This window comes from Coptis chinensis, chromosome 9 (assembly GCF_015680905.1).
Source record: "Coptis chinensis isolate HL-2020 chromosome 9, ASM1568090v1, whole genome shotgun sequence".
In the NCBI taxonomy this organism is placed as follows: domain Eukaryota; kingdom Viridiplantae; phylum Streptophyta; class Magnoliopsida; order Ranunculales; family Ranunculaceae; genus Coptis; species Coptis chinensis.
In genome coordinates, this window is record NC_141464.1 from 4399454 (window position 1) to 4543632 (window position 144179).

Below are 144179 nucleotides of genomic sequence, written 5' to 3' on the forward strand. Positions count from 1 at the left end.
TTGTTTTGGTATAGGAAGTGAAGCAATTTTTTCTATCTTAGCTTTGTCGACTTCGATTCGGTCTTTTGAAGCGATGTAACCTAAAACTATTCCTTTAGTAACCATGAAATGACATTTTTCCCAATTAAGAACAAGGTTTTCTCTTCACTGGCGTGTAAAGACCTTTTCAAGATTTGATAGAAGCTATCGAAAGAATCTCCATATATTGAGAAGTCGCCCATGAATACTTCCATAAACCGTTCAACCATATATCGAAAAAATATGAAACATGCGGCATTGGAAAGTACCGGGTGTATTGTAAAAGGCCAAATGGCATTCGTTTATATGCAAATGTACCAAATGGGACGGTGAGCGTTGTCTTTTCTTGATCGGCCGGGGGTCTATGACTATCTTAAAATAACTTGAATAACCATCAAGAAAACAGTAATAGGCATGACCGGCTAAACGTTCAAGCATCGATCGATGAATGGAAGTGGAAAGTAATCCTTATAAGTTCTGCATTAAGTTTCGCGATAGTCAATGCATATTTTCCATTTCATTGGGATCTGGCGGAAATGCATTCATCTTTATCATTTCGCACAACTGTAATGACATTTTTTATTGGAACCACGTGTCTTGGACTTACCCAAACAATATCGGAGATAGGGTAAACAATACCCGCATCTAGTAATTTTAACACTTTCTCTCGGACCACATCTTTCATGGTAGGGTTTAGATGACGACGCGGTTCCATAACGCGTCTTAGCATTTTCTTCTAGGTGTATGCGATGGGTGCACACATTAGGTTCAATGCCTTTAATGTCATCGAGGGACCATCCAATAACATAACGATGTTGTTGAATGACATTAATTAAACGAGCTTCCTGATCGTCAGTCAATTATTAAGAAATAATAACTGGGTGACGACCATCGGCATCAAGCTGTACGTATTTTAATTCCGAAGGAAGAGGTTTTAAATCGAGGGGTGGTGGGTATTAAAGATTCTTGAGGAAGGTCATCATCCATGTAGTAAACAGATTGATGATCATCCAAGTTACTTGACATCACTGTTGTAGGGTCAAATAATGGTACTGACTCAAATAACTCATTTACTTCTTGTGTATAATCATCGTCCTCAAACTCAGATTCGCTAAAGGAAAGAAATTGGTACACTTCATCTTCGGGAAAAGAGTTTGTGAAATACTCTTGCGGAATCTTTGTCAACCCCTGTTGACCTCACCATCAATGTCGCTCGGAAGTTGTTTCATCAACTTGAAACACATTCACCTCGACCGAAAGATTTTCGAAGGACATGGTCATGGAACCATCTCTATAGTTAATAAGAGCATTAGATTGGCGAGGAGCGGATGTCCTAAGATGATAGGAATGGAATCACATGCAACTTCTGTATCCAAAATAACAAAGTCTACAGGATAGAAGAAATCTTGGACTTTTACAAGGACGTTTTCCACAATTCCTTTTGGATACTTTATGGAACGATATGCTAATTGTAAAGTCATGGTGGTAGGTTTGAGCTCATGAAGACCTAGTTGTTTAAATAAATAATATGGAAATAGGTTCACACTAGCTCCTAGGTCTAGTAGTGCAGTAACCGTGTATTTGTCACCTAAGGTGCATGGAACCGTTGGTCTACCAGGGTCTTTGTATTTTACTATACCATTGTGTTGATGATGGAGGAAACCGTTCAAATGAGGAACACTTGTTGAGGAACATTAGTTTCTCTTTTTGTGGTGCACATATCTTTTGAAATTTTGCATGTTTTGGTAATAGTTTTAAGGCATCGAGAAAAGGTAAGTTAATTGTTAAATTTTGAAAAGTCTCTCGAATTTCAGCAAAATTCTCATCGGGTTTATTCTTTTTGCCGCGCGCAGAAAACGGTGCCTTAGGGCTGAATTTGGCAAAGGGACACTTGCTTGTTTCCCTACATTGAGGAGGTGTTGACTTTGTTGGATCCGGGGAATCTTAGTAGGTTCATTATTAGAAATAGATTCCTTGGAACCCTCTTTTTCCTTTGGGTGATCATCGGCATACGTGATCGATTGTCTGTTTTTCCAGATTGTAGAGTAGTGATTGCATGCACCTCACCTTGGTTGGGGGTGGTTGTACGAGGGGCATTGGTGAGTTCAAAAGGTGTGTTCTTTGGTTTAGGGTTTGGAAGCGCTTGTGCAGGAAACACGCCTTTCTCGACTCTTTTCTTGCACCAATTCTTTGAAGTGATTGTTGGATAGGCGTTAAAATTTGAGATTTGTTGGTTCATGTAAGCCAAGAAAGTCTCATTTGTCCTATCCGTAATGGTTGGCGAGTTGTTACAGGCGGTAGTAGTTCTTGATTATTGCTTAGAAGTTGGTGATTATAGGTTGGATCTGGATTAGCTGGAACAAGGCTGCGGTTGGTTTGATAATTCGCATTGGAATTATTTTGAAATTGACCTTGTTGGTACTGTTGATTATTTCCTTGGCGGTATGGAATAAAGGTGTTGTTTGGGCGAACAAGTGGATTAGCAAAACCTGGAGGGGCCTCCATCTGTTGGTTATTTTGGCGCCAAGCGAAATTTGGATGTTGTCTCCACGGTGCATTTGGAATGTTGAATGCACATGCCTCCTCCGTTTGTTGAGTAGGGGAAGCATATAACAAGGGACAATAGGCATCAGGATGGTCAGGACTGAGACAAAGGACACATGGGGATGTGTCCACGTTCATAACTGGTTTTGGTAGTTGATCATTTACTTGAACTGCAAGGGCATCTACTTTTTTAGTTAGGGATTCTATTAAATTTTTTAGTTCAGGATCGGGTTTAACCTCAAAAATAGATGTAGTTTTTGTAACAGTATCCTTTGATGATCTAAACGACTCAGTGTTACCCCAGTGTGTACCTTTTTTCGCTTGTTTTTCAAGAAAAGTATAAGCTTCAGTAGCTCCTTTGTCCATGAAGCAACCTCCGTTCATTATATCAAGAGTTTCTTTTGATGATCGTGAACCATTAAAGAATGAGCGAACAAGGACGGCTTTGTCTAGTTGGTGGTGAGGACATTCTAACGTGAAGATCGATAAAAGCGACTCCATGCTTCCGTAAAGGATTCATGAGGATTTTTGACGAAAGAACTGAATTTTTACGGAAGCATTTCAGGTTGTTTTCTTTCGAGTGTAAAATTGAGGCATGAAAGCTTGAACTAGTTTATTCCATGTGTCTATGGACTATGGTCGTTGTCCTGCTAGCCAAATTGACGCTTTTTCCGCTAAAGTGAATGGAAACGATCGAAGCAAGAGTTGTTCCTTAGAGGCTATTTGGATGGTGAAATGTTGTTGCCACTTGTTGAAACTTACGAAGATGATTGTAAGGTTTTTCGTGCTCCAAACCATGATATATAGGTAACAAACTGAAAACGTTTGGTGGGATACGAAAATCAGCGACAATGTCCTCAAGTTTGATCTGAGGAAGAAGGTCCTTCCCGTAATGTCAAAGATAGAAGTCCGAGAGGGGGCTTCTCTGGCAGTGGAGGATCATTGGCCATAATAATGAGAAGTTGATGGCGATGAAGGATCGTGATGAATGTAATTAGCAGAAGAAGAACAATTTTTAGGTGAGAACTTACGCAATTGCTTATCGTATTTTTTTCGGCGATAGGTATGTTCAATTTCTTTAGTGGAACCAGACCTTAATCTCATGCAAGCATAAAATTAGATCTAACTTACGAAGGAATTTAGTAGGACTCGAATTTTATTATTATCTTAAGCATTAGAGTTGAACAACATATGCCTAAGCTGCTGCTAACGTAGCAGTGAAGCTAGGAATACGTGTGCATAAAACCAATGCCAGTCCAGTCACAAAGAGATATGAGGGAGGATTTCGTGCAAGCACGGTTCTAATTAAGTAACCTCAATCTTTCAAGTTTCCTAGACACCATTGGAATATGATTAAGATTTATGGAATTAAAATTTATGCAAAGGCGGTATCAATTTTAATTTAATTTATTTATTTATTTTTATTTTTTAAAGATTTATGCAAGGGTTAAAATATAAACATGCAAATATGATCTACTCATACAATACTAGGTGCAGTAGCATGTGAAGATACTCTACTCATACGTATAGCTATACGAATAGGCAAGCTTATGTCATCGATAAATACTTCCATACGTACAGGCAAATATACATCAGTAATATGTATATGTACGCTAGTTTGTAAATCGATATTACGTAAACGTATATCAACATTAACAGGCAAATTTGAATCACTCATACGTATCTAAATACATTAGCATGCGGAGATAGTATACATACGCAGATAAATACGACAAAACTAAACATGCAAGGTATTATATATAAACTAACATACGACTCTTGTATTGCATAATAATTCGATTTCGACAATACTCATTGAGATTGAAATGTCATATGTCATAGAGAGCAGCTTTACCCCGTAGGGTTTAGAAACAACTTACCCAACTCAGATTTTAACCCTCGTTGGAATGTTCTCCTCTTTCTTGACAAAATCGACTTATTAGACAATACCATGTACGTATACGTAGAGAATACTAAACATGCAATAATAGACACTTATACATATAAATATAGATAACCATGCAAAACAGTACCATTGGTATGTACATATACATTAATATGCAATTCATACCCACTTAATCGCATATAAATATTTACTGGCGTATTAATATGATTCATGCATATTTCGAGCCTAAGACGTAAATAATAATCCATAAACTAATTTATAATAACTACGTACATGGCATTCATGCAGACAAAACGAAAAATAAAAATAACACTGAAAATTTGAAACATGTAGCTTCCCGCTAGTCCGCCTTTGAACTGAAACAGACATTTCAATCCGTCGACGCGATTAATCCCAAAGGATTATCGAATTTTCAGGTATAGGTCCAGAGAATTAGGCCTGGCTATGGATCAGGGTGGATCAGTGGATGGTGGCGGTTGAACAGGAGAGGCAAAGGAAGAAATTCACCCGCGGACCTTGGTCAAGATCACTGGCGGGCGACTCCACACGTGCACGCATGTCAAGTAATTCAGAATGAGTTCAAATTTTTCCAGAACTCTTATAATTTCCTGCAGTGTACTCTCCCAGTCCTAACTTTTAGTACCTGGAAGTGCAACGAAAAATTTGTGAGTGAACAAGTCTATTGCGAGGCAAAAATCTGAAAAAATAATAAAAACGTAATAACGAACGAGAAAGAAAGAAAAGAAGAGAATGGGGGTTCCCCCTTGATGCAACGTCCGATCTGTAGAACACGTTCTATGGCTTTTCCCCGGCAGCGGCGCCATTTTGATATTGCTCTTTTCTACGTCTTTAGAGTTTGAACTCTCTAAATTGATACAAAAGCAACTTAAAGTTCCTTACTCACGATTTTCGTTTTCGTAGAGCTAAAGTAAGGATTCGAACCAACCTAAAGTCTAGGACAACTACAAATTGTTTGTTACTCTTAGGGAACTAATGAGTAAGGTTATATTACTAATGCTAGGTTTCTTTCCTACACAACATTAAGAAAAACATTAAAGTTTGAAATCATGCACTTAATACAAAAGACAAATTACTAAAGAAAAAAATGGAGAGCTAATCCTCCTCATATGAAACTAACATTTAGTTGTTGATTTGAAAAGTTTATTGATTCTTCCTAGACTCATAGACAAGCCCCTAATGGAAGAAAACTTGATCCCTAGCATGTATGGCTCACTTAAGAGCTCATACATGCTAGCAAGTGGAACCAAGAAATGACTTATCTCTAAGCTCATTGCTTTGTTTCCTAACTAGACACTACACCAACTATCATTTTGGGATAGGATGTAGAGCTAGTTGTTCTTCCTAACAACCTACCAAACCAACAACAATTGTTTTTCCCTCACATGAGTTGGATTAACTTCCCAAAAGGGAAGTTAGCTCATGATCCTTGGGACAAGGAAATTACAACTAGAAAAACAAAAAAAAAAAGAGAAAGAGGAAGAAGATAAACAATCAAACTCACTTGCTTTTTATTTTCTAGAAGAAAACAAATGTTTCCTCCATTAAAACTATTACAAGCTTCTTACCAAAACTAAAAACTAAATAATCCCCATGACTAAGGAACTAAAATAATACCATGTAAGAAAAATAAGTCAAGGGAGTAAATGGAGTGTCCCCCCCTTGTCTATTTTCTTCTCCATTTGAGAGAAATCTCATTTCCTCCCGTGAAACATCAAACCACATTTACTTCATTTTTATCCACCACATTAAAACAAAGTGACACCTTCCTTTTTTTCACTATTAACACCTAATCTAATTTATTACATGCAAGGTGTCAACTTTGCACCAATAATTTATTATTTTTGTCTTGACATGCTCCATGATCGATGACTCATCCAATCTTGTGGCCCCGTGAGGTAGGTCTAATGCGATCGATGGCGGTCCCGGTATTTTGGGCATTTTACAACTTTCCCTATCGTAGAGTTCATCATACGATTATGCGGCGACTCTCTTGTCGATTCGAGTCCTGGTTCGAGAGGTAGGAGCTTTGGAAGTTTGATATTTAAATGCTTGGTTGGAAGAATTCATATATCTGCGTTCCTCGTGCTTTTTATCGCGAGGTTTAACCAATATTTCCATGTTTATCGCAAATACACGCAAAAGTATGAAAACATATTTATTTCATGATTATTAAACACATAATTAACCAAATTTATATATCTCAATGGGGTTTCATAATACACTTTTGGGTGCTTATCAGTATGCATGAGTCGTCTCCCCCTCACCTTTTTCTCTCCTAATCAATAAGATACTGATTTACCCAAAATAAAAAGACATACCAATGTGCATGTTTCGGTTCTACTTCCTATTAACAATTACAGTTTTTGTTTTAAATGCCGTGAACCATAATATACAAGTCGAATTAGTACAGGGCGCAAAAAATGGCAAACTTACAACGATTTCATGAGCTGATACATAGGAATATTCAGAAAAAAGAGGGAACATGAATCCACTTTCCTTGTTCTAATGTCAACAGATTAGCGCATGCAGCAAGAGCACTAACAAGGGTAAACTCATTTGGAGAAAATACAACATATATAAATAAATAATAATAATAATAATAATAATAAAACATTAGATCTTACCATAGACAGTGCTGATTGGGTTCATATCAACTTGAGAGAGAGAGAGAGAGAGAGAGAGAGAGAGAGAGAGAGAGAGTTCCAACCACGATCATGGAGAAAACACAGAGAAATCATAGTTTCTCTTTTTCGAGACGGGGGGAGAGAGATCCAAAGTGTGGATTTCTAATTTGAGCTAGGAAAAGGCGTTTTACCCCCACTTTGTTGTTTGAAATTTGGAGTGTTAGATCATCGATCTTGAGGCGAGATCGGACGGCTGAGGAGAAGTGTGAGATAAGAGTGGCAATATTAGAGTGGCACTCTAGACAAATATATATATATATATACTAAAGCAAAGACCTTTAAAAGATGATTTTCTCTCTCCTATATGGCACTCTAATATAAGAGTTAGTCTTTTCTCTATCCTATGTGGCACTCTAATATGAAAGATAGTATCTTCTAATAGCTTACAATCCCACGTACATAGAATCTCTTTGGAGAGTTTGAGTGTATTTACAATTCTTATATTTGGAGAGTTTGAGTGTATTTCTAATTCTTATATATTTGATCAAATAAAAAAAAATTGCTAAAAAATAAATAATTTGTAGAAAATAATTTCCTATTACGAATCAAACACTTTTAGTATTCCAATTCTTATATATTTGATCAAATAAAAAAAATTGCTAAAAAATAGGTGATTTGTAAAAACTAATTCCCTATTACAAATCATACAATTTTAGTGCATATGATAAAGCACTGACTTATTTCGAATATATCTTTAACATAGCCTCAAAACATAGTTAAAAACAATTATACATAAAATAACATCACAAAATATATAATAGAAAATGAAAAAAAAAATAATAATAACGGCAAAACAATCATAACAGATATTTTAAAATATGTATAATACTGAATAAAACTAACGTCAAAAAACAATTAATGGAGAACCGAAAACTGGATGCAAATATATCGAACTAACCTCAAATAATATTTAACGGAAAATCGAAAGCTGAATGCAAATGTAAGCATTAAACTAATCTTAAAAAGTAATTAATAGAAAATCAGAATATGGATACAACTACATTAAACTAACCTCAAAGAATAATTAACGGAAAATCAAAACTTTGATGCAAATACATCAAACTAACATCAAAAAATAATTGTCGGAAAATCGAAAACTGGATGCAAATGCATTGAGCTAACCCTCAAAGATTAAATTAACGAGAAATCGGAAACTAGATGCAACTGTATTAAACTAACCTCAAAGAAAAATTAATTATAAATTGGAAACATAATGCAAATGCGTGTAACTAATCTTAAAAAATAATCAACGGGAAATCAAAAATCGGATGCAACTGCACTGAACTAATATAAAAAAAATACACTAGATGCAAAACCTCAAGAAATAATTAACGGGAAATTGGAAACTGGTTGCAAATTCATTGAACTAACCTCAAACAATAATTAGCGGGAAATCGAAAACTATATGCAAATGCAACTTTATCAAATAATAAACGAAAAATTGAAAACTGGATGCAAATGTATTAAACTAATCTCACCAAATAATTATCAGGAAATCATAAACTGGATGCAAATGTATTGAACTTACCTCAAAGAACAATTAACAGAAAATTAGAAATTGGATGCAAATGTATTGAACTAACCGAAAAGAATAATTAACGAGAAATCACAAACTGGATGCAACTGCATTAAACTGATCTCAAAAAATAAATAACAGGAATTGAAAATTGGATACAACTGCATTGAACTAACCTCAAAATATAAATAACGGAAAATCAGAAACTGGATGCAAATGTATTGAACTAACCTCAAAACATAGTTGGGTTATATGTTGTGGGAATGTCTCGATAAGTATAGTTTTACATTTAAAATGGTGTTTATATTATGTCTTTCCGTATGATTGAGAACTCCTTGCTATTCGAGTAGCTTCAATATATATGAACTTCTCTTTATTAGGCAATCTCATAAAACTTCAATTAAACTTCTATTATTAAACAACAAAATGAAATTGAAGGGTTTTATTAAAGGCGAGTTATGTTTTTTTTAATGGAGAGTGAGGTTTTCACATTATAAGAAATTTGGTTGAGTGATTAATATAATATCAATATATAATAGTTTTGCATATTTGCAAATATTTTTTAGAATAATTAATATAACAACACCCGTTCGTAGATAATCTTTGAAGATTCCACATAATGAGTTATGCATAATTTAAAGAATAATTAACAGAAAATCGGGAACTGGATAATCTTCGATGATCCCACATAGTAAATTAAGCATAATTTAGTTTTTATATCATGTTTGCAAGGACACTACAGATGGATCAGTAGAAGTTGGTATTGCACACCACATTGGATAATTATAAGAAAATTGGAAACTGGATTCAAATACATAGCTGAGCTCAATGAGTAATTAACGGGAAATCAGAAACTTTATGCAAATTGCATTAAACTAATGATAGAGAATAACTAATGGGAAATTAAAAATTGGATGCAAATCTTTGAAAAATATTTAACGGAAAATCGGAAACGGTATGCAAATATATCAAACAAACCTCAAATAATAATTAATGGAAAACCAGAAACTGGATGCAAATGCATTGAACTTAACTCAAAAAATAATAAACAAAAAATAAAAACTGAATGCAACTGCAGTGAACTAACCTCATAGAATAATTAGTGGAAAATCGGAAACTAAATGCAAATGCATTGAAATAACGTCAAATAATAGTTAACGGAAAATCAGAAACTGGATATAATTGTATCGAACTAACCTCAAAGCATAAATAATTATAAACTAAATGCATATGTATTGGAATAACCTTAAAGAGTTATTAACAATAAATTAGAAACTGGATCCAAATGCAATGAACTAATTTCAAAGACTAATTAACGAAACATTGAAAAATGGTTGAAACTGCACTAAACTAACCTAAATGAATAATTAACAGGAAATTATAAATTTGATGTAACTGTATTGAACTAACCTCAAAAAATAATTAACGGGAAATCGGAAACTTGATACAATTGCATTGAACTAACCTCAAAGAACAATTAACATAAAATCGAAAATTGGATGCAACTGCATTGAACTAATCTCAAAGAATAATTAACGAAAAACCAAAAACTAGATGCAGCTGCATTAAACTAAAATAAGAAATTAACTAATGGGAAATCAGAAATTGGATGCAAATGCATTGAAATAATCTAAAAAAATAGTTAACTAAAAATCGGAAGTTGAATGTAACTGCATCGCACTGACCTCAAAGCATAAATGTCTACTTTTTTAGCTTTCTCACATTAGTAATTACGAGTAATTAGGAACCCAAAACGAAAGTGAGTTTATAAAACAGACTCTTACATGTATGCAAACAAATTGTAAACTATCAAACTAACCTAGAAAAGCAATTAACGGGAAATCAGAAACTGGATGCATATGTATTGAACTAACCTCAAAGAGTAATTAACGGGAGATTGGAACCTGGATGCAAATGCAATGACCTAATCTCAAAGATTAATTAACAAAACATCGAAAACTGGATGCAACTGTACTGAATTAACCTTAATGGATAACTAACGGGAAATCATAAATAAGTGGATGCAATTACACTGAACTAACCTCAAATAATAATTAACGGGAAATCGGAAACTTGATGCAACTGTATTGAACTAACCTCAAAGAAAAATTAATGAGAAATTGGAAACCGGATGCAACGTACTGCATTAAACTAACCTCAAAGAATAATTAATGAAAAATAAAAAAGTTGATGCAAATGCATTGAACTAATAACCCTAAAACATATTTGTATTATATGTAGGGGGAATAAATGTCTCGACAAATATAGTTTTGCATTTTAAATAGTGTTTATTATAATTCTTTTATTGTGATTGGGAATGTCTTACTATTCAAGTAGCTTCAATATTATCTTCGTCATATTGGACATTCTCACAAAACTTCAATCAAACTTATATTATTAAACCTAATAATAAAAAAAAAGCCGATGAGTTTTATCAAGGTTTGGTGCTTCATTTTTATAGAGAGTGGTCAAGAAATTTAAATGAGTAATTAATATAATGTTCATATCTCATAGCTATGCATAGTTGCTAATATTTTTTAGAATAATTTAATATAATGACACTCGTTGGTAGCACACATTCATGTGATAAATCTTTTCAAGTGGGAGTAGTGCATTCTTTGAGGATATGGAAACAATCAATCTGTTTTAGTGATTTGTACACATTACGTAAGCAGAATGGTGATGATTTACCGCTAAATTATCATAAATCTAATAAAACTATTATACAAGCTAGATCGAGTTTAAGATAATTTTATTTGAAAATTACGGATTAATATTCTAAACCACAATGTGAAGATGCTATCTCAATTTGATCCCTTAGTTTCTCTGTGTTTTCTCCATGATCGTGGTTGGAACTCTCTCTCTCTCTCCTGCTAAGAATCAAGTTGATATGAACCCAATCAGCATTGTCTATGGTAAGATCTAATGTTTTATTATTATTATTATTATTATTATTATTTATTTAGATCTGTTGTATTTTCTCCAAATGAGTTTACCCTTGTTAGTGCTCTTGCTGCATGCGCTAATCTGTTGACATTAGAACAAGGAAAGTGGATTCATGTTCCCTCTTTTTTCTGAATATTCTTATGTATCAGCTCATGAAATCGTTGTAAGTTTGCCATTTACCCTTGAAACAAATTCAAACACAAATCTTGTTCAGGAAAGACATACATAAGCCTCGACAGTGCTGATTGGGTTCATATCAACTTGATTCTTAGCAGGAGAGAGAGAGAGAGAGTTCCAACCACGATCATGGAGAAAACACAGAGAAATCATAGTTTCTCTTGCTGTCGAGATGGGGGAGAGAGAGATCCAAAGTGTGGATTTCTAATTTGAGCTAGGAAAAGACGTTTTTACCCCCACTTTGTTGTTTGAAATTTGAAGTGTTAGATCATCAGATCTTGAGGCGAGATCGGACGGCTGAGGAGAAGTGTGAGATAAGAGTGGCACTCTAGACAAACCGTATATATATATTCCTAAAGTACAAACTTCATAGAACGTATACAGAATTACAGTACCCATCCAATTAAAATGACTTAGGAATATATATGAAGATATACTTAGGCAGATACTTATATTCACTGCAAGGACAATTTCTTACATCCAACGAAAATCATCAACAGTAGAATTGAGAATTAAAATAAAACGTCAATCAAAACACTAATAGGATCCGTGGCGCAATGGTAGCGCGTCTGACTCCAGATCAGAAGGTTGCGTGTTCGATTCACGTCGGGTTCACAAATTTCATTTTTCCTCAAAAAACTTATCTGGAAAAATCTTCTTCTATTCATCTCTGAGTTTCCAACCTCATTTTTTACTTGAATTCTACATTCTCTACTTCAAATTCCATGACCCATTTCACCAATTTCAACACACCCAACAAAAAATGTTTCAACTCAACACTGTGACACCATTTTCTATCAACTTCAAACCAACTCAGTTCCATCTTCAAAACAGCCCCTTTACTAGAATCAGTTGCATTTCAACTAGGCCAAAGAGGAAAGCAGGTGTGAAAATCGACAAGTCAGAAACTGAAGAGTTGGTTAAGACTCTTTTAAGGAATTTTAATGATAAGAAACCTTTGGTTAATGTATTGGATAAGTATGTTAAGTTGATTAGAACCGAACATTGTTTTCATTTGTTTGAAGAACTTGGGAAGAGAGATAAGTGGCTTCAATGCCTCGAGGTTTGTTTTTCTTCTGTTTTTTTTTTTAACATTTTGATTGAACTTGTGTAAATACCATTTTGGGTCTAATCATCAAAATCATTAGTCAATGTTAGAAGTGTCATCATTAGTCAAAATCATTAGGCCAAATGTCCATCTATTTAATGCCATATGATACAACTCTAATGTCACATACAAAGGAAACTGATTTTGGTGAAGATGATCCCTAATTATTGCCCCTAAAAGCCACTCAGCACAGTTCATAGCAAAGACATTCATTTATAAATATAGGTGTTTCGAATGACAAAGGTGACCTAGATGATGCATATCATTATGATTCTTTCTATCAAAACATCTTTTTGAATGCATTGGTTGCTCTGATTCAAATGTTGAATCAGGTATTCAGGTGGATGCAGAAACAGCGCTGGTACGTTGCGGATAATGGTGTTTATTCTAAGTTGATATCGGTGATGGGAAAGAAAGGCCAAATACGGATGGCCATGTGGCTCTTCTCAGAGATGCGTAACAGTGGTTGCCGGCCGGATACATCTGTCTACAATTCACTCATTTCCGCTCATCTGCATTCCAGAGATAAATCCAAGGCTTTAGCAAAAGCCCTTGGATACTTTGAGAAGATGAAAGGCATAGAGCGGTGCAAACCGAGCATTGTCACGTACAATATTCTCTTGAGAGCTTTTGCGCAGGCACGCAAGGTGGATCAAGTCAATGCATTGTTCAAAGATCTTGAGGAGAGCATCGTTTCCCCTGATATCTATACTTATAATGGAGTGATGGATGCATATGGAAAAAATGGGATGATTAGAGAAATGGAATCTGTACTTTCGCAAATGAAGAGTAATCAAATCAAGCCAGATGCCATCACCTTCAACCTGCTGATTGATTCATATGGGAGGCGACAAGCTTTTGAGAAGATGGAACAAGTATACAAGAGTTTATTGCGCTCCAGGGAAAAGCCAACTTTGCCCACATTCAATTCCATGATCACAAATTATGGGAAGGCTAGACTTAAAGATAAGGCTGAGGCTGTTTTTAAAAAGATATACGAAATGGGTTACAAGCCAAGCTATGTTACTTATGAGAGTCTCATCACAACTTATGCTTTATGTGATTGTGTTTCAAAGGCCAGAGAAATATTTGATGAGATGATGGATTCAAAAAAAGAAATGCATGTTTCAACTCTAAATGCTATGCTTGATGCTTACTGTATGAATGGATTGCCCGCTGAAGCAGATCAGCTTTTTGAATATGCTCATAAGAATGGGTTGCTTCCAAATGCCTCAACTTATAAACTTCTGTACAAGGCCTATACTAAAGCTAATATGAAGGAGCTTGTACAGAAATTGCTAAAATACATGGACAACAGTGGTATAGTTCCAAACAAGAAGTTCTTCCTGGACGCTTTAGGAGCCTTTAGATCTTCACGGGCAGGATCAGAATCTAGTCGTGGTGCAACTGGTGCAACTGGTGCAACTACTCAACTAATCGATAAACAGAAGCACAGTGCAAAGGCAACCTGAATCATCTCTTGATTTGCATTTTCAATCTTATAGTCAAGTTGAAGGTTTACATACATCTAAACCTGTTTATGTTTTAGCGAAACCATTTTCTATGTTTTTAGTTTTCCGCGTGTTACCAAACACGTGACACATTTCAAATTCCTGGAAAATGTTTTATTTTCAACCATTTTCCGTGAACCAAACGTAGCCATTGTCTTTAGATGTTGAACTAGTGTATGTATTTTGTTGCTATATGATATCGATGCTTAAACTTTTTCTTCTATGTTCTTGCATTTACTGTCATTTTTCTTGTTGTTGTTCAGATAAAGCTTTGATTTTCTTGGTCTGTGTTACACTTTTTGAAAAATTTATTTTATAATGTGACATAAATATGAACTGTAATTTGCTGGTTGACATGATGCATGCACTTTTTTGAGAAAAATGAAACACCCCCCTTTCATTTTTTAACTCTTGCAATTGTCGAGACGGTTAAGTAGCTGGTTTTTCGAATTAGTATATCTTTTAGTAATTGGGTTTACGACTGAGGTTTAAGGTTTTATATTTGGCTTGGATGTATATTTATTGGATTTTCAGGTTATGACAGGATTGACAGGATGTGTGTATATGAAATATCGAAAATACAATACAAAGGAAACTCTGCCGAATGTTTTTTAGAATGTGATGTTTTATAGTTGGTTTTAGTAAATAGAATATAGTTGGTTGGTCCGTATCACGTCTCAAGTTTGTTTGAATTAGAACTTGGTATATGTATGAATGTATGTGGCTTTTGGATATTATAACTTGGTAATTTATCCGTTCTATTTAGTGAAGTTATTTAATAGAATGTTGTTATACATGTGTTTTTTTTAATGTTTAAATACAATTAGTATATGCTTCTGTGTGTGTGCAGTCTGTGTGAGTGGTCTGTGTGCGAGTGCATTGTGTGTGTGCAGGCTTGGGGTGTGTGTGTGTGTGTGTGGCTTGCAACATATTGAAGTCCAGTATAGCAAGTTCAATCAAAACTGGATTCATTTTCTCTTCTCTCTGATATGCATCAATGTAATATCTAGCTTCTAACCTAGGCATTCTCCAATGCAGGGGAAGCTCCAAGGCATGTGTCACTTCTTCAGCTAGGCTAGGGTGTATATTTTCATTCAGAAGCTTCAAATGTTTCAGAGTGAAGTCTTTGGCTTCATGTAAAGTATTTTCATCTTCGAAACAAAGGTGTGAAGCTTCGTATAAACTTAAACATTCCCTTCACATCCTGACACACGCTTTGTCTCAAACATAGTACTAATAACGCCTCCTTTTTCAACTCTCTCATTCATTTTACTCTCTCTCTCTCTATCTCTCTCGTCTCACACCACAGCATGTTAGTGAACTTTGTATCAATTTGAATATCCATCTCCATTAGTTAATTGTTTAGCTTTAATTGTGATTAAAAAAATATGATTTATTTAGATCTATGTAATGTTTTATTGTTATTGAAATTAATTGAAAGTTGTTAATTGACTATTATTAATTGGGCTAATTCTTATGTTACTGATGATGAAATAGAGTCAAGCAGGATTGGTGATGTTCATGGGGAGTCTGGAAATGGGATTATGGTTGGGGTTGTTGATGACGACGATAGAAATGAAATCCAGCTTGATGAGGAGTCACCGGATGGTGTGGTATGTAATTTGGAAGGAGAGGAGAATGAAGCTTCTGTTTTGATTGTTGATGGAGAAACATTTCCATTGGTTAGTGGCTAAATAGAGTCGAATGGGAGATGCGATGCTGTTGTTCATGAGAAGCTGATAATTTGAAAAAGTTGGAATTGGTAGAGAAAGTTGCTGTTATTGCTAAATCTTCTAATTTCAGCAAGACCCTTTCTGCTGAAGTTGCTTCTCCGGAAGAAGATGAATCTGGTGGACAGATCCTTTCTGAAGATGCCCTCAGTAGAAATGGTAGTTGTACTGCTGGTGTGCATGGAGAGACTGAAAATGGGGGTTCTAGGTTGGAATTAGAAGAGAAGCCAGCTATACTTGCGAATTCTTCAGATGCCGACAATGTTGGTTCTGATGAGATATTGTCTCTTCCGAAGGAATTGAGTCTATGGAGAAGATCTCGGAAAATGACCAGAGTTGTGAACTGAGACAGACTGCTGCTCATGTGGATACCTTTGTTAAGGAAGAGATTCAGACTCCAGAAACAGAAAATGTAACCAATGTTATCTCTTCTTATGCTAATTTCAGAAACAGAAAATGTAACCAACTGAGACAGACTGCTGCTCATGTGGATACCTTTATGTATTGAGGTTTTTTTTAGTGTTTTTTTGTAGTATAGTTTTACAATCTTGTGATGTATGTATTAAGTCATCTTGATCATGTGCATCGGGACTAATATAAACTTCTTGTTTGATGTCCCAACTCCCAACCAAGTGTCTTCCTTATATCCCTAGTTACCCAGGAATGTTTGTTTTGGTACAATCCTAGTAGATTCATGGATTTATGAGTTTGCGTTTTGTACTATTTGATGGTCTATCACTCTATTGTTCTTTTAAATATTTTGCCCCGTTTTAAAACCGAGGATTCACCACATACAATAGCTTCATACGAAGGAATTATTCAGTTGGTTCTGTATTCCATTCTGTATCTCTGTACTCGCTCTACTTTCTCTGTACTTTCTAACTACTTGGAAAGTTGGAATGCTTGGAGGCTTGGAGCACAGAAGTTGTATGTGGTGAAGAAGTCAAACCAAAGCATATGAGTGTTGACAATACTTGGAACATGGCGCCACATTGACAATAAAAATATCACAGTTAACATAAAAAAAAAATATCAGACCAAAGAAAAAGGAGGTCGAGATGATTCAGACAAATTCAGTATCTAGTTTTAGAAAGTTTTCAAAATAAATTCGGTATCTGGGGATCTTGAACTCTTCTGCAGTCTCCCTGAACTCATCTTTCTTTTTTCTACCTGCACACACCAGCAGCACACCGCAGCCAACAGTCACACACAAGCAGCCCAACCACCTACACACACCTGCATCACCACCTGCAACACACATCTGCACCACCAACAATACACACCACCACAAGGCACAAGCACACAATAATTTAATTTAAACATTCAAATCATTCCAAGCATATTAATTCAAATACCACAAAAAAATAATTTTAGTTAACACTTTTAATAATTTAAGTTGAACACATACTCGAAGTCCCAACCTCAACCATCTAGAAAAAAACTTAGGTCGAAAACGGTAAAAATCCTGATTTTCAGCAAACTAGATTTCTGAAGGCTATCTTCGGGATAGCACAATTCTTTCCACAGATATTCAAAAGCAACAAGGTTTTTTGCGTTGTAAAGACAACACACAGACCTTACTTCTTTATGTTTTACAAAAATTCTCAAACTCGTTCTAAATATGCTAAAACTAGGCTTGAACACAGTGCGCAGAAACTGATTTCTGACGCACTGTTTTCTGCCAACCAAACTTATAGAGACCGTGTCTATCTCCACAGGACTCTGAATGTGTCGAGGCCAAAAGGGTTGGAAAGCACACACATGGGTCTTGCTTTTTCATGTTTTAGTATGGATTATGAATCTTAGCCAAACTATGCGAAAACATGGCTCCAAAACTGACGCAGATCCTGATTTTCAGACGACAGATTTCTGACGGTGTATCTTATCGACTGCCTAACCTTTCACATACACCTTCACATAGCGTAGGACTTGCTGCATTGGACTGAAGTCTCATTGAACCTATCTATTTATGTTTAGACATAAGCCATATCAAACAGGAGGTAGTAGCTATCATACCTCTAAATGCCATATCATCAAACACTGTGAGTTGCAATAAAGGATTGGGGGAATTCAAACCCTACTCTGTCCTGCCTATGTAACTGTCTTATTTAGCTCAAAATTTTCCTAGACACATGTACTTAAGGAAAAATCAGAAATAGAGTAGCACATGCTAAATAAAAGAAATCAATAGTAGGGTTCAAATGTTCAATACATTCAAGTTATTGCTTACTAAAAAGCTATGTCAACCTGTACAATGAAGATAGATGCTCTACATAAAATTCGCCTCTAAACTGCACAACATTGAATCTTAGATATGATCCAAGTTATGTAACAATTAGCATGGATCAATCTAAATCTATGGAACAGAAGTCTAATTCACAAGATTGCAGAAACTACAAATCATCCCCAACCCATGAGACCAGATTATTCCATGAGAACCAAGTAGAAAAGGATTGCATATTCTAAATTAACCAGAAACCGTTTCGACAGGATCAACTTCAAACAAACAAACCCCACTAAAGATCAGATGCTGGAAAATCTACTATTATTCAACACATTTGGATCTCCTTGATTCAGATCGGCCACCAAAAAGCTACCCTTACTGATAAATACAATCATACAGTCACACATACAAATCCAAAAGGGTGTCTAAAACATCTGCATTGGTACAGATTGAGTCTAAATATGCACCTAAAAAACTACAAATGTTTTACATATAACCCCAATGGGCAGCCTAAAATTCTCTAAAAAACTAGTAATCTTATAAACATAATAAAACAAGGAGGGTATATATAGTTATATTACCAGCAACGTCGAGGCCATCATATATTCCTCTATGGACAGTACCAAAAGTGCCACGAGCAATAACAGTTTTTATAATAAGTTTACTTGGCTCAATTTCCCATTCTTGTCTACTCACTATCTTTTCTTTCATAAACATAATAAAAACAGGAGGGTATATATAGTTATATTACCAGCAACGTCAAGGCCATCATATATTCCTCTATGGACAGTACCAAAAGTGCCACGAGCAATAACAGTTTTATAATAAGTTTACTTGGCTCAATGTCCCATTCTTGTCTACTCACTACCTTTTCTTTCCCTCCTACACTTTGTCTCTTTTCTTCTCCATTGTCTATGCTCTATTCAAATGCCTCTCAAGTTGTTCATCTAAAGTTTTCAAATCTATTTGATCTGCTCTCACAAACCCATCATTGCCCAACCCTTCTTTCATCTTTTCTTCTTCTTTCTTCTGTCAACTCTTTCTCAAAGAAGAAGAAGAAGTAGTAGTGGGACAAAAGCAAGAAACCATTGGCTGTTAAAGAAGAAAATGAGTCAAGGGCAGTTTACTGTTACTTGTGCAGCTCAACTAGTCAACTTGTCAATAATATTGCATGTGGCCACATGGATTTTGCCTGAACACAACGTGAGTCACTGACCCAATTTGGTCTCCTACAGTTTTTTTTATTTTTGGGTAACTGGTCGACTATAAAGCCGTAGTCATACTCTTTTCTTAATCAGTTACTCACTTAAGAGAATTAAAAAATAATGGTTGCTAGAAGTCGATATAAGTATTTCTAGAACAGCTGCCCGATGCAAAACAGTTCATTGTATGCGCATACTTTTGTTCTCCACTTATTAGTTATTTAAAACTAGCACATATGATTAGAGGTGTTATAGATCATGAACTGGCCTTTTAAAGAACCCAGAAGATGATAACTACTTGCATCAAATGTATCCACTTACATTGAGCTTTGGGGCCTCTAGTTTTATCTTCAGCTCAACCAAGTCAGAAGCAAGGGGTGTCATTCCTGCAGTTGATAGACCCTCGACTCCATCCAATAAGCTGTGAGAGTAACACGTTCTATCCAATAAGCTTCACAATTTCAATTCTTGCAGAAAAAACCCATCGATTTATCACAAAGAAACACAGCAACCCCAATAACTTCCGAGAAAAACTGACATTAATTGTACAAATAGGAATATCCATAGTTAACATATCTGAAATAAAATTTACCTGTTAATTGGTTGATGGAGCTAGAGAGAGACAGATGAGAAGGAATCTCTAAAACAACTGGAATTGAAATCCACTAAAATTGGTAGCAAAAAATGTAAAAGAAATTGATATTAACAATTTCTATAAAAAGTATAATGATTTGAAGTGAGAGAAAGAGTACCTGGTCGAAGAATAGGTAATTAACATGCTATGGGCGTGTACCCACTTCCCGAAATTCAAGTAAAATTAAAAATAACAATACCAAAACTTAAGTTCATTAGCAACCTATGAATAAAAACATAGCATCCTTTTAGGGTTGAGGGAGAGAGTGAGAGAAGCGAATGATCAAAACTAGGGTTGAAATTGATCAAAAAATATGTTTGCCGAATTTGCCGATGGCAAAAATTGTGTTATCAAACACTGCAAACCTGCCAAATGACATTTTCCAAAAACTCTATTTTCCTGCTAGGTAGTTTGCCGGCAAATTTTTAAGTGAGAAATTCTTTTCCCTTTACATATTTGCCCAGGCAGCCGGGAATTTTATCAAGCAGGCCCTTAAATTACACTTGAATTACAGCAACTAGAAAATGGAAGGGTATGATCAGAAAATGGAAACACACGTGATAATGATACATTAAAGAGCAAGTTATTTTTATATCCAAAAAAAAAGTACATTAAAGAGCTAAGTGTTCCTGCCGGATCCTCCATCAATACCATCTCACTTTAAAGACCCAGCACTTGCTTTCATGGTCCCTCCACTCCCAACCTCGTCTGTTGCTTACTTGCCTTTCATCACCTTAGTCCACAAGTGATCCAATTCAAATGGATCAGGTTCTTTCTCAAACTCAATCGGTTTTTCTCTTGGACCTGCCGTCTCATTAGCACCAGCAAATCCCTTGTCAGGCTTAAACCTGTCTGTCTTAGGAACCATGTCCAGCTGCTCATCTTCACCTCCATACATATCAGTGTCAGTGTCTTTCTTTGGCTTGTAAATGCTATCGAAAGTAGATTTTGCAGTACATAGCTTTTTACCATAGACATTGTACTGATCATCAGCAGCAAATCCAGAGTCCATTCCTTTCTCTTGGTTAAATAGTCTCTGGTCATATATTACCTCTCCCCCATGCCCTGCTCCAGTGTTTAGCCATCCCTAGCACAACCTTCTCACTAATATCTCTATCCCTATCCCTTGTAATCTTGCTCTTCTTCCCCATTGCCACATCCTTGGCCTCCAACCTTCTCTCCCTTTTCCTCTCAGTTCGTCTCTCTCCACGAACCTTTTCACGCACTAAACGTTCTTCCCTTGTCTCGTTCTCCCTCTTACTTTCTATCATCGTTTGATCGTCTAGCTTCATCTCATCACCGTCCATCATGTTGCTCTCAGCTGTAATGATAAAAGAGGAAGGGGTGCACGTCCACTCCCTTCAGACCGAGCTTTCTGTGTCAGTGCTCGCAATTCCTGTTCCCTCCTATCCTTCTCCTTCATCAATATTTCTTTTTGAAGTTTTGACTTCATTGCAACAGCTTCTCTTGCCTTTCGTTCCGCAACATACAATGCTTCTTGCACCTTTGCAAAATTATCATTAATCTGAACTTCTTGCAAATCTGTAGACAGACTTGCCATAAAAACAGCAAGTCCGTCTACACTCTACACTGTATTCCACTATGTATGGATGACAAACGGTTGCTTGAAGCTTATAGAAGACCAGAGTGTCTTCAACTGCTGAACGTGCTCAGGTGGGAATAAAAAGAACATAAAGCCGATTGGCAGATTGGATGAACTAACTGTTTATTGTAGATCTAGATAAATGGAGGAGATCACAAGTGGAGCAACAAGCATAACGTGAGAATAAAAAACAATCCATCTTAAGAGAAAATTCATGTTTTCCATCAACACCTACTAATATATAGACATTACTGTAAGTAGTTTATGTTTTCCAAAACTCATGAATCATGATGAAATATGAGTATTTAACCTTCTGAAACATCTTACATGGAATAGAATGTGTAACATACTACTCCAAATTTATTTTTTTCTGACCAAACATATTGTAGAAGGTAATAACAGGATCCCAGTAGGGGAGGGAGAAAGAGGTCCCGCTATCTTTTAATTGCTGTTAATTACAGAAGAAATTTCTTACCCTGTGTCTTTCACGATCCAGGATAACTGTGAATGTACAAATTAATACTAAAATGCATCCAATATAAATACAGGAAAGAAAATAGGAAGCTTGCAAACCAGACCTCTTAAACCAGATGATGGATGAATCAACAGTATGATAAACAATAATACAATGGATGGATCTTGCAAACTTATGCAAATAGCTTAGGGAACCAGGATGACTGTGGATGTAGTTGTACAAGTTAATATTAAAACATACTGACAGTAAGAGATGATAAAGTACATCCAGGATTCCAAAAACTCGAAAAGATTTACCCAGGCTGGCAGCAACAAAGACACAGTTCTCGACATGGCTGGGCTAAATCATTGCACACTCTTCGATAGTAACAAGTAATGAAGCATCTTGATAATCCTAGAAAAGCAAAAAACAGTAGCGCTCCTGCAATTGTCAGCAAGTAGAAAAAGTGCATTAACATCACAGCACCCTCTCTTTCGTTGTTAGATTGTACAAATAATATCTATACTTTTGTGGATCAGGAAAAAATGATCACCCCACACCACAAATATGACATTGAGGATTATATTATTCATTAAGGATAGAATCCATATCCTAGTAAAAGGATAGAGCCACATTGTGTACTTACAACATGAATTAAGTACTGATATTTCACAGATAAGATATGGTCACCATGGAGATCATCCTCACAAAAAATTGTCTTATTTGTGTATGTCTATGGTTGCAAAAACTTGAGTTCAATTTTAAATTTTTATCTAACGGTCCACAATGTTTGATTTTGTAACACCTTTTATAAGGTTTGACTTCTTCAAAAGAGCTGATTCTTTGGTGAACATGTTCCCCGCGGCAGGGAAATTACATCCACAAAAAATTAGCCCTTAATTCAGTTATTCCTAAATGTGTATACAATGTGGGCATAAAAAAAGTGGCTCTATCCCTCCCCATTAATATGGACATAAAAAAAAACAAGTCAGTAAATTGGTGTATATAAGCCTAAGGAACATTACAAGACATTAATACTAAGAGGCATTTATCCAGTTGCACGAATGACCAAGAGTAAATGCTCTGTAATGATGCATGAATCTTTCCAGTTCTAATAAAAAGTTTAATCTTTGGTATGAATAAACTACAAACATCAGATACAAAATGTCTTCCAGACAAGTTGCAAAGCCAGCATTTCTATAAATGAAAACTATGTCACAAGAAACAAACAATAGTAGAAACGAAATCCTTGCCTACCGGCAGAGAAACAGATACCAGCCCCAATCACAGAGTGATGGTCTAGTACAATGTTTTCCAATACGTTTTCTTTCTTCGTTCCATTTTGTTTTTCTTCCTTCCTTTTTCCTTTTTGGTTATGAAATACGAGAAACAGGTAGATTGTATTAGTAGAGGCTTCGTTATATGGCTATGACCATTAATATAGTGACTGAGAAACGCCTGACATAGTTGAGAAATGAGGGACTGAGTTTTAGAACTCAGATTCTAGGGAACAACAATAACAAAGCACAGTTAAACCTTTAAAGCATACCACCCATCAGAGTGAGTTGTATGGTAGTAGACGGAAATGGGCTGGAAAGAGTAACAGTCTATCCACACACAGACATTCAAATAGATGATCTTATCCTGAGAGTTACCACAAATGTAGTAGAAACTAAGTCCACCAGTAAAACCCCAGGATGAATGAAGCCCGAATTGCTGATAACTATCAGTAAAGTACGCCAAATATGCCAATGACGCAATTACCTACAAAAACCCATAAATAAATCAGACCACACTCGCAACAGATAACGAAAATACCTCAACAGTGTATCATAAAAACAAGTAAAAGCTTACGACCACGCACGAGTTGAACAGCGGCGAAAGTAAATACGATATCTCTAGTAACAAAAAAGTGAAACTTCAAAGTTCGCCATTTCCTATCAGCAGCACCATACACTCTCAAATGATATGGAGCCTTACATGTAGTACAATGAGCAAATGCAAAACCCTCCTGCATATAAACATATTCACATTCAAAACAATGCCCACACGATACAATTAATTAACAAATTGTGTGACTTACCCGTATTGCCCTCCAATGATCTAAACATTCCCTGTGAACATATTTTCCTGTTCCTTTGCATTTACATGGCACAATAAAATCCCTCCCTAAATTTTCATTAAATCAGTAAAACCCTAAATAAATTGACTAGAATAAAAAGAGAGAATAAAAAAAAAGTGTTACCATCAGAGTTAAACAGATTCTGCATTGAATTTGTTCACCAGCGTGATAATGATCAGAAAATGGAAACATACGTGATAATGATACATTAAAGAGCAAGTTATTTTTATATCCAAAAAAAAAAGTACATTAAAGAGCTAAGTGTTCCTTCAAATATTAAATTGGGCTATTCAAGACCCTTTTCAAACCAATGGCGAGTCCTGCCGGATCCTCCATCAATACCATCTTGCTTTAAAGACCCAGCACTTGCTTTCATGGTCCCTCCACTCCCAACCTCGTCTGTTGCTTACTCGCCTTTAATCACCTTTGTCCAAAAGTGATCCAAATCAAATGGATCAGGTTCTTTCTCAAACTCAATCGGGTTTTCTCTTGGACCTGCCGTCTCATTAGCACCAGCAAATCCCTTGTCAGGCCTAAACCTGTCTGTCTTCAGAACCCTGTCCAGCTGCTCATCTTCACCTCCATACATATTAGTGTCAGTGTCTTTCTTTGGCTTGTAAATGCTATCGAAAGTAGATTTTGCAGTACATAGCTTTTTACCATAGACATTGTACTGATCATCAGCGGCAAATCCAGAGTCCATTCCTTTCTCTTGGTTAAATAGCCTCTGGTCGTACATTACCTCTCCCCCACACCCTGCTCCAGTATTAGCCATCCGTAGCGCAACCTTCTCACTGATATCTCTATCCCTATCCCTTGTAATCTTGCTCTTCTTCCCCATTGCCACATCCTTGGCCTCCAACCTTCTCTCCCTTTTCCTCTCAGTTCGTCTCTCTCCACGAACCTTTTCACGCACTAAACGTTCTTCCCTTGTCTCGTTCTCCCTCTTACTTTCTATCATCGTTTGATTGTCTAGCTTCATCTCATCACCGTCCATCGTGTTGCTCTCAGCTGTAATGATAAAAGAGGGAGGGGGTGCACGTCCACTACCTTCAGACCGAGCTTTCTGTGCCAGTGCTCGCAATTCCTGTTCCCTCCTATCCTTCTCCTTCATCAATATTTCTTTTTGAAGTTTTGACCTCATTGCAACAGCTTCTCTTGCCTTTCGTTCTGCTACATTCAATGCTTGCAAAATTATCATTAATCTGAACTTCTTGCAAACCCCCAGACGCTTCTCCAAAGGGATATTATAACCTTTAGGATTCTTCCAATTCGATATACAAGGTGGGACTTTCCAACCCTGCTGATCTTTCACCGCCACAGGACGAGAAGGAGAGTGCATGACCGGAACTTGGATCCACAGGCATCTCTGTCATCCTAATTATACGCAGAATTATGATGTGATGGAGTATATTTAATATACGAGGAATTAAATTCAGCCGACTAACAAGAATTTTCTGCTCGTCATAAAACCGGCATGTTGGAGATAAGGTAAAACTGTTTTAAACACAATTACAGAAGCAGAAGGATCATATTTAGATGCATCATTAGTGTGGTCATCATTATTAGGTATTTCTGTTGATTTATTAAAAGTTTGGAAAATAAAGTGGAAAAAACGAGGCTGTGAGGGTTTAGCGAGACTTAAGGGCTTCTATTTCGACTTAAATTGAGGATGGAAGTGTTTAGGTTTGTTACCGCAGATCCTATTAGCCACTCTCAACAACGTATGGATACAATTTTAGTGGGGTGGGTTGCAAATGTATGTTTGATAAGAGGTGTGGCAAATGCAAATTTTGTCACCATTTGTCACTATCAAATTTGCTATGTGACAATTGCAAATAACTTGTGGCAAATTTAATTTGTCACTATTTTGATGATATTGTGGTAAATATTATTTGCCCTGATTTGCAACCATTTGCTGCTGTTTGATTGTCCAAATTTGTTGTGGCAAATATTTCATTTTTTTCATTTTTTGTGCTTTTAAAATATTTAAGATTTAAAAAGTATAGCTACTCTTATTTGTAAATTTATTTTATTTATATATGGTTCTATTGAAAGACACGATGTTAATTTCTTAGCTACTACCGTCGTATGCAAGACACAAGTTTACTGTGTAGATGGATTTGATAAAACGTTTAAAGTCAAAGTCCCAGGTGAATCTCCTTTTGAAGCTTCCAAATCCAAAGTGATAGGTTCATGTAATGGGATAGTTTCAACACTTTAAATCAAAGGTATATACGCATACCACTGCTTGTCTCCAACATTACAAAATTAATCGTCCCTAATTTCTAGTATTTTTCTAAACCGTAATTGAAAAGTTTCCAACATTCATGTACTCAGTAGTGAAAGATCTAAAAATCGGCCTTTGCTCTCGAGTGTGCAGTTTGTTTAAATGAATTCGAAGATGATGAAACGCTTAGATTGTTACCGAAATGTGATCATGTCTTTCATCCAAAATGTATTGATGCTTGGTTAGGTTCACATACTACTTGTCCAGTTTGTCGTTACTGAATTTCAAACGCATTTCGGCAAGGTGGAATAGGTTTGATAAAAGTGAAATTCCCAGTTTCGATTTCACAGAGTGATCTCGATGAATAATATGTTATCAATATGCATCACAACAAATTATCAAACAGATGTTCAATATACAACTGAGAGAGTAGACAACAAACTTGTATTATTGTATTCACCGTGTACATTTCCAAAGAAGTTGATTAAAGAAAAGAGCTTACAGCTTTGCCATTGACACTATCCCCTGCAAAAAGCCACTGTAACCACCTAAAACTGGGAGCATGGCAAAGAGTACACCAACAGCACAGTCCTGAGACACCATAGAGGAATAAGAAATATAAACACGCATAGTATGTTCTGTTGGCTTTATCCCTCACATGAGGAGGAAATGAATTCACTCTGCGTTGAGATGTCAGAGCGCGACCCGCGCTCATATTGGCTTTGACCAAGGCGACCGTGCCCATGCCGTAGAAGACCTCAAGGCCTTTCAAAGACGACCAGCCGATTGGTCTTGACCTCGAAAGCGAATTTCGCGCTCCAAGTCTATTTTCGTGGGCTTTACTACAGTAACCGCGAAATTTGTTTTTTCCTATAAAAACAAAATCAAGGTTTTGAAAAACCAGGACTAATGCAAGCAAGCAACCAGAGAGAGAAAACCCAATCTTGAAAGCAATCAAGATTGAGAGATAACCTTTACAGAGAGATAACCATGTAAAGAGATAAGAGTGATCTAGTAAGGTGAGAGACTGAAAAGAGAGATTGTAATCTTCCTTCCCACTTTATAAAGAACTAGCTTTTGTGGAAGTAGGCACCATTGGCCGAACCACGGTATATCTTTGTGTTGTGGTATGAGTTTAATTCTGCTTTACATTATTATCTGTTGTTAATAGTTGTTTAGCGAGTTGGGCATGTTAGTATAAGTTGTAGTTGATATTTAGAATTTGTCTGGAATTGAATTGTGTTCATACAAGTTATCTATGTAGTGGGGGAATCGATTGGTATTGGTATAAACCCCAATAAGTGGTATCAGGGAATTGGTTAGATTAGCCTAGGGTGTTATCCAAATCTTGGTTGGAAGGTGTTTGATAAAACTCCTGAGAGAAGATTTGAGCTTAAATAACTTGTAGAGATGGACAAGTCCGTGAAAACTCGCATGACGAGTTTGAATAAGAAGAACTACACCATCTGGAAAGCCAAGATGGAAGACTTGCTATACTGCAAGGACTTGGCACTTCCCATTGAGAATAAGGGAATAAAACCAGAAAAGACTAATGAGGCTGAGTGGAAAAAGCTTGATAGAAAAGCGATTGGATACATTCAACAGTGGATTGACGACAGTGCCTTTCACCATATGTCCCAAGAGACTACAACCTTCAGCTTATGGAAGAAACTCGAAGACCTTTATGAGAGGAAGTCGGGCGGAAACAAAGTGTTGGTCGTTAAGAAGTTTGCCGACACGAAGTACCAAGAAGGTTCTTCAATGTCTAAGCATCTTAACGAATTACAGAATACCATCAATCAGATGCATTTGAAGAAGATCAATTTGGGAGACGAAGTTGAGGCTTTGTTTCTATTAGGCTCTCTACCCGAAAGTTGGGAGACATTAGCAGTCTCTCTACACGGAGCAGCCAAGGATGGAATTATTACCATAGAGATGGCTACCACGTCTTTCTTGAATGAGGAGACTAGAAGGAGTTCAAAAGGAAGCTCCTCACACTCAGAGATCCTTGTCACAGAGAAACGGGGGAGAGATAGATACAGAAAACCATCTCGTTCTAGAGGTGGTGACAGAACTAAATCTAGGGGTAAAGCTAGAACTCCTAAGGCAGAGAGGCAATGTTACTATTGTGCCACCAAGGGCCACTTCATATATGAGTGCAGAACACTGAAGAGGGATGATAAGAATAACTGTGTACATGAAGACATGGTGCAGAGGAACGGAAACACAGGCAGAGATACTACTGCACTAGTCGATGATCTAATGGGAATTGTATCGATTGTGGTGGTGTGTCTTTGTCTTAGTACCTCATGTCGATACGAGTGGGTGATAGATACAGGAGCATCCTATCACGTCACACCGCATAGGGGATTCTTCACTACCTACAACTGTGGTGAATATGGTGAAGTGAGGATGGGTAACAGTGGCGTCTCAAAGATTATAGGCATTGGAGATGTTCATGTAGAAACCAATGTAGGCTACACCTTGACACTCAAAGATGTAAGACATGTCCCTGACATACGATTAAGCCTAATTTCAGCTGGGAAATTAGATGACGATGGCTTTGTAAACTCGTTTGGTAACGGGGTATGAAAACTGAGCAGAGGTTCCATTATAGCAGCTAGAGGAAAGAAAACTTGCTCTCTTTACAAAACACAGGTTAGTTTGTGTAAAGCAGAAGTGAATGCAGCAGAAGAAGAAACTTCCTCTGAACTGTGGCACAAGAGACTGTGTCATATGGGCATAAAAGGGATGGAAGTTCTTGCTAAGCAAAAGGTCGTGCCAGATATTAAAGGTACACATTTAAATACATGTACTCACTGTTTGGTAGGAAAGCAACACAGGGTGTCTTTCCAAAGATTCCCATCTCACAGAAAGGACAATGTCTTTGAACTAGTGCACACTGATTTATGTGGTCCTATGAGAGTAAAGTCCCACCAGGGAGCTTTGTACTTCTTGACATTCATTGATGATACGTCAAGAAAGATATGGGCTTATAGTCTGAAGACCAAGGATGAAGTACTTGGCGTGTTTGAGAAATTCCACAGCATGGTGGAAAGAGAGACTGGGAAGTTGTTGAAGTGTATTCCCTTAGATAATAGGGGTGAGTACATTGGGCCATTTGAAGAGTATTGCCAGAGTCATGGGATTCGTCATGAGCAGACCGTTCCCAAGATACCGCAACAGAATGGAATAGTAGAGAGAATGAACCGTACCATTGTAGAGAGGATAAGATGCATGATGTCTCACTCTAAGCTACCTAGGACCTACTGGGTAGAAGCAATGCGTACATTCGTGCATGTGATCAACCTATCGCCATCAAAGCCTCTAAATAATGATTATCCAGAGAGAGTATGGTCAGGCAGAGATGTTGATTATAGATACTTGAGGGTATTTGGGTGCAGGGCATTTGTGCATATTCGAAGGATGAGAGATCCAAGTTTGATGACAAAGCCAAGCAGTGCATTTTTCTGGGTTATGGAGATGAAAAGTTTGGTTATAAACTCTATGATCCGATTAACAAGAAGGTAATCCGAAGTCGAGATGTTGTGTTCTTGGAAGACCAAACCATAGCAGACTTTGAGGAGGGTGAGAAGCTACAGGCTTTCACCAATGATCTTGTTGATTCAGAACCAGAAGTTCCTACTGTGGAAAGTACAGAAGGCATTGAGAATGCAGAGAACCATGAGTTTGAAGCTCATGATGAGAATCCTATTGCTCATGATGGGATAGAACCTATTGGTATAGAAGATGCAGATGAGATGCATGAACCACCACCAGAGCAAGCAAAAGTGCATCCTCCTAAGGCACCAACAGATGGGGCAAGGAGGTCAAACAGAGAGAGACTAGCTTCAACCAGGTATCCACCACATACGTACGTTTTACTATCGGATGGTGGAGAACCTATGTACTATCAAGAGGCACTTGAAGGTACAGACAAAGAAAAGTGGTTGAAGGCCATGAATGACAAGATAGATTCTTTGCATAAGAATCACACTTATGAGTTAGTTGAGAAACCACAAGGACGAAAAAATTTCAAGAATAAGTGGATATACAAAGTCAAGCATGAGGAGAACAATCCTCACCCAAGGCACAAAGCTCACCTTGTTGTGAAGGGATTTGGTAAAAGGAAAGGGATTGACTTTAATGAGATTTTCTCTCCTGTTGTGAAGATGACTTCTATCCGGGTGGTATTGGGTATGACCGTAAGTATGAACCTAGAGGTTGAGCAGCTAGATGTTAAGACAGTTTTTCTTCATGAAGACCTTGAAGAAGATATCTACATAGACCAGCTAGAGGGGTTTGAGGTCAAAGGCAAGGAGCACCTAGTATGCAAGCTGATAAAGAGCTTGTATGGGTTGAAGCAAGCACCGAGACAGTGGTACATAAAGTTTGATTCCTTTATAGCGAAGCATGGATACAAGAAGTCTGCTACTGATCATTGTGTGTTTGTTCAGAGATTTCTAGATGGGGATTTCATAGTGTTATTGCTGTATGTGGATGATATGTTGATAGTTGGCCCGAACATCAACAAGATATCCAAGCTGAAGAAAGACTTGAGTAAGTCCTTTGAGATGAAGGATTTGGGTCAAGCAAAGCAGATACTTGGGATGCGGATCACTTGTGACAGAAAGAGTGGGAAGTTGTGGCTTTCTCAAGAAAGCTACATTGAGAAGGTGTTGAAGAGATTCAGTTGTCCGCTTGGTGGCCAGTTTCGCATGACCAAAGAGATGTGTCCAAAGGGTGAGCATGAGCAGAGTTAGATGGAAAAGATTCCTTATGCATCCATAGTGGGCAGCTTGATGTACGCAATGGTGTGTACAAGACTGGATATTGCTTTTGCCATGGGCATTGTAAGCCGCTTTTTGTCAAATCCGGGGAAAGAGCATTGGGAAGGTGTTAAGTGGATATTCAGATATCTCAAGGGCACTTCTAAATCATGTTTGTGCTTTGGTGGAAGTAAGCCCTTACTTGAAGGCTACACTGATGCAAACATGGCAGGTAATGTTGACTCGATAAAGTCCACCTCCGGTTATCTGGTTACTTTTGCAGGGGGAGCAGTTTCTTGGCAATCAAAGTTGCAAAAGTGTGTTGCCCTCTCCACCTGCAGGTTTAGTATATTGCGCCCAGAATGTTGCAAAGAGTTGCTATGGATGAAGAGGTTCTTCGACGAACTAGGGATAAAGCAGAAACAGTTTGTAGTTCTATGTGACAGTCAGAGCGCCATCCATTTGAGCAAGAATCCGAGTTTCCATTCTAGATCCAAGCACATACACGTGTGTTATCATTGGATTAGAGAAGTACTCGAAGACAATCATTTGTGTATCGAGAAGATCCATACCGACAAGAACGGGTCGGATATGATGACCAAAGTCTTACCGAAAGGTAAGTTTGATATTTGTTGTGATATTGCCGGAATGGCAACACACTCCTCCTGTTGATTTGGAAATTGCATGGAGGTATCCCCCCCTCACTGTTCGGGAGGGGGAGATTGTTGGCTTTATCACTCACATGAAAAGGAAAGGAATTCACTCTGCGTTGAGATGTCAAAGCGTGACCCGCGCTCAGATTGGCTTTGACCAAGATGCGACCCGCGCCCATGCCGTAGAAGACCTCCAGGCCTTTCAGCACGACCTGCGCTCAGATTAATCTTGACCTGAGTGCGACCCGTGCCCAAGTCTATTTTCGTGGGCTTTTGCTACAGTAACCGCAAAATTTGTTTTTTCCTATAAAAACAAAACCAAGGTTTTGAAAAACCAGGACTAATGCAAACAAACAACCAGAAAGAGAAAACCCAATCTTGAAAGCAATCAAGATTGAGAGATAACATTTACAGAGAGACAACCCTGTAAAGAGATAAGAGTGATCTAGTAAGGTGAGAGACTGAAAAGGAGAGATTGTAATCTTCCTTCCCACTTTATGAAGAACTAGTTCTTGTGGAAGTAGGCACCATTGGCTGAACCACGGTATATCTTTGTGTTGTGGTATTCGTTTAATTCTGCTTTACATTATTATCTATTATTAATAGTTGTTTAGCGAGTTGGGCATGTTAGTATAGGTTGTAATTGATATTTAGAATTTGTCTGGAGTTGAATTGTGTTCATACAAATTATCTGTGTAGTGGGGGAATCGATTGGTATTGGTATAAACCCCAACATGTTCTGCTGATATCAACACGCATAGTATCCATGACGACATACTACTGAGCAACTAGTAAAATCAGTTTCTGAAACCAAAATGCAAATAATACCTAAAAGGAACGTCTTCATTAACCCTAAAAGTTCATACTAAAGAAATGATTCAAAGAGAGAGTTGACACTAGCAGGGCCACAAGTCTTAACTCAAAATGGTGATGGCGGCATGGTGGGTAATGTAGGTTTTTAGGGAGTTTATAAATGTCTATGTAGCAAGTTTTAACCGGATTTAAGGGACAAAAATAAAAAGGCGTAGTTCCCCTGCTGAGGAAGTCCTCGTCTCAAAGAAAAGTTTCAACACTCAGCACAACTTTGTTTAAAGCTCTCTCACAAGTCATTCTAACAAGAAGTGTTTGACATTGTTCTGGAATTGCATTAGAATCGCTTCACTCTACATATTCTACATTTCGAATAAATTTGATCATACAGTATTGGAGTAAGACCTACCTGAAAACCAAAAAATAAATAAAAAGAGAACCTGCTGTCCAATAGTTCTTTTGAAATTTCTCTGAACAAACAAACTCACTGAAATTTATCTGTAAGAAAATAATCAATGATGGCCTTGAAGTTGCTTCGTGAAAATACTTTTCACTGTAAGGATCATTTAATTCTAAGGTAATAGTCCACCAAGTAGTAGATACATATGTACTCATCTTCCACCAGACAACTCAATTGCATTTTGGTCATGAACAGAATCTTCTCCCCAGTCAAATCTCATCTGCAATCTCTTGTACTCCTGTCTCCGATTAATCTCAACCTGCTGCCACTCTTCCCACCTCTCCGCGAGTCCCTCTCCTTCCAGCATCTGTACCACATCCGACATTGTTGGACGGTCTTCAGGTGACGGTTGGGTGCAAAGTAGAACAACTTTGAATCATCATCTCCACCTCTTGGCTGTTGTAATTCCTAGTTAGGTTGCGGTCAACAATGGCCCCTAGTCTTTTCTCCCTTTCCAGCTTCTTTACCTGTAAGGACAAAAGAAAGCAAAAGGAGAAGAAATACACATTAACAAGTTGAAATAAGAGAACACCTACTTAAAAGACCAGTAATAGGAATTTCATGTACATCAATAAAGGAACTATACATCAACAGTGCATCCACAAAACTTGAATCAAATCCTAATCCCAAAGAAACAGGAGCTCTCCTGTGGTATACCTTCACATTTTAGACATTCTCTCTCTATTGGAATCCATTTACGTATTTTCTTTTACTATTTTCTAATTTTACCATCTTAGTGCATATATATTTGCAAGTAAAAAAAATAACTCATTGACACGAGAACCGTGTTGATACAATTCATGGTGGCATTTATATCCTATGGTTTAGAACAGTAACAATTTCCTTTTGAGTAATCTGCAAGATTATATTCAGTAACTCCAAGCTAACAACTATAAGTAAGGTACCAAGACCAAAAGGCGCAAATATCTGTGGCTCTGTATAAAAATTCTAGCCATTCATAGTATTTAACTTCAGGAATTTAAATGGTCTTACATGATCAAGCAATAACACATCATCTTCCTCCTCCAACCGAGAGAAGTCTATAGCACGTTGTCCGGTTACAATTTCCAAAAGCATTACACCATAACCAAAAACATCTGTCCTCTCGGATGACTTTCCAGTAGACAGATACTCAGGTGCGATATGGCCCATAGTTCCACGAACTTGAGTTGTCACATTAGTTCTTCTAACATCCACTAATTTTGCCAAGCCAAAGTCCCCAAGAACTGGTTCAAAATCTTCATCTAGCAGAACATTAGCAGCCTTAACATCACATTAGGACTTTCATAATCAGTCAATCGTTTTACAGCAATTTTTGTATTATCTGCAAGCACTCCTTTATATACCTCCCTGGCCAAGAACATTTTTGTCGCTGAAGCTATCAGTAGCCAGTTGTAATTCTCTCCATGCAAATCTTTTTAGTTGGCCAAATGCTATTCTTCGGTCGACTTCACCTGAGAAACCCATCGTAAATTAACTTTTGGGAAACTGCTGTCGCTATTAGTATGTTTTCGATCTTTTTAAGAACTTTACAGTACATGCAAGTAAAAAACTTCCTAGACAATCCAAGTCCATGAAAATGAAGTGTTACACATCAAATAATGAATACCTGTTACTGCTTGATCTCACAGTGGACTCCGAAAAAGGAATCCATATAACTTGCTTGAACTATCACATTTTCAAAAAAAGTCCTACTCCTTTATTAATGATCATTGCTATTCGTAATAACAATAATAACAGTGATTGTTATTATTACATAAGATTAATACTGTTACTGTTCTTATTATTATTATGCAATCCATAACAACACCAGTTGCCAAAATATCATAGCAAAATGCTTGAGAAGGCACATTATTATTGGAGTTATTTTTCCTCTTCATCCTAAGTAATTTGCAGGTGCACACATGCATAGACCATCCAGATGTGAATATGTGATGCAGATGAACCCTATGTAAGCGAGAACTCAAAAAAGTGTACAACTCCAAAAAACCAATTTTAGAGTCCATGCTCAAATGATAAACAAGTACAATGTGAACACTTGCACTATTATTATATAAGATACAAATTGGAATGCCCTCCGGGCCTCCACAGATCCACTCGATTTAAAAAAGAAAATTGTATACCTGCAACATCTACAAAAACTTCACGCTTATAGCCTTTACACCTGCCCTTACACAGAAGAAATAGTACACCTCCAAAAAGGACAAAACCAATCAACCCTCCAATTACTCCAATTATTATCCAAGCTTTGATTTGTTCGAACTACCAGTGATAATAAGGGTGTCAGGCATTACCGTCGTACGACAGAATAAATTAAAAACTATCAGCGCTATGAGGAGAAGGCAAAAGTAAAGAATATCAAAATAAGTGAATAAGGTACCTGTATTATTAGAACTAGAAGCACAGAGGAGCGAAAATTTTGTGCCACAATTCAAGTCATTTCCAGTAAAACTACAGATCTCCCACACGCTTGAAGAACCAAAGAAAGGCTGAAACTATCAACAACAATACCATCTCGAAGCCGCATTTGGAAGAAAAGTGACAAAGACTCTTTGGGGTTTGGGACATTTAAGTAAGCTCGAATCATAGTATTCCATATAAAAGTATCTGGAGACTGATTTTCATCAAAAATAGACCGTGCATATTGCAAGTTCTTAAGCGACGAACAAGAAAAGATTTGGCGCAATAGCTTAGCTAAAATGAAATTATTTTTGACGTAAGCATGGATTTGAATGAGATGATCAAATTTAGTTGATTCTTGGAGAATGGACATGATTTTCTGCTCTATAGTTTTGGCCTGGTGGTTAAAAAGTCGAGACACGAACCTCACGTAAATTTAGTCAAGTTAACGCGATGGGGAATAACAGACAGGTTCAAACCTGTAAATTCAACAAAGAAGAAATACTCATTCCACTGTTCCACTTATGGAATGACCCCATTCCTACATAAGTCCTTGGGTTCCCACTCCTACATAAGTCATTGGGTTTATTGCATGTAACACTCTCATTTTATTAAATGTCCAAAATAATAAAAATAATAGTAATATAATATTGACTAAGGGCCTGCTTGATAAGTTTTCCCGCATGCTGGGCAAATATGAAAGAGGGAAAACATTTTCCCATGATATAATTTGCCGGCAAATTACTAGCAGGAAAATAACTATTTGCCGCTGCTTGTTTCGTCGAGAGGCAAATGTTGGCAAATGTCATTTGCCAAGTTTGACGGTGCTTGATAACCCAAAAAAATTTGCCGGCAAATTCGGCAAATATTTTTAACCCTAGATCTATTAAAAAGGTGACTTCTCTCGCTCTCTCCTCTGTATTCTCTCTCTCTCGATTAACGAGCAGCCCTCTTCCTCTTTTAATTGAATCAAGGTTAGAAATTTACTCAAGTTTTGCCATTCTTACTTCTCTTTCTGTCTATTTATTTGTTTAATCAAGTAAAATACTTAATCAAATCTCATAATGCCAATATAACACGATACATTATCACACAAACTCAACAGCACCACTATCAACGAATTTACATTGTTTTACATTATCACACATTGTTTTGTTTACATTGTTTTACATCAGAGATGTAGTTGCATGGAGTTATGCATGTTAAGTTCTGTTTGTTGATGTCCATCTACGTTAACTAGATTCAAATAAAGAGAAGAAATAATTTGAACTTTTTTTTATAAGGAGCTCTCTTTTATTTCTTTTCTCGTTTGGAATACTACTTCTAACTCGAATCGTCACATACACAAAGTACGGTTAGCTTTCTCTGTCTTTGCTTTTTGTGAAAGATTTATTTATATATTTATATTGGGGTGTTTTAAGTGGATGGCAATATGGCATGGATACTTGTTTGTCATATTCTTGTTGGGAGATTCTATTTCAATGATTTGTGTTAGTTGGAGAATTCAGCTTGAATAGAATTAAAGTGAATGCATGTTAGTTTTTTCCCAAGGTACATGGACACGGATAGGTGTGCATGTCTCTAACACAGATACGACACGGCAAAATATCAAAAATCGAGGTATATTACATACAATTTGTGTGTGTGTGATGTGTGTCCGACACGGAGACGTAGATAGGTATCCGACACGGATTATTCTCAAAATATAGCGTGTCCATGTAATATTTGTTTTCCCCATAATGGATATGAGAAAATCAAGATAACATGAATTGTGTGTGTGTGTGTGTTTTTAAATAGTTTTGACATTTACTGTGCCCCACTTTTGTAGACATGATTTAATTTTAGAGAAAACCATCAGTAAATTCTAGTATATGTTGCCTGTTGGTAGTTTATAGACAATCGAAGGATCTATTTCTTTCGGTATTGGAAACGCCCTTAGTTCTTTGATCCATTCCATGGCTAGGAATCCGTCATTTTTTCAAGTCGAGGCAGGGATCTATTTCTTTCTTTTAAGAAATAAAGCCTTTTTTGGCTATTAAGATTCATTACTTCATTACTTTTTTTTTTCCTTTTGTATTTTTAAGAATCGTTTATCCCGCCCTAGGGGTTCTCGAGACACTCCTACCCAGTGTATCACCTTTTTTTTTCTTCGCCGGGATGCCCTGTTTTAGCAAATGTGAAGTGACCTTGCCTTGCTTGAAGGGTATCCGAAGTCTCCCTCGTCAGGATGCGGGCTGGGTAGAATTTGTTCGAGATAGACTCGCAACAAGTCCAACGGAGGAATTGAATGCTAGAATCCACTCATTTCTCAATATTGAATTATGTGGAAAAACTAAGGATAATATTTATGGAATCTTTCGTTCCATTTATTATACTCGTGGGGATCTCGCTACCGGTACCTCCAACCGCCATCGATTCCAAAGTAAAAGTATCTCTTATTGAAAAACATATGGAATTCGACCGCCCAACTCGGATAGCTTATTGGCTAGTCCGGGTCTATGGGCGTGAACTTTCGCCTATCTTTCAAGAGGTTGTAGAAGCAAACACAAGCTTTTACAACCACGCGGGCAAGATCAACCGAGGCAAGCTGCCCAAGCGAGCAAATGAACGCAGCCTATCTTGAATTTCTTAGGCTTGAAGATAGGCTTTGGCGTAAATGATAGAAAAAAATCATTTCGCAAAGCCGTAGGGTTTTGTGAAAGGGATGCTCTTATCATGTTATTGCTGAAAAGAGAACTGAATTCCTCTATTTGATGTCGATTCATCCACACTTCCATTCCTTGTAGAGGAAGGCTAACCGCTTGTCGGGGTGGGAGTCAGATGAGCGTAACGCCCACGCACGGCCCGCGAGAAGGGCGGTGGACGAAATGGCCTTGTTGTACCTCATCCCCGCCTTCAATGGGGTCCGCTCTTTCTTTTTGGGAGAGTATGCCAATATGATCTTAATGAGGTGCGGGGCTTTGCATCCGACATTCGTTGGGCTTCCCTCTTCAGAGCCTGCGTCCGGCGTTTTTGTGCAATAAACCCCTCCGGCCAAGACTCGGTAAGGGTCCGCTGGAGCTTGGAGAAAGGGTAGCTAGTGTGTAAGCACAAAGAATGAACCGCTTAATCCTCATACGACCTATCTAAGATTAGGGGAGATCCTCAAGAGTGGTGACCCTTTCACTCTTCCAAGGACTTATACATGTACCGAATGCTCATAACGGAAAGTTGAGTCGGGCCAGAGAAAAAAATTCTCAAGTAGCTAAACATTCTTCTACTCACGGGATAAGCCCTTCGATGGGTCACCGAGGGGGCCGTTAGGTCGAGATCCTTTAGAACTCAAGCAAGACTCCGGCTTGAAAGCGCCTTCTTTATAGGTGTAATCAGAGTCACCTGCGGAACTACATGAGACTAAAGTAGTTTGCTCTTGGCCTTGACGAACTATAAAGAATTCAACCTGATGCGCTTCGGCCCTAAGTATGTTTTTTCTCATTCCATGTAGTCAGCATCCATAGTTTGCATGTTGGCGCACTTGACGGAACTAACATCTAAGCACCTACTAAGCTGGGTTGTTTTGGCCCCCTATCTAGTGTATATATAAAATGGTTGTAAGAGTAATTATCATTATTTATACACAATGTTGTTTAGTGTATATATAAAATGGTTGTAAGTGTTAGTTTGATTACTTGTGAATACGTTGTTCAATTAGTTCACATTTAACTTTTTTTTCTCGTAGTTATGGCAAGTCGTCAGCATATCCGTTGGTCTCCCACGATGGATAAGATCCTAATTGAATTGTTGTTGGATCATACTGTAAATGGTACGGGCAGAACGTCAAATAATAGGTGGGAGAGTGAGACCTTGTCCATGATGGCTAGGGAGTTGAATCGTCAGTTGGGGATGAGACTGTACGTTCTAGGATAAAAACGTTGAAGAGAGATTACATAGCTGTCAAAGAACTTCTCGAGTAACCGAAGTTTGGTTTTTCATACAACCAACAAACCAAGTGTATTGACGTTGATCGTCAAGCATGGGATGCGTATTTCAGGGTAATTTACTTGACTATCTTGTAACAAATTATTACTATGTTTATAGCCATAACGTGCTTGTTAGAAATTGTTTATTGTTATAGGCGATCCCGCAAATGTAGACACCTAAAAGGGAGGATGTTTACCTATTTTGTGAAGCTTGTGTAATTTTTGGGAATGACTACTCACTTCATCCTCAATGTTTGTGAAAGCTTTGGGCCGCTTTGTTGGTGACACTCCACAAGCCGCGAGTGTACTTGGTGAAAGCTTTGGTGATACACAAGTTGAGAGTACGAAAACGCTTTGGACTTGGTGAACCTTCTAGTGTGGTTGATGATACTACCCCTCCCTCCCTTCTTGGAGTATTCATTCCCCGATGGAGTATTCATGGCAAAGTGGACTTCGTGATTTGTTGAAGTGTATGTTGTTGTGTGTGAAGTGTAGGCGAAAAGTGTGTGTGGTGTCGCTGTGTGTGAAGTGTGTGTTGCTGCTATGTGAAGTGTAGGCGAAAGTGTGTGAAGTGTCCTATTGGTGGCTGCTGCTGGCTGTGTGAAGTGTACTTGGATACCATTGGTGGCTGGCCGTGTGCTATTGGTGGTGGCTGCTTTGTGTGAAGTGTGCTATTGGTGGTTCTTCTTTCTTTGTGTGAAGTGTGCTTGGCGTGGCTGTGCCGCATCGCGGTGAAGTGTACTTGGCTACCATTGGTGGCTGCTGGCGTGTGAAGTGTGCTATTGGTGGCTGCTGCCGGCCCTGGCTGTGTGAAATGCTATTGGTGGATTTTTGGAATCGATGCCACATTACACTATTTACTTTCCATTAGCGTAGAATAGTTGGTTGGTTGCATTGTAGTTCCCACTAACATAATTGGCTAGAATAAGTTATTTTAGCAGCTTTTCCACATTAATAAACAGGGGATAAGTGTATGTTTCATGTGGTTCCAAGCAGATATCATTTTGAAATTGATTAGACTACATTTCTGTTTATATGTTAAGTCAGTTTGACAATATATTTTCAGATGGAGATGGCGTAATCACCGATTCAAACTTTTCTTATTAGTTGTTTTGACAAGGTCTTTGGCATCTCTCATTAATCGATCGAGAAGTCGGTTTCTGTTTTCACAATAAGTTTTCAAAGTGTCTATGAGTTTTCACTGAAAGTCATCTAGCCTTATTGCCCATAATCGCAAATCTTGGGTTGTTGTATGCTATATCTTGAGATCTTTAGCTGTACCAAAGAATAATCAAATGTGGTTCGTCTTTATGAGTTCTAGGATTTGGTTTTTATTTTCCAACGCTTAGCGAGCTTGAAAAAGCTTAAAAAATATACGCTTGCAATGGTTTCAACCGCTAATGGAGAAGGTGTGGAGGAAGTTAAGTGAAAATTCAATATCAAATTTGAGTACCACACTTAATGGTTGTAAAGTCAAGAGTCGAATTCCTCTTCACATTTCAAAGGGGACTATTAGGCCATGAAAATACTAAAAAGGTTTCATGGAGTCCGTTACAAGGATGGTCGGCAGGCCAGTGGGTTTCTTGAAACTTGATTCGCTCCGGCATAGTTTATCTTCACCATCCACTAAGTTCCGCAGTTTGTGGGGATGAGACAAGATTTCACGCGTTCAGTTCCTTCTTCTCCAAGCCACATATTTCGTAGAACGTTTCCATTTGCCCTTTGTTCGTAGAGAATTGATTGGGATGCACTATGGAAAATGAGCAAAGAATGGATCAAGAACCCTATGAACATGGCCCTTTTGTTTGGATCACTTGCGTTCTTCGTCTCGTTCATGGTCATGATAGGCATGTTAAAACCACGCAATACCAAAGAAATCCCACGAGGAATGCATGGTTTGAAGTCAATAATCAAATCCCGAATGCTTTGTTTACTCTTATGTGCACATCCTGTACCAACATCCTCGAAGGTTTTATCACCTTGTTCTTTTATGTAGATGGAAGACGGAGGACATTACTAAACTCAGAAAGATTTACACTAGCAAAGTGCACACCTGCAGACCAATTGAATAATGTTGTTCGCAGACTTTCGCCTACACAGAGCACTCACACGCAGCACTCACCTACGAGAGAGCACTCACCGCGGTCGCACTTACCGCAAAATTGATGCAAAACATTCAATACAACGCAGAGAACAAGACTTGGTTCAAATGTAGATTTAATTAATAAATTACAACGCATGAACAAAGACGAATACAAAGTAAAATATCCTTACATCAACAAAGATGAAAATATGTAAGTACAACCTTACACCTAACAAAGATAACTTAATACTTGGTTCAAAGTCTTTAAATTACAACGATTCGACTACAACACTAAAAGTAACTTAATCATAACAGCAATTAAAACAACTAAAAACACAACTATCAAATACCGGATGTACACCCAATCATCACGTTGGTCAACCACATTATGTCCCATCTTCTCTGTTGGTGCATTTGGAATGTCAGAAGGTTTCATAGCAATTTGGGGAGTTGCAATCATCGTCTGGGTCTCTTCGACGGGTCGAATGCACCTACTTAGAATAGATGTAGTAGACATTCTACGCCTAAGGTGAGCGGCCAACTTTTCTTGACTTCTTTTATGGACGGGCATCCATAGAACTCCGCAAGATTTTTATACTTGAGTTTTACAATCTTCCCAATCTTTGTAAACTCCACGAGTGAAGCCTTCGAGGACTACATAGCAAAAATGCCTCCCCATATCTGTATCACAAATCTACCAAGTTCTAGTATCCAAGAGCGGATAAAATACCAAGTTCTAGAACGGATAAAATACCAAGTTCTAGTATCCAAAAGCCACATACATTCATACATATACTAAGTTCTAATTCAAACACTCATACACTATACACTATATTCAAAACTTGAGACGTGATGGACCAACCAACTATATTCTATTTACTAAAACCAACTATAAAACAACAAATTATAGAAAAAATTCGGCAAAGTCTCCTTTCTATTTCTGACATTTCATATGCACACATCCTGTCTTAACCTGAAAATCCAATAAATATACATCCAAGGCTTATATAAAACCTCATACCTCAGTCGTAAACCCAAGAATTAAACCAACTTAAATCAAAACCCCAAGTCACATATACAAACAATTATTTCAAAAAGTTTACTATCATTGCTCCTAACTCAACTCACACGATTCCCAGTTCTTGTGCTAAAAGCTAATCACTTTCGATCCACGTGTCGGAAGAGTTTCCTAGTGAGCTGGTAGAAACCTATCCTCGTATCAAAAGAAAACTACATAAACTGTATTCTTAAACAACCAGACATCCAGCCTTATATAAAAGACATCACAATAACCAACATTAATCTATATAAAAGACATGCATTCATACATATAGTTAATTCTAATTCAAAATATCATACATATAGCGAATTTTAAATCAAAATATCATTCTAAAATATCCAAAAGACACAAGTTAACGGCCTACATTCTATTGCTTTCGATCTACTTCCCCTCGACCGCTCAAGCTTTCTCATAAGCCACTTAATACTTCAACCGAGGATTACGATCCCCAAAAGAACTTAAGCAAGGCCTCATTCTCTACCAACAAATCAAGGGCCCTCAACATGAGATCAGGTTCCATGTTAGGAAGTTCTTCTAAAGCAGCGATTAACAATGTGGAAGGGTCAACAGGAGTGAAGGCATTAGTTAGTTGACGCACTACCTCGGTCAACTCCTTGAAATTTGGGGGTGGAGGCATGGCCTCAAGACCAAGACGAGACCTCTTGCGCTTAACTAAAGGAGGGGTAGTAATGCGCCGACTACCAGCTTGTGTAGAATCACCAACTACAAAGCTTTCACCAGGTGAACTATCACCACTATTGGCATTAGGATGTGGACTTGGAGGCTGACTTGACTCGTCCTCTGTATTCTCTGCCCCTTCATCTCTAACTTCTTCATCTAGAATCACTACTTCCTCATCATCGTGTCCAGCATTGCCCCCTTCCCCAGTTGCCACATCACTCCCAAATACAATACAAGCTTCCTCAAAATGAGGAAACATCTTCTTTCGTAGAGACCTCGCTGTAGAATGGGCCTATAACAATAATCAATTGCTTAGAAGATATTGTAATAATAAGTAGTTACAAGTTAGTAAAATATATTACCTTGCAATACTCTTCCCATGCCACATGATCAGCATCAATACATTTGGTTTGTAGGTTGTACGAAAAACCAAAACCACTAGCCTCGACAGCCGCCTTGGCAGCAAGGTAATCTTTCTTCATTGTTTTCAGCCTAGAACGTACATTGTCATTCCCGATTGACATATTCAATCGTTGATTCACAGCCTCAGCAACCTCTTTTAAGGTCTCGGGCTTCCACCCATTGTCCGACTTCCTACCTAAACCATTTAAAGTCTTTTCTAACAAGACCTCGATTAAGATCTCATCCATTGAGGGGTACCAACGAATTTGCTTCTGCTTGGGAACAGGTGGTTTGGTCACCTCACCCTCACTAACCACACCCTTACCCTTGGATGAGTTGCCCGCCCGCCTAGACATGACTGTTAGAAGTATCATTAAAATGCAAACAAAGAAATAAAAAAACAATATCAAATTCATTAATAACTAACAACCTCTAATAAGTATTCATTAAACAAATTCATTGATAACAATATCCATTAAAAACCATAATTAATACAAGCACCAATTCACTAATAAAAATTCACATTAAAAAGACAACGTGATCCATTATAAAAGATAATTAAAACACCATCACATATTTAATGTGGTCCCATGGTATCTTGCCACATCATTAAAGCCAAAGCATCTCTCCAATTTGTCCAACCGTGGGCAGGTACCATATCAATTGGTACTTGTTGGTCTTCATTACCATTAGTGTCATCCTCATTAATGCCCGCATCCCCATTTTCCTCATCCGAGCTCGATTCTTCATCGGTTAACATACTGTCTGGGTTTTCCTCCCTCAAGAAATTATGGATAGCACAACATGCAAGGATTACTTTCGTATGTACACTCGTATCATAATGAGGAGCATGCCTAAGACATGCAAAACGTTTCTTCAACAACCCGATTGTTCTCTCAACAGCCTAAAATTATACAACTCTTTGTAATCTTGAGCATCCTCTGTGCCTATGTCACGGAGATGATATCGCGTGCCACGAAAGGGTGTGAGGAATCCCGGGACTAATGCGAAACCAGCATCCGCAAGATAGTACTTCGATCCTGGGACGGTGTCATGTTAAGTTTAGTATATGACATTTTTATGTGCTAAGATAGATTACAATTATAAACCTTGACATACCAGTGGGTAGAGTAAGTTTGTGCCTGTATAGATCGGCACTCCTCAAGACTCGACCATCATGGGCAGAACCCTCCCATCCAGCAAGTACATAAGTAAACTTCATGTCAAATGTACAGGCAACCAACACATTTTGGCTGACGACACCCTTTCTATTACGATATCTACCCTGGTCTTCCACATCTACTTTGGTAGCAATGTGAGTACCATCAATAGCACCCACAGCGTCCTAAAACCAAAAATGGTTGTTAACGGCAATTTTATAAGTCAAAAGTTTAATAGAATGGACATCAACATGCTTCTATATCTCTCTAACCTGAAAATACTGATGCCATTCTTTTTTGTTTTTAATCTTTGCTTAGGAGAGTTTGCAGTGGTAGCATTATTGACCACTTCTCTATATAACCTCAAAACCACTTGCAATACCACATGGAAATAACGATGAACTGTTTCACATGAGCGGAAGAATTGCAACTCAATATTTCGTTGTCGCATGTCATGCCCGATTGTGTACAAGAAATACGCGACTTGCTCCTCGACTGACAGATACCGACTGTCATTAAGACCAAGTCTGTTAATAAACGGAGGCAAAGTTTAATTAAACATTTCTCTATTCATCCTCAACATGTTATGACAATAGCGGTCACTGTCCATATAAAACCTCCTCAACACAAAATTCCGTTGCAGATCCATATTCCTACGCGGAGCCCTAGGTACGGGTGCCTGTATAGCTCTAACAACCCTACGCCTAGTCATATATATCCTATACCACCAATCGTAGTATGCCATTACATCTTGAGCAATAACAACAACCACCAAAGTCGCGACTGCCCTACGCTCACGTGTAGTTCTCCTCATTCTACACAAATTCATAAAGTGTAATAATAAGTAACAACTAAAATATCCACAAAGTCGAGATACAAATACATATATACGAAATGACTAGCAACAAGCCGCATGCATAGGTAGCTAGCAGGAGCACACACCACCTGACACACACACACACAAACTATCCTACAGGAGCATTCAAAGAGTCCCATTGTACACATGAAAAGCAAGACAATGCGTTCTAAGTGCAAGTGTTAGTAGTGGCCAATATCTGAAAAATAAGTTTTTCATGTAAATAGCTATGGTAAGGCCATGCTCCAAAATCAAAACCTATGGACATGGACCTATAGTAAGGCCAAGCTCCAAAATCAAATAGCTAACATCGGTTTGATCAACTGAACACAACACAATCTGAACAAGTATTTACACTAACTCGCGATTCCTATCCAACTGCACCCCACACTCTTCGCCAGACCCCATTCTTCCATCAATTTCCTCAACGTACTTTTGAATCTCATCCCAAAAAGGAATTCTTCCTAGAATTATTAATAATTGAAACATAAAAAAAACCAAAAATCAATTAAAGCGAAAACGTTTCGATGCAGATTAAATTTTATGTACATTTCATTATTTGAAACTCCTGTCATTAGCATTCCAATCACAATCATCAGGCACCACTACGTTTTCCTTCACCCATATAGGGCTGGTCATCGAGTCGAGCTGCTCGCGAGTAACTTGAGCTCAGCTAGACTCAAACTCGTCCGCGTAAAAGTATGAGTCAAGCTTAAGCTTAATTTAAAGCTCGTTCTAGATGGCGAGTAATTCGAGTTCGAGCTCGAGTAGTTCGCAAGCTACTCGAGTCGAGTTCGAGCTTGAGTAGCTCGTGAGCTACTCGTTTTATAAGCCCATACACAATCAAATCATTTATATATGCAAGTCCACACCCCATGAATCTATCCCATTGGCCCATACCCACTCGCCCAACGCCCTAACATACTTAAAGACATAACCCATTGACCCTAACTACTAAACTTGTGCACAATCAAAACCCTACACTCAATAGCCGCATCTCTTCTCTTCTAACATACTTATTCTCTTTCTTCAACTCAAAAACCATCAAAAGTTGTAAAAAGTGTTTTTGTTCGAATGGGTTTAGCTTGGTTATGGATCTATTTTTTATCTTTTGTTATTGTGTAATGTCGTTAACGAATTTAGTACTTGAGATTTTGGAGAGGATTATTGATTCGTTTAGATTGTATTCTCTTTTTATATACTTATGATGGATTCATTTAATGAAGCAGGATTTGTTTTGTTACTATATATGGCGGTTTGCTTTTTTCTTTTGTAGATTGTTGTTATTTTTAAAAAAATTGTGTGCAGGGAGATCATCAAAGGTTTTATATGTGGTGGTTTTATTATACTGTATAATCAAATTCATGCCAAATTGTGTTGTTTTCACAATTGCACCTCTTAGCTTCAAGGTAAACAGTGGGCGACTGCGATTGCTAGTTTTTTTTTTTGTTCAAACGAGTTCGAACTCAAGCTCGAACTCGAGCTCGTAGTGCAAAACGAGTCGAGCCGAGTCGAGCTTGAGTTATTTGTACAAGTGAGCGAGTTGAGCTTGAGCCCCATATTAAACTCGAAGTTAAGTTCGGGTCAAGCTCGAGCATGCTCGCTAAATGTGTGAGTCGAGCTTGAGCATGCCAATACTCGACTCGGGTAGCTCGATGACTAGCCCTACACCCATAGCCTATGGTAGTGAACATGAAGGAAGGAATCCTTGAAGTGCTTCTTGTTAGTGCAAAGGGAATTAAAAAGAAAAGCTATTTGGGTACTCTCTCTCCCTCCCTTCCTTTGTAATATCGACATATATTAACGTGTGCATAGAATCTATATCTCAACTCTTTTGTGACTTTCATCAGGTAGACCAAACTATTATGTGGTCATACAATGTGGAGACCAAGCATTTAAAAGCAAAACTACATCAGGTTTATAGTGTGCCTTACTTTATTATAATTTTCAGAACAATATAAGAAAGTAGTGAGAAACCTTTGACAGAGAGAAGCATCTAACGGAGCTGATCCGCGAGTTGACTATAATAATGAACGATGCTCACGTCGCAATGGGGGAAGAAGCAGATCCTGTTCCTCCTACAGTCAGAACTCTCGCATTGGCTACTATGGTCGGTGCCTTCATTATTGCTGTTTTATTGTGTGACACTGTACGATCGGATGGTAATTAGCTAATTCTCGGATCAAGCTCTAAAATATTCTATTGATGGACTAGTGGTGATAATGAGTGGAAGACGTATGTTATCGTTTCAATTGCTTTTCGACTATTACGAAATCGGGTGCTGTTATGTTGGTGTAGTTGAGGGCTTATAGATCATGGCCCTAGAATGAGGCCCCAGTTACCACTATGGTTATGGTACTGGGGGAGAGGAAAGTGGGTATGTGGGTTCCTCTCGCTATTTTCTAGTAAGGCCTTTCTCACAGAAGCTACCAAAGCATAGGATACTCGCTATTTGGTAGACATATTTCGGTTATTTCCGCGTTGCAAACTAATTGAAATCTTGTTTGATTAAAGCTAGTAGATTCTAGAATCTATGAGATTCAGTGAAAAGAAATGGTTACGCATGCTGACTTTAGAGATGAAGGAAGCAAGCTCCTTGAAAGCAACGTAGTACGAACAGTTCTACTTGATTCTTGAACAGAAAGATCCCTATCTATAGTACGATCAAGTGAGAAATCGGATCGAGAACGCCATCATTTCTCATTTCTTCTCAACTGAGATTTCGAGTCAAAGAAGAAAGCAGTTAAGATGGCAATACAATGGATTTTGCACTATAGCTGAAGTGAACCTTGGTTAACTAGCAGCATGCCGATTTGCGAATAGGATTTGTTCAATTCCGTGTTTCGGGAAGCCGCTTTTGAAGGTGAAGGGGACTACTGAAGTTAACATAGGACTTCGTTCGGGAAACCACAGAATAACCTCACAAACTGATAGAGTAAGGAGTACTTAGTCAGGGAGCTAAGCCTTTAAGCCCCCATCAATCAAGCTTCCCAAAAGAGTAAGTGCCCAAGAGATAACTAGAATGAATTTCTAAATACCTCCAACAGGGTCCCCAAACCACAGACTGCACGATAACAAACTCAAGCACGATAACAAACTCAAGCAGTTAAGCTTGCCAAAATTTCATAGACCCGTTATTAAACCTGAACGCATGCGTATGTATGACTATGAGAAAATTCATATATCGACTTATTCATGCGAGGGGGAAAAATAACAGAGAAAAAAAAACAAAACCAAACCAGAAAAACCCAGACAACCAATCACACATAAAGACAAATATACATCCAGTGAGTTGCCATTTTTGAAACATGTATAATTTTGACAATAAGTATATAGAATCCATGGCAACATTCTCCTTCAAAGTCGAAAGATATAGAATCCATGGCAACATCCATTTCAACTTTGATCAAGTAAAACTTGAAATCATTTGAGAAGCATAATGTTTTCAACTACTGAAAAGATCATGTACAAGAAAAATAGAGAAGAAAAAGAGAGAATATACAAACCTGATGAGCAGATTTCTCCTCCTCTTGTAGGAACTGTCGGCAGCTTGAGAGATCCTCCTCTTGTAGTAACTGTCGGCGGCTTGAGAGAGAGAGAGTGTGGTTGAGAGAATGCGATTTTGATTTGCCAAAATTAGGGTGAAGCGAGAAAATTTTGAGAGTTTTCCTCCGGCAAATTATATCCAGCTCCCACCTGGATAAATTTTTCCCGCATAAAGCGAGAAAATATGGTCACGTGCCTGATTTGCTGGCAAATGTTAGTTTTTTTTGCCGACCAGTATTTAGAAACAAGCAGCGGCAAATGGGCTTTTATCACGGGAAAATGTTGATTTGCCACGTTATCAAGCATGCCCTAAGTCTTAAGTTAAGTAGAGTGGATATGTATGTTTGACTTTGTAGAAAAAATAGGGAAAATAGTTTGTTTGGTTTGAAAATAATTTAATAGGAAAATTTTTAAGTTTTAAAATGATTTGTAGAGATTGTATCAATAGTGAAACAGGGAGAGAATAATTCCGAAATTATGGGAGAAAATATGGAAAGTTTCTTAAAGTAAAATATGGCAGAATTCTTTAGAATGAGATGGGTTTTTTTAAAAAATAGAGGTTTTTAAGAAAAACTAATTTTTCATTAGAACTAGACGAGTTAAAACAAAGAAGAACGGAGCACGGATCATGCGTATTCTAGCTGGCGCGGAATTGGTTTTCTTTCATATTCTAGATACGTTTTCACAATACAGGTGAGTAGTTATTTTGCTATTTTTCTTCGAACCTATAGTTTAGTTTTACGTGTATATAGACATATTTGTCTGTCCAATGTTTCCGTCCATTATTACTGCTCATTCTCTTGTTATTTTCGGTGTCGTGTCGTATTATTAAATTAAACTCTGTTGAATATCGGAAATTGAAATTGAACTTTCGAAGAAGCTTGATTGGGCCCGTTAAGGGTGGCGCAAGCCCAAGAGACAGAAATCGTCCCTCATAATTTTTACTTTTTTTTTTTGTTGTGGTTTTAAATTCCTATTGTTGTATTGATTGTGGATTGTTGGTTTGATGTTTGGGTGATGTCGGGGACCGCTGATTAGAGCTTGAAAGAATTAATGGCGCTTAGAGAAATCGCCAGTAAAATGAATGTGAACTGTTATTGTTGTTTTTGTGTTGATTGGAGATTGGGGGTAGAAAGGGGTTGAGGTTTGGTTATTGTTGTTTGAATGGGTGCTGGAAAGGGGCTGTCAAAGCTCAAAGAAACCGTTAATGGCGGTCGGATCCATAATTTGGGGAGTGATTTTGAAACTAGAAATTGGGAGTTTCTTTGTTAATTAATGTTTTGGGGTTTTCCACCCTAACAAATTTCTGTGGGTTTGTGTAGGGTGGTGTGTGGAGGTTTGTGGTGGCTGGGAAACTAGCTGCTGGCACTGGGAAGGAGATGACCGAGAGAGAGATCCAGTGCTCCCGGTCGGTGTTTAACAGTTTAAATCTGTTGCTGTGGTTGGACCTTGGGCCGAAACCAATTAGTGGGGCTTGGACCTTAGTTGGTTTTCTTTGGGCCCGATTTTATTTTGTTTTGGTTGGGCCGGTTTTAATTTAAGTTTTTGGACCGGTTTAGTTTAAGTTCTGTGGGCCGAACCAATTAAAGTTTGGGCCAGTTTAATTTCATTTCTATTTTTGGTTTGGGCCAGTTTCTATTTTTATTTTGGGCCGACCCATTTGACTTAAAATGGGTCAAGGTGAGTCTTTAAGTGTTTAGACTTTTGGGCTTTGGTTTTGGGCCTTGGTCTTGGGGCTTTGTCTTGTTTAATTGGATTAGGACAATAGGTTGAACTATTTTAAACATGGGTTATGGTTTTGAGCTTTGATTGTGGACTTTTGACTGTTTAATTGTGCTACGTTTTATGTTGTAAATTGTATGGATAAATCAAATGCTAAAAGGGTGCGGAAGCCTGCATAATTGGTTTGTCATTATCTAAGAAAGATTTGACGTTGATATTGTGTAATTTCTGACACGTGACAAGAGTGAAATTTTATGAGACATAATATTCCTAAAACGCTATGAAAATGTTATGTGGTATGTTTGGAACTATTGTGACGTTATGTGGTATGTTGACATTGTTGTTATGTTAAATGATATCATATGTTAGGATATCTATTAAATACAATATCTTTGAGAAATTGATATAAACACTCTATTATTATATATGTGAGATGCTACTATGAGGTAGTATAGTATTTGTGGATATTTTCCATGGGATTTTGGCTTCGTGCAATAATTTATTAGGCATGTGAAAGAATGAAAGTTGTTATGAGATATATTGAGATATTTCTAAATATTGTGGCTTAGTGCAATAATATATTGGCACGTGAAAGAATGAAAGTTGTTATGAGATATATTGAGATATTTCTAAATATTGTGGCTTAGTGCAATAATATATTGGCATGTGAAAAAATGAAAGTTGTTATGAGATGTATTGAGATATTTCTAAATATTGTGGCTTAGTGCAATAATGTATTTGACATGCACGTGATAAAGTGAAATGATTATGAGATATATATGTATGACACCTGAATAAATTACGTAACGAAAATCCTAGAACCTAGCTACCACAACTCATGTGATTTGGCCCTTGTGATGGGCGTATGTGATATGATTGGCCCTTCTGGCGTTTCAGTGAATCTGAATGGCCCTTTTGGCGTAAGTAATTTGATTGGCCTTTTTGGCATTTCAGTGTATCTGAATGGCCCTTCCGGGCGAGTGGAATAGTGGCTTGATTATTCCATTCGTAAAATTAGAACGAGACGCGCGATATTTTTATGCCGGGTAGTGGCAGTACTCACATAATGGCTTTCATGTGAGGGTTACCTGGTATGTGATATCCCGCTTAGGGTAGCTACGCACGGAGTGGTTCATTATATGAGGGGAGGCATGTGGATGTATATGTTCGGCGTTGATTGCGATTGTGGTAGCCGTGGAAACTAGGTAAGACATAGTTACGACGGGATTTTAGGGACACGCAAAGAAAGCCTTAAATAATATAATTATGGTAATATGTTGGTTAATGATATATTTTTAAATTTATGATTGTATATGGTGTTGCAGAAGGGTGGGCCAAACTAATTACTTGTGCAGAGATGACCCACTCTGTAATTGAGCAGGAAATACGGTAAGTATAGAATATGCTTCACTAGTTATTAGTTTAGTTAGAACCTAAGACACCTCGGTAGAGGAACTAAATGCCTTTTATTATGCGTATGGTTTGTTGTGTGGTTAGTGAGAAGTTAAGGCGCCTCAGTGGAGGAACTACCTGCCTTAATTATTGTACTTAAAAATGTTGTATTATTCGTTAGATGTTAAGGCGCCTCGGTGGAGGAACTAACTGCCTTATTTATTGTGTATATATATGTATTAGAATGATTTGTATTTGAGGGATACTCACACCAGCATTGTTTATAATGTTAACCCGATTTGCATGTTTGCTTATCAGGTGTGTTCATTAAATGAACATAGTTGATAAGTCATGGCAGGATTAATGTTCAAGAAGGTTGGTTGATGCTTGTGGTTTGCATTAGTGTCGCATTCAGGATATGTTTTGTTTTCCCTTAAGGTGTAATAGATTTTAGTCGAGACAAATGTTGTTTGTATTTTCAGTTGTAATTATAATTAAAGAGGGTGAAAGGAGATTTGTAATTTAATCTTATTTGGGAGTTTTTGGTTATGAAGAGGACTTTTGTTTATTTAAAATTTTTTATTTGTTTTGAATTATCCGCGTAATTAAATAGATGATGGGTTTTTGGAAGTGGAGAGTGCATCACACCTCGAAAATCGAAGAGTCGAGAATTAATATTGTTTTTTCAAATTCTGTCGAAATTCAGGGTGTGATATTGCAGGTGATAGGTCACACCCCAAGTCAAAGGAGATATATAAAATGTTGGCTGAGATGATTGATCGGTTGTATATCGTGGGATACAAACCATTGATATCTTCAGTACTGCAAGATATGAATGACAAAGCAAAAGAACATGCATTGGCTTATCACAGTGAGAAGCTGGCATTTGCTTTTGACTTTTGAGCATCGCTCCCCGGTCTCCAATACGGATTGTAAAGAATCTCCGAAGTCTGTGAAGATTGCCATTTGGCCTTCAAACTTTTATCCATCATCTATGAACGGGAGATAATTGTTAGGGATCGTGAACCGCTTTCATCATTTCGTTGGAGGGTCTTGCACTTGTAGGGACTTTTGGTAATACCCACTTGCATGTTAATTGCATTTGCATTCCCCCATAATTCTCTACATCTAGTTGCAGCCTATAATGTAGCTATTGGTGTGTGCTGGCCTGCTGGACCTACATCTAATGTCTAAGGTTAGCATGCTTTATACCATCAAGGATGGGGTGTGCAATATATTTCTTAACCTTTATAGGAAATGATAATATTTAAGCTCAATTTCCATTACTTAGCTTTGTTTACGGTAAAATAAACTCTAAAAGGCAATACTTAGGCACCAATTCATCATAACACATATATGTAGAAACTACATGTCCAATCACGCCCCAGTGCCTCACTTCACAGCAGTATACTAGTATATTTCGGAACAAATTTTGAAATTTATATATGTAGACACTTTTCATGAGATTTTGAAATATCTCATGAATATTTAAAGAGAGAAAAATTGGCAGTGACTCAAAAGTAGAAAAACAAGCATAAGGAGAAGTCTCAAAACATCTCCGAAACATCATAGAATTCTCTATTGACATACACGTGTTACGTTCAACAAACTGTAAGTAATATTTTTCATTCAAGTATTTTTTTTTCCTTCGTAATACTTGAATAGAATACATTGTGTTTTGTAGAGAAAAAGGGATTTTTTTTTTCTCTCTTTCATGTCTAGAGCGACTCGCTCGGATGGACCGCGACCTTGTGACCGTTTTTTTGAGCGCACTTCGCCTCCGCCCGATGGGCTGACCCTCCGGTGTTTTAAGACTCAAGGCTCCACCAATTTCAGCCCCAAATTCACTGTTTTTGAAGCTTTTTCTGAAATAGTATAAAATAGTTTTTTCCTCAGAGAAACCTAAATTTTCCAAAACCAAGAAAGATAGAGATTATAAAGAGAGCAATTCTTTGTGAGTCGAGTATGCATTCTTTGTGAGTGAATTGAGAGACTTGTAATCTGTTATCTCGACATCTAGTAAAGCTTGGAACTCGTGATTGTGGACGTAGGCAAATTGTCGAACCACGATATATATATCTCGGCCTTGTGGTTTGTTCTTCTTTTTACATTAATTGTTTTACTTTATATGTTTGTTATTTGATATGAGAAGTGTTGGGATATTGCTTGGAGGGTGTTGAAGTCTTGTCTATTGAGAAGGATCGATCCTTGTGTTGGATTGATCCTTTTGTTGTGGGTAACGTTGTTTCGCAGATCATTTATTCACATCAATTGGTATCGGGCGTAGGTATACGTAACCTAGGATTTTGAGTTTAGTGCTCGAAATTTGTGTAGACAAGGTGTTCGATTAAATTCCGAGGTGAAATTTTTTTTGGGTTATTGTGTGTAACTTGAAAGATGGCTCCCAAGATGTCAAACGCAAGGTTTGAAGTAGAGAAGTTTAATGGGAATAATAACTTTGGGATTTGGCAAATCCAAGTAAAGGACATCCTCATCCAACATTTTTTTTTTTGCTAGAAGGTAATTGTGTATATAGCAAAAAGAAAAAGATACAGTTATATCAGGTGAGAGACTCTTATAGCCCCTCCAACATTACAACGATTTAAGCAATAAATCTATAGTAGGTGAAGTGTTGGTTCTCCATACTATGTAGGAAATCTGGTCCGTGGAGGCCACCATCATTTCTTTGCCCATTCGCTAATGTTGCTCCTCTTTTGGCACATTTATCCGCTCAAATTCACTTCTCTCCATGTACTAGTGAGAATGATGTTTGCTTTGGTCTTGAGTCTATTCCATTCTGCTTTGCATCTCCAATGTACCTTGCTTTTTTCCGAAGGCTTGAATTGCAGCTTTCGAAGTCCGATTCTACCACAATTCGATCCCACCCCAACTCGATAGCCTTCTTAACACCTTCAACAATTGCAACTGTTTCAGCCACATAGTTGGTTGTAATCCCGAGACCTCCTATGAGTGTTCCTATCACTGGCCCGTGGTGAATTTCGAGAGTCACTCCCGGCCCAAAGATCCCCTCGGATTTCCCCTAGCACAACCATCCGTGGTTCACCTTTAGAAAACCTTGGCGGAGGAAGAGACCAATAACATTCCATAATCCTAGGTGCTCTTCCCGAAGTTTATTTTGTAGGCCCGTGAGTGTGCAAAGTGGCAAGTTCTTGAGATGTGTTGTCCATAGTTCCAAACCTGATTGCATGTAGGCTTCTAGAATTGCTTTTCGACTGCGGTTTCTTACATAGTCTGTCCTTGACCGCACTTCATCGTATAGTCTTTTGTTTCTTGATTTCCAAATGTGTACTAGGCACGTGATGGCTGCTGCAGACCATATATCTCTTGTTAGCGGGCTTCTTTTCTTGCAAGCATTGAGAACATCATTCCTTGAGTGAATAGTTCCCTGAACATCATTCCAACAAGGTTTGCACAAGGCTTTAAAGGGGATTAAATCTAAGGTGGCGAGTATGAGTAATGATGATTGGGAAGAGTTCGATCTTCAGGCTTGTTCATCAATCCGGTTATGTCTTGCTAATGAGGTCATGTATAGTGTGATGGGAGAAAATACCGATGCCGGTATTTGGCTCAAACTAGAGTCTATGTATATGACCAAGAGCATGACGAACAAGATGTACCTTAAGAAGCGTCTTTATCGGTACATGATGGTCGATGGTTTAACGATACAAGAGCACGTTAGTGAGTTCCATCGACGTCTAGTGGATTATTTGAATGTTGGTATGAAGATGGATGATGAGGATCAAGCGGCATGTTTAATATTCTCCTTGCCAGAAAGCTATGAGCATCTAATGACTACATTCATGAACAGAGAAGTCGTCGATCTTGACGAAGTTCAGAGTGCACTTCTTTCTTATGAGTTGATGAAGAAGACACGTGTAGAGAATAGCATTGATGTAGGTCAGGGGCTAGTGGCAAGAGGAAATTCGTATGAACAGAATTATTCAAGTAATGAGAATTCTAGGTCCAAGTCAAAGAAGCCTTTAAAACATGTACAAGGCTACAATTGCAAATGAAAGGGACATTACATGAAGTAATTGTCCTCACCCAAGAAAGAGAACAAGAGAGATGGTCGGAAGAAAGGTAAGGCAAAAATTGAGGCAAATTATGCTTCGTGCTCACGAAGAGGATGAGTTCACCGCGGTGTCCACACAAGACTATATGACCGAAAAGGTGGATTCTTGATTCCAGATGTTCCTATCATATGTGCCCGAATAGAAAGTGGTTTACTTCTTATGAGAGCATTGATGGTGGTTCCGTTTTAATGGGTAATGACGTTGCTTGTAAGACGGTAGGAATTGGAACTATACGGGTCAAGATGTATGATGGTGTAGTGAGGACTTTAACCGATGTGAGACATGTTCCTGAGCTAAAGAAAAGTCTTATTTCTCTTGGTACCTTGGACTCCAAAGGCCACAAGTTTGTAGGCAAAGGTGGAGTCCTAAATATTGTTAATGGCTCTTTAGTTGTTATGAAGGGTCAAAAATATGGAACCTTGTATACTCGATAGGTAGTAACGGTGATAAGCGATGTAGCAGTGGGTGCATGTAGTAATGATTCTGAGTGCACTAAGATATGGCATATGCGTTTAGGGCATATGAGTGAAAAGGGTTTGTCTGAGTTGTGCAAGTTAGGGTCTTGAAGAACTTGAAGAAGCCAAGTATGGGGTTCTGTGAGGATTGCGTCTATGGGAAGCAGTGCAGAGTCAAGTTCAAGTCAAGCAAGCACACGACAACAGACATCCTTGACTATGTGCTTACGGATGTTTGGGGACCCTCTAGGGTGGCTTCCAAGGGAGGTAACCACTATTATGTCTCATTCATTGATGATCATACTCGCTATGTGTGGGTGTATATGATGAAATCGAAAGATAAAGTGTTTGAGACATTTAAGAAGTGGAAGGCAAGGGGTTGAGAATCGCACGGATAGGAAGGTAAAGACATTACGGCCCGACAATGGTACCGAAAGTATACCTATGGACCTTTCCAAGAGTTCCGCGGTGCAACAGTGGAATTGCCGCACAATCGGATACCGAGGCACGCCACAGCAGAATGGAATGGCAGAGAGGATGAATAGAACTTTGCTTGAAAGAGCAAGATGTTTATTGTCTAATGCCAGTCTAGGCAAAGAGTATTGGGCAGATGTAGTGTCCATGGCGTGTTACCTGTATAATAGGTCACCAGTACCAGCTATAGATTGCAGGACACCTTATGAGGTGTGGTCGTAACCCAAACCTGATTATAGTATTTTATGAAGTATTTGGATCGATGACTTACTACCATGTGAGGGGAAGAAGCTAGATCCTAGAGCTAAGAAGGCCATATTCTTAGTCTTCGCAAATGGGGTAAAGGGATATAGATTGTGGTGTCTAGAAGACCACAAGTTCCTGGTCAGCAGAGATGTTACCTTTGATGAGACTTCCGTGTTATCTTTCAGTAAGCCGGAAGTAGCTGGGCAGAATGGTGAGTCTATAGAAGTTCAAGCTACCGAGCTTGAGTTGTCCGATCGATGAGATGATCGGTTAGATCATGATGAGGTACCAAATCATGGAACCCATAACGTTAATAATAGGAAGAAGAGCAAGAGCATCCGCGAACTTGTAGTGGCTGACCCTAGGCCACGAGAGACAAGTTAAAAAAGTGCACAATGGGCACGAAGCCGGGTGAAACACTATGGTCAGGTGGATTTAGTGGCATATGCACTGAATATCGAAGATGATGAGCCAGATAGCTTCAAGGAAGCTGTTAGAGATGCTCATTACAGAGATTGGTTGGTAGCTATGCAAGCAGAGATGGAATCTCTTGATAAAAATCACACATGGGACCTAGTTTTATTGCCAAAGGGCAAAAGGACTATCGGCAGTAAATGGGTGTTCAGAAAGAAAGAGGTACTTCCTGAGTCCGACAGTACTAGGTACAAGGCAAGAGTGGTAGCAAAGGGTTTTTCACAGAAGGAAGGAGTCGACTACAATGAGGTATTTTCCCCGGTGGTCAAACATACGTCCATTCGTGTGTTATTGAGTTTAGTTGCTCACTTCAACTTGGAGTTAGAGCAACTTGATGTGAAAACTGCTTTCTTGCATGGGGACTTGGAAGAAGAGATCTATATGAGACAACCTGAAGGGTTTGTCATTGCTAAGAAAGAAGATTATGTATGCAAATTGAATCGGTCACTGTACGGGTTAAAGCAATCACCCAGGCAATGGTACAAGCACTTTGACACATTCATGATGCAACATGAGTACACCCGAAGTAAGTATGACTGCTAATCTTATGCACTTTTCAGTGTTTTTAGAAGTTGACTTACTACGTGCTAAAACTCAATAATTCCTTACTCACTGTTTTTTTTTCTTTGAGAATGTCAATCTAGTTCGAGTAGGGATTTCGTTCCAACTTCTAAGACAAGAATTTAAATGATCACAACTGGAATCTACACTTTGGAGAACTAAGTGAGAAGGATTTTATAGATAGATTTTTTTTACACAAGTTATCTAAAATTTGTAAGTTTGTTTATAGTTAAATGGAAAGAGAGAGATAGATAGGGAAGGATTAATCCTACTCATGCAAGGCCTAGCTACAAGTCTTTTAGAAACAGGTCACTACCATCTCAAATCCCTAACATAATATACCTATCTCTAAACATATCATGCTAGCATGTAGAATTGAAATGATATTTCATCTCTGAAATATCATTCCAACTCCTAGTTCTACTTTTACAACAATTGACCGATAATTGTCAATCTCTGTCATTTTGGGACAGGATGAAAAATAGAACCTAAGTCTTTTAAGTAGTGATTTTGGAATCCTAAATTTGTAGCATGATCCTCACATGAGCATCATTAACCCCCCCTTGGGAGAGTTTTAGCTCATGATCCTAGGATTGAATTAAACTACAAGAAGATATGTGAAATGAAAAAGAAAGAGAATGAAACAAGAAAACTACCACCGCTTACCTAAATGAAGAAGAGTTTTTAAAAACTAGAGAGAGTTCCCCATTAACAAGTTACAAGCTTTTCTCTAAAACTAAGACTAAAAAACAAAATTAAAGACATGGATGTAAATGAAAAGTAAAAGTCAAGGAAGTAAAAGCTTCCAACTCCCAAAATCAGCCCCCTTTACATAAGAGAGCTTTTTTTCTCTTCTCCCACGTGAAACACTCTCCTCTCATTTATTTTTCACTTATCCACAACTAACCCCCATTTGACACCTTTCATTTTTTAGATAATCATCACCTAAATCCAACTAACTCATTAACTTCATGCAAGGTGTCAAATTTGCACCAATTATTTGCACCTTTGTCTTGACTTGCATGATGACTCATCAAATCTTATGGGCCCGCCTAGTGGGTCCACGCATGATGTCCGTTGGCAGTCCGGTCTTTTGGCATTTTTACAACTTCCCGCCCTATTTGTAGAGTTCATCACACCGATCGCTTCGAGCTTTCACTCGTCGCCGATTCGAGTCCCGGTTCAAGAGATATGAGCTTCGAAGTTTGATGTTGCAGGCACATAATCCCGTTTTCGACCGGATTATGTATTATTTGAGTCTTTGGGCTTTAGTCCGAATTTGTTGGGCTTCACATGGGCTTGATCGGAAGGCATGTGTATACTCCCTATTCCGCGGCTTAAATGCCGACTTTATCATCATTTTTACATTAGTTGCTCCAACCTGCAAAAAACACTAAGATGCGATTATTTCATGATTATTAAGCACAAAATTGACCGAAATGTTATGTCTCTACAGGTTTTTATAATACAGTTTTGGGTGCTTATCAACTGCTGTGTCTACTTTAGAAGGCTTCGTGGTAATGACTTCATCTATCTCCTGCTTTATGTGGATGACATGCTTATTGCTTCCAAAAGCATGGTAGAGATAGACAAGTTAAAATCTCAACTTAGCTCTGAGTTTGAGATGAAAGACTTAGGTGGAGCCAAGAAGATACTGGGCATGGAAATTGACAGAGATAGGAAGAAGCGACGGATAGTTGTATCTCAGAAGAAATACCTTCAGAAAGTAATTTCTCGATTTGGTATGGAGAATGCAAAGTCGGTTTCTACACCTTTAGCTGGGCATTTTAGGCTTTTAACTAAGTTCTCTCCTAGTTCGGTGGAGGAACAAAAGCATATGGCTAATGTTCCTTATGCAAGTGCCGTGGGCAGTTTGATGTATGCTATGGTGTGCACACGCCCAGATATTTCACAGGCAATTAGTGTTGTAAGCAGGTATATGGCAAATCCTGGGAAGCAGCATTGGGAGGCAGTGAAATGGGTACTAAGGTAATTTGAAGCGGTACCTTGGATGTGGGATTAGCTTATGGTGGAGGCACTTGTTATGTCACTGGGTTTGTGGATTTCGATTATGCATGGTGATCTAGATAGACAACGATCGACCATCTGGTTATGTGTTTATGATGCATGGTGCACCGGTTAGTTGGAGGTCTATGCTATTGTGCTACAGCTTGCTCTATCTACTACGAGGAGAAGTATATGGCAATGGCGAGGCAGGATTGAAAGAGGCACTATGGCTTCGAGGTCTTCTAGATGATATGAGTATTAAGCAGAACAGTGTTGCTTCGTATTGTGATAGTCAGAGTGCTATTCATTTGGCGAAGAACCAAGTTCATCATGCTCGGACCAAGCATATTGATGTCCGTTATCACTTTATATGGGATGTCGTTGAGGATGGTGATGTAGCACTTGAGAAAGTGGACACCCATGACAATCCTGCTGATATGCTGACGAAAGTTGTCACCGGAGTTAAGTTCCAACACTGTTTAAACTTGCTCCAAATCCTACATGTTTGAAAGAGCCCTTTGTGGGCATGGCCCTTCGGTGCAGTTGACTGCGAGTCTTCCTTGCTGGATGTGTTCCTACTGGATGTGTTATTGCTGGATGTGTTCGGCTTGGTTTTATGTGTTAAAACCTCACCGAGGTGGAGAATGTAGAGAAAAAAGGATTTTTTTTTTCTCTTTCATGTCTAGAGTGCACCGCGCCTCTCGATGGCGACATGGCTTGTGACCAGTGTTTTGCTTTAACTCAAGCCTCCGATGGGCGCGACCCTCCAGTGTTTTGGGCACACCTGCGCCTCCGATGGGCGCGACCTGCGCTCCACCAATTTCAGCCCGAAATTCACTGTTTCATAAGCTTTTCTGAAATAGTATAAAAATAGGTTTTTTCTGTAGAAACCTAACTTTTCCAAAACCAAGAAAGAGAGAGATTATAAGAGAGCAATTCTTTGTGAGTTGAGTATTCATTCTTTGTGAGTGAATTGAAAGACTTTGTAACTCGTTACTCCGGACATCTAGTAAAGCTTGGAACTCGCAGATGTGGGCGTAGGCAAATCGAACCCCGATATATCTCGTCTTGTGGTTTGTTCTTCTTTTACATTAATTGTTTTACTTTATATGCTTGTTATTTGATATTGAGAAGTGTTGGGATATTGCTTGGAGGGTGTTGAAGTCTTGTCTATTGAGAAGGATCGATCCTTGTGTTGGATTGATCCGTTTGTTGTGGGTAACGTTGTTTCACCAGTCATTTATTCACATCATGTTTTTTTTTTAGCTTGTATGTGTTTTTATAAGAAGTTGTTGTTTTAATGTATGAATGTGCTTGTAGAAATGCTTATAAGACATTTTTTTTTATAAGAAATGCATACACCCAATGACTTATGTAGGAATGGGGTCATTCCATAAGTGGAACAGTAGAATGAGTATTTCTTCTTTGTTGAATTACAGGTTTGAACCTGTCTGGTATTCCCCATCACGTTAACTTGACTAAATTTACATGAGGTTCGTGTCTCAACTTTTTAACCACCAGACCAAAACTATAGAGCAGAAAATCATGTGCCTTCTCCAAGAATCAACTAAATTTGATCATCTCATTCAAATCCATGCTTACGTCGTCAAAACTTCTCTTAGTGAAAATAATTTCATTTTAGCTAAGTTATTGCACCAAATCTTTTCTTGCCGCTTAAGAACTTGCAATATGCACGGTCTATTTTTGATGAAATTCAGTCTCCAGATACTTTTATATGGAATACTATGATTCGAGCTTACTTAAATGTCCCAAACCCCCCCCCCAAGAGTCTTTGTCACTTTTCTTCCAAATGCAACTTCGAGATGGTATTGTTGTTGATAGTTTCAGCCTTTCTTTGGTTCTTCAAGCATGTGGGAGATCTGTAGATTATACAAGTGGTAGAAGGGTACACACCCATGTTGTTAAACTTGGATTTGCTTCGATTTGTTTGTGCAAACGGCTCTTATTGAGATGTATGCTTGGATATATTGACGTTGCAAAAAATATTTTGGATGAAATGGATCAACCGGATATGGTTTCATATAATGTCTTGCTGGCTAAGTGTGTTTGAATTGGGAAATTTGATTTAGCTCGTCAGTTATTTGATAAGATGCCAGCTAAGGATTTGGTTTCTTGGAATACCATGATCCATGGATTTGCAACATGCGGTGATGTGGGTACTGCTAGGCAATTGTTCGATATGAGTTCTGAGAGAGACTTGGTTTCTTGGAGCTCGATGATTGCAGGCTATGCCAAAAGTAGGCAATCTAATGAAGCATTAATACTATTTCATGATATGCAATCAGCCAATGTGAGACCTGATAGAGTGACCATGGTTAGTGTGTTGTTTGCCTGTGGCGACTTGGGTGCATTAGGAATGGGAAAGATTGTCCATGAATACATAGATAGAAATAAAGTTGAGATTGCCGTGAAACTTGGGACTTCTCTTGTGGACATGTATGCAAAGTATGGGGATATAGAGAACTCACTCAAAGTCTTTAATGGTATGGGTGTGAAAGATGTCTTAACTTGGAGTGCTGTGATTATAGGACGTGCTAATCATGGATTTGGGGAGCATGCACTTGATTACCTCGCCAAGATGATTTCTGGAGGAATTAAAGCTAATGATATCACCTTTATTGGTGTGTTAAGCGCATGCAGCCATGTTGGTGTTGTTGATAGGGGTTGGACATACTTCACATCGATGAACGATAAATATGGTGTCACTCCTAAGATTGAGCACTATGGATGCATGGTTGATCTGTTGGTCGAATTTGGCGACACCTCGAGAGGCAAGAGAGCTTTATTAGAAATATGCCCTTTGCTCCCCGATGCCATTGTTTGGAGGACCTTCATTAGTGCATGTAAAATTCACAAGAACATGGAATTAGTAGAAGAAGCTACTGTTAATCTTCTTGAACTAGAACCTCATATGGATGGAAACTATGTGCTATTGTCAAATATGTATGCTCAAGGCAAGAAATGGGATGATGTTGTGAATGTTAGGAGGAGGATGAGAGATAAAACATTCATAAGATTCCGGGAGTAGTTCTATTGAAGTTGATAATGTGGTTTATGAGTTCATTGCAGGTTATAGGTCACACCCCAAGTCAAAGGAGATATATGAAATGTTGGTCGAGATGATTGATCGGTTGTATATCGTGGGATACAAACAATTGATATCTTGAGATCGCAAGATATGAATGACAAAGCAAAAGAACATGCATTGGCTTATCACAATGAGAACCGGCATTTGCTTTTGGACTTTTGAGCCCCGGGTCGCAATACTGATTGTAAAGATTCGAAGTCGTGAAGATTGCCATTTGGCCTTCAAACTTTTATCCATCATCTATGAACGGGAGATAATTGTTAGGGATCGTAACCGCTTTCATCATTTCGTTGGAGGGTCTTGCACTTGTAGGGACTTTTGGTAATACCCACTTGCATGTTAATTGCATTTGCATTCCCCCATAATTCTCTACATCTAGTTGCAGCCTAGAATGTAGCTATTAGTGTGTGCTGGCCTGCTGGACCTACATCCAATGTCTGAGTTGAGCATGCTTTATACCATCAAGGATGGGGTGTGCAATATGTTTCTTAACCTTTATAGGAAATGATAATATTTAAGCTCAACTTCCATTACTTAGCTTTGTTTACGGTAAAATAAACTTTGAAAGGCAATACTTAGGCACCAATTCATCATAACACATATATGTAGAAACTGCATGTCCAATCATGCCCCAGTGCCCCACTTCACAGCAGTATACTAGTATATTTCGGAACAAATTCTGAAATTTATATATGTAGACATTTTTCATGGGATTTTGAAATATCTCATGAATATATAAAGAGAGAAAAATTGGCAGCGACTCAAAAGTAGAAAAACAAGCAGAAAGAGAAGTCTCAAAACTTCTCCGAAACATCATAGAAGTTTATACAAGTGGAGGCATGGTTGATCTGTTGGGTCGAATGGCGCACCTCAGAGAGGCAAGAGAGCTTATTAGAAATATGCCCTTTGCTCCTGATGCCATTGTTTGGCAGACCTTCCTTAGTGCATGTAAAATTCACAAGAACATGGAATTAGTAGAAGAAGCTACTGTTAATCTTCTTAAATTAGAACCTCATATGGATGGAAATTATGTGCTATTGTCAAATATGTATGCTCAAGACAAGAAATGGGATGATGTTGTGAATGTTAGGAGGAGGATGAGAGATAAAAACATTCATAAGATTCCTGGGAGTAGTTCTATTTTATCAACTTCAATAGAACTACAATGTTCCTTGGGTATGAACATACAATGTTCATAGTCCATATTGGTGGGTATGAACACTCAATGTTCATATCTATTATTAGGTTATGAACATTTATTGGTTTAATGTTCTGGTTTATTGGTGTGTGAACTAATATGGCTTTCATCATGTGCATTGCAGTTTTGGTTTTGTGAGCACTCTGTAGTCATCAAGAAGGTAGAGAATCATGAAACCAAATTCCCGAGGTGTGCAAGGTGGAATTTGAAGACCTTACTTGATGCGTTCAGAAAGACACCAATAACAGAAATAGCTGCAAGTCAGATTGTTGTTGATGCTGAAGTAGCAACGGAGGATGAAAAGACTTTACTTCATGACATGTATAGTGATTTAGTCACAAACAATGAAGTACCAGTCCAGTCTACTGTAGAAAACATTGATGCATTGAAAATGGAGAACAAAGAACTGAAGGAGAGGGTCATCAAGCTTGAAAAGCAAATTATGTCTTCCAGAGATGAAATTGAAAAGTTAAAGGCAAAGTTAAAATAGCAGCAAGAGAGGGATATGTCTGATGAGGTAGAATTGCAACCTAATGAAGTAATGGTTGAAGTGCAGCAGGGGCATCCTAATGAAGTCACAAATGCAGTCCACCCGGCTGAAGTGCATCAGGGGCCTTCTGACGAAGTCACAACTGATGAAGTTCAGCAGAGTAAGTATGTCGGAGAACCATTTGATGGTCCATCATTTGATCTTCGAAAGTAACCTTGTCACCTCGGATAAAGATGAGGATAAGGATGTCGAGGGAGTTAAGAAACCTTGCTCACTAGTAAAAGCGAAGTCAAGGACAATAAAGAAAGGAGAAGTAAAGTGATTGGTGAGGATTTCACTGGTGATGGGTGGAAAAAAAAGAAGAAAAGTGACACTGGGAAGGAAACTCTTGTTGATGACAGTACCTGTAAAGTCCTGAATTAGTATTAAGGGTATTTTTGTAAATTTCATATCAAATCCAGGGTTGTTATGTAATTTGGTCGTCGGGTTTATATTTCAAAGGTACGTAACTTACCGAAACTTGACTCCGACTCATAAGTCACGTTAGGTAAGCGACCATAGGCGAAAATTTGACAAAATGCCGGTTAGCGGTTTGTCGCGTCTCGCGGGTGTCCGCACGAAGTTAACGACTTTACACTGAAAGTGGGTCATTGCTATAGCCTGCGGTGAGATAGAATATAGAAGACTAAATTTAGCGGGATGGGCCGAAAAATAATCAAGACGCTAAGTCGAATTAGTGGGGGTTAGGAGTTTAAGTAGGACGTTAAGGCTAATTAGGATATATTGGGCTTGGGCCCAAATATATCGGCCCAAATTGAAACCACGAAATCGCGAAACTGAAAAATCGAAAATCAGCCAAACCAAAAACCGCACGAAACCAACAGTAAAACCGAAATCGCGAAATCCAAATCGCACCCATCTTCCCCAATTCGCATCTCTCAAAACCTAGGAGAGAGAAATATCAAATCACCCAAATTCAACCGATTCCACCCAAAAACTTAAACACCCAATCACTAACAACCCTTAATCAAGCTTGGAGATTCAAAAATTATTGGATTTGCATCGTACCGCCGCTGCCGCCGCTGCCGGGTGAGTTTAATTTGCTTCAATCGATAGTTTAAACTCGTTTTAAGGGATTGGATGTGTTACTGAAGATATTGAATGGGGTGGGTGTATATTTCAAAGAAAGATAGGATTGAGTAGAAGTGAATTCGAAAGCATACCGGGTTTAAATCGAGATAAGAGGTGAGTTAGTTTCGCCTCAATCAAATAATTTGAACTCGATTTCGTTCTATTTGGTTGTATTGATGAAGGATGATTGAAATTGGGTGGTTGTTAGGTCGACAGTAGCTATTTGGAGAGGAATGGCTTGACGAAATCAGCCGAGAAGAAAGCGGAAGGAAGCATTCTTACTGATTTGGTAAGAGATTTTGATATTCTCTAGTTCTATACGCTGTTTGATGAAGTTATTATGGTTGGAGTGTTGGAATTAGGATGGGATTGTGATGTATTGGAAAAAAATGATAATAATAATTGGAATTGGTTGTTTAATGTGGGCAGTAGCTCGGTTTGGAGAAGGAGAGTTGCGATTTTGGTGCAGCAGCGAGCTAGGAGCGATTGTTGCTTGCTGACTCGGTAAGAATTGCTATATTCACTTTAATTTAAAGAAGTTATGTTAGTCTAAACTTGGTTAGGATTTGATTAAGTAAGGAACGATTGATAAGGAAGACAACAGTAAATATTGCGAGAAATTTAATGTGAATGGAATAGTGGAATTTGTTGTTGTTGTCGGAGTCGAGAAAAATCTTAATCGTTATTGGACGCGATAGGATTGGCGTAGATATGAGGGCCTGCCATGGCTGAAATAGCCGTAGAAATTTGTCGAAGTATGATGGTTTTAAAATGGCTGGTGAGCTCTGATTAACGGTAGTTAGATAAAAATTTACCCGAAACCAAATTCGTAGTGTCGAGATTCTTCTCGACTTACGTTATATAAGAATTCTCGTTCGTTCGATAACTTCTAATGGTCGACGTATATATATATGATGTGTAGGAGTAAATACGAGGGAATTTGATTAAGTACCGGATTTGGATTAGGTTAAAGTGGGCCGGAGGAGAACGGAGCTTGCTAAGGTAGGAACCTACATACCAATATATAGTCTGCTTATTTTCATGCATGATTTGAGTTGTTTAAAATGTTAAGAAATAGTTTGCGTATCAACCATGCATGTATATATGATATTCATGTTTTTGCATTGTAGTTTTCCTCGATATGAATTAAGTATATGGATAGCTTTCAGCGTGAAATAGTTTTCTGTAAAATCGGGGGTAGCGAGGGATTGTTTTCGGTTAAAAGTGAAAAACTGGTTTTGGGGAAAGGTTCGTCTCTTGTCTCGATAAGGAGAGAGAGATGGATTTTGTATCGCGGGTAAGGATTACCCGGTTGTTTGTAACTAGGTGCGAAGTTCGATTGGTCCCGGGATGGTGCGTGTTATTTACGATGATTCGCCGTTTGGGGAATCATCGGTTGTTATTTACTATGACCGCCCGTTTGGGAGTCATAGGTTGTTACGCTTTCGATTTGGAAATCCGGGAACTCACACCTATATAATCAACGCTTTTAAAAGAAAAACTAGATATGTAACTAGAGTATTTGAAAATAATCGGTTATCTGAGTATATATATATAGATATTACTATGTTTATCACGAGGAGATTTAGAAAAGGAACCGTGAATTCCTATAAAGAAGGAACCGTTGTCGCATTTTCGAGACGGCGGCTTCGCTTCTAGGATTCCAATCGGTGGTGTACACCTTCGAGGTGGTGGGCCACCTTTAAAGGGATGCATCACTTTGGATGTAGTCCGGGAATTCCTTTTCTACTTTTCTAGATAACCATGCTTATGCGTGTCATATTTGTATGGTGATTAGCTTGTGTGGGGTTACATGCTACCTCGATGAGGTTTAGACGCCGAGGAGTGAGAGTTTAGTCCACTCGGATGTGTCGGGGATCCTGAAAGCAGTCTGCGGTCGTCGAACGGTTGACCACCGTAAGTTAGGTGACAGCCGTATGGGGTCGGGGTCGGGTGAGGCCCCCCGAGCCCTAAAAGCTTTGGGGATTTTGTGTGTCTGAACGAACAACAACGGCATTTCAGCTCCACGGGTAAAATCAGGAAAACAACGGTGCATGGTTCACTAATTGGGAAATCTTGAACCGAGATTGCCCGGATTGAGTACCCGGTCATTACCCTACTCACCATTCTAATAGGATGCAGCGGCCACAATAGTTGTATGATGGTTGTGAAAGATATATTTGAATATTAAAGAAGCATGCCGATATGATTTATGCTAGCTAGTGATGTATGTATATAGTCACGATATTTTGATTCGTATTATAAAAACCTGCATGTTTCAAATGATTTCTATAAGTAGAATATGTATTGGTTATGTGCGTTTCTACTGGGCATAGTTGTTTGCTCATCCTACTTAACATTTCAGACGAGCCAGTTGCGGAGGAGGGTTTCCCTAACCCTAGTGATGACGGGTATGGTGATTTGGGAGGATTTCCCATGCTTGACGAGAGGCAGAGTCAAGTTTATATTTTTGATCATAGAGATGACCTAGGTTATTCTTTTGTTTGTATATAATGAGCCTAGCTCTTTTCTTTGGATGTATAGAGATAGTTCCTTCTTTTGTTGTATATATAGAGAGCTAGGTCATTTTGATGTAATAATCGTATTTGGCAACGGTTCTCCTTGTTTTGTAGTTATATCGTCATATCCCTGTAGTAGTTAGAGTTAAGTGTAGTATATATGGTTGTTGGATGTATGTATGGTTGTTGGAAGGGAATTATAAGATGTCCAGGGTTTATGACAGGTTATGACAGGTTTTTAGGGTTTACGAACGTCGATCAAACAAAGGAAGCTCTGCCGAAATTTCGGTAGAATCGGGATAGGTGTCTGCCTCGAGATTCATTCCACGTCCTCGGGATGTGTGTTGGGTCTCGGGGCGTGACAGAAAACGTGGTATCAGAGCGTCCACTATTAGATCCGTCTGGGAGCTATAGTGGGGGACTCGGTCGCGACGTGTTTCCAAAGTTTTAGTCGGAAACCGATAAAACTCTAAGTAGGGGTTACGTACGTTAAGCGTTAGTACTAGCTTAGCAATGTCGAGACGTCGCACGGGTAGTTGTCTGGTCACAGCAGAGAGCGCGGAGACGTGTCGAAAGTTTGGACGAATCGGACACTATAAGGGTCAGAGTGAATTTTCATTTCAAAGTGGAGGGCGACCGCCTCCTCTGTAAAGCCACTGCTTCATCTTGAAATTCTACTCGCGCTCATTCTATGCATAATTTTGAGAAATTCTCTCTAATGTATCATACACTGAGTTGGCTCTTTGTGTATGTGCAGAATAGTCACCATGGATCCGGAAAGTACTAGTGGTGATGATGCTACGGATCGTGGTCGGGAGGACCGAATGGATAGGCTCCCTCTATGATGAATCAAATGGCTCAAGCACAAAATGAGATGAAATGAGATCGAAAGTTTGAGGGCTAGTCGGAACGAGCCCCAACCTCTTCTGACCTCCACTGTTATTCCACCTGGTGTAACACCAGAGGTAGCATCCCCAACCACAGTGAGAGTTGAGGAGTTCAGACCACCAGTGCAAAGTCAATCGGGGTTTCTGCTTGCAAATTTCATGGGATTCACGTCCACCTGAATTTGTGGGGTCTTCGAGGTTAAAGTAGCCGAAGATTGGTTGCTAGACATGTCGAGTATGCTAGACTCTATGATGTGTCTTGATGTGGAGCGGGTCACTTTGGGCTGCCTTCATGCTTAGAGGTGAAGCCAAACACCGGTGGATCGGTGTTAAGGGCGCGGGAGACGTTTCCTATGAGTTGGGCTAAGTTTGAGGAACTCTTTCTTTTGAGGTATGTTCTGAGGCGTGCAGAGATAAGAAGCGAATGGAATTCCTCAAGTTAGAACAAGGAAACATGACGGTGGGGGCGATTATGAAGAGAAATTCCATCGTTTCTTTCCACGATCACGGGGAAGGAGATGATTTCCACGAAAAAGCTAAGGCTCGGAAATTCATTGACGGTTTGAAACCGTATATGCAGAGCAAGATGTCGGTCCTTGATCGATACTTATCTTTGCCGAGGCTGTGAGAAGAGCTCAAGGAATTGAAAGAGTTGATGATCGAGTTATTCTTCTGAGAGGCAAGAGGTTGGAAGGGTAAGACGGTAAATTGATTCGGGGGTAGGCGGGATACTGGAAAAAGACAGTCTACCAAAGGCGGTGGTTCAGTGGTCGCAATGGATGTATAGGCAGTCTTTCAGCCAGGCACCACGGTGGAGGGCACAGTACCGCATGGGGGTTTGAATGTGGTTAGGCCGCCACGAGTCTACCGATTCATGAGACCGACGAGTGGATCACGAAGGCCACCGAGGGTACCGCTCCTTCTCGCACTGAGCACGGTGCAGAATTTGAGGCCTCGTGGTCGAGAGCTAGATTGCAATCTGTAATACCCCGTGAGTACAGTCAGGGGAGAGAGTGGTTTGCTATGGTTGCGGTGAATTTGGGCATATCGGCGGTTTTGTCCCAAGTCGGTTCGGGGGTGGAGCGAGAGACCACGAGGGCAAAGTGTATTATCTAGTGCCAGAGGAAGAGGTTATGGATCCTGCTCCAGTCCAAGAGGAAGCCACGGTATATAATGCTATGGGGGCAGATATCAGCGCTACCGATCAAGTGGTTGAAGGTATGATATGTCTGTTTACACATAATGTGCATGTCCTGTTTGATACGGGTGCTACTCATTCTTTCATTGCTAAAAATATGGTGGAGATTCTTGGTTTGGATGTAGTTAATACCGGGAGGAAGCTTATTTTATCTACTCCTCTAGGAAAGAGAACTATGTTCTTTGAAGTTTGTCACCATTGTGTGATAAAGATAGGTGATAGGGAGATGATAGTCGATCTAACGGTGATGGACCTAAAAGATTTCGATATCATCGTAGGGATGGATTTGTTAGGGAAGTATCATGCCCATGTAGATTGTTTTGCCCAAGGCAATGACGCTTAGAGTGCCGGACGGGACTGAGGTTGTGTTTGAGGGGATTAGAAATACGGTCTCGAGTGGTGAAGACCAAGTCGACTTCAAGTATGATAGATAATGGATTGTTAGCTGGTCTTAGTCTCCAAGGGCGAAGTTGAATCTTCGAGCTTGTTCCTCAGAAGTTAGTGAGTTTTGCGTGTTGTTCCCAGATGCATTGCCGGGATTGCCTCCCTGGCGTGAGATAGATTTTGTAATAGATCTAATGCCGGGAACGTCGCCTATTTCGATGATTCCTTATCGAATGGCTCCTCTCGAAATGAGAGAACTCAAGTCCCAATTAGATGAATTGAAAAGATTGGGGTTTATAAGGGAAAGTCAGTCACCTTGGGGAGCACCGGTGTTATTTGTGAAGAAGAAGGATGGGTCATTTCGGCTATGTGTGGATTATCGGAAGCTGAATAATGTGACTATCAAGAACAAATATCCGTTGCCTAGGATCAATGACCTATTTGATCAGTTAAGGGGTGCTAAGTATTTCTCGAAGATAGATCTCAGAACAGGCTACCATCAGATGAGAATTCGGGAAGAAGATATAAGAGCGACTTTCCGCTACGGCTAGGGCATTTTGAGTTTTTGGTGTTACCATTTGGATTGACCAATGCTCCGGCTGCATTTATGGATCTCATGCACCGAGTGATGTGGAAATACCTAGATCAATTTGTTATCGTATTCATAGATGACATCTTGATTTATTCCAAGACTAGGGCGGAACACAAGGAACACTTGAGGATTGTCTTCCAAACATTAGTTGATCATCAGCTTTATGCCAAGTTCAGCAAGTGTGAGTTCTGGTTGAATGAAATGAGGTTCTTAGGGCATGTTGTATCGGAGAATGGAATCAAAGTTGATCGTTCAAAGATAGAGGCAGTGAATAATTGGCCGAGACCGACGTCAGCGACGGAAATCAGGAGTTTCTTGGGATTGGCAGGTTATTACCGTCGTTTTGTAGAAGGATTCTCTAGCATAGCGTCGTCCTTAACTAGATTGACACAGAAGGATGTGAAGTTTGAATGGACGGAGGCATGCGAGAAAGCTTTCCAAGAGCTAAAGACGCGATTGATAACAGCGCCAGTCTTGACTATTCCAGATCCGGAGAAGAGCTATGTGATTTATACTGATGCCTCTAACACCGGATTAGGATGTGTCTTAATGCAAGAAGGCCAAGTGATAGCGTATGCTTCTAGGCAATTGAATGCCCATGAGAAGAATTATCCTACTCATGACTTGGAGTTAGCGGCGATCATTCATGCTCTAAAGATATGGAGGCATTATGTGTATGGTGAGAAGTTTGAGATATTCTCGGATCACAAGAGTCTCAAGTACTTGTTCTCGCAGAAAGATTTGAATATGAGGCAGAGGAGATGGGTTGAGTACATGGAGGACTATACATTCACATTGCAATACCATCCGGGTAAAGCAAATGTAGTTGCCGATGCATTGAGTAGGAAGCGAGAACATGTCTGTGCTCAGATGATGATGAAGGAGTGGCAATTGCTGGAGTCTGCTGCTTCTTATGGTTTCGAGATCACGGGAAATGGAAGTGGAGATCCTCATAAGTGCTGTTATTTAGCACAGATGACAGTGACGGCAGAAAACACCTTGGTTCAGGAGATTGTAGATGCTCAGACTACATCGAGGGATGGACCTAGGTACCGAGGATATGTGGATAATGCTGAGGATGTTGATTGGGAAAAATCCGGAGATGGAAGCATCAGATTCAGAGGAAGAATTTGGGTACCTTTTGATCACTCTTTGCGGAATAATATCTTGAGTGAAGCCCATAGATCGAAGTATACCATTCATCCTGGTGGTACCAAAATGTACAGAGATCTGCGTCGCCGGGTTTTGGTGGCCGGAATGAAGCGGCACATTCGCGAATATGTGAAGAAGTGTGCCACATGCCAACAGTGAAAGTGAACACCATAGACCACGGTCTTCTTAAACCTCGGAGATTCTGGAATGGAAGTGGGAGAATATAACCATGGATTTTGTATCCGGGTTACCGAGGACCAGTGAGGGAATGGATTCTATATGGGTCATTGTTGATAGACTGACCAAGTCTGCTCATTTCATACCTGTTAAGACTACTTACTCTGCTGAAAAGCTAAGTAGAATCTACATGTCAGAGATACTGAGGTTGCATGGGGCACCATTATCTATAATTTCAGATAGAGGTACTCAATTTACCGGTTCATTTTGGAGAAGTCTTCAAAGGGAATTGGGGACCAAACTGAAATTCAAGATAAACATTTCATCCATGAACCGATGGGCAATCGGAAAGAGTCATCCAAATCATAGAGGATATGCTTGGGCTTGCGTGCTTGATTTTGGGGGTAGTTGGAAGACTCATTTGGCATTGGCTGAGTTTGCCTACAATAACAAGTTACCAATCTAGTATTGGTATGGCTCCGTTTGAAGCGTTGTATGGCAGACCTTAAGAACACCTCCTCTGGACTGAAAACAGGAGATAGTATTATGTTGGGGCAGAGATGGTTAGTGACACCACCGAAGATCGAGTGATAATGGAATCGGTTGCTCCACGCGAAGTCGTCGAGAAAAGCTATGCGGATAGCGTGAAGCGTCCCCTTGGAATTTTATGAAGGTGACAGGGTATTCTTGAAAGTATCTCCGAAGAAGGGCATTCAGAGGTTAGGGATGAAAGCGGAAACTTGCACCTAGATATGTGGGACCATTCCGATTATTGAAGATCTACGAGCTAGCTTATAAGCTCGAGCTACCAAGAAAGGCTATCACGTGTTCATAATGTGTTCCATATCACCGATGCTACTGCAAGTATGAGCGGATCCACTACATGTTGTCGATTTGGAATCATTGGAGTTGGAAGAAGACATCACCTATCCGGAAGGGCCAGTTCAGATTCTAGATGCGAGAGAAAAGAGATTGCGGTCAAAGGTCATTCCGTTGGTAAAGGTCTTGTGGAGAAATCACAATGTAGAGGAAGCAACCTGGGAGAAAGAAACCGATATGAGGCGACAATATCCAGAATTGTTCGAGCAATAAGGTATGATTTAATTTCGAGGACGAAATTTTCTTTTAAGGAGGGTAGGATGTAAAGTCCTGAATTAGTATTAAGGGTATTTTTGTAAATTTCATATCAAATCCAGGGTTGTTATGTAATTTGGTCGTCGGGTTTATATTTCAAAGGTACGTAACTTACCGAAACTTGACTCCGACTCATAAGTCCGTTAGGTAGCGACCATAAAAATTTGACAAAATGCCGGTTAGCGGTTTCTTTGCGTCTTGAAGCCGCACGAGTTAATTAACTTACACTGAAAGTGGGTCATTGCTATATAACTGCGGTGAGATAGAATATAGAAGACTAAATTTAGCGGGATGGGCCGAAAAATAATCAAGACGCTAAGTCGAATTAGTGGGGGTTAGGAGTTTAAGTAGGACGTTAAGGCTAATTAGGATATATTGGGCTTGGGCCCAAATATATCGGCCCAAATTGAAACCACGAAATCGCGAAACTGAAAAATCGAAAATCAGCCAAACCAAAAACCGCACGAAACCAACAGTAAAACCGAAATCGCGAAATCCAAATCGCACCCATCTTCCCCAATTCGCATCTCTCAAAACCTAGGAGAGAGAAATATCAAATCGCCCAAATTCAACCGATTCCACCCAAAAACTTAAACACCCAATCACTAACAACCCTTAATCAAGCTTGGAGATTCAAAAATTATTGGATTTGCATCGTACCGCCGCTGCCGGCTGCTGCGGGTGAGTTTAATTTGCTTCAATCGATAGTTTAAACTCGTTTTAAGGGATTGGATGTGTTACTGAAGATATTGAATGGGGTGGGTGTATATTTCAGCAGTAGCAGTTGGAGTAGAAGTGAATTCGAGCATACCGAAGCGAAATCGAGATAAGAGGTGAGTTAGTTTCGCCTCAATCAAATAATTTGAACTCGATTTCGTTCTATTTGGTTGTATTGATGAAGGATGATTGAAATTGGGTGGTTGTTAGGTCGTGATAGCTATTTGGAGAGGAATGGCTTGTGAAATCAGCCGAGAAGAAAGCGGAAGGAAGCATTCTTACTGATTTGGTAAGAGATTTTGATATTCTCTAGTTCTATACGCTGTTTGATGAAGTTATTATGGTTGGAGTGTTGGAATTAGGATGGGATTGTGATGTATTGGAAAAAAATGATAATAATAATTGGAATTGGTTGTTTAATGTGGGCAAGAGCTTCGGTTTGGAGAAGGAGAGTTGCGATTTTGGGTGGTTTGAGCTAGGAAGCGATTGTTGCTTGGTCGATTTCGGTAAGAATTGCTATATTCACTTTAATTTAAAGAAGTTATGTTAGTCTAAACTTGGTTAGGATTTGATTAAGTAAGGAACGATTGATAAGGAAGACAACAGTAAATATTGCGAGAAATTTAATGTGAATGGAATAGTGGAATTTGTTGTTGTTGTCGGAGTCGAGAAAAATCTTAATCGTTATTGGACGCGATAGGATTGGCGTAGATATGAGGGCCTGCCATGGCTGAAATAGCCGTAGAGACTGTCAGAGTAACAGTGCCAGAAATGGCCTGTAGCTCTGTTAACGGTAGTTAGATAAAAATTTACCCGAAACCAAATTCGTAGTGTCGAGATTCTTCTCGACTTACGTTATATAAGAATTCTCGTTCGTTCGATAACTTCTAATGGTCGACGTATATATATATGATGTGTAGGAGTAAATACGAGGGAATTTGATTAAGTGGGCTGGATTCGGTTAAGTGGGCTGGAGGAGAACGGAGCTTGCTAAGGTAGGAACCTACATACCAATATATAGTCTGCTTATTTTCATGCATGATTTGAGTTGTTTAAAATGTTAAGAAATAGTTTGCGTATCAACCATGCATGTATATATGATATTCATGTTTTGCATTGTAGTTTTCCTCGATATGAATTAAGTATATGGATAGCTTTCGCGTGAAATAGTTTTCTGTAAAATCGGGGTAGCGAGGGATTGTTTTACGGTTAAAAGTGAAAACTGGTTTTGGGGAAAGGTTCGTCTCTTGTCTCGATGGGAGACGAGAGAGATGGATTTTGTAATCGGGTAAGGATTACCCGGTTGTTTGTAACTAGGTGCGAAGTTCGATTGGTCGGGATGGTCGTGTTATTTACGATGATTAGCGTTTGGGAATCATCGGTTGTTATTTACTATGATCGCCCGTTTGGGAGTCATAGGTTGTTACCTTTCGATTTCGGGAAATCCAGGAACTCACACCTATATAATCAACAGTTTTAAAAGAAAAACTAGATATGTAACTAGAGTATTTGAAAATAATCGGTAATACGAGTATATATATATAGATATTACTATGTTTATCACGAGGAGATTTAGAAAAGGAACCGCTGAATTCTATAAAGAAGGAACTGTTGTCGCATTTCCGGAGACGGCAGTTCGCTCTAGGATTCCAACTGTGGTGTACACCTTTCGAGGTGGTGGGCCACCTTTAAAGGGATGCATCACTGGATGTAGTCCGGGAATTCCTTTTCTACTTTTCTAGATAACCATGCTTGCGTGTCAATTTGTATGGTGATTAGCTTGTGTGGGGTTACATGCTACCTCGATGAGGTTTAGACGCAGGAGTGAGAGTTTAGTCCACTCGGATGTGTGAGGATCCGAAAGCGATCTGGTAGTCGTCGAACGGTTGACCACCGTAAGTTAGGTGACGTTATATGGGGTCGTGGTCACAGGCCCACCCGAGCCCTAAAAGCTTTGGGGATTTTGTGTGTCTGAACACAACAACGGCATTTCAGCTCCTGCCCGGTAAAATCGGAAAACAACGGTGCATGGTTCTACTTTGGGAAGTCTTGAACCGAGATTGCCTCGCGGATCGGGGCCGAAAATTACCGCACCCTCACCATTCTAATAGGATGCAGCGGCCACAATAGTTGTATGATGGTTGTGAAAGATATATTTGAATATTAAAGAAGCATGCCGATATGATTTATGCTAGCTAGTGATGTATGTATATAGTCACGATATTTTGATTCGTATTATAAAAACCTGCATGTTTCAAATGATTTCTATAAGTAGAATATGTATTGGTTATGTGCGTTTCTACTGGGCATAGTTGTTTGCTCATCCTACTTAACATTTCAGACGAGCCAGTTGCGGAGGAGGGTTTCCCTAACCCTAGTGATGACGGGTATGGTGATTTGGGAGGATTTCCCCATGCTTGACGAGAGGCAGAGTCAAGTTTATATTTTGGACTGTATAGAGATGACCTAGGTTATTCTTTTGCTGTATATAATGAGCCTAGCTCTTTTCTTTGGATGTATAGAGATAGTTCCTTCTTTTGTTGTATATATAGAGAGCTAGGTCATTTTGATGTAATAATCGTATTTGGCAACGGTTCTCCTTGTTTTGTAGTTATATCGTCATATCCCTGTAGTAGTTAGAGTTAAGTGTAGTATATATGGTTGTTGGATGTATGTATGGTTGTTGGAAGGGAATTATAAGATGTCCAGGGTTTATGACAGGTTATGACAGGTTTTTAGGGTTTACGAACGTCGATCAAACAAAGGAAGCTCTGCCGAAATTTCGGTAGAATCGGGATAGGTGTCTGCCTCGAGATTCATTCCACGTCCTCGGGATGTGTGTTGGGTCTCGGGGCGTGACAGTACCGTTCATCCTATGCTTGACCTGAAGACATGTCGATACTATATGGGTTTGGAAGAAACCCATCGAGAAGTCATTGACACGTTCTTTAAAATTGCAGACAGTGGGTAAGTTTAAGATACCAAAAAATAACATTTTGAGTAAATATCTTGTTTGACTAATGGTTATTTCTTATGGTTTTTGAAGAGCTATTGCTTGGTCAAATGGAACATTACAAATTCAAGGTGTTCTAGTTGAAGATATTCTCTTTGATAGAGAAATTGATCACCAGGTATTTTTTTATTCATACCACAATTGGACTATGAACAATGATTGTTCATAGTCTTTCGCTATGAACACTCATTGTTCATACCCACAATTGGACTATGAACAATCATTGTTCATAGTCTTTAGCTATGAACACTCATTGTTCATACTCCATCAACTTGCCAAGAATCTTGTAGCTATGAAAATTCTTTGTTCATACCATAATTAGACTATAAACATTCTTTGATCATAGTCATAAGCTATTTATGTGATGCCAATTTAAAAATAAACTTATCTATTCAACAGGTCATCGACTGGTGGGTGATTGAACTTCAACAGAGGAAGACTTGAAAAACAGGGACTTGTCTAGTATCTGCAAACTCTAAGGTGAATTTTTTATTACAAAAAAATATTGTTTCATTTATTATTATTGTCACATTCTTATTATTTCACATAATTGTTGAAACAAAGATTGTTGGAAGAAGTAGGATTGGAAACCATATTGAAGAGCATCGACTTCTCTTTGAAATTCATTGCCATTCCAATTCATTCGGACAATCATTAGACTCTTCTTGTGTTGGAGTTGGTGGAGGGACAACAAGCAAGATGGTATTACTTCAACTCCCTAAGCCACACAAAAAAAGGGTTGGAAGTTGCAAAAGAATTGGTGAGTTCGACAATAAACACTTAAATTACATAAATTTTTTTATGTTGAAATATAAAGATATAACTTATTGTAATTTTGCAGAAGAAGGTACTAGTTGAGTCAATAAACAATCTTATCACAAAGGGAGATTTGAAAATCCAGCCTGTCAATAATAAATGAAGAATTCTTTCACCAAAATGTCCTCAGCAAAGCAATATGTAATTATTTATTTACACTCCTATGTTACATGTGTGAACTTTGATTGTTCATACCTATTGGGTATGAACAATGAGTGTTCATACCTCATATAGCTATGAACATTGGTTGTTCATGCCTCAGATAGGTATGAAAAATTATGAATAGAATGACTTTTCATGCATCAGATAGCTATGAACAATCATAGTTCATACCCATAGGAACTATGAACAATATTTGTTTATACACCAATATGTATGAATACAATGATTCCTCATATTTTAGCACTGATTGTGTATTCTCTAAATTGCAGCGTTGATTGTGGCATTCATGTCTGCAAAATGATGGAAATTTTGTATGAACAAGGTCATATGGATTTCTCTCAATTGATAAATGAAGAGGAAATACAAAACTTGCGCCCTCACATTGCATGCAGAATGCTTTTAGACTTGCCGAGAAGCTGGAGTAAAGATGATCATGATTTTCAGGAAAATTTTAGAAAGGGAAAGTTTGTTGAATGAATGTGAGATTTTAAAAAGGCAAAAAACAATCTATTTTGTGGTGTGTTTTGTGCACAATGATATTTGATTTATGAAAGTTAAATATTGGTGTTTTTAATGTGTTCTCTTATTATTATTTATAACTAATGTTCATATTATTTATATATCCTTGTTCATATATGTTTTGGGTATGAACAATCAATGTTCATATTATTTTCTTTCAGCAGGTATGAACACTCATTGTTCATACCCTCAATTATGAACAATAAGCTATGAACAATGATCCAATAGGTATGAACTTTGATCCAGTTATGAACATGGATTATTCATACCTATTTGGGAGTACGAAAAATCACTATCCATACATCAACAGTGTTCATACATCAAACATGACCAATCATTGTTCATGACTACTTTTAAATTTTTTCAATTGGTAAGTATGAGCATTCAATGTTCATAGTCCTTTGGGTATGAACATTGATTGGGTATGAACATTCAATGTTCATACATCAATATATTGTATAAGGTGCATTCACCTATTTGGATATGAACAATCATTGTTCATACACCAGTAGAAGGTATGAACACTCATTGTTCATAGTCCAAATACATCATGAACATGGATTGTTCATACCTATTTAGGAGTATGAAAAATCACTGTTCATACATCAACAATGTTCATACATCAAACATGAACAATCATTGTTCATGACTACTTTGATTTCAAATATAGTATGAACAATCATTGTTCATACCTCAACATGTGAAAAGACATTGAGCTATGAACATTGATTGTTCATACTTACGCATACATGTGAAAAGACATAATTACACTCAAAAGCGGTTTCGCTTTTGAGTGTTACGTGTCCATCATTTCTTGTCTTGTTTGCTTTCAGTTTCACACATTTCAAAAAAAGAAGCGCAAAGAAACCCAAACCGCAAAGCAAACCTAGATCTTTTCTTACTTCAAACAATACAACAAAATCAAAATCAAACCCAGTAAAAATGTCAAACTCACCATTGGAAACCGACGAGAACTTGTGCGCAACGGAAAATTGCACGAATCCTAGATTTGAAAACCAAGTTTATTGTCAAGAACACATCCAACAAATATCATCTATTATTGACAATATTATGTTGAATGATTTGATGGAGGAACAAGAAGGAGGAGAAACTAATGAGAATGATGATGAGAAAGCAGATAATTTTGTCCTTAAGAGTAGAAAAGAAGTTGATGAGAAATCAGATGATGTTGGAGAAAATAAAGATGAAAAAGAACAACTACAACAAGAACCAGGAGAAGAACAAGAAGAGGATGTTCTAATAAAGGTACATTTTTAGTATAAACAATGATTTTTTTTGCAATAACAGTTCATAACTCTGTTTCCTATGTTAGTGAATGTTAGTTTCTGCATGCATGTTGCATGGTAGGAAATATTAGTGTATGAACATTCAATGTTCATAGTCTTTCGATATAAACATTAAATGTTCATAGTGTAGGAACCGTTATTCAGAATGCAAATATTTCTACAAACCGCGAGAACCACGCGCAGCAGAATTAATGGGTTCTCACGATTTGGATAGAGAACATACCTTGTAGATCCGGTTCTGATAACTCTGATAATCCAAGCTTTATTAATCCGAATCAACAATCAACCTCTTGATTTTCTGTTGTATTCCTTTAGAACAAATTGGACGTTGTATGGGCAACGATCTACCAATCCCCTTCTTTCTCTCAAGATCAGAAACTAATTCAGATCTACTTTTCTTGCCTCTTTTTCAGAACAATGAATAGTCAATTTCGGCCAGAGAGAAAGTATTCTATTTATAGGCTATAACAGGGACCTTGAGGAGAAATTACGGTTGGGCCTCCTGACGGGCTTGGGCTTCCCATGTTCTCCCCGAACACACGGCCCAAGTCCGTGAACAATTGGCTTATTCCACTAAAGGCCATTGTTGCACTACCGCCCTAATCCCAAATTAAGTGTCAGCGTTTATAGGCTCCATATTATATGCTCGTTGATCTCCCCGTGTTTAAGATATCGAATGTCCGTTGATTAAGTCAAGTTACTGACAACTATATTAATCAACTTCTTATGTCCTTGAGTAGTACCACTCAACCTCATTGTCATGTCGGAATAAATCCACCTGCAGGGTTTATATGACAATCTTTTTGAGCTCCTCAAGGGGACATCATCAACCCGACTTCTTCTGAGACACGAATTCCTTCTATAATCAACATCACACCTTACATATATACAATGTCATTACCCAATTTATCGAGTTTGTTAATTCACAAATGAGTCTCCCTCATTGATGATTTAAAGTAATGTATAATGCACGTAAGTGCCCGTTATTATATCCGGATTAGGAGGACAATCATCCACAATAACAAAGGCGTTTGTTCTCTTACATAGTCAGTATAAAGAGAAACAACCTCACTTGGTCCTGTTCAATACACACAAAGTGTACTAGTGTAATCCTATAGTCAAGATAGACTAATACCAGATTATACTACAACCGTACTAATGGTTTGTCCAAATCCATCTAGGTTGTGAACGATTACTTATACTTTATAAAGGTAATCGATGATATGATCTTCTCAGGTGTTCACACCATATCATCTACAACATAAAGTATTTAGACACATGCATATAACTAATAACATATATAATATGCATAACATTTGCCCATACGATTCTCATTCAAAATATAAAGAATTAGAGCTAATACAAAAGTAATTCTTTTAGTATATAACCCTATCACATAGTACACTAGATGTGAACATTCAATGTTCATACTCTAATAATCGGTAGGAACATTGAATGTTCATACTGTTTATTAATTTTATGTATCATATCAGCAAAAATTATGTTTATACTTTCCTAATTTTCTAATCTTGATATATGGCTTTTATTAATTTGCAGAACTTACCCCATAGACGGAAGAAAAGGTCTTGATCTTGATGCGATTGGGGTTAATCCGTTGCTAAAAAAGGAAAGGGCAAGAAGGAAGTGGAAGTGAAAAAGAAAGAAGTGGAAAAGAAGAAAGAGGAGAAGGTAACTCAGCTAAAGAAGTACCTTGTCTTTTATGATAAGTCTTGTAAGAAAACTTAAGCGAGAGAGGCATTCCAAAAAAACATCTTCATGAAATGAAGAAGATGCCGATTTTTGGTACATGTTTGATGCATTGTCCAACAACATTATTGTAGAAGGAAACAAACCCAACAAGGAAATATTTTATACTCTGAACAATTTTTTCGTACTGAGGAGGCATTTCAGATTGGAAAAAAGCTTGTCAAGTTCACTGTAGAAGAGGTCAGCCTAATGTTTGGAATTCCTGTGACCGAGACAATGGTGCAGCTAAACAGGATTGTCGGAGATGATGAACGAAAAACAAGGTTCATTCTGAAGTACTTCGGTGATGAGACCGTCTGATATACCAAGATCATGTAGAAGATGGCATACAGAGGACCTTGGACGACCCAGAAGAGCAACACGCAGCTGAAGATTTTGCAAGGCCGGTGTCTCTCTTCATGCTGACAACTTGCTTCTTCACAAATACCAACTACAAAATCATGTGGCCATTGGTAATTGTTGTTGACAACTTAGATACATTGAGAAAGTTGTCTTGGCCAACAGCTATCCACAATGGCCTAATTGATGCAGCTAGAGAGCATAAAGTCAAGAAGAAACTGACAATCAATGGCTGCACGATAATGTTTATGGTATTGTTTCCTTAAATTTTTTTTTTCAATTGGTAGGTATGAGCATTGAATGTTCATAGTCCTTAGGTATGAACATTCAATGTTCATAGTCCCTTGGTATGAACATTAATTGGGTATGAACATTGAATGTTCATAGTACACTAGATATGAACATTCAATGTTCATACCCTAATGAACAATCAATGTTAATATATGGATAGGTATGAACACTCATTGTTCATATCTATTATTAGGGTATGAACATTGATTGTTTTAATGTTTTTGTTTATTGGTGTGTGAACTAATATGGCTTTCGTCACGTGCGTTGCAGTTTTGGTTTTGTGAACACTCTCTAGTCATCAACAAGGTACAAAACCAAGAAAGTAAATTCCCCAGGTGTGCGAGGTGGAATTTAAAGACCTTGTTTCATGCGTTCCGGAAGACTCCGATTACTACAGTAGCTGCATCTCAGATCGTTGTCAATGCTGAAGCAGCAACGAAGGCTGAAAGGGAGTTAGTTCGTGACTTGTACATTAATTTAGTCAAAAGTACAGATAATGAAGTCTAGCCTACTTCAGGAACGGATGAAGCACTTCGAGTGGAGAACAAAGAACTGTTGGCCAAAATTGCCACACTTGAGAAACAACTTCTTGATTGAAGAAGAAAGAAAAAAAATTAAAAAAGATGTTAAAGGAAAGGCAAGAGGGGGATACAGCTGAACCTCAACCTCCACCGCAACCTCAACCTCAACCTGATCAAGTCCCCCAAGCTGAATTACAACCTCAACCTGACCAAGTCCCCCTGGATGTAGTGCAACCTCAACCTCAACCTTATCAAGTCCCCCTGGCTGAATTGCAACCTCAACCTGATCAAGTCCCCCTGACTGAAGTGCAACAAGTGAAGCTCTAGTGAGAGATTGAAGCTCCATCATTTGACTTACGTCTTACATTGTCTCCTCCAGACAAGGAAGGAGATACAGATAAAGGTGAAGAGAAGGATATTGAGGCGGGTAAGGGAGCAGAGGAACCTTGTTCCCTAGTAAAGCGAGTAAAGGAAAAGAAAGCAAGGAAAACTAAGCCTATTGTCAAGGAATACACTGCTGAAGGGTAGGGCAAAAGAAAGAAAGTTTATACTGGCAAGCAAATTCTTGGCGATGATATTGAGAGTGGACCACTCGAAGACCTTAAGACGAGTCCTTACTATGAAGGATTAGAAGAAAGCCACAGACAAGTTGTCGACACTTTCTTCACAATAGCAGACAAAGGGTAAGTCTAACAAGACTGTAAGTTTTACAAGTTTACTATAACATTTTTGACTAATGGTAATTTCTTATGGTAATTCCTTATGGTTTTTTAAGCACAATTGCATGGTGAGATGGAAATTTACAAGTACAGGGTGTTCTAGTTGAAGACCTTCTGTTTGATAGGGAAATTGATTTTCAGGTAAATTTTGTTTATACTAAAATTGTACTATGAACAATCATTATTCATAGTCATGAGCTATGAACATTATTTGTTCATACTAAAATTGGACTATGAACACTCATTGTTCATAGTCATGAGCTATGAACACTAATTTTTCATAGTCCATCTTGTACTTATGAACAATCATTGTTCATAGTCATGAGCTATGAACATTCTTCGTTCATACTAAAATTGGAGTATGAACACTCATTGTTCATAGTCCATACTGTACTATGAACAATTATTATTCATGAAATATGTAATGCCAATTTAAAAATGCTCAATTCAACAAAGTTATCGACCGGGTGGTCTAAACACCTTCAAGAAAAGAACCATGGAAAATACGAAACTTGTCTAATCACTTCCAACATAAAGGTAAATTATTTATTACAAAATTCTGTTTCATTTCTATATTGTAGATGTTGTCACATTCTTACTATTTCATAATCAATCATTAACGAGAAAATGTTAGATGTAGAAGGAAGCTTGGAAAAAATAGTGCAGAGCATCGACTTTTCTGCAAAATTCATAGCTATTCCTGTTCATTCAGATACACATTGGACACTTCTTGTAATAGAGTTGAGAGAGGGATAACAAGAGCAATGGTTTCATTTCAACTCCCTAATCACCAAAAAAAAAATCGCTCCAAGTTGCGAAAGATTTGGTGAGTTCAACATAAAACACTTAACTGACATGAATTTTTTTTTCTTGAAACATAATGAAATAACTTCTTTTTATTTTGCAGAAGAAAAGACTGGTTGATCCCATCAACAGTCGGATCAAAATGGAGAAGAAGAAAATACACAGCCTCAGTAATAAAGGAAGAATAATGCCTAAAAAATGTCCACATCAACACAATAGGTAAGCACGTAATTATTCACTGACATTCTTGGAGACTTCTAGACATATAGAAAACAATAATTGACCTGAGATCTGTATTCTCTAAATTGCAGTGTTGATTGCGGCGTTCATGTTTGTAAAATGATGCAAATTCTTTATGAACAAGGTCGTTGGGATTTTTGTGATGTAACTACTGAAACCAAAGTACACAATATGCGCCCAGAACTTGCATGTGGATTGTTTTCTGATAAACCAAGAAGCTAGACAAAGGAAGATCATGAGTTCCAGGAGGCGTTAAGAAAAGGAGAGTTCACTCTATGAACAATATATTTTGACATGGGGATTCAAAGTGAAATGTGTTCTTTTTGAGTGGTCTTTTTGGTACATAATGACAAAACAATATTTTTTGTCGAGTATAAATGTGCATCAGTGGTGATTCATAGTGAAATGTATTCTCTGAGTGGTCATGATTTTGGTACACAATGACAAAATGTATGAACTATTATTGATGTTTATCATGTGTTCTCTTATTGTTATTCTTTTTTATTAATTATCATGTATGAACAATATTTGTTCATACTCCAGTAGGTATGAACATTCATTGTTCATACCTGTTAGTGTATGAACATTGAATGTTTATAGTCCAATAATGATAGTTAGTGTATGAACAGTGATTGTTAAGTATGAACAAATCATGTTCATAGTACACCATATATGAACAATGATTGTTCACCATGAACATTGAATGTTCATAGTATAATGCATTTAGGTATGAACATTGATTGTTCACCATGAACATTGTGATAGGGTTATATACTAAAAGCATTACTTTTGTATTAACTCTAATTATTCATATTTTGAATGAGAATCATATGGGCAAATGTTATGCATATTATATATGTTATTAGTTATATGCATGCGTCTAATACTTTATGTTGTAGATGATATGGTGTGTGATGACACACAGAAGATCATATCATCAGTACCTTATAAAGTATAAGCAAACGTTTACAACCTAGATGGATTTGGATAAACCATTGGAACGGTTGTAGTATAATATGGTATTAATCTATCTTAACTATAGGATTACACTAGTACACTTTATGTGTATTGAACAGGACCAAGTGAGGTTGTTTCTCTTTATACTGACTATTTAAGATAACAAACACCTATGTTATTATGGATGCTTGTCCTCTTAATCCGGATATAATAACGGGCACTTACGTGCATTGTACATTGCTTTAAATCATCAAAGAGTGAGATTCATTTGTGAATCAACAAACTCGATGGATTGGGTAATGACATTGTATGTAAGGTGTGCTGTTGATTATAGAAGGAATCCATGACCCGCAGGAAGTCGGGTTGATGATGTGCCCTTTAGGAGCTCATAAGGATTGTCATGTAAACCTTGCAGGTGGATTTAATCCGACACAAATGAGGTTGAGTGGTACTACTCAAGGATGCAAGAAATTGATTAATGTAGTTGTCAGTAATTTGACTTAATCAACGGGCATTCGATATTTTAAACACGGGGAGATCAACAAGCATATAATATGAAGCCCATAAACGCTGACACGTAATTTGGGATTAGGGCGGTAGTGCAACAATGGCCTTTAGTGGAATAAACCATTTGTTAACGAACTTGGGCCGTGTGTTCGGGGCGAACATGGGAAGCCCAAGCCCGTCAGGAGGCCCAACCCTAATTTCTCCTCATGGTCCCTGTTGTAGCCTATAAATAGATCCTCTTTTCTCTGGCCGAAATTACTCAAAGTTTTCTCAAGAAAGAAAAATGGTAAAAATCGGTTTTGATCTTGTGAGTGAGAGAGGCCAAGAGAGAAAGAAGAGGTTGGAAGATCGTTGCCCACACAACGTCCAATTCTAAAGATAGGAATACAACAAAAGATCTTGAGGTTGCTGATTTCATAGATCTTGGATTCTCAGAGTTATCTTAGCTGATATAAAGGTATGAATTTCTATCCAAACCGTGAACACCTTTATTCCGATGCACATGGTGTTTCGCGGTTTTGTAAATCATTCGATGCAACCATAACGGTTCCAACACATTGAATGTTCATAGTACACTAGGTATGAACAATATTTGTTCATACTCCAGTAGGTATGAACAAATATAAAAATCATACCTCAATAACATTAATGAAATGAATAATATAAATCATATGAGACTTTAAAATATATTCCACCTAGAACATTAAACGACCTAATATAAAAATCATATGAAAACTGTATTAATATCAATCACTCAATCAATATATTGTTCATACAAAACATTAAACTGCCTGATTAGTGCTTCCCACCTAGCTTAATCGCCACTAGGCTACTTAACCCTTCCTCTAGATTCCCTATCAGTAGTTAACACATCAACAGTTTTCCCTTGGCAATTCTTTCGGTCATGTTGGTCGGTGCTGTCTCATTTTCTACACTTGTGCACAATATAACACATATATAGCCCGCGCTCAATCCTCTTAACTCGTGGTCTACCCGGAGGCTTCTTCACATCTGGTGGGAGAATTCACACTTCATCAGAACCATCCGAACAGATCTCGTTACGACTAATTGCAGTTATGCCATGAGAGTAGGTGCTACTGAAAAATAAGTGGAGCCGAAATGCATCTTCAATGTACTTAATACACCGATTTGCTGTTTGCAATGAATACTCGCAATCGCATGACGGCAAGGAAAACCATCTATGCCCCATTTGTTGCAAGTACAATCTCTCCTAAGCAAATCAACCCGATGCTTATGCTTCTCCGTATCAACTTCAAATACATGATCATCTGACTTTGTCACAGTCACAGAACGATCCCTCTCGGTCCTCACAAGCAACTTTGCTTCAATTTTAGGACAAAGAAAACTTTTCCAATTCTTGCATTCCATCCTCCGGGCAGACGCCATCTTCATCATCTTCATCCGAATTCCATCTAACATGGCTGTGATGGGAAGATGCCGCTCTTTATCTATCCAGCTGTTGAAGCACTCCGCCAAGGAAGAGCACATCTCACCATATTGGGCCCCACGTATAATGCGATTAGCCCCAAGACTCATAAAGGCCCCTATTAAGAAAGTTAGAAAGCGCATCTCCACCAATTTCCTTGAATTTAGCCATGTGCTCCTCAAATTTCTCATGTGTGGCAGCATAAGCACATTTCTTAAATAATGTAACCAACGCTTTTGTCATACCACATGACTTCGACAAACATGTTCTAAGGTTGTTCTCCATATGCCACAAGCAAAAAGAGTGATAGGAATTAGGAAATACAATAGGAATGTTGACAAGCAAACCATGATGCCTATCACTCAAAAACATATACCTCCGCTCATACCCAAAAGCCTTCTTAAACATATCAAGAAACCAATACCAATTGGAATCGTTTTCAATGCCAACAACACCAACAGCAAGAGGGAACAATCCTTAAAAACAAAAAAAAAAAAAAAATGAGATAACTTGAAGCATCAGTGTTATGTGTTCATATAGAGTGTATGAACATTGATTGTTCATACACAAAAACGTGTATGCACAATGATTGTTCATATGAACACGTATTGTTCATACTCCAAAACAGTTATGAACAATGATTGTTCATGACCAAACACAAAATTAAAACTAATGAAAATGTAAGTAGTAAAATTAGGAGAATACCTTGATCTCCAATTGCTAGCGACCTGACCCCATAAGGGGGTAGGACCGTTTTAGCCCGCTCAAATACAAAAAATAGTAACTGCACAATTATTAAGCCGGTTGAAAATTAAGATGATTCAAAAAGTCAACAAAAATCATTGAAACCCAAAAAAATAAAGAAGTAAACATAGGAAACGCAAACCACTCAACCATCAGAGTTTCTCTCTGGAAGACAGAGTGCGGGATCAAACCAATGAAATATGAACACTGATTTGAAGACCATGACCATGCCATTTATAAAACTTACTGATGTTTATAGAGAAATGGCAGTAACATGGTTTTTCTTGCTTTCCTTCCTTTTTTTTGAAATTTTGATTCCACACATAAAGATTTGAACATTGTACATGGGGTGTTTTTTTCTTCCTTTTGAAACTTTGAACCAAACTTGTACGAAAAGGATGAAACTTTTGATTTTGGCAATGGGTTAATTTTCTTTGGATCTTATTTGGCAGCTTTACATCAATTAAGATGTTTGATTATCAACCATAGCAAAGAAGAAGATATAGAACAAAGAAAAAATAACTACTTGAATTGAGAATTGAGAACACTGGTCCTTCTTGATTATCAAATATAAACCAATATAGTGTTTGAGATGAGGAGAAGAGACACGAGAGTAGAAAGAGAGAAATGTTTACTTTTTCTTGTCAATGAGGAAGAAGAATGTCGTCGGCGGTCGATTACAATAATTGACAGAAGTGGTCGGAATTGGTGTGAGAAGATGAGAGAAGTTGGTCTTTCTTCATTTACTTATTTAATAAAAGAGAAACTGGATAATTAAGTAATCAGGTAGTTTTTCTTGTCTTTGAGTGGGCTAGAACGGTCCTACCCCTTTATGGGGTCAGGACGCTAGCAATTCTCCTCCATTTTTTGCAGTAGCAGCCAACAAGCACCCTTTGTAATCAGATTTCAAGAATGTTCCATCTAAATACACCATTGGTTGACAAAACTTAAAACCATGGATACTTGATTCAAAAGCAACAAACACCTTCTCAAACTTCCCACTCTCATTGTTAACTTCAAGTTCAACAATATTCCCAGGATCTCTTCTTTTCAACTCTTCCATATACCACAACAGGTCATTGTAAGACAGCGCAACATCACCATACAACTCTTTCAGTACCAACTTCTTACCCGCATAAGCTATGTGCCTTGAAATACTAAGCCCGTACTTACGAGTATATAAAACGGTAATATCTCCAAATGTCAAATCTGGTTTATCTCTCGCAAAATCAAGAATATGAGTCTTCAGAAGATAAGAAGTGAGAGGTGGATGGTTGTAGTCTTTAACTGCAAAACCACAAGAGTGTGTGAGATTAATCTTCTTAATTTCAAAATAACCACAACTCTCCCAAGAGTGAATACACCATTGACAATTTAGCTCATTCTTCTTCTGACAAACCGCAGTCACTCTAAAATCATCATTCTTGATCAACTCATACTTGTAACCACTCACAATAGAGTACTCTATCAATTTACATCTAAACTCTCCGAGAGCACCTAAAGCAAATCTCTGCCCAACACCACCATCAAAGTTACGCCACCAAAAATCAGACTTGTAAGGTTTATGACCAACAACCTCACCACCAATTAAATAACTCGATGAACCTGATGAACTTGACGTACTTGCACCATTACAGCTACTCATTGAACTCATATACACATTTACTTTAATCTCCACAGTTGCAATCTTCATGCCATAACAATAGCAAGCCAAGGATCGCAAATCCCCATCCGTTTCAATCAGATTCTCTTTTGCATCACGAGAGAAACACATAGAAAAAATCCTTAATCCCAAATTAGGCCACTTGTCACACACCTTGCACGTAACAACATCAATCGAAGAATCCAACCCAAAACGAAAGGACAAAGTACCGCCATTATAGCAAAAAACTCCAATCACACTAAATTCCATGTATAACTGCAAAATTCAACCCACAAAAACACAATAAAAATGTAATTCAGGAGATGTACACAATTAAAACAAAATACTATGATCATTCGCAATGCTTCAGAGAGGTATGAACATACATTGTTCATACTCCACTATACTATGAACAATAAGTGTTCACCATGAACATTAAATGTTCATAGTACACGCATTTACTATGATCATTCGCAAGAATAAAGAGAGGTATGAACATACATGGTTCATACTCAACTAGACTATGAACAATACATCTTCATACCAAATTAAACTATAAACAAAGAGAACATAAACATACCTAAAACAGATCTGATCTAAAAAAAAAAAAAAAAACTAAATCATAAAACAACCTCAATCAAAACAAAGCTGATAGCATAAATACCATCAATCATAAACAATCTCAATGGGTATACAAATCATAACATTTTATGATTTCAAAATACGATTTCAAGTTTAAGTATACCCTCAACATACGATTTCAATTTTAAGTATACGATTTCAAGTTTAAGTTTATAGATTATTGAAATCATATAGAACAAACCTTTTTAGATTGAAACCTGGTGTCGCGATCTTCACTCTCCACTAAAAATGCAGCGCACAGTGTAAAGTAGTTTCTGAGTTTGAAAATTTCTCTGCTTTAAATATAACACGGAGGGGTTAAACTGGTATTATAAAAAAATGGTCAATTTCACGGAAGGGTATAACTGGCATTTAAAAAAAGCAAATGGGCCGGACAAACTTATTTTGTCCTTGAGGGTTACTAAATTTGAAATCGTGGGTTCGTGGGTTACTAATTGCTAGAATTTGTCCTTGTGAGACTCACCAAAAGCTGTGTCCTCTAGACTTCATTTTCTCCAAAATTGGGCCTTCTGCCCAATTTCTTGTTTTTTTATTTAAAAGGGCATACAAGTCACTCTAGCACCAAAACAAACTTGGGAACAAAGTTATCACTGGTTCAAAGTCTGGGCTTCTTACAACTAGAAACGATACCAAAGGCGCGTCTCTCAACCACCAGTTACCACCTCGAAACCCAAAAAATTTAACAAGACACCCAAAAACACCTTAAATTAACCTCATTTTGTACTCTATAATGTAATTTAACACTCCAATCTCCACAATGTAATTAACCTCATTATAACTTAGTAAAAAACTATTCTCATTATCACCCTTGCATTGGGCCATTGTTTTTGGCTCATAAAAGTGACAAGTTGTTATTTCCCCTCAAAACTGCTTGCATTGGGAATGCTTTAATACTATCTATGATGTCTGCATCAAAACTTACACCATGTTGTTTGGGTTTCCTGTGTTTAGTGTTGGAAACTGAGAACCAATCTCACTAAGCTGATTTACATCAACAACTATACAGAACGAAAAACAGGAAACACAAATAAACCTAACAAAGCAGAGAAATAGACGTAGATACACACCGTAAATGTTGAAGCACCATCTCCTGGAAATATGAACCCACCATCAATATTCCTAATATAAAGAAAGCAGGATTAACGAAAGTCCCAAATTTGCGATTACCTTCACCAAAACAATCACACACGATTTAGTCAAGCCAAAGTAGCAAACTCCAAGAACATGAAGGTAACATGAATTGATCATTAAAATTACCTTATCCAAAAACAGAGTCTCGAGCTCTCCTTTAATAGCTTGATCAAGAGGAAGATTAAGGAGATGAGGAGGCAGCCTCAAGGTGTGCTCAATTAGGCTAAGGAAGAACATTGGGCTTTTCGTTCAAAAATCAGAACTGAGTATCAAGTAAAGCATAACTTGTTAAAAGTGTTGTATTAAGGATGCCTCAGTGTCATAGACGTACGCCTATGTTCCCTCTACATGTTATGGGAGCCGTAGTTGAGTCCAAGCCCATAGTTCGAGTCCATTAGTTAGTTGGACACATGTCGTGTTGCTATTGGTTTATGCTTTCTAGGTTTACTTTAAATAACGGGCTTGTAGTTAGGGTTTCAGTAGTTGTGTTTATGTGTGTGATTTGTGATTGAGAGATTCAATAAAAAAGTGATTTTTAGGTCGTCTTTTAATTATGTTTTAATTAAAGTGTAGATTCAATTAAACTGAAGCTTCTGCCAGTAAGATCTATATTATTTGGTATCGGAGCAGATTAATTCCAGGGGTTACTACTCATGGTACTGTTCACCGAAAACATTGTTCGCGAAACAGTGTTTATCGGGTACTATTCATCACATCACTGTTCATCCAAGTTACTGTTCACGGTGAATTTTTGTTTTTTTCGAAAAGTCAATTTTTTTTTGTGTTATTATGGTGAATAACAAAGCAACTCGAGATCGTACTCCATCCATGGATACTCGCATGTCTCGTTTAGAAGAAAGCATGAAGAACATGACACAGATGTTCCAGAACCTGATGGAAGCAAAATTTCCAGTCCAAGGAGAGGTGCAACAACCACCTCCACCACCACAGAATAATGGTTCAGTGGCTAGTACTGATGATGCATCTAAGGTTGATGGTTCAATCCCTCTTCTGAACCCTTTTGTGCCTACAGATCCAGAAAACAACGGAGAGAACAGAATTGGCATAAAAGATAACACCAACAGGGAACCTCCTCTCAATGAGGAACGTAAGGGTGTACCCCTCAATGATGGCGCCACTCGGCTGCCGGCAGGTGTTGAAGCCCCCCTATTGGGCGCTCCACCAATCTTTGATAAGTATGAAGATGAGTCTCTTTTTGATAAGTACGAAGATCCGATTTGGAAAAATTTTGTGACTCGCTTTGACAAACGAAGTGATTTGTTTTTCAAAAAAGCACGATTGCAGATTTAGATTTCCTTAAAGAATGTCACATATGCTGGTGAAGTTACAAGCTTTCAAGACGAGCCATTGGTACCAAAAAAATTTGGTGCATCTTCTGGTTATTGTTTTCATAATTTGTGTGCAAGAACATGTTGTGGGTTACTGATTTTAAGCCAGGGAAGCTCCTACAAAGGAAAAATTCATGATCAGATTCCTTTCAGCTGGGGCATTGGCCAATTTCCTAAAGCTTGTAGACGTAGTTCTCTTTATCTGAAGTTTTTGTTGATTAGAAATTCGATGACGAATTTTTTTCAGTTGGGGAGAGTGATGTAGAACATTAGTCGAGTCTGTCAGTGTCATAGGCGTGCGTCTATGTTCCCTCTACATGTTATGGGTGTGAGCGCCTTAGTCGAGTCCAAACCTATAGTTCGAATTCATTAGTTAGTTGGACACATGTCGTGCTCCTATTGGTTTATCATTTGAAAATGGAAATTCTTTCTAAGACAAAATATAATATGAAAACAATTTATTCATAAGTTTACCAGATAAATTAATTCGTAGTGTAGTAGGGCAAGAACTTAATCGAACAATGAGTAATATTAATAACGTGTCAGTGTTCATACTTGTATGTTGGAACTTGAAACAATTGAGCAGGCACTTGACCGCTAAGACGGTTGGAATCTAGCTGACTGCAAGAATGGTTTCGACATCTGTCAAATAACATATTATCTAACAAAGTGAACCGTCTAAAGTAATAATGATAATACCAGCTACAGGATCAACCTAATCATGCAATTTAGATTTTAAATGCCACTTCAGTTTCAGTAACAATATCCTACATCCACGACACGAGTATTATTAAGAGTGGGATCACATACACTCTGATCAATCTGGGAAGGTGTGCAAATGACTCAGGGATGGCTAAACAGTAAAACCATGTGTACCTTCTTACAAGAATTGAAGGCTCCGAAGACCGCCAAGTGAAGGTGGTATTTGCCCACTCAAACGGCTATTTTCGAGATCCAAATTCTGCAAGTTCAACAAGTTTCCGACCTCCAACTTGAAGAGACATAGGCACCTATATGTTTTACACATCTAATCAGTAGCATTTCATGAACATGGAAAAATAACGTGAAGAGCTACAATGAAATAATGTAAGGGATAGGAGACAATATCGGTGCCAAGTGCCAACAGAGGAAGATATCTATTTTATAGCTCGTTCAGTACAGAAGAATATTCCACATTGGTTCCTATGTCTCTTCAAGTTGTTCCCTTACGGTTTTCAATTGTTTAGTATTACATGAGCATGGAAGAATAACGTGAAGAAGTACAAGGAAATAATGTAAGGGATAGGACACAATATCTGTGTCAACAGAGGAAGATATATATGTTATAGCTTGTTCAGTACAGAAAAAAATTCCACGTTTGTTTCCTATGTCTCTTAAAGTTGTTCCCTCACGGTTTTCACTTGTTTGGGTGACTGTGACTTTTGTCGCCAGTTGTATCGATTAATCAGCTTACCAAGAGATTCTTGAGTTTCTTATGCTCATTAAATCATACTCATTTTCCTACGATCAGTCATCCAGAGTCATGATTTCGAAGGGTGAAAATGTTGGATAACTGTATTTCACTGATTCTTATTGTTTGGCTAAAACGACTCTTAAACGAAGAAATTGAGTACTGCATACAGGGTAGAAAGTCTCTTCATTTGCAGGTTTATTTTACTAATTTCATTCATTTGAAACAGGTTTTAACAATGGTAGAGAAGAGAAGGAGAGGCATGAGAGAGAGATTATCGATATTAGAATTCTGGACTCCGCAGTTATAGGCATCCAAAACACATTAGAATTCGAAATCTCACCAAATTTAGTTAGGGTGAGAATTCTCATAGTTTCCAAAACGCAGTCATTTCCATGAAAAAATAATAGATAAATTTCCAAGTAAGTCTAAACTCTTGAAAGTCAGTTCTAAACGCATCCTTGAATGACATAATATTCCATGGTTGTGAACAAATTAATAACTGAATTTTGCGCATTTTTAGCTCTTATAATACAGAAGGAAAATTGTTATGAATAGGGAGCTCTAATGATAAAAAAAGTTAGTTCAAGCGAGAGTATTACTCTCCCCTGCTCAATGCAATTTAAGAGTTGCTCACTTTGGGGGATTTCATAATGCTTCTAAGATCCCAGGGGCATTCACTTGCAGCAGCGAGGTTTGGTAGTTATGGGCTCCATCAACGAGCAACAATGTCCCTTCCCTAGACATTTAATTGCATAGCAATGAGGGTGAGGTGAGCCCAGGTTCTAAAGTGAGGATAGAAAACAGCAGTGTTCTAACAAAACACTAGGCAGTAGTCGGGCGGTGGGAGAGTCCCTAACGCCTAGGCTTTCTAGGCAGTGCCTAGACGGGCTAGGCGGTTTTTTTTCTTAACATATCTTATAATATATATAGTAATACACACCTATACTACAAAAAATGAACAAAATCATTTACCACAACTCAAAAAATAAACACAAACTAAAATACTTATTACAAAAATGTGTAATAGTTGAAGAATATCGACTTCATATAAAAACATACTCTTTTTTATAGTGGCATATAATTTATATTAGACTTTAGTCTTTTAAACTCATTCAAATCTCAAGACTACACGGGTCTTTAATTTTCGACATTTAATTATTCAAAAAAAAAAAAAAAAAAATTGACTGGACCGCCTAGAGGCCAATTAGTCCGCCTAACCCGCCTAATTGGTACGCCTATTTTTTAAACGACTTGGGCCTAGGCAAGTCAGTTGGGCACCGCCTAGCGCCCAGACCGATTTTTAGAACACTGAAAACAGAGGAGGAACAATCAAGGAAAACTCGTCTTCTAAACTGCCCCTCTCCTCTCTCTCAAAAAAAAAAAAACCCTTCAGTGATCAGGCCTGGAGCCCCGGAGCCTGCCCTAGTATAAGAAATTTATAGATGGAACCTACCATCCTGGTCCTGTACTTCCCCTACACTATGTCCAGATCAATGCCAAATAAAATAATTAATATAAAAACATTTTGCATGCAGTAGATTTAGATCCGTATTTTACATGAAAGAGACTGTACAAAATCACACTACCAGCACACCTAGTAACTTGTTTGTTTCACGAGAAATGCCTACGCCCACATTAACAACACCGTCCTAGTAAGAAAAGTCTGTAAATTCAATTCATGGGTTAATCATAAAGGTCTGAACCATGATTGATAGCCCACATAACTCATTTGTTCGCTGAATCCAAATACAAAGATTGTTGTTTGACATACTCAATTACTTCACCTGGGGTTAGATATTTAATTGACAGCCTTCTCGAAATGCATTCCCTACAATGAGAGACAAATATAAGACTCCTTATACAGTTTATTGGCTGGTTTTCAGTGAATAAAGTAAATATTATTTACCTTACTCTTGTTGAACTTATCTGATTTGGCACCAGTTCGTCGACAACTTTGATGTTATTCTGGAGGGGAAAAAAATCATAGGAACAAATTTTTAGACTGCATTCCTCTATAGACTTCACACTGGTAATATTCACCCATGGACTGGAAGTGTATTAATAAGTACATAGATGGATGATATTATTTTTATTAATTAAATAATTGTGATTTATTGATGAATCATCATACATTACGCTAGAACGAAACAACAATGCGCAGTATAACCAAATATTCCTCTTACCTTATATTCATTCAAAATGTCATCAGCAGAAATTACCCTTTCAATGTCTTTTCCTTCTCTTCTTATGCAAACAACACCATAATCTCTACAAATAGCCCTGACCTAAAGAATAAGAACAACTTAATCAAGTTTTTAGCATACATGAAAAAAAAATAACAATTTGTTCAATATGTAAAGTAAAAAATTAGCATTAGCCCTCACCTCTTTTCCCTCAATAAATAAGAAATTTTTTAATCAAGCCAAGAACAATTCCAAGGGAAAAAAAATCTAAGAAAGATCTACTTATTTGAGACCAGTTCCACTCTTTCCTTCATAAACGTTCAAGTACCTGTTCACGGATCCATACTCCAGGAATACTGAACGATTCAAGCAGATCAGAACCACAGACCAGCATTACCCTGAGGGACTCTATCACAAAACAAATTGTAGTCTTAAAATTTCACCAGGCACACAATGAAAGCAACAGACTATTCCCATTATGTACCAAGCATATCCCACGATAAATGACACCTCAAATTTAATCGTATTTACAATTAGGTGTTGTCAATATTGGAGGTACAATACTTGTTCCTAGAAAAACAACTAATAAGACAACAATGTCATAAATATAAATTGCACGAGATCTACCAAACTTGTTCTAAGAAAACCACACTAGTCAATGAAAAGATACAACAGTGTCTCAAGTATTCATTACCACAAACTCCCCTTCACCTATAATATCTAACTTCTTAGAATCGTTGGATTTGGATTATGGATGTCAATAAACTAACTTGTGCCAAGTAGAAAATCAATCCGGTTACAGGGTCCATTTAGTGAGAAAATCATGAATGTCAAGTCCAATTGTCTAGAACCTAACCATCGCCACACCACTATTTCTTAGCATGCACAAGGAATTATGAAGACCGAAAATTTGCATTTTGCATTTTGCATTTCTCTTGCTTACTTAAGATTAAAAGTACATGCAATGTAAGAGTATACATCGAAAAGAAAGATTATGGACCTCAATGCACAAAATTGGTATAAGTTACCTCTAGGAATTGATTTGCTCTCACAAACGGAACTTGAAATTCTAGCCAAAACAGTTAAGGTCGCTTGGTAATTACTTTGTTTAGCCTGCAAATAAATTATAAAGCTTTATCGATAATTAATTAATTTTCAATGTAATGTGAAATTATTATAAACTTCAGATTAAAATCACAGTAAGAAATATACCCTATCTTCTAGAAAAATAACATGACATTAGTACACAAAAACACGTGTTATTCTCCATTGAATACAAAGATTAATGTATCCCTCCAGTTGAAGAATCTATTTTTTTTTCTACCCATAGAAGAATTCAATTGGTTTTGGAAGCAAATCTAGTTCTAGAAAGTCATTAACATAGAAGACATGGCGACACTGATATGGGATACAACAAAGAACTTATGACATCCAGGACACGGATATGGTACCTAACACTTTATTTGAAGAAGCTCAAAATCTGTTACTATACTTTACGGATTCCAAGAATTAAGTCAGCTGGTATACCACTGTACGGGGTAAGTAACTTATGCCAAGACACTTGTTTACGTCACGGGAACACTTTGCAGGCAACATATCCACCCAATACATGCTTATTCAGACCTCAAGTTGTCTATGCAATCAATAAATGGAGCACTAGAAAAACCTATTTCTCAGTTGTCTCTACAGCAATGCAGTTTGGTCTAGCATCAAACAGGTCCCAGGAATTCGGGTATGTGACAACAATGTTAACATGGATTTGTTGAAGCTGATGCAAATCTGTATAAGGAATGATATATTTTCTGAAAAGCCTGAAATAGGCAATGCTTTCATCTGTGTTACTATGTTTTATTTGGAAAGACCGCAAATCCAGAAGGTTCAGGAGCTCGAGCCAACCTTGGCATGTTGTGACAACATAATGAAAGAAATGAAAACCTAGCTACCAGGACTACTAAGTAGTATCAGGGATCATGTCAAGCAAGATCATTCTTAATAGACTTGGTATTATGGTGGAGTTCAAGCATGTGAACTTTAATCCAGTAGTCATGGATCAAGCATTCAAGTGTAACATTGGGGAAGTAAAAGTTATGATGCAATTACAGATGCAGATGTGATGCTGGTGAATTATAAGATATGAAGAGGGCAATACTCTCCTGACCCACACACACAACTTTGAAGGATATCAAACCAGACATTTACCAAGAACTATATGCCATATTGTTGGGACGCAGAGGATGCGACAAGCAAAACCAGAAGAGAATCATAGTTGAAACTGACTGTATGAGGGCAATGAACATAGTCAGAAAGATAGAAAATCTACCTTGCTATTGTGCTAAGTAGTAGCAGCTATGCATGAACTGTCACATTGGTTACATGCCTTAACTGTAAGCCTGTATCCATGGGTGGAGCCAGGAAACTTTTACACATGGGGTACTTAGAGAGTCGGAGTAGCCCTGCGGAGTAACTGCTTTTTTCTCCCTCTTCAAATATAAGTCTTTTTTTGCGAGGTTTTATAAAGTTATCATCTAGTATGAATCTAACTAAAACTACCAAAATTTGAAGTGGAGTAGTTCCTACTACTTGCTTTCACGGGTGACCACTCAAATGAGAATTTCGGACGAGTCAAGTGGAGACGCGGAGTCATCATGCAGGATTTAACTTGGGCACTAAAATCAGACCCCATGTGAACTATTGAGCGTTAAACTGTAAATTTATCAAGTTGAATACTACAAAAGAACAAAATGATTTAAAAGAGTCAAAGCGGGGACGCTGAGTCGATCATGCAGGATTTAACTTGCACTAAAATCAGGCCCCATGTGATCAATCGAGCATTAAACTGTAAATTTATCAAGTTGAATATTATAGTGAACAAAATGATTTAAAAGGAATCATGTGTAGTTGGATTTAACATGTTTCTGTAGAAGTTTATAACCTAATATGAGCTAACCCTGACATGTGTTTTACAAGTTAAAAAGACAACGGCTCGTAACAGTCCACTACATGAAAAGAAACAAGGCAGTGGCAATGCAATAGAATTATTAATGTTAAATTATCAGTAGCAAGGCAATAGTATTAGTTAGTGTTCAAAATTTCACCTGGAGCACGTGCCCCAGGTCACTCTAATGTGGCTCCGTTAATGCCTGTATCCATCACTATATGGAAACCAATAGGCAACATATCACTTAGCTAGTATTGGCAATGAACTAGATAGTAACTGTTATTTCCTCCTCTGGATTTGAAATACCGTAGATGATAGAGTGGCAAGCTTTATCCAAGATATTAATGTAGGGGTCTGTCTAACTCCAAGATTTGTTCAAAGAAAAAGAATATGAAAGTAGGACATTGTGAAGGTTGACAACTCGACAAACAGATACATACTGCTAATATAATTTCAAGACACAACCAGGAAAAAAAAGATGGTTATTCATAAACCTAGAAAAGACTATAACTGTCATAGAAAACGGAAATCAAAGTATACTTTGCATATTAACTACCTCCCATGAATCCACCATTACAAAAGACGAGCTTCTACATGCTAGTTCACACAATTGAAGTCGATGTTCAGCAGATACCAGGCCCTATAAAATACGCGAAATTAATAGTGGCTTCAATATTGCGACACGTAGAACGAAAATTAAATAAATAAAATGTACAGTAAATAAAAAATTTGCAAAACCTGAGATAAGAAAAATGTACGATAAAATAAACGATTATGTTTAATACAAAAAAATAATGTAGGTTATGACCTCAAGAGGCCTCATTCTTTTTTTTTTTTTTGATTGGTAAGCCTGTTTTTAAACGAGATCATTCCTCATTTCAATGCCAAAAGGCATTTGTGACATATTTACTCAAATAAGATTCCTATAAATTCATCAAACTTCATAAAAATTTGTACCCCAAATCCATCAATATTTGTCCTCATTATTTTTTCCTTTAATCACAATCATTGCTTAGAAGGAGATCCTATCAGTGAGCGACGCTTATTCAAAAGACCAAAATACCTAATTCCTTTTCCACATCCTTTTGACAAAGGTACTAGAGATAAGAGGCACAATGTGCAACCACTACTGCACTTGGTGCCTTTGAAATGCATAAAACCTAAATAACACTTCTCAAAAGAAAAAGAAAAAAAACAAACAGACGAAGATTTGTATGTTATCATAATGAAATTTTAATCCATTGCTTTGATAACTGGCAACAGATGGCTACATACTCTTTTCATGTATGCGTCATTTACAGGTGACATATAGCCTCCAAGAACATAACAACCGTCCAAACTTAGTGCATCTCTTGCCAGTTCTGTACATGAGTGAATTAATTAAATGCATACTAGAAGTTTCAGAAAAGTAAACAAAAAATATCATATTTTACTCTGACAGGTCATATATCCACAAACTATAAAAGTATTATTATCTAAGAAATATGGGTTAAAGTGCACTCAAACAAGTTGTAATGGTTCACATATGTTAGCCACGACAATTCTTGTATAAAGAAAATTGGTTGATGCATACTTTTTCAGGATTAGCAACAATGAGTGAACAAGTTTTTTGCAGCAAAAGGTCACTAAGTAATTGATTCGGTGAAAACTCAATCGACATGTTTCAACATTTGCTTCTTTATGCATTCTAAAACTAATATGAAACACAAATTTATGGATTATATAAAAGTTGGAAGGTCATCTCTTGCTGCTTTCTGCTTGTCGTGCCACATACGTCCTTTAGAACACGCCAAGCAGCAGTGAGAGTGTGGACGTGGGCTAGCCAACATGCTGGACGTCACAACCAGCCACATTAATGCCAATAAAACCATGGAACCTCTATGCAAGCTGACCAATTGTGTACTCAATTATCAAAGAAATAAAGTTGTTTCCTTTCTCGAGTGACTGAGTCTACTTTTTGTTTTTGGTAAACTGACTGAGTCTACTTACTTTGACAGAAATCCTTCCATCTAACAAATAAGGCTTAAATATTTAATTTTGAGAATTTCTATTTTAACAAAATTTGGAGAAACTAAGTTTGTTCAATGAATCTATATTTTTAGTAAGAGTACTGTGGTTTTAACCCGTAGTATAACCCTAAAGTTATCTGCATGCATCTCTGTGCTCTTGCTTCGGTGACAAGTTTGCAATAGACAAATATGGAAGAGCGGAGTTTGATATGACAACAGTGAGAGTTAAAGACTGGTGTCCCAAGGCAAATTTGATAATTTGTTTAGGCCATATGTGTCATCTCTAAATGGAATTGATAACTTACATACAATTTGAAAAACCAATGAAATCCAGAAGTGTAGTGAGGTAGACGAGTAATGTAACCTATGGCTTAGAAAATATATCCACAAAAACGTGGAAAAGAAAACACACACACACACACACAATTTTAACACTTTTGCAAGTGGGCATTTCTGCAGACAATTTGTTCATACATGAATGAAAATTTACTTGATCTAACATACCACAAGCAAGTTTTATGTTTGGCCATTTGAATTGTTTCAGCTAACATAAATAAAATGTATACATACCACTACACCAGAAAAGAGGAGGACAGGTACATAACTACATTATTGGACTTTTTTCTCGTTAAGAGATGAAAATTGGCAGTTTCCACCTAAACCAAACAGACAAGTGATCTTGTAAATATTGTTAAAGAGAATGGTAATCCGTCCAACAGTATTTCATGTTTTTATTAGTTCAGAAAATTATAAGTGTTAAAGGTAACTTGTAACGCAGGAGTATCTAGTGACATTATCTAAAATTTTGAATACAACTTGAAAACTTACACATTAAGGAAGAACTGTATGGATCCGAACAGAATGAATGTCAGAACAAGATTTTTTAGCATATGCAAAATAATAAACACAATATATATAAGTGAACTTACCAAACAATGTAAGTGCATATATGTAGGAGGATTGAAGCTTCCAGTTGCTAATAAAACAACGCATGTCTGGTCTCTAGTTTACCAAGAAAAAAATGCTTCTAAGAAGTAATTCAAGTTGTTGTAATTCATAAATATGATAAAAGTGGGTGTAAAAAAACTAATATAATATAAGCTTTACCTATTAACAGCATCGAGTGTGGTGGCATCACTACTCGGTGATGGGAAAGATAGTCTGTCCAAGGGCAGTGGAATATCCATTGTTCCTGAAACAATAATCACTTTGCAGGTAGTATTAGTCCATTGATTTCATTCATAATTCTGGGGAACAAAATTATAAAAAACAACAGATATTAATAAATTGAGAGAAGCTCCCAGTGAGGATCGAACTTGCGAACTTTCGCTTACGAAGCGAACGCACTACCACTATGCTATGGAAGCTCGCAGTTTAGCGGTTTTGCTTTTTTAGATTTCTATTGTTTATTATTTTTTATATAACGAAATTTACACGAGAAGGATTGTATGATGGCTCATTTACTTTATATTTTCCTTCGGGAATATTTGAATCAAGTGAGCAGAGCGAACATTCTGGGCCGAGGGGGGTATGTGGCCCAAAATTTATCTGTTATTTTTTCATGGAAATGACTGCGTTTTGGAAACTATGAGAATTCTCACCCTAACCAAATTTGGTGAGATTTCGAATTCTAATGTGTTTGGATGCCTATAACTGCGGAGAGTCCAGAATTCTAATATCGATGGCGTGGACTCCCTCCTAGGTGGGAATTTAGTTAATATGTTAAGACTGTTATAACCAATTTTATTCTTCCATCGATAAACAGATGATGCCGAAAGTTAGTATGTAGTATTGAAGTGTTCTTCAAAACCATCTAAGGTGCGAAGGCTAGCTAATTATATATGTTTATCAGCATGCTCCTATGGTATATAAAACAAGCAAACAAACGCTTACTCCTTTCATTCACCAGAGAATAGTTTCCACACATGCCCACTGCGTTGAAAAAGAATACACTGATACACTAGAAGACTGAGAACCACAGATAAGTAGAATAGACAAAGTGAAAAGTAAACCAACATAAAAACTAACAAAACACACAACCATCCATGTCTTCTTCATTCTTCAGTTACAATACTCATCACTTATCAACCACGTAAACCCATCTCTCCAGAAACTGAGTCTATATGTCCTTGCTAGGATAGAAGGACATTTATCGCACTACATTGGCATGAGAAGGTGGCAGGGAAAACAGATTTTATCATTACTACATTAATGTGCTTTTGCTTTACCTAGGTCATGTGTTTATCAATGTTCATGGAAATGGAGATGTTTGATATATTATATGATAGGTAATTTGTTTGGTAAATGATTAGCAAAGAACAGTCTAGAACAAAAACAAAAGCACAAGAGTTCAGAAAACAATACCTTTAGGTATATCTTTAAGTGCAGTACCATTGCCCTGAAATATTTGAAAAATTATATGGAATAGAATCTCAGAACTCAGTTAAAAAAAAAATTAACACGAGTCAGAATGAAGAAATGAAGAAGACATGGGATGTGTTCTTAAAAGTAAGCTCAGTAGGCGGGTTAAATAGCCATCCATAGATCAACTTCAATTGGTGCCTCTTCCTAGTTCCTTCTTCACCTCTTTTGGAAAGTCTTACGTAGTTTATGCTTAAATAAGTATTTTATTCATAACTAGATTCTCTTAAAATGCCAAGTTAAAAGTCGGTTCAATCCTATCAATTCACTTCAGACAGGATTCAACTCTCCATAAACTAGCAATATCATAAATTTAAATGAATAGAAAACATACGACAAGGTGCTCTACTTGACACAACAAGCAAACCAAAAGACAGAACATGGATACTTAGCAACAACAAAGGAAATAATCGGAAGTTCTCAACAGAAACTCTTGTATCATTACAATCAAGACTTAATTAAGTCGAAGTTCTCACAGGCAATAAGGACAGTACAGTCACGATAACCACAAAATGATATCAGGCGAGCAGTTTATCATATAAATGGGTGAATAAAAAAAAATAAGTGTACCGTCTTCAAATCAGATCTACTCAGAATCTTATAGATCACCTTCCTGAGTTCCTCGTCAGTTGGAGCACATGCCTCTTTAACTTTATCCTTCCCTTTCGCACTCTTTTTACCTTCAAGAATTATAGACAATCAGGTTTTAGTCAAAAGATTTTGCTCTACTCACCTACATGGACTACCAAAAGTAAATAATCAAGTCAAACTAAACTACGCATTCTATTATTACTATTTTAATTTATTTTTTTCTCAAAATTTGAGACAAAGAAAACTCATTCTGCAGATTGACATATTAAGAAGCCTGAACCAAGCTTCTATTCCATTTTGACCAACCTTTAAAGTTTATCCTAACTCACTTAACAAAGAACCACAAAATCAAGATTCAAAATTATTTTCCCAGATTTCTCCATACTGTCATTTTCCTTAGAAGAACACTTCGATGGAGCGAAGGATTTCTTGTTAGTTGTTTCTTCACTTTTCTTCCTCCTGGAGAAGACAACTGGACTTTCACCAATGCTATCATTGGCCTTAGAGTTGTTCATCATTGGGACCTTTTTAGGTGACTTGACTAGAGTTTCTTTCTTTTCAGTTGTTACTTTCTTGGATTTATCTTTCGCTGAGGATGTGGTCTTTGCTGATGATCCTTTCAAACCAGAATTATGGTTTCTTGTTTCTTCTTCCGAATCTTCTCCAGATTCACTTCCCTTTACGTCACTTTCGGAGTGCTCAGCCCCCTCATCACCAGATCCATCAGGATCAGAGTTCAGTCTTTCTTCAGCTTCCTCCTTTTCAAACTCATCATCCGATTCAGATTCACTCTCCTTTTCCACCACATTCGAACTACCTTCAGTCTGTCTCAGTTGGTTACATTTTCTGTTTCTGAAATTAGCATAAGAAGAGATAACATTGGTTACATTTTCTGTTTCTGGAGTCTGAATCTCTTCCTTAACAAAGGTATCCACATGAGCAGCAGTCTGTCTCAGTTCACAACTCTGGTCACTTTCCGAGATCTTCTCTATAGACTCAATTCCTTCGGAAGAGACAATATCATCAGAACCAAAATTGTCGGCATCTGAAGAATTCGCAAGTATAGCTGGCTTCGCTTCTAATTCCAACCTAGAACCCCCATTTTCAGTCTCTCCATGCACACCAGCAGTACAACTACCATTTCTATTGAGGGCATCTTCAGAAAGGATCTGTCCACCAGATTCATCTTCTTCCGGAGAAGTAACTTCAGCAGAAAAGGTCTGACTGAAATTAGAAGATTTAGCAATAATAGTAACTTTCTCTACCAATTCCAACTTTTTCAAACCCCCATTATCAGACTTCTCATGAACAACAGCATCGCATCTCCCATTCGACTCTATTTCAGCACTAACCAATGGAAATGTTTCTCCATCGACAATCAAAACAGAAGCTTCATTCTCCTCTCCTTCAAATTACATACCACACCATCCGGTGACTCCTCATCAAGCTGGATTTCATTTCTATCGTCGTCATCAACAACCCCAACCATAATCCCATTTCCAGACTCCCCATGAACATCACCAATCCTGCTTGACTCTATTTCATCATCAGTAACATAAGAATTAGCCCAATTAACAATAGTCAATTAACAACTTTCACTTAATTTCAATAACAATAAAACATTACATAGATCTAAATAAATCATATTTTTTTAATCACAATTAAAGCTAAACAATTAACTAATGGAGATGGATATTCAAATTGATACAAAGTTCACTAACCTGCTGTGGTGTGAGACGAGAGAGATAGAGAGAGAGAGTTAAATGAATGAGAGAGTTGAAAAAGGAGGCGTTATTAGTACTATGTTTGAGACAAAGCGTGTGTTAGGATGTGAAGGGAATGTTAAGTTTATACGAAGCTTCACACCTTTGTTTCGAAGATGAAAATACTTTACATGAAGCCAAAGACTTCACTCTGAAACATTTGAAGCTTCTGAATGAAAATATACACCCTAGCCTAGCTAAAGAAGTGACACATGCCTTGGAGCTTCCCCTGCATTGGAGAATGCCTAGGTTAGAAGCTAGATATTACATTGATGCATATCAGAGAGAAGAGAAAATGAATCCAGTTTTGATTGAACTTGCTATACTGGACTTCAATATGTTGCAAGCCACACACACACACACACACCAGCAGCACACACCAGCAGCACTCGCACACAGACCACTCACACAGACTGCACACACACATAAACATATACTAATTGAATTTAAACATTAAAACAACACAACATTCTATTAAATAACTTCACTTAATAGAACGGATAAATTACCAAGTTATAATATCCAAAAGCCACATACATTCATACATATACCAAGTTCTAATTCAAACAAACTTGAGACGTGATACGGACCAACCAACTATATTCTATTTACTAAAACCAACTATAAAACATCACATTCTAAAAATCATTCGGCAGAGTCTCCTTTGTATTGTATTTTCGATATTTCATATACACACATCCTGTCATAACCTGAAAATCCAATAAATATACATCCAAGCCAAATATAAAACCTCAGACCTCACTCAGTCGTAAACCCAATTACTAAAAGATACACTAATTCGAAAAACCAGCTACTTAACCGTCTCGACAATTGCAAGAGTTAAAAATGAAAGGGGTGTTTCATTTTTCTCAAAAAAGTGCATGCATCATGTCAACCAGCAAATTACAGTTCATATTTATGTCACATTATAAAATAAATTTTTCAAAAAGTGTAACACAGACCAAGAAAATCAAAGCTTTATCTGAACAACAACAAGAAAAATGACAGTAAATGCAAGAACATAGAAGAAAAAGTTTAAGCATCGATATCATATAGCAACAAAATACATACACTAGTTCAACATCTAAAGACAATGGCTACGTTTGGTTCACGGAAAATGGTTGAAAATAAAACATTTTCCAGGAATTTGAAATGTGTCACGTGTTTGGTAACATGCGGAAAATTAAAAACATAGAAAATGGTTTCGCTAAAACATAAACAGGTTTAGATGTATGTAAACCTTCAACTTGACTATAAGATTGAAAATGCAAATCAAGAGATGATTCAGGTTGCCTTTGCACTGTGCTTCTGTTTATCGATTAGTTGAGTAGTTGCACCAGTTGCACCACGACTAGATTCTGATCCTGCCCGTGAAGATCCAAAGGCTCCTAAAGCCTCCAGGAAGAACTTCTTGTTTGGAACTATACCACTGTTGTCCATGTATTTTAGCAATTTCTGTACAAGCTCCTTCATATTAGCTTTAGTATAGGCCTTGTACAGAAGTTTATAAGTTGAGGCATCTGGAAGCAACCCATTCTTATGAGCATATTCAAAAAGCTGATCTGCTTCAGCGGGCAATCCATTCATACAGTAAGCATCAAGCATAGCATTTAGAGTTGAAACATGCATTTCTTTTTTCAAATCCATCATCTCATCAAATATTTCTCTGGCCTTTGAAACACAATCACATAAAGCATAAGTTGTGATGAGACTCTCATAAGTAACATAGCTTGGCTTGTAACCCATTTCGTATATCTTTTTAAAAACAGCCTCAGCCTTATCTTTAAGTCTAGCCTTCCCATAATTTGTGATCATGGAATTGAATGTGGGCAAAGTTGGCTTTTCCCTGGAGCGCAATAAACTCTTGTATACTTGTTCCATCTTCTCAAAAGCTTGTCGCCTCCCATATGAATCAATCAGCAGGTTGAAGGTGATGGCATCTGGCTTGATTTGATTACTCTTCATTTGCGAAAGTACAGATTCCATTTCTCTAATCATCCCATTTTTTCCATATGCATCCATCACTCCATTATAAGTATAGATATCAGGGGAAACGATGCTCTCCTCAAGATCTTTGAACAATGCATTGACTTGATCCACCTTGCGTGCCTGCGCAAAAGCTCTCAAGAGAATATTGTACGTGACAATGCTCGGTTTGCACCGCTCTATGCCTTTCATCTTCTCAAAGTATCCAAGGGCTTTTGCTAAAGCCTTGGATTTATCTCTGGAATGCAGATGAGCGGAAATGAGTGAATTGTAGACAGATGTATCCGGCCGGCAACCACTGTTACGCATCTCTGAGAAGAGCCACATGGCCATCCGTATTTGGCCTTTCTTTCCCATCACCGATATCAACTTAGAATAAACACCATTATCCGCAACGTACCAGCGCTGTTTTTGCATCCACCTGAATACCTGATTCAACATTTGAATCAGAGCAACCAATGCATTCAAAAAGATGTTTTGATAGAAAGAATCATAATGATATGCATCATCTAGGTCACCTTTGTCATTCGAAACACCTATATTTATAAATGAATGTCTTTGCTATGAACTGTGCTGAGTGGCTTTTAGGGGCAATAATTAGGGATCATCTTCACCAAAATCAGTTTCCTTTGTATGTGACATTAGAGTTGTATCATATGGCATTAAATAGATGGACATTTGGCCTATGATGACACTTCCAACTACTAAGCCTCCATAGAGGGGAGGCAGCTAAATGTCTTTCTAACATTGACTAATGATTTTGAGGATCGGGTTTCATCTCAAACATACCGGCGGCCTTAACTGTTGAAGAAGAACTAGCAGAGCGGGGGATATCATCACTACCCCCCAATTGTTATTGCGTTTAGTTTGCTCTTCTAAAAATTTGTAAGCCTCCGAGGCTCCTTTACTTAGGAAACTACCCCCATTCATTATGTCAAGGACTTTTTTATGGTGATGTTGAAATCCTTTGAAAAGGCACGAACTAATGTGTCTTTTTTTAGGTTATGGTGTGGACACTCTATAAAGCGGTCGGTGAAATGATTCCAAGCCTCGAGAAAATGATTCATGAGGATTACAGCCGGAAAAAAATGAATCTTGGAAAGCATCTCATCCGTCTTTAGGGGTGGGTAAAATGTTCTATAAGCTTGGTGAACAAGTTTAGCCCACGAGTCCATAGAGTTAGCGCTTTGGGCGGTTAACCAAAGACGCCTTTATTGGCTAAGGTGAAGGAAAATACCACCGGTTTAATTTGTTCCGCACCAACCCGTAGGATGATGGAATGTTGTAAGGACTTGTTCAATCCTACGCATGTGTTGGTAAGGTTTTTCATGGTCTAAACCATGGAAAACGGGTAACAAATTAAATATGTTTGGGGAATTCGAAAATCCCCATCGGGAGTCGCTAGAATGATGCAAGATTTAGGGGCTATCGCCAAGGCTTTGTAAAAGTAGGAGAGAGGAGTCTCTTTCTTCAACCATTATGTGGGGTGTGGTTGGTGGGATAGTAGTTAGAGGTGTAGTGATTGGTATACTCGATAGATTTGTTTGTTGGCGTTGACGGTTAATTACGTTCGGTGTTTTTCTCCACCGGACCTTAATCTCATGCAAGTCTAAGTCTAAAACACAACACTCCAAACAATCTTGATATATTAGTATAAACCTCTAAGCGGAGATCGCGAGGTATGGAAGAAAGGAATACCGATAAGCGTCTTTGCTTCGCTTATGAATAGCGTCTTGTTCTGGCGTGTTGATTGTAAATAACAAGTTAGAACAACGAAAAACTTAAAAATCGGGTTTGAAACAAACCAGTAGAAATCCGGAAAAATTTAGCTTAGATGCAGGTGCATTTCGCTTAGCTAGTGATGCGCTCTCGCGTGTAACTTCAAGTTACAATGTTTTAGGGCGGTCGGGGCTCAATATGGGGGGGTGGTCGCACTCAAGGTTTCAGGCGTTTGAAGCGATGCGCTTAGTGTAATTTTTACGGAACTTTCAATATTTGAAACGGACAACCACGGTATGAATCAAACAAGGGTGGGTGGGTTTAATGGGACTTAAAATGACTAATTATACTATGAAAACAATGCTAAAGTGAAACTAAGATGGCAGTGGCGCCATTTGATAAAAGATAAAAGATAAATTTACCTACGAAATGAACGATGAAACTCAGAACGTAAGTAAACTAAAGCTTATTACGAGTCTATATTTATCAAGTTTTCTACTCTCAATTCTATCGAAATAGAGTGGAGTAACAAATTAGTTCCACTCTTAGTTCTCTAGCATGGAATGATTTCATAGTTAACTAATTGGTCTTAAGTCTAATGAGAGGTTTACGAGGGGAATTCTATACTACGAGGTGAATGAAATTAACAAGTTACGAATAACAAAATGATACTGAATACTGAATGTGAATCTAGATAAAGAATTAGAGGGGAATTGATTCCACCTCGAATCCAACTTAATCACCTAGCATAGACTGTTGTAATCCAATCATTACGTTCTTACTGTAATGGATTGCTCGTTCTAATTCATAATTAACATGGCATTTCTACTAATTATAACTAGCATGTGAGGTCGTTTACCCATTCTCATGGCGAAACACGACCTTCTAGAATGGAATAGACTCTACAACGATTCTACACTTATACAACTAAGCTTTCATCAAGGCTTCATCAACCCCTCTAATGGAGGTTTAGCCTTGATTCATCAAACCATCATTTCCCATATTATTATAACTAAACATCATATCAAAATTCTAACTTGACTAATTTAACTAACAATACTTCAATCTAATTTAACAACTCAGAAATGATAATCAACAAGAATTAAAACTAGATTTATAATTTGAAATGACAAAAATCAAAATTGACAAATAGCTATTTTATTTATCAAACTAATTAAGAACAATGATTCTAAGAGTTTAATCTAAAACAAGAATTGAATTTAAACTAATCTTAATTTAATTAATGAAAACTAGATCTAGAATTATCTATTGTTTTAGGTCTAACTAGCTACCATTAACAAAGAGCTAAGCTTTTTTTTTTATATGTTTTCAGATCCAAAAATCGTGCATGGGCTTGGAGCCATGTTTTGGGCCAGAGAATCAGGCCCAAAACCCAATTCTTTCAGTCCAAAAAGGCCTCTTCAGCTGCAGTTGGCTTCAACAGACTTTTCGTCCACTTTTACTCCTCTGATTGGGTCAAGGCTTATACCATTGGAAAGCTCTTTCCGAGCCGGTCGTTTTGACATAAGGTAGGCCCAATTCCGAGGTCTGAGTCTAAAGATACGGCCTTCGGAAGTTCTGCTGACTTTGAGTGCTGTTTCTGCCCGCGTCGACTTTTCAGCTTTTGACCGGGCTTTAGAAATGCTTTCTCTTCTTGAATCTTGGCCTTTAATCACAGAACTCAGCAACCGACCTTTGCTCCGTTATCTCGCTAAAGTGGTACATTTCTGCACATAATGGACTTTGAAGCCTGAAATGCATAAAAACACGTAATCAGTATTAACTCTTAATTATTACTCACATAATTGGTCTAATAGTATGACTGTTATAGGGTTAAAACTATAGTTTTGGGCTCTTATCAATCCACCCTCATTAGATTCAATATAATCTAACTCTCTCGACAGCCTTTCTCTTCTTGCTCTCTTTTTGTTTTTAGTTGATGCCCTCTCTCTCTTCTCGCTTTCTTTAGCTTTTACTTCATGCCGATTTGTAGCACTTTTCCAACAGTGGATTCGACCAAAGTTTACGGAATTGTTCAGTGAAGGTTCTTCTTTTAGTTTTAGGGAGTCCTATTTGTACTTTTGGTTTTGATTCCTTTAACCTCCTTCTTGATCCTCCCATATTTCCCTTTCTCTCAGTTGAAGTCTAGACTGTGGAAGTGTAGGTTGGGGGAAAGTTAAAATGTACCAGCCATATTAAAGTATTAGAAACACTAAAAGCATGTTTAGTCCCTTTCTTTGTTTAAGGCACAAAAAGCGTGAATGGTGTGCTGATTTCATGTGTTACTATATTACTTTAATACTTGCCAATCTACATTTTTCTTTGTTGTGCAGACCCACACTTCAAGAAATTTTACCACTGGTTAGCTAATATTGTCTTTCTTGTCAACAGGAACATGGGATATTCACTCTTAATAATGCTATAGAAAAGTTGTAGTTAAGGAGCCACCAAGAGCTGTGAGTGTCAACTTTCGTCCATTTTATTGCACTACGTTTGAGCCTGTTTTTTCTCATTTCTTCTTCTCAACCTAGTACCTTCATTTCAGCTTATTTTGGGCCTTAATCTTCTCATGATATTTACCCAAGAAAATGTAATATTGCTGTGTTTGGTCACACGTGAGAAAATTCGGAAATTTTACTTGTTAGTGTTGTTAGTGTTGAATCTTTACCATGTTTAGAAAATGTAATATTGCTGTGTTTGGTCGAAATTTTACTTGTTAGTGTTGTTAGTGTTGAATCTTTACCATGTTTAGTTTAGTTTCTGGGAATAGAAAAGATAATTTGGCTTTGAATGTGGTGTCTATTGTTGTGTCGCAATAGTGGAAGCAAGCAGGGCCTACTTTGATACAGCATACTTTTTTTTTTGTATTAAAACCTGCCAAATGCAAATCCTTAAAGAAACCTACCATACTTTTTATTATTCACGGTAACTTGACAGTTTTGTGCAACTTTGTAACTTAATTCTTACTGGAGTGACTTACACTTTCTTCATATGGAACAGTTCACCAACTCATTATGCTCTATGGATGTCTGAGAAACTTTTATGATTTTCTTCTTGAATTTGAATTTACCATTGCCATTGTCATGTGCTTCTACGTAGTTCAGAGTGGATTGAGCGTGTAGCAAGATATTTGGAACTTCGCCTTCCGTAGTTCCACGAGTATCTTTGGGACTTCACTCTTACATCCAAGTACTTGTAAGAATGCTTCTCGATTGTGTACCTTAATTTGAATTATGTGATGTAAGCTAGACATATTCATGCGTTCTAACGTTCATGCCTTCTTCTTCCTGACCTCCCAAATGGCGGACGGGGGCAAAGCGCCCCATGAATCCACGCGAGGATCCTCGAACCATGAAAACCATAATTCGATCCCCAAGATAGGTTGACCCTTCAACCACCACCTGCCTTTCGGGTACTACTTCAACTTCTCACACTTTTCTATTATTTTGTTATGAATTTTACTACCCTTCGTACTTGTGCGATGTCCGTTGCTCCTACTTATTAATTTTTTTTTTCCTTCTTCTATATTGCTTAGTATTAACTTAATCTTTTCTGATTTATCTCTATTAAGCAACCCAACCAACCAAATGTGGATAAGGGCAAGCGCCCAATGCACCCGTCTGAGGAACCTTCAAACCAAAAAAGACGTATTTACATTCCCCCTCAAGATAGGTTGAATCTTCAGCCACCTCGTGCCTTCCAGGTCTTACTTCAGTCACCTCGTGATTGCAATTAAGTCTATTATTTATTTGTTTATTTTATATTTCTTAATTGTTCAGAGCCCAACGGTTGACATTCCTCCCTCTCTTCAAATTAGTAGATGCGGTGCAGTCCCTTCGACTTGAATTGAACTTCCCATATTGTCGATGTGTTTTATTCTACCATCCTCTACAATTATTTCTCCACCAAACTGTATTATTACTATAGAACTCTTACTTTCTGTCTTGTTTTTTTTTATTGATTTTATTTTTGAAATTTCAAATTGTTGTCACTACTCTAACACATTTATAGCTATTATTATATAGATTTTCATATTGTTTCCTTTGCTATAGATATTAACAAAAAGAATGATGGCACAACGTGCTAGAAGGGAACGAGAAAAAAAACCTTAAACAAAACAATAACTCGCGTTGTTTGTTCGCACAATCTACCGCACCAGTCTTACCCGGTTTCCAGCGGCTGCCCGGGTCCTCACAAAATATCATTCCTCCAAATCTACGTACTCCTCCTCAAGCTGTGAGACGCCCAACTCACCATAGCCCTATTACACCTATTCCTGGATTCGAGCTACTCAGTTCCTTTGAATATCTTCAACGAGTTGTGGGACATCTTAATCCTGTAAGGCTATTTACAGATGTCCTCCCATCACGTGCTCAGACTAATTCTGTAATGGGTCATCAAAATGCAAGGTATTTAAATATGCAATTATTTGTTACCTGTATGATCTTGACTTTTACAGTCAACTCTTACATGTATTCTCTACAGCGTATGCCCCCCTGAGTCTTCAACCTCATCATTTCTTCCTGCGATACCACATCCAACAACATCAAATGGTCCTTCAACATCGCATCACCAAAATGCAGGGTATACGCTTGTTCTTATCGAAACATTGATCATTATTTGCATTTTCGTCTAATTTGCTGACGCGTTAACCTTCATCTACTTTGCTGACACATTCGCTATTATGTAGACAACAACAATATGATGGAAATGATGACATGACAGACGATGAAGATGATGTACTTCCTTCTAATGTTCTTAACTATCCAATTGAACAAGGATGTCACTCTTTAGGGGAAATGAATGTTCAGTGTCCTTTCTGCCATGCACTTCATTGGAAAGACGAACGGTTGAGTAGATCTTCGCTAGCAAATCCTCGGTTTGGGACTTGCTGTTTGCAAGGAAAAATACAAATGCCTCCATTGCAAACATTGCCTGTTGCCCTCAAAGCTTTGTACGAGGGAGATGATCGCAAGTCAAAGTCTTTTCGAAAGTACAGAAGACAATACAATCAGGCGTTTGCATTTACAAGTCTAGGTGCTGATGAACGTGTCTTTGTTGGTTGAGGTCCACGACCTTTCACTATACATGGAGAACTACGGCACCGAACAGGAGCTCTTATTCCCGATCCAGGCAGACAGGCAACATACTCTCAACTCTATATTTATGATCCAAGTGCAGCATTGGATATTCGGCAGCTTCGGAATCCTAATCTGGATGTAGATGTTCTTAGAATCCTGCACGAAACTATGCTCCAATATAACCGTTTCTCTGACACTTTCCTACATGCATATGAAGTTCTTAGATCGGCTTCTATTGGGAATGATGAAAATCTCAACATCCATGCTTATTTACATTCTGGTCGATCGACAGCGCCGCCTTCTACAACTTGCCATTAGCTGATGAAATTGCGGTTATTTTACCCGGAGATGGCAGTGAGCGGGACAGTATGCGAGACATTGTGATTTATCTTAAAGGGGGAAATGAATTTGTTCATATCAGTGAATGTCATCCAGCATACTTACCTTGCACTATGTGTTAATGTTTCCTTGTGGAGAGCTTGGGTGGTCACCAGATCTGAGGCGTTCGGACCCCTCAACTTCAACCACCACTGCTGACCGCCTCACACAGATGGACTTCTATTCTTATCTGCTTTTTCAGCGCCCCAATGAATATTTTTCTATTCTGCGAGGGAAAAAACTGTTTCAGGAATTCTTAGTTGATGCATAGGCTGCCACTGAACAGAACAGATTATGGTACTACATATTTAGGCAAGATGTACTTCGTGCTGAATTATATCAAAATCTCATTGATGTCCCAGCAGAAACCTTAAATCCAGATCAAGTTGGAAGGCGCGTAGTTCTACCAGCATCATACGTCGGCAGTCCAAGGCATATGTTTGAGATATTCCAGGACTCAATGGCTATAACTCGGTTCAACAACCATCCAGATATATTCCTCACCATGACTGCGAACCCACATTGGGAGGAAGTTATTAAGGCCTTGCAGAAGAACGAAACTGCTACTGATCGACCGGAAGTGGTAGCCCGTGTGTTTGAACTAAAGCGAAGAGCCTTAATGAGAGAGATCAGAGACAAGGGTGTGCTTGGTATTGCTGTTGCACATGTTTACACAATTGAATTTCAGAAACGTGGTCTACCACATATGCATTCCCTTATATATCTTCGACATCAAGACAAGATTCGTGTGCCTGCTCAGGTTGACCGCATTGTTTGTGCTGAATTTCCTGATCCAGATACTGAACCTGAATTGTTTCGCAATGTTATCAAATGTATGGTTCATGGGCCATGTGGCTTAAAAAATCCAAGTTGTCCATGTATGGTAAATAGGCGTTGCAAAAGTCAATATCCCCGTGCTTTCGAAAATGTTACGACCATGGATAATACTGGATATCCTATCTACCGTCATCGTGACACTTGCAAGAAATATAATGTTAGAGGGCATGAAGTTGATAATAGAGATGTTGTTCCATACAATCCTTATCTTTCTAAGATGTTCGATTGCCATATTAATGTCGAAGTTTGTGCCGGGATACGTTGTGTCAAATACATTCACAAGTACATATTCAAAGGACACGATAGGACAACAGTGGTGTTCAATGACTTGGATGAGATACAACAATATTTAGATGCATGATATATCGGGCCACCTGAAGCGGTTTGGAGGTTGTTCGGGTTTTCTCTTCACCAAGAGAAGCCGGCTGTTGTGAGATTGGCACTTCATCTCCCTGGAATGCATCGAGTAGTTTACAATCCTAATGAATCAACGGATACTATTCTCTTAAGGGCTCAGCAACAAAAGTCAACTCTAACTGCATTTTTTGAGCGGTGTGCTTCAGATCCTGATGCACGAGGGCTTACATATCAAGAATTTCCAGAACATTATGTTTGGAGTAAAAGGTGGCATAGATGGACAAAAAGGACTCAAGCACCTGCTATTGGCAGAATGTACTTTGCAAGTCCTAACTCTGGTGAGCGGTTTTATTTGCGATTACTTCTAACTGTTATAAAAGGTCCGCAGTCCTTTGATAATCTAAAGAGAATTGGAAATGGTCCTCCGCTTCGTACTTTCAAAGAAGCGTGTGTTATGTGTGAACTTCTTGAAGACGACAGCGAATGGGTGCAATGTTTACAAGAGGCTGCAATCATGCAAACTGGGTATCAACTTCGTCGACTTTTCTGTACTATTCTCACGGAGTGCAATCCGGTGCAACCTGAAGCCTTATGGAATGAATTTTGCGAAAGCATTTGTGATGACCTCCCATACAAGCTTCAAACCATGTTCTTCATTCCTCATCCTATAGATGACCAGGTACAAGATTATGGCTTATTTCTCCTAAATGATATTCTCTACGAGTCAGGTGGTCGAACTCTTGCTCATTTTCCTACAATGCTGCTCCCAATTAGAAATTGGAGCTTGGTTGTTGGGAACAGACTTATATGGGAGCAAAGGCAATTTCAGTTTGACCCACACAATGAAGAGGCACATGCCAATGCCATCCACTTAAATCTTTGAGCAACACTTTGCATATAGTGAAGTGAAGATTCAAGAGCTCACAACAGCGGACGACTATTTTTCTTGAATGGAGCAGCCGACACAGGAAAAACTTTTGTTTATAACACCATTGCTGCTACGTGTCGTACTCAAGGACACATTGCTATTATGGTGGCTTCATCCGAATAGCTTCTTTACTATTGGCGGTGGTCGGGCTGCTCACTCAACCTTTTGCATCCCATTAGATATTATGGATAACTCTGTATGTGGGTTCAGTAAGCGTTCACCACAAGCTGATTTATTCAGACAAGCTAACCTAATCATATGGGATGAGGTCCCGATGCAAAACAAGTTTTGTTTGGAAGTTGTTGATCGCACACTTTGTGATATTCGAGATAATGACAACCCATTTGGGGGAATCACTGTTGTTCTTGGTGGTGACTTCCGCCAATGCCTGCCAATTATACCCAGAGGGTCCCGAGAGCAAATTGTTCGTGCTTCCTAGCAATGCTCTTTTCTTTGGAATCACGTCAGTGTTCCCACCCTGGTACAGAACATGCGATTAGAGCGTGGAACTTATGAGAATTTACTTTTTGTAGGAGTTCTTAACAAAGGTACGAACATTCATGTCCTAATTTATAATATTCCTCTATTAGAATTCTCATAATATTCTATTTCACATTTTATCTCATCAGGTTGGAAACGATCCTGAAGCGGTTATTGAGCTACCCTCAACAATCCATCATTGCACACATCTTCAGGACCTGATTTCTGCTACTTATCCTAATTTGGATGATACTTCTACTGTCACCCCGACTATTTAACCGAAGCGGACAATTCTTTTCTGAGGAATGATGATGTCAATGCCATTAATGCGTGACTTTTTACATTATGTTCCCAAGAGAAACTAGGACTTTTCTAGCTGCTGACAAGTTGGATGAGGCAGATGCAAATAATCCTAGAAATATTAATCAGTATCCAAATGAGTACCTAAACTCACTTGATCCTACCTGCCGCCACCATTTCGACTCAATCTAAAAGAGGGTTGTCCAATAATGTTGCTGCGCAATATTGCCCCCAGAGATAGGTTATGCAACGGGACTTGCTTGATGGTGTTGCAATGTCAACCACACCTTATCTGGGCCAGAATTCTTACAGGTGAAAAATCAGGTAACCGTGCATTTATTCCAAGGATCTCTTTGTCACCATCCTCTTCAGATTTTCCTTTCAATATGACAAGAAGACAATTTCCTATCTGTTTGGCTTATTCCATGACTATAAATAAATCACAAGGACAATCCGTGAAGTTTGTGGGAATCAATCTTTGATAAGAGCCCAAACTGTAGTTTTAACCCTATAACAGTCATACTTTTAGACCAATTATGTGAGTAATAATTAAGAGTTAACACTGATTACGTGTTTTATGCATTTCAGGCTTCAAAGTCCATTATGTGCAGAAATGTGCCACTTTAGCGAGATAAAGGAGCAAAGGTCGGTTACTAAGGAGTTCCGTGACTAAAGGCCAAGATTCAAGAAGACAAAGCCTTTCTAAAGCCCGATCAAAAGCTGAAAAGTCAACGCGGGCAGAAACAGCACACAAGTCAGCAGAACTTCCGAAGGCCGTATCTTTTGACTCAGACTTCGGAATGGGGCCTACCTTATGTCAAAACGACCGGCTCGGAAAGAGCTTTCCAATGGTTTAAGTCTTGACCCAATCAGAGGAGCAGAAGTGGACGAAAAGTCTATTGAAGCCAACTGCAGCTGAAGATGCCTTTTTAGACTGAAAGAATTGGGTTTTGGGCCTGATTCTCTGGCCCAAAACATGGCTCCAAGCCCATGCACGATTTTTGGATCTGAAAGTATAAAAACAAAAACTTAGCTCTTTATTAATGGTAGATAGTTAGACCTAGATTAGAAATTAGATTAGTAGCCTCCATTAATTAGTTTTAGATCTCAGTTTTAGAATTTCATTCCCTGTTTTAGATTAAAACTTTAAATCATTGTTCTTTATTGATTAAATAAATAAAATAGTTATTCTTGTCAATTTCGATTTTTGTCATTTACAATTTATTAGATCTAATTTCAATTCTTGTTATCATTCAATTCTTAGTTATTAATTAGATTTCGATTATTGTTTAGTTAAATTTCATAAAGTTAGAATCTTTATAATATGTTGTATTCAATTTCAATGGGAAATGATGGTTTGATGACTCAAGGCTAAAACCTCCATTAGAGGGGTTGATGAAGCTTTGATGAAAACTTAGTGGTTTAGTGTAGAAGCGTTGTAGAATCTATTCCACTCTAGAAGGTCGTGATTCGCCATGAGAATGGGTGGACGACCTCACATGCTAGTTAGTATTTGGTAGAAATGCCATGAACACTAGGGATTAGAACTTAAAATTCTTGCCGTAAGAACGTAAGAATCGAGATACAAGAATCTATGCTAGGTTATCAAGTTGGATTCGAGGTGGATTCAATTCCCCTCTAATCCTTTATCTAGATTAAAAAACAATCATATTTCCATAGCATTCGTAGTTTAAATTCAAATAATCAATTTCATATTGCATCGTAGTATAATTCCCCCTTGTAAAACTCTCATTAGACTTAAGACCGACTAATTAGACTAGAAAACATTCCATGCTAGAGCACTAGGAGTGGAACGAACTTTCTACTCCACTATATCTCATAGGATTAAGAGTAGAGAAATCTTTGATAAGCATCTTAAGATAAATAGTTTTAGTTTACTTACGTTTTGAGTTCATCGTTCATTTCGTAGGTAAAACTATTCATTTTATGTTTTTTCAAATGGCGCTGCCATCTTAGTTGCACTTTAGCATTGTTTTCATAGTAGAATTAGTCATTTTTAAGTCCCATTTCACCCACCCACCTTTGTTTGATTCATACTGTGGTTGTTCGTTTCAGCATTGAAAAGTTCGCGAAAAATTACGCGAGCGCCGACGGCGCTTCATACCGAAGCGACCTGCGCTAAGTTATTGGAACACGAGCGACCGCCCTCATACCGAAGCGACCTGCGCTAAGTTATCTTGGAAACGGAGAGCGATCACGCTTCTATGCGCGCACTGCGCCCTAAGCAAAATTTTCCAGATTTCTACAGGTTTGTTTCAAACTTCGATTTTTTAAGTTTTTTAGTGTTTTAACTTGTTAATTACATCGAACACGCGTAAACAAGGCGATATTATTCATAAGCGAAGCAAGGACGCTTATCAGGTATTCCTTTCTTCCATACCTCGATCTCGGTTAGAGGTTCATACAATATATCAAGATTGTTTGGATTGTTGTCGTGTTTAGACTTAGACTTGCATGAGATTAAGGTCCGGTGGGAGAAAAACACCGAGCGTAATTAACCGTCAACGTCAACAAACAAATCTATCGAGTATACCAACCACTACACCTCTAGCTACTATTTCACATACACCACCGATATTATGGATGAAGAAAGAGAGACTCCTCTCTGAATTTTATAAAGCCTTGGCGATAGCCCTAAATCTTGCATCGTTCTAGCAGACCGATTGGGGATTTCGCGATCCCCAAATATATTTAATTTGTTACCCGTTTTTTCATGGTTTAGACCATGAAAAACCTTATCGGCTATCGCGTAGGATTGAACAAGTCCTTACAACATTCCACCATCCTACGGTTGGTGCGGAACAAATTAAATTGAGGGTATTCCCTTTCACCTTAGTTTTGATAAGGCGGTGTCTTGGTTAACGCCCAAAGCGCCTAATTCTGTGGACTCGTGGGCCAAACTTGTTCAATTTGTTTATGGAACATTTTTACCCACCCCTAAAGACGGATGAAATGCTTTCCAAGATTCACTTCTTTTCGACACGAGAATCCTCATGAATCATTTTCGTGAGGCTTGGAATCGTTTCACCGATCTCCTTATAGAGTGTCCACACCATCACTAGCAGCAAAACACGTTAGTTCGTGCCTTTTTCAAAGGACTTCTACACCACCATAAAGAAGTCCTAGAGATAATGAATGGGGGTAGTTTCCTAAGTAAAGGAGCCTCAGAGGCATATAAATTTTTGGAAGATCAGACTAAGCGTAATAATAATTGGGGGTAGTGACGATTACTCTCGCTCCGCTTAGTTCTTCAACATTAAGGCTACCAGTATGTTTGAGGTTAAATCAGATCCTGAGCTTAAAACTCTAATTGAATCCCTCACAAAAAGGTAGAGGCCAATTTCTGTACAACAAAAGCCTATCCCCGTCATGAATGTAAATTCAAATCCATGTAGTTTTGTTGGAGTCCCCGAGCATCCCGACTCCCATCGTCCTATAGCCTATGAACATTCTTGTTCCATTAATAGTGAACCTAATGCCCTTGGAGACAAAATCCCAACTTCGGTTGGAGAAATAACCAACAAGTCACACCTACGTGGTACAATAATCAATATGTTAGGCTAACGACGGTTATAACCAAGCTCCACCACAACAAGGACGGGATCGGGGTAATTATAATAATTATAACAACCAAAGCGCCAACCTCGACAAAGCCAAGCACAATGTCAATGTAGTTATAATAATTATAATGCTAATAGAGGTATCGTTCGGTAAATAATAACTATCACAATCCGCCCATAAATAATCAGCGAGATAGTTCGGTCCACACCACCCGTGACTACTACACCCACACAACCGGATCGTCTTGACACCTTCATACAAGTGAGCCAACAACTTTTCCAAACCATGGCTCAATCTAACCAACACATTCTACAATCCGTTAATAATTTAAACCAACAGTTAGCCCAAGAGAAAGCCAACCAAAAGGCGTGTTTCGAGCCAAGCGATACCCAACCCTAGAGCAACAAAACACACCTTTGAGGTAAACGGTAATGCTAGTGCGGAAACTACAACCGTAGGAAGCTAAATGCCATCACCACTCTCCGTTCGGAAGAGTGATTGATAACAAAGTAACTATGCCTATAGTTACCCCATCAAGATACTCCTACACCGGATATCGAACTAGATACCGAAATAGAAACCAAGAACCTACCAGCGTAGAAGTACCGGTTAAACCACAACCTAAGAAACGAAAGCCAAGGTTACACATCAAGTCGAAGCCATACGCTAAATATAGAGTTTAAACCACCGTTCCCTCAGAAATTAGCCATGCTAACCGGGGATACTAACTTTGAGGAGATTAGGAACGTTTTCAAAAATCTAACGATAAACCTTCCTTTTCTCGAAGCTATAAAAAGCTACCTAACCACGCTTAAGTTTCTTAAGGAGTTGTGCACTACTAGGCGTAAGACCAACATACCTAAAGACGCCTTTCTAACTGAACGGTTCCCAACTTTATCCGAAAATAATGGAATTGTTAAGTACAAGGACCCCGATCATCCCATCTTTGCATAATGCACCTTAGGAGATTCTCACATGACGACCAAGGCTTACTAGACACGGGGGCTAGTGTTAACTTACTCCCCGTTTTATTTGTATAAACAAATAGGTCTAAAGGAGATGCAACCTACTAAAATGACATTGCAATTAGTCTGATCGGTCTATTAAGTATTCTAAAGGTGTGGTTGAAAACGTCTTTGGTTAAAGTCCAAAATTTTTACTACCCAAACCGACTTCGTTATCCTATTAAAAAAAGTCACTAACGACTCTGTACCTATCATTTTAGGGCGTCCCTTCTTGGCTACTGCCAACGCACTCATAAACTGCCGTGATGGTTCGATGTCCTTCTCCTTTGGCCATCTTTCTGTTGAGGTAAATGTTTTCAAAACGAGGACACAGTATCTCGATTCATCTACAAATGGCGAGGTTAGCATGATCGAGAGCTTAGCTCAAGATTACTTCAAAAACATGTTTCCGGAGAAACAGATTAACAAATTCCTTTCCTTCGGAAATTCCGAATTTAACAATGACTCCCTGGTAGTAGACGAAATCGAAGAAGAATTCCTGCAACTCTTTTGCACCGCTTCTTTACCACTTCGCGAGTCCCCCCTAGCCAACAACCATTCATCCCTTGATGCTATGACGGAAGATGAATTTTTCAATCTCTATCCCAGTGACCCTTTTGTCCCAACTATTGAGGAATGTCTTGCATATATCAAGATTTCTGATGATATAGACTTGAGAGCTCTAGCTGAGAATCATTCACCTTCCACCACCAATATTCCCCACCCTCCACTTTTTCAAAGGAACCTCGAGTTTGCACTCGATCCTTTAGTTTCTCCTGTGCTTCATGATTTTTTTAATCCACCTAGTAAACAAATACTTCCCAAGGATAAACCACTTGACACCTTCATTTTCAGACTTGAGGCAGGTCCCTAACTACACCATGAATGAGTTTTGTGCTAAACCCACATCCTCATTTTTCCATCCTTCCCTATAAAACTTATCCCAATCCACCATATTTTCCACAAGCATTCACTTTTCCACACTTATTCACTAGGACACCCTCTCGTTCAAAGATGAAACATAAGGTGCATGCTCGGTTATGTTATAGGTCTATCCGACTTCGCTTCCATTCCACTAGGTCGTCAGTAGGAAATCTTGGTGCTTGATTGTGTTTGGATATGTTTTCTATGATATTTATTTATGGAACGATCCACAACTATTTTGGTTGTTGATATATGATAAACTGCATATTCATACATATATTTAGATAAAGTCTCGAGTATCTGACTATAAACGACTCAATTTTTGTGTTTGGTGCATTTCCTTTCATTTCCATATATTGGTGAATGCACCATTCAGGTAACGGGCCCTCCCTATGGAGTGTGTGGTTGTAAGTACGGATCCTAAGTCCACGGGTTCACATAATTCACGTTTTCCACTCTTGCATGTTTTCTTGGTTTTGAGTCATGTTTCTCTATGGTGTGAATTATGTCTTTATCTGCTTATTGTTTTTCCTTTATATTAAACCTAATTCATAAAAAGTAAAAAAAGTTTAAAGCTATAAAAAAAATAGTAATCTAGCAAGTCGGGAATCGACCTTAAAAGACCCAAATTTTCGTACAATACCAACTTTTTGAAGTATAGGCCAAACAAAAATTTCAAACTTAAAAAGAGTTTTCCAATTTTGTTTGGGGGTGGTGTATTTTGGTATTCATTTCAAATCTTGTTGCCACCCTAAGCCTGTCATGTTTACTCAAGTAGAGTTTGTGTTAGTTAGCACGTAATGGTTTAATTGTGCTTCATATTATCATATCATCTTTACAATATTTCATTACAGTGCACGCCAATTTTGCCACGTTTCTATGGTAAATTCTTTCCTTATCTTTTTACACTTTGAGGACAAAGTGTTGATTGTTTGGGGGTGGGACAGAAATATTTGCAAAAATTAGACACTTTTAGGATGTAAATTATGCACTTTTATTTATAAAATGTTAAAAATTATAAAAATTAGTTAGTTACATAATTTAATTGTGCTATTGAATTGTTTCATGAACCCCCTTCTCCCAAATTGTTTGGGGGTGGTATAGAAACACGATGTAAATGTTAAGCACATATTAGGTTGCATATTACGTATTATTTGTCTTAAAAAAAAAATAAATAAATAAAAAAATAAAAAGTTTATGCTATACACTTAGGAATATTGGTATTGTTTCTTTCTCTATGCTCTTAATAATCTAGAAGTCTCAATGTAGTTTTTTGCATTAGAATAGTTTTTAGAAACTTAGGTTAATATGTAGGTAATAATCGTTGCATCTATCTATAAATATATTACATGAGTATCTATGATTGTTTGGTGATAAGTTTTTCAAATCTAGGCTAGAGTACTTATTCTACAAATCCTGTGAGAATATAGCCTAAAGCCTTATATGAGTGAAACATTTGAGAAATGACACAAGGGAGAAGTATATTCGAATAGAAAAATCACACGCCCACTTGCTTGACCACTATATATACCATGTCCTAAGAGAGAATTTAGGCCCTTTTTGGATCGATATAGCTAGAAATTCCGACCTAAGTATATTTTTCGCTAGTCGCCCCACTGAGCCTTTTATTAGCCCTTTCATAAACCACAAATCTTTTACCCTGTTACAAAACAAAACAAAATAAAAAAAAAAAAAAAAATCAACCTACCCAATTTAGATAAGTCTGAGAATAGAATAAGGAAGAAAGAAGAAGAGAAAAACCTGTGTAAACAAAAGTTAGTTAATTGCTTCAGAAAATAAAGAAAAGAAGTTTCCATCTAAAGAAAAGAAAAATAAAAATAGAAATAAAATAAAAACTCCAAAAAAATAGAATAAAAGGAGTCAAAAGCCAAAGAAAAAGAAAAAAAAATATGGCTAAGGATGGAAACAAAGTGTAGAAGCAAAAGTAAATAACAAGGTTTTCTCTAGTTACATAATATGAAGACTCTACTATCTCAGACTTGTCCTTTTTGAATATCCATTTCCTTCCTTCTTAAACCATCTCCTAATCCCCGCAACACCTAATAAAGACCTCTAGCTCAATTAGGAATAGGTTAGTGGGATAGTAAGTGGCAGATGTGTTTGATCAACTTCGGCTTCCTTGTGTGTCATTGAGATTGTAAGGTAAAGTGTGCCCACTGTGCACTAGAGTAGCGAAACTTGAGTGGAAAAATCAGAGTGTTGTATCTTGATTATTATTGTGAGAACCTACTTAAGGACGATATTCCGAGTTTTAGAAACGGACCTGCTATTGCATTTTATAGTAGTACTCATTGTATATATGTTTATTGTAGATGATTGATTATTATGCATATATTAGCTTAGGTTTTTGACTTGGTTATTCTTGTTCATAGCTAGTGAGAGGAATAGTTAATTTAGAGCATGGATAAGGAAATAATAGTTTTATTTCTTAGTCGTTGTAGTATAGATGAAGTTTGTGAGTACCTTCATCGAAAAACTCTCACGAGGCTATAACTTCGTCCACTAGGGAATTCCTAGTGGTTTAAAGGCCTTGTTGCATATGGTCAATGCAATCGCATTCTCAAATGAAAACGAGAGTAGTTAGAACTCCATTTTTTGGTCACTTATTCTAATTTCTCATCTTTGCTTGAGGACAAGCAAAATGCTGTTTGGGGGTGGTTTGATAAGAGCCCAAAACTGTAGTTTTAACCCCCAATATGATCATACTTTTAGACCAATTATGTGAGTAATAATTAAGAGTTAACACCGATTTCGTGTTTTATGCATTTCAGCTTCAAAGTCCATTATGTGCAGAAATGTGCCACTTTAGCGAGATAAAGGAGCAAAGGTCGGTTACTAAGGAGTTCCGTGACTAAAGGCCAAGATTCAAGAAGACAAAGCCTTTCTAAAGCCCGATCAAAAGCTGAAAAGTCGAAGTCGGCGGGCGTAAACAAAGACACAAGTCGTGAGAACTTCCGAAGGCCGTATCTTTGGACTCAGACCTCGAAATGGGGCCTACCTTATGTCAAAACGACCGGATCGGAAAGAGATTTCCAATGGTTCAAGACTTGACCCAATCAGAGGAGCAGAAGTGAACGAAAAGTCTATTGAAGCCAACTGCAGCTGAAGAGGCCTTTTTAGACTGAAAGAATTGGGTTTTGGGCCTGATTCTCTGGCCCAAAACATGGCTCCAAGCCCATGCACGATTTTTGGATCTGAAAGTATAAAAACAAAAGCTTAGCTCTTTGTTAATGGTAGATAGTTAGACCTAGATTAGAAATTAGATTAGTAGCCTCCATTAATTAGTTTTAGATATCAGTTTTAAAATTTCATTCCCTGTTTTAGATTAAAACTTTAAATCATTGTTCTTTATTGATTAGATAAATAAAATAGTTATTCTTGTCAATTTCGATTTTTGTCATTTACAATTTATTAGATCTAATTTCAATTCTTGTTATCATTCAATTCTTAGTTATTAATTAGATTTCGATTATTGTTTAGTTAAATTTCATAAAGTTAGAATCTTTGTAATATGTTGTATTCAATTTCAATGGAAAATGATGGTTTGATGACTCAAGGCTAAAACCTCCATTAGAGGGGTTGATGAAGCTTTGATGAAAACTTAGTTGTTTAGTGTAGAAGCGTTGTAGAATCTATTCCACTCTAGAAGGTCGTGATTCGCCATGAGAATGGGTGGACGACCTCACATGCTAGTTAGTATTTGGTAGAAATGCCATGAACACTAGGGATTAGAACTCGAAATTCTTGCCGTAAGAACGTAAGAATCGAGATACAAGAATCTATGCTAGGTTATCAAGTTGGATTTGAGGTGGATTCAATTCCCCTCTAATCCTTTATCTAGATTAAAAAACAATCATATTTCCATAGCATTCGTAGTTTAAATTCAAATAATCAATTTCATATTGCATCGTAGTATAATTCCCCCTCGTAAAACTCTCATTAGACTTAAGACCGACTAATTAGACTAGAAAACATTCCATGCTAGAGCACTAGGAGTGGAACGAACTTTCTACTCCACTATATCTCATAGGATTGAGAGTAGAGAAATCTTTGATAAGCATCTTAAGATAAATAGTTTTAGTTTACTTACGTTTTGAGTTCATCGTTCATTTCGTAGGTAAAACTATTCATTTTATGTTTTATCAATCTTCGAACTGAAGTTTTTAGCCATGGCCAGTTATATGTGGCATTATCCAGGTGCACTTCCGCAGCCCGCATAAGTATTCTTCTACCTCCAAACGCTGAAAAGCTTACTACAAATGTTGTATACCCTGAAGTCTTGCTTTAAGCATTTGTCAGGTCAGTGCATACGTAGTTTCTTTTCCTTATTATTAGTTTTATTTTATTTTCATGGTTGTTTACATTTACTTATTCAACAAGTCGATCTATTTGCACTCACTTTATTATTAATTCTTTTTTCCTTCTTATGTATTAAAGCAATCCAACTAACCAAATGTGGATAAGGGCAAGCGCCCAATGCACCCGTCAATAAAGATGTATTTATATTCCCCCACAAGATAGGTTGATTCTTCAGCCACCTCATGGCTTCTAGGTGTTACTTTAGTTACCTCATGGGTTACTATATGTACAACATTGTTTTCTTGCATTGCAATTACGTCTATTATTTATTTATTTTATCTTTCATAATTGTTCAGCGCCCAACGGATAACATTCCTCCGTCTCTTCTACTGTCGTTTGGCACTCAGGTAAGAATTTAATTGAACTTTCGCTATTAATATTGTCCAGCATTTTATTCTACCGTTGTCTTGGCTTTAAACTTTGTATGCCCTTAATTCTTAATATTATTGTTTGTCAAGTTCAAAATGCTCTGGCCTGAATCAAACTGATTACGTCTTGGAACTTCAGTGCTCTGTAATTACCATGTGCAGGATGATGAAATGAGGAAGAGCAAGCACTCTAGGAGGATCGAGGTACCTGTTCACGAAACTGTATATAGTGGAATGACAAAAGCCCAAGTCTTAGAAGCTCATGATAAAGAGCTTAGGTTAGTGCAACAGGATCAAATTATGGAACGAACCAAAGACAAAAAGAATGCTTTGGAAGCTTATGTCTATGACATGCGTAATAAGGTATACCATTGTAGTAAACAATGTCTGGAAGCTTGATTTAGAAAATAGGACAAAGTGGCCATATAATTGAATTGAAGAACTTAACATAAATAATATTATTTAACACTGCATTACAGCGCTTACATGTGAGTTTATTTTCACGTTAGATGTCATTTTGTTATAGTGGACAAAGTGGACAAGAAGACAATTTCCGATCCGTTTGGCTTATTCCATGACTATAAATAAATCACAAGGACAATCCATGAAGTTTGTGGGCATCGATCTTCGAACTGAAGTTTTTAGCCATTGCCAGTTATATGTGCCATTATCAAGGTGCACTTCCGCAGCTCGCATAAGTATTCTTCTACCTCCAAACTTACGGCAAATGTTGTATATCCTGAAGTCTTGCTTTAAGCATTTCTCAGGTCAGTGCATAAGTAGTTTCTTTTCCTACTTATTAGTTTTATTTTCTTTTCATGGTTGTTTAAAGTTACTTATTCAGCTACTAATTTTTGCTCTGAACCAGTTGAGATATTCTTAAAAAGGATGACCTACTTAGGCAATGAGTAGATGGACTTGCTGGAAACATCTATGCAATTGTGGGACTGTATTGTGTATAAAGTAAGTTTGGAGGGCATCATACTTTACACTCTTCGGTAACCGTTTCTACTCGTGTTTTGGATCGTGAGAATGTCATTCAAGATTAACACTCTTGAATGATTTGGTGAAGGAGCCTTCAATTGATGTTGATTTCAAGTTTACATACCGGTTGAGAGTTGACATACTTTGCTCATTAGGGATGGTGTTCTTTAGTGGTTTGGTAGCTATATCGTATTTCACAATGCATGGTACTTTTTGTTTTCCTCGGTTTAGTTTTATTCTTTTCATGTTTTTTTAGTTTCTTTATTCATATGTATACATAATTTAATGGTTGTGTGTATGGTTTAACACTTTAACATGACCAGGAAATGAAATCTCAGATAACAATCTCATTTTTGAGTTGCTACCAACTTGAGGTAACTTTTGGACGACTTGATTGTTCACTTTTGTCTTTATCTATTTTAATTGGCAATTTTTCTGTATAAATGGAGGCTTTACTCGCAAGTGTTGTGCTTTTACTTCTTTTCTGGTTTTGTCATCACTAAAAATTACCTTGTTTCACCCTTCACAATCTAAAGATTTATTGGTCCGGTCATTATGATCAATGAGCGATCCCCGACCGATGATGAAAACTCTCATTTTAAGGAAAAAAGGCACCTGCTGGTTTGTGTTGGTGTTAGTTTAGGGTGTCATACACACACGATTACCGCATAATGGAATGCACACACACACCATACATTTTTAATATGTACATATCTCATCGTTATCACCACCAAATTGGTGTGTGAGTGTGGAGATGTAAGACCTAGAGACAAAACATATCTATGCAGTGTGTTATATCTACTAATTTAAATTGTTGAAATGGTCATAACCTCTATGTTTCTGAAATGTACAACAGATTTTGCCCGGTTGACAAACCGACTTGAAGCATCTTAGTCCACTTCAAGAAAGGAACGAGAAGAGTTGTTGTTTATGTTGTGGCAATGCTTACGGTCAAATTGTAGTATTTGTACGATGGTTTGCAGCCCTTGTTGATTATCTAATTTGGATTTGAAGAACTCAATTATATTGGTGGTATGCACTCACAATTACGGATAAGTACAGTGATTTACACTTTCTGCTTTAGATCGTGAGATGACATCTTCTCGTCCATCACTCCCAGATTCACCGTCTTCATCCATGTTCGAGGTACGCCATTGTTTTTGTGGATGGATACATGCTTAGCTACTGGTTTGCTTCCTTGAACCATCATATACTCGCCTCCTTATTTACACTTCTGAAATTTTCACAGGCCAATGATTCCATTACTTCAGTCCAAAATCATTTCAAGTCTCCATCAACAAAAATAATCAAGACTACCCACAACTCAAGATAAGTGATTAATGTCCACCAGCTAGAGGTTCATGCATGGATGGCTTGGTTGGGTTGTTGAAGAGGTCTCGATTTGGGAATAGTGTGTTCTCCGGTTCCAAGTTTCAACTACTATTGCCAATGTGCTTGAGACGGAAATTTCATGCGAATGCTACAATCTCTTTATAGCCACATTTTGAATTTCTCATGATGATGATCCCGATGTCCCGCCTGGTTTTGGTTGCTGGATGTTAGAAGTCACTTTGTATGGTGCAATTTACCCTGTCTGGGAAATTTTCAGCGGATTGCTGCTGTCATGATGAAAAGCTTCCGTAGTATTCATATTCACACATGCCTTAGTTTCCTTTGAAGTGGCACTAGAATCTTTTATTATTATTATTATTTTATGGTGAAAAATGCCTAGAATGAAGTTGGTTTTTGGTTTGAACTGTGAGACTTGACAGGTTCTATTTTCATTCATACCCACAATAGGTATGAACATTGATTGTTCATATCTACCCATGCTGAACGTCAGCTATGAACATTGATTGTGGCTATGAAAACATGAACCCAAAACAGATATGAACAATAAATGTTCATATCCCAAATTATAAACATTAGCTATGAACAATAGGTATAAACAAAACAGATATGAACAATAAATGTTCACACCCAAAACAGATATGAACATTGATTGTTCATACCTAAAGACCGTGTTCATACCAAAAAAAAACATGAATCCATAACAAATATGAACATTGATTGTTCATACCCAAAATATATATGAACAATAAATGTTCATACCCAAAACAGACATGAACATTGATTGTTCATACCCAAAACATATATGAACATTGATTGTTCATTTTTCGAGTAGGCCAGCGCGCGCGCGTCGTGGGCCATAGGCATGGGCATACCCTTTTGTATACAAGTCCATTTAACTTCTTTAACCATCCTTGATACGTTTCACTTGAACATGACGTGCACTTCATTTCAGGCTTTCTAATTCCATTGTCTTTTCTCCTTCAAGTTCTTGTAATCTTTAAGTCTGTTTAAAAGCACAATCCAAAGTCGTCTTTTCTTACACACTTTACTCGCTAATAAGCCCATAAGGAATATTTGTCGTTGGAAAGCATGGGTGTGTGACCATTTCTTCATATATTTTATCACATATATAACTTCTCAATCAACTATATAGTTGTTCTTCATCAACTGCTTATTAAAACATATATGAACAATAACTGTTCATACTCCAAATTATGAACATTAGCTATGAACTATGTTGCACGAACACGGATGTGGACGCGGACACTGACGCAGACGCAGACACTGACGCGGTGACTAGGTTATATCTCAAAAAAGTAGGACGCGGACGCGGAAATTAATTAATATTTATAATTTTATTTTATATAAATTAAACATTAAAAACTTAATTAAATGTATCAACATTCATAAATTCAAAACTATTTAAGATAAATAGCCACAAAATTAAGTTTAATATTTCCTAATCAAACTTTAAAAACATGTTATAAGTCTTAACAAAACAAAAAAAAAATGAAAAAATTGAGTTTTTTAATATTATTTTGATTTTTTTTTAGGTCAAAATCCAAGGCCCCGACCGTGTGTCTTGACCCGCCCCGACCATGTTGACCACGCCCCGACACGTCCGGACGGGCCCCATATCCGCGCGTCGGACGCTGACACAACCTATTAGAGGTGTGTCCGTGTTTTTAGAGCTATGAACAATAGGTATGAACAATAAATGTTCACACCCAAAAAAAACATGAACCCAAAACAGACATGAACATTGATTGTTCATATCCAAAACATATATGAACAATAAATGTTCATACCCAAAACATATATGAAAATTGATTGTTTATTTTTTGGGGTAGTGCCGCGGGCGCGTCGAGGTCTCGTGGGCCGTAGGCGCGGGCATAACTTCAAAGATTGGTGGACGTTTTTCTTTGATAACACGAGGTCACATTTTCAAAAAAAAATATAATAAAATGAGATAGGACAAATTTGCGGTAGACACACCTGGGCACCCTAAGGCTAAACAAAGATCAGTTGGTCATGGTACCAAATAGGGGTGTTCATGGGTCGGTTTTTACTGGTTTCGAGTTGCATTCTATTTTTAATGGTTCCTATCGGGTTTGGTTATTTTATTTTATTTTTTAAGAAAACCCAAACTATACCCATTAATTAAGTTGGTTTCGGTTTTTCTTGGGTTATATATTATTATTACTAAAATTACGTTTTTAATTACGTAACAGATATAAAAGTTAGTTTTTAGTGCGACAATAACACTTATAATGGTCATAAATTCAATAATCTTTGAATTTTTTAGAAAAACTTTAAGTACAACTCATAAATTGTGCGTACGCATGTATTAATTTCCATTTTAAATCGAACAAGAGTACATTATACTATACATACATACATACGATCTATATAAATATATATTACATACTAAATTTTAACATATACAGTGTATTAATTAATTCCGGTTCGGTTTTAATTCCGCTATTAACATTTTTAAACCCATAACCACTATAAACAGTTCTAATTCCGATTCGGTTTCGGGTAATTAGATACCCATACACACTCTAGCTCCCAAACATATATAGGATACTCACAAAGTAATATTTTCTTTGCTTGGGATTAAGAAGAGATAATCAAAAGCTCCCGCACATAACCGCAAAGTTTGGTGGACGTTTCGTTTTTGTAGCGGTGGACACATTTTAAAACAATGGAATTGAAAATTAAGAAATGAGATATGACAAAGTTCTGGTAAACACACCTGGGCAACCAATGGATAGACAAAGATTGATATGTGTACCACATACTTAATGGTTATGAACAATAGGTATGAACAAAACAGATATGAACAATAAATGTTCACACCCAAAACAGATATGAACATTGATTGTTCATACCTTCTTTAGGTTCATACCCAAAAAAAACATGAACCCAAAACAAATATGAACATTGATTGTTCATACCCAAAACATATATGAACAATAAATGTTCATACCCAAAACAGACATGAACATTGATTGTTCGTACCCAAAACATATATGAACAATAAATGTTCATACCCAAAACATATATGAACATGATTGTTCATTTTTCGGGTAGCGCCGCAGGCGCGGCGAGGTCTCGTGGGCCGTAGGCATGGGCATACCCTAGTATATATACGTTCTATGAAGTTTATACTTTAGGAATCTAATGCGTCCTAGCTTTTTTTTTGATAAAATATAATGTCTCCTAGCTAAATGAATAATGTTGATAATTTTTAAGGTTTGCAGCCAACAAGTCCTGTTACTCTGTTACTTTGTTTACTTGCGACTTGTACGTGGCCAGCTAGATGAGTACGTTTTTTTTTGGGGTGTAAATTAGTATGTTGGTCCAAGCATCTTGAGTTGAAACGAACATAAACGATTGTAAACCAAATGCAGAACTTGGCCAAATGTTTAGTTTTGTTGGATGGGGCAAAATTATTTTGAATTACGATACTAATATGATGCACAGTTGCACACGATGGACCGAGCAACATACAAAATGAAATAAGAACTGAAAGAATCACTCCCACCTTCAGAAGAAATGAGAAAACAAATGATACAACACTACATTGATACACAAATAACACACTAGCTGTATACACTGTTATTACAACCTATAAGATCACTTGTCTCTTCTCCTTACTCTTGTCTCTTATCTTCTCTCTCCTTTATCTCTCTGTCTTTTTCTCTTTCCTCCTCTCTCTTTTCTCTCCCCTCTTTCTTTTTATCTCTCTCCCAACCTCCTCCTGTTCGTTGATCTTTCCTCCATCCAATGTCTCTTCGCTCTCCACGTATCGCGGCAGTTATCTTGCGGTTAGGATTTTGCTCTCTCTCTCTCTCCACGTCTCGCAGCGGTTCCAAAGCGGTTAGGATATCGCAGATATGATCCCATGCAGCCCGCTTCCCCGTACTATACCGCATCCGGTCCATTTGTCACCACTAGCCTTTTAGGTCATGAATATATATGACCCCTACAGATGCCCTCTCTCGGTCATATTGATGGGCCGTGGACAGCGATGGGGCCGAGAACTACATGGCTCATTCCATACACCCTTCGCGGCATATCTCTCTTCCTTTCACTGCCACTCCCTATTATTTTACTCTTTTCCCACATTTTTTCTTTCTCAGCACGTGCTCCACCTGCTTCCTCTTTATTGCCACATGGAAATACGGCGCACGCGCATCCAAATCTGCCTCTTCGATTTTCGAGATACCACGTGTCCCAATTTCTCTGGTTCTTATTTTTTTTTTGTAAATCCCCTTTTGCCCCTGCCCCTTCAAATCCCGCTCAAACTTAATACCTCTCTCAAAACCCCAAACCCTCACTTTCCCTTCAACTTCTCTCCCTTCAACCCTTCCACTTTGTCTCTTCTGTTCTTCCCTTCGGTGGATATCTCCAGCTCGGATCGTGCTCTTCACCCTCCTCAGTCGCTTTGGCTTCCTCCTGTCGCAGGTTTGTTTTTCCCCTTCTGTTCATTTTCTTTTCCTCTCATTATTTGTTTTAGTATCTTTTGGGTGCTGCTCCATCACTTTCTTCTTTTCTTGCATTGCAATATCTCCCTTTGTGTGAAACCCCCTTCTTTGCGCTGATTCCATCATGTCTGGATTGGAATCGGCGGCTACCTCCGCCACCAAATCCGACCGATCTGGATCGTCTACCCCCAGATCTAGCCATCCCTCCATGGACCGATCGGAATCCCCCGCTTCTGACTCCACCAGTCCAGCCCCTGTTCCATCTACTTCTGGGAGAAAATCATATCTTCCTCCCCCGTCGTTGTACTACCGCAGATCCAACTTAGATGCCGTTAAAGCCGCTTATGGCATACCCAGGGACATGATTCTAGAACACGTGTCTGGTGTCACCCACTTCCCTCACTTGGTAACTCCGCGACCTGGTTATCTTGTCGCTACTGTAGGATAGATAGCGGTAGGTTTGCGCTTTCCCTTAACTCTTCTTGACGTCGAAGTATGTAACCATTTCAACATTCCGCCATGTCAGGGCATAGGTAATTTCTGGCGTGTTATGTACACCGCCAACCATTACAACGCGACCCACTCCCTTAAAATCCAACTCCGCGATATACTTGCCCATTTTTATATAAAGAAAAGCACTAAACTTGGGAGTGTGGGATACCCAATCCTTCTGCACTCGTCCGCAAAAAGAAGTCTTTTATTCTTCACATTACCACTTCTGACAAAATGTGGCACCATTATCCATTGTATGTGTCTGGGAGTTTTTTATCCGCGGACCTCCCTTCGGAAGTTTCTCTGAGGCATCTCCATTTCCTTACAAGCAGTAAGTAATCCATTTAGAGTCACAATATTTCTGTCCCACTTGTTTGTAATTTGCCTTTAATTTTGGTGATCCAGGTTGGAGACCCGATTCGCGATCACAGATATACACCGGCGTTTTTTCAGAGATTTTCCAATCCCTTCGCGATTTGGGGAGTGCCCAGTGTGAAGTCCTCGGTATAGATCCCGAAAAAGCCAATCCTCTCCTACTTGACCTTTCTCTGAAAGACATCGGCAAATACCAAGGCCCCCTCTATCGACTGCCGCCCCCCAAAGAAAAAAAGCCAAAACCTTCCCTACCTCAAAAAAGAAAACGTCCAATTCACCGGTCTTTCAAGTATACCACCAAAATTTCTCACTCTCGTGCTGCTGCTCAACGGGCCGCTACTACCAAGGTCTCAACTACAAAAGCTGTCCCACTTCCTCCCTCGTATTCTCGTGTGGCTGAGTGGGAAGATGACTTTGCCCCTAATCTTGATCCAACTTCTGCCCCCGATATGGATGTAAATAAATACAAGCTTTGGGACAACGACTCTGATGGCGATGCGCCTGTTGAAGTTTCTGATAAGAGTCCTCCCGCGAAAAAGGCCAAAACCACTTTGCATTCCAACATTGGTGCCCGCGCTGAGCCTTCGCGGTCTATTGCTCCCACACGCCGCTCCAGGCAGGATCCAACTCTAGTGAGTCCATTAGCATCCGGCCCGGTTGAAGTCTGGCATCCCAAATTCAAGGCTAGAGACCGCGATGTCAACACTCGTGATTCAGCTTTGGAGAACCCAGCTATCGTAGCATCTCTGTTTTTCAGCTCCTATCTCCCTTGGGATTAAGCCTATGGAGACTCTGGCACTGTCGCTTCCCATAGGGTTTCCATATATACTGGTTGGGAAAAGGTGTGTGTTATTAATTTTAATTTCCCATTATCTGTCCTACTACCTTTGATTCCAAATATGTCTCTGCAGCTGAGCCTGGATATTGGCTACGTATTGCGCGGCCTAACCAGTACTGTGGAGAATCTAGATGCTGCGAAGCAGGAGATTGATGGCTGGAAATCAAAGTATGCCACGTTGGAGAAGGAAAGGGATGAATCTCAAAGCGCGGCACGCAAGGCACAGAAAGAGCTCCAGGTTGCTGAGGATAAGCACCGCGACTATGTAGCGGGGGTAAATTCCAAACTGGAAAGTTTGAAAGAGGTGGAGAAACTTGCCTCTCAAGCTGCTTTGGACAAGGCATTGAAGGAAGTCGCGGAGAGATTCCGAGGTTTAGCTGGAAAGAAGATTGCTCGTGAATTGCAGCAGCAACTTGATCAACTTACCGCGGCTGGACGTCTTCTTCCCCCGCCACCTCCAGTTTCAGATACCCCATTGTTGGTTCCCTCGCCTACAAATCGTGAGACTGCTGAGACAACTACCACTGATATGCCTATCAATCCTGCCAGTGCTGACACCTCCCCAGTGGAAGTGGATGAAGATGACAACACCGCTGTTAATGAAGAGGCAAATCCCTCTCATGAAGAAGTGAATACTGAACCTCAGCAGTAACATATGCCGGCTTTCTTTCTTTGTAGTTGATCCATCCGATTTGTAATATTTTGTGAACAAATACTTTTGCTTGTGTTTGAACGAGTATTTCTCCGAACCAATACATTTGCATTGCAGGTGTCAATCTAAGTTGTTTAATTTCCCTTTGCACTTTCATTATTGGCTGTTATAATTTTAGATTTTTCCTTTATCAATTCACTATGCCGTGAGGTCATTTAATTAGGAACTCTAATCTTGATACTCCTTTCTTAATATTCGTTGGGGCTATTTTGAGTTGCCCCAAGTTAATACGGGTTGTCACTATCGTCCGCGAAGGTCTCCTCCCCCCCGCTCTCTTTATCCAGCTGTGAAGCTAGTCAGGGTTGCCCCCAGTTTGATTCGGACATACAGTCTGCGAAGGGCTCTTCCCCCCCGCTCTCTTTATACAGCTGTGAAGCTATTCAGGGTTGCCCCCAGTTTGATTCGAATGTACAGTCCACGAAGGGCTCCTCCCCCCCACTCTCTTTATACAACTGTGAAGCTATTCAGGGGTTGTCCCAGCTTTGATTCGACGCGATCACGGCGGCTCCCCTCTCTTTATACAGCTGTGAAGCTATTCAGGGTTGCCCCCAGTTTGATTCGGACGTACAGTCCGCGAAGGGCTCCTCCCCCCCCTCGCTCTCTTTATACAACTGTGAAGCTATTCAGGGTTGCCCCCATTTTGATTTGGACTTGCAGTCCGCGAAGGGCTCTTCCCCCCTGCTTTCTTTATACAGCTGTGAAGCTTGTTTGGGCAATTATATTTGTTCCAAAATTGATTATTTATTATCTACCATTGATTCGATTGAAAGAAGTGCATGTTTATTTCATAGACATAATAATAAACAATATAAATAGTGCGCTATCATAAGCTCTTTCTTAAATCTGCCATACGAAAAGACTAAGTACAGACCCTAGACATGGAACTTTTTCAATATTCTGACATTCCACCACTACAAAAGAAACGACTTTACCTGACTGACAATGACTGTCGCCAAAGGTATTACTCAACAGACCAAAACTGCCGCACGACCGACGGAAAATGCTCGGTCGGCATAGGCTGCCGATAGTTATTAACAGTCATAACAGGCCGTCGGGTTTGATGATCTTTGCCGACGGTTATGCCCACTGCTGTGGACCATCGGGTATGCCTGCTGTTGTTAACCATCGAAAAGACCAGCTGTCAGTAGCCGTCGGATAGGACAACTGTTATAGGCCGTTGGGTATTCCAATTGTTGGCACCTGCTATTGGCCGTCGGGATAGTTTACTACTAGACAGTTGATATCTGTCGGGTATTAGTTTTTTGTTTTTAAAAAAAAGCGGTTATAATAATTCTTTCAGATATCCCAACATTACATTTTTTCTCTTCCAATTACATTCTTTCATGTTCCCACTCAAATGCTACAAGCCCCAATGTATTCATAAAGAAACAATAAGAACAACAAAATGCTAAAATTAAAGTACTCTGCTCAAAGACACTGAATAGTTTGAGACTTGCATGACAACAATACTCTTGCCTAACATGACTGATCAAAGGAGAAACTGGACTTCAAGCTAAGATATATAGGAACAATATCGGGGCAAAATTTAAATTTAAAACCGAACAAGAAATGTAAGACTGAACAAACATATATTGCTAAAGCTATTCCCAATAACTTACAAGGAAATGGTTAAAACTAACATTTACAAAGAAAAAAGTAGATGGGTCAAAACATAAACATAAAGGGATTTCCAAAGTGAAGGCTTTCCCTTTTAACCAAAGCTTACACGACTTCTTTTGCATCTGTTCCTTCCGGCAGAAACTGACAGAGAAACCTTTTCTCTGCTTCTGATAGTTGTCTCCCAAACCTAAAAGAAGTTCCATGTAATGACTAAGAGTATTGAAAAAATAAAAGGGTGCAAAATCAGTTGTATTACATATGAATGTAAAAAAAAATGTGATAAGCATTCTATTTTTTATAAAAGAGATAAGCATACATGCAAACATAGTCACCTCATAAGATAACCATCCAATCAGATCCTCCAACCCAAAAACATCCCGAGGAATTGGGAAGACATCTGCTAACACATTTCGGCAAGGTGGAATAGGTTTGATAAAAGTGAAATTCCCAGTTTTGATTTCACAGAGTGATCTCGATGAATAATACTACATCAAGATTCACTTTAAGACTGAGATAACATACCTCGTCGAAAGCTGATTTTGATAGATCATCTTCCAAAATGTGAACATACAGATTTTTGATACCTACAACGGTATGCACATTTCCACCATATGAGATGCAACATTAGAACGCATTGTCATAACATCATTCTCAAGGTTCAATTGTTACAAAATCAGCTTGTAGTGACATATGACAAATAGTCTAAGATGGTACGTTAAATCAGATACTATAATGCGAGAGATGCATGAGAGACAATATGAAGCAATCAACCACAGTCTACAATTGATTAACTTCTTGAGCCCATTTTAAAACTGATCAACCTCCGATCGAACCTAAAGCCAAAAATAAAAATTGGGATGTTTTCCATGAAAAAAAGAACATCACTAGATACATTCCACCCGAAGTTTGGACAATAACCAAGAACCTCTCTCAAGTAAGCTGCAAGACCGACTGACCATGCCTCCCAACCAAATACACCTTCCTATAATCATATAATTGAACAACAGCTTGAGCCCTAAGAAGGTAAGTTTAAAAACCCCTGTAGTTGCTATTAACCATAAGAAGAGTTACCTAATAGAGCTCATCTGCAAAGAAGCCAAAGCATGATCTGTAATATCTGTTTTTGCTAGTTCTGTGGTTGGTCGTAGAAGAATGCAAGCAACATCAAGAGCTACATTACCCTAAAAGTTGAAACAATTTATACATGAATGAGGCACACATACTATATAAATAAGTTGGTCATTTAAACTATATCGCTTATTTAAGACCACCAAAACAGTGCCACTTTAAGCACAAGGACAAAAAAATGAATTTCGTTCACAGACTAAACTGAACAGATATAATTCATGCTAATACTTCAAAGCATTTTTAAGTTGGGAAGAAATAATGAACACATTCCTTGCGAAGGATATACTTGCATCAACATGAAAACTAAACATTACTTCAAAGGTTTGGAACTTATATAGTTATACTCCACTGCTCAAAAACATAAAGACTCACAGCTCACCAAAGGACCAACAAAAAATGATGTGGCTGCCAGGGACTAAATATTCTAACTGATTTCAACTTATACACACATCCCCAACAATAACTATAAATAGTATCTAATATAATACTACTTCTATGCTTCCTTTATTGTTTGAGTAAAATTGAAAATAGAATAAAACTAGACAATACCTGACCAAGAATGATCACAGATCGTTGTTCTTCAAGTCAGGGTCCAAATACTAAAGTCTGGGTGTCCATTACACCACCAAACAAACTCTCTAGCAGAGTAACTTCCCTCCAAATCCTGTAACCATACACGCCGAGACAATAAGAGTAAACAGAACATATATAAGGATGTTGATATTTAGCATGTAGGGAACAAACTTCTCCAGGAACACCCACAACCTGGACTTTCTACACCATGAGCAAGCACCACCTACTCTTAATTATGTATCATATCAGTCATACAGAATGTTATCAATTTGTTATCAATATGCATCACAACAAATTATCAAAAATATGCCTGATAAACGTAAAATGAATAGTCTACCTATGTAATGAACTATGGATTCACAACGTAAGTAAACTAAACTTAATGATGCTATATTGTTTATCAAAGATTTCTACTCTCAATCCTATGAGATATAGTGGAGTAGATAAGTTCGTTCCACTCCTAGTGCTCTAACATGGATGTTTTCTAATCTAACTAGTCGTTTTTAAGTCTATGAGAGTTTTACGAAGGGAATTATACTACGATGCAACTACCCACAAGATGCAACTAGTCGATTATCTATATAATTATGGGAAGGCTACGTTGATTCTATGATAAGGAGTTAGAGGGGATTGATTCCACCTTAACTCAACTTAATCCACTAACCATTTAATCGTCAGAATCCGAATTGAACTGCTTCCCGGAACAATTGGTTATTCCTAATCCCTAATTATACATGGCATTTCTACCAATTCATAACTAGCATGTGAACAATTAAACCCATTCTCATGGTGAACTAATCATTTCTAGAGTGGAATAGAAAAACTTAATTTAATTCTACGATAATCGAATCAAGCTTTCATCAAGGCTTCACAACCCTCTAATGGAGGTTTAGCCTTGAATCATTCCATAATCATTTCCATTTATATTAAAACTAAACATAATATAAAGCATTGAAATTTATTTAATTAAACAATAATGAAATCTAATTTAATGACTAAATTGAACTAAGGACATGAATTGAAATTAGATCTAGAATTGGAATTGACAAAATCGAAATTGATAAAGAATACTACTTTATTGATCTAATCAAATGAAGAACAAGATTCAAGGTTTAATCTAATGAAATGAATTAGATATTGAAACTATACTTAATCAAAAACAATTAAATGAAACTAGATCTAGAAGCTATTTTAATGGTTACTTTCTATTCTAAGCTAACTATATTTTCTAACCACCGGCTACCATTAATGAAGAGCTAAGCTTTTGTTTTTATACATTCAGATCCAAAAAACGTGCATGGGCTTGGAGCCATGTTTTGGGCCAGAGAATCAGGCCCAAAACCCAATTCTTTCAAAATTCCAAAAGGCCTCTTCAGCTGCAGCTGGCTTCCACAGACTTTTCGTCCACTTCTGCTCCTCTGATTGGGTCA

The 144179-nt window shown here is 38.0% G+C and overlaps 8 protein-coding genes, 1 long non-coding RNA gene, 2 other non-coding genes and 2 pseudogenes across 17 annotated transcripts; 4 read left to right on the forward strand and 9 right to left on the reverse strand.

The window, feature by feature from the left end:
• Nucleotides 1-12256: 12256 nt before the first annotated feature.
• On the forward strand, nucleotides 12257-16782 carry LOC147474477 (uncharacterized). 4 transcript variants are annotated; one of them, XR_015208138.1, is made up of 4 exons: nucleotides 12257-12875; nucleotides 13253-14436; nucleotides 15470-15743; nucleotides 15929-16782. XR_015208138.1 is itself a non-coding variant. In XM_086583225.1 (3 exons), exons 1-2 carry the CDS (start codon nucleotides 12576-12578, stop codon nucleotides 14390-14392), a joined length of 1440 nt encoding a protein of 479 aa, XP_086439351.1. In that variant the 5' UTR covers nucleotides 12257-12575; the 3' UTR covers nucleotides 14393-14436; nucleotides 15929-16782. The 4 variants fall into 4 exon arrangements, 2 of the variants coding, with proteins under 2 accessions (XP_086439351.1, XP_086439350.1); XR_015208137.1 differs by having other exon boundaries at nucleotides 15470-15595; XM_086583225.1 differs by lacking the exon at nucleotides 15470-15743.
• Nucleotides 12356-12427, forward strand: TRNAW-CCA (transfer RNA tryptophan (anticodon CCA)). Its single transcript has one exon. It is a non-coding gene; the product is annotated as a tRNA-Trp (tRNA).
• A 3980-nt stretch (nucleotides 16783-20762) lies between the features above and the next one.
• On the reverse strand, nucleotides 20763-21782 carry LOC147474479 (SNW/SKI-interacting protein A pseudogene; annotated as a pseudogene).
• A 599-nt stretch (nucleotides 21783-22381) lies between these two features.
• On the reverse strand, nucleotides 22382-24663 carry LOC147474480 (uncharacterized). Its single transcript, XM_086582317.1, has 5 exons — nucleotides 24524-24663; nucleotides 24362-24447; nucleotides 24143-24289; nucleotides 23934-24042; nucleotides 22382-22719 (listed from the first exon to the last, which is right to left on the reverse strand). The coding sequence occupies exons 1-5, from the start codon at nucleotides 24546-24548 to the stop codon at nucleotides 22592-22594; spliced, it is 495 nt and encodes a 164-aa protein (XP_086438443.1). The 5' UTR covers nucleotides 24549-24663; the 3' UTR covers nucleotides 22382-22591.
• LOC147474481 (SNW/SKI-interacting protein A-like) lies at nucleotides 24602-25742 on the reverse strand. Its single transcript, XM_086582316.1, has 2 exons — nucleotides 25061-25742; nucleotides 24602-24973 (listed from the first exon to the last, which is right to left on the reverse strand). The coding sequence occupies exons 1-2, from the start codon at nucleotides 25740-25742 to the stop codon at nucleotides 24807-24809; spliced, it is 849 nt and encodes a 282-aa protein (XP_086438442.1). The 3' UTR covers nucleotides 24602-24806.
• Nucleotides 25743-33161: 7419 nt separating this feature from the next.
• Nucleotides 33162-95763, reverse strand: LOC147474482 (LRR receptor kinase SERK2-like; annotated as a pseudogene). The gene is made up of 6 exons (XR_015209657.1): nucleotides 95384-95763; nucleotides 95055-95120; nucleotides 35644-35773; nucleotides 35446-35584; nucleotides 34316-34776; nucleotides 33162-33789 (listed from the first exon to the last, which is right to left on the reverse strand). The product of XR_015209657.1 is annotated as an LRR receptor kinase SERK2-like (transcript).
• On the reverse strand, nucleotides 43058-49726 carry LOC147474483 (uncharacterized). Its single transcript, XM_086583817.1, has 4 exons — nucleotides 49589-49726; nucleotides 49430-49453; nucleotides 43868-44265; nucleotides 43058-43797 (listed from the first exon to the last, which is right to left on the reverse strand). The coding sequence occupies exons 1-4, from the start codon at nucleotides 49638-49640 to the stop codon at nucleotides 43264-43266; spliced, it is 1008 nt and encodes a 335-aa protein (XP_086439943.1). The 5' UTR covers nucleotides 49641-49726; the 3' UTR covers nucleotides 43058-43263.
• On the forward strand, nucleotides 66908-78302 carry LOC147474484 (uncharacterized). The gene is made up of 5 exons (XR_015208597.1): nucleotides 66908-66936; nucleotides 67031-67111; nucleotides 67252-67326; nucleotides 76503-76577; nucleotides 77924-78302. It is a non-coding gene; the product is annotated as an uncharacterized LOC147474484 (long non-coding RNA).
• On the reverse strand, nucleotides 89131-93139 carry LOC147474485 (uncharacterized). Its single transcript, XM_086583816.1, has 4 exons — nucleotides 93087-93139; nucleotides 92201-92291; nucleotides 89697-91653; nucleotides 89131-89467 (listed from the first exon to the last, which is right to left on the reverse strand). Exons 1-3 carry the CDS (start codon nucleotides 93128-93130, stop codon nucleotides 90574-90576), a joined length of 1215 nt encoding a protein of 404 aa, XP_086439942.1. The 5' UTR covers nucleotides 93131-93139; the 3' UTR covers nucleotides 89131-89467; nucleotides 89697-90573.
• A 1679-nt stretch (nucleotides 95764-97442) lies between the features above and the next one.
• Nucleotides 97443-103670, reverse strand: LOC147474486 (nicotinamide/nicotinic acid mononucleotide adenylyltransferase-like). Its single transcript, XM_086583821.1, has 8 exons — nucleotides 103653-103670; nucleotides 102349-102434; nucleotides 101630-101713; nucleotides 99164-99248; nucleotides 98464-98543; nucleotides 98136-98237; nucleotides 97859-97917; nucleotides 97443-97780 (listed from the first exon to the last, which is right to left on the reverse strand). The coding sequence occupies exons 2-8, from the start codon at nucleotides 102379-102381 to the stop codon at nucleotides 97678-97680; spliced, it is 546 nt and encodes a 181-aa protein (XP_086439947.1). The 5' UTR covers nucleotides 102382-102434; nucleotides 103653-103670; the 3' UTR covers nucleotides 97443-97677.
• A 707-nt stretch (nucleotides 103671-104377) lies between these two features.
• Nucleotides 104378-104449, reverse strand: TRNAT-CGU (transfer RNA threonine (anticodon CGU)). The gene has a single exon. It is a non-coding gene; the product is annotated as a tRNA-Thr (tRNA).
• Nucleotides 104450-107500: 3051 nt separating this feature from the next.
• Nucleotides 107501-110483, reverse strand: LOC147474488 (uncharacterized). 3 transcript variants are annotated; one of them, XM_086583820.1, is made up of 3 exons: nucleotides 110362-110461; nucleotides 109098-110272; nucleotides 107918-108086 (listed from the first exon to the last, which is right to left on the reverse strand). In XM_086583820.1, the coding sequence occupies exons 1-2, from the start codon at nucleotides 110368-110370 to the stop codon at nucleotides 109142-109144; spliced, it is 1140 nt and encodes a 379-aa protein (XP_086439946.1). In that variant the 5' UTR covers nucleotides 110371-110461; the 3' UTR covers nucleotides 107918-108086; nucleotides 109098-109141. The 3 variants fall into 3 exon arrangements, with proteins under 3 accessions (XP_086439945.1, XP_086439946.1, XP_086439944.1); XM_086583819.1 differs by lacking the exon at nucleotides 107918-108086 and adding an exon at nucleotides 107501-107630 and having other exon boundaries at nucleotides 109098-110483; XM_086583818.1 differs by having other exon boundaries at nucleotides 109098-110480.
• A 7832-nt stretch (nucleotides 110484-118315) lies between these two features.
• Nucleotides 118316-119098, forward strand: LOC147474489 (uncharacterized). Its single transcript, XM_086585093.1, has one exon. It carries the CDS (start codon nucleotides 118316-118318, stop codon nucleotides 119096-119098), a length of 783 nt encoding a protein of 260 aa, XP_086441219.1.
• The last annotated feature ends 25081 nt before the right edge of the window (nucleotides 119099-144179 follow it).

Excerpts from the sequence above, each read along its gene's own strand:
- LOC147474483 (XM_086583817.1), bottom strand. The coding sequence starts at position 49,640 with ATGCGGGAAAAATTTATCCAGGTGGGAGCTGGATATAATTTGCCGGAG. Across the intron at positions 49,454-49,588 it reads ATATAATTTGCCGGAGGAAA|GAGGAGGAGAAATCTGCTCA; the intron begins ACTCTCAAAATT and ends CAGTTCCTACAA. Across the intron at positions 43,798-43,867 it reads CATGGGAAGAGTATTGCAAG|GCCCATTCTACAGCGAGGTC; the intron begins GTAATATATTTT and ends TTATTGTTATAG.
- LOC147474481 (XM_086582316.1), bottom strand. The coding sequence starts at position 25,742 with ATGCACTCTCCTTCTCGTCCTGTGGCGGTGAAAGATCAGCAGGGTTGG. Across the intron at positions 24,974-25,060 it reads TGATCAGTACAATGTCTATG|ATGAGCAGCTGGACAGGGTT; the intron begins GTAAAAAGCTAT and ends ATGGAGGTGAAG.
- LOC147474477 (XM_086583225.1), top strand. The coding sequence starts at position 12,576 with ATGTTTCAACTCAACACTGTGACACCATTTTCTATCAACTTCAAACCA. Across the intron at positions 12,876-13,252 it reads AGTGGCTTCAATGCCTCGAG|GTATTCAGGTGGATGCAGAA; the intron begins GTTTGTTTTTCT and ends ATGTTGAATCAG.
- LOC147474485 (XM_086583816.1), bottom strand. The coding sequence starts at position 93,130 with ATGGTGGGTTCATATTTCCAGGAGATGGTGCTTCAACATTTACG. Across the intron at positions 92,292-93,086 it reads ATGGTGCTTCAACATTTACG|AGAAATTTTCAAACTCAGAA; the intron begins GTGTGTATCTAC and ends TATTTAAAGCAG. Across the intron at positions 91,654-92,200 it reads CCAGGTTTCAATCTAAAAAG|TTATACATGGAATTTAGTGT; the intron begins GTTTGTTCTATA and ends TGAATTTTGCAG.
- LOC147474480 (XM_086582317.1), bottom strand. The coding sequence starts at position 24,548 with ATGCAGAATCTGTTTAACTCTGATG. Across the intron at positions 24,448-24,523 it reads GAATCTGTTTAACTCTGATG|GGAGGGATTTTATTGTGCCA; the intron begins GTAACACTTTTT and ends ATGAAAATTTAG. Across the intron at positions 22,720-23,933 it reads TAGTTTCTACTACATTTGTG|GAGCGCTACTGTTTTTTGCT; the intron begins GTAACTCTCAGG and ends TGACAATTGCAG.
- LOC147474489 (XM_086585093.1), top strand. The coding sequence starts at position 118,316 with ATGCATCGAGTAGTTTACAATCCTAATGAATCAACGGATACTATTCTC.
- LOC147474486 (XM_086583821.1), bottom strand. The coding sequence starts at position 102,381 with ATGTCACCTGTAAATGACGCATACATGAAAAGA. Across the intron at positions 101,714-102,348 it reads ATGACGCATACATGAAAAGA|GGCCTGGTATCTGCTGAACA; the intron begins GTATGTAGCCAT and ends CGTATTTTATAG. Across the intron at positions 97,781-97,858 it reads ATAAGTTCAACAAGAGTAAG|GGAATGCATTTCGAGAAGGC; the intron begins GTAAATAATATT and ends CTCTCATTGTAG.
- LOC147474488 (XM_086583819.1), bottom strand. The coding sequence starts at position 110,284 with ATGTTGAATCAGGTATTCAGGTGGATGCAAAAACAGCGCTGGTACGTT.